This window comes from Phacochoerus africanus, chromosome 4 (assembly GCF_016906955.1).
Source record: "Phacochoerus africanus isolate WHEZ1 chromosome 4, ROS_Pafr_v1, whole genome shotgun sequence".
Lineage (NCBI taxonomy): Eukaryota > Metazoa > Chordata > Mammalia > Artiodactyla > Suidae > Phacochoerus > Phacochoerus africanus.
Genome location: NC_062547.1, coordinates 131675850 through 131820028, shown reverse-complemented (window position 1 = coordinate 131820028; position 144179 = coordinate 131675850). Strand labels below are relative to the sequence as shown.

The 144179-nt window shown below is 38.4% G+C and overlaps 1 protein-coding gene and 1 long non-coding RNA gene across 3 annotated transcripts; one reads left to right on the top strand and one right to left on the bottom strand.

The window, feature by feature from the left end:
• Window positions 1–37510: 37510 nt before the first annotated feature.
• On the bottom strand, window positions 37511–100747 carry SLC27A6 (solute carrier family 27 member 6). 2 transcript variants are annotated; one of them, XM_047778548.1, is made up of 10 exons: window positions 100213–100747; window positions 89533–89736; window positions 80845–81003; window positions 79442–79566; window positions 58167–58361; window positions 48704–48794; window positions 45211–45409; window positions 43903–44000; window positions 42352–42482; window positions 37511–38087 (listed from the first exon to the last, which is right to left on the bottom strand). In XM_047778548.1, exons 1-10 carry the CDS (start codon window positions 100745–100747, stop codon window positions 37911–37913), a joined length of 1914 nt encoding a protein of 637 aa, XP_047634504.1. In that variant the 3' UTR covers window positions 37511–37910. The 2 variants fall into 2 exon arrangements, with proteins under 2 accessions (XP_047634504.1, XP_047634505.1); XM_047778549.1 differs by lacking the exon at window positions 42352–42482 and having other exon boundaries at window positions 37897–38087.
• A 190-nt stretch (window positions 100748–100937) lies between these two features.
• Window positions 100938–129700, top strand: LOC125126295 (uncharacterized). Its single transcript, XR_007134586.1, has 3 exons — window positions 100938–101036; window positions 102019–102094; window positions 129575–129700. It is a non-coding gene; the product is annotated as an uncharacterized LOC125126295 (long non-coding RNA).
• Window positions 129701–144179: the final 14479 nt, after the last annotated feature.

Sequence of the window (144179 nt, the reverse complement as noted above, 5' to 3'; positions counted from 1 at the left end):
ACAGTCTGCTTTCAAGGAAACCAACCTGTGACATTTGGTGGCAGGAGTGACCCAAGAAAGTCAGTAGGGATGGCATTTGAAAGCTGTCAGGCTAGTAATGAATACCTCACCACTTTTGGGAAGTGGAACAAAGAGAGTCCCTGGCAATTGTTAAAACTTCGCCAGTGGTGAATGTGGATAATGCAGCAGTGGAAAGAAATGCCTTACCTTAGCAATCACTTGAAAAATGGGGCAAATAATAATTATAAAGGTAAAGGGGTTAGGTGACAATTGCAAATCTTTATGGACACTCTCGAAAAAGATAATAAAGAGCAAAGTATGAACGCCAGAACGCCTTTTTGGTAGCCTTAAAGAGGCTCTCAATTCCTGCAGTGAGAAGATAGAGAAGGCTGAGGACCAGGACTTGGACTTCATATTAAGAGTAGCAGAGCTCCAAAGAACATTAAACTCTTAAACAATGCATATTTTCTATGCCATGGTCAGGGCTCTGGTGGGGAAATGGAACCATGATGGGACTGATAACACCAAAAATCCTGAACCCTCAGATTCCTTAAAGACTAGCATTCTCCCATACTTTGAAGACAATGCAAGGCTTTTTCTCAGCAAGATATGAACTCTCCCAAGATTTTCTCCCCACCTTCTCTGCTGGTGCCTAGGTTCAGAAATAGGCCTATGTAATGGCAAAATCAGGACATAGATGTCCTGGGTCTACTAAGGAAGGAAAGGGACACTAATTCAAAGGAAGTGCAGAGTCTAACCAGCACATTCTATGAGGAGTTGAGACAATGCACGACCTTGGAATAGAGAGTGCATGATCAAAGAGGTGCAGCATAAGTTTATGAATTAAGAAACTACCAGCACACAGGATTTAACATCTTGGTAAAGCTTTTGGAAAACAGGTAAGACACAGAGCTTCTGGGCCAGCTCCTACATGGGCCATACAGTTACATTCCCAATGCAAAGCTGTGTCAGCCATCTTTCCCTCTGAAAATATATAGAGTGACTGGACATCCTGCAAGCCATGACCCTCATCCCTCTAAGGATAATATCACGCTAACTGGAGAGCATAAGGAAAAAGTAACTCTTCGTGGAAGGCTTTGGTCAGACAAGAGAGCTCCAGAGAAGAGAAAGAACCTCTAAGATGTTTCAAGGACCCACCACAGTAGTAAAATTTTAGGGTCCAGTGTCCTAGGGCATTTTAAGACACTCCCCTCAAAGTATAGGACAAATTATTGCTTCTGGCACATGCACTTCCCACCACAAAGAAAGAACCACAGCACCTAGGAGACATCGTTCAACCTTAGAGACAGCATGTACCATAACTGAGTATAATGCCAAGATTCATTCTGCATGACCTGAAATACTGCCAGCTTTGAATGGGGCCTGGAATAGTAGGAATGGCTTTGCAGGAGATCCTGGCATTGGTGCAAGCAGGCCTGACTCTCACACCATATAACCTCACAAATCCTATGGTATTGGAAATACCAGTGGTACAAAAAGATGACGTTAGATTTACGGCAAACCCTAATGCAAGAATCAACAATGCAGACACCATCAGTTTTGGATCAAAGCCATGCTACCCGCAGCACAGACTTATATTCTGATAGGACATAAAGTGACCATGCAACTAGAACAGCCTTAAGCTCATTTAAGCTTAAGTTAAACCTAAAGTTAAGAAGACCAAGAAGAAAGCCAGAGAAAGTTGGAAGTAGTACATATGGAATCAAGAATAAACATGACACTTGAACTACAGGAGCAGCTAGTCTAGACACCCCCATCATTCACTATTTTTTCACCAGGACCTGTCCTTCAGGTCACAAAGGTAATCTATTATCATAGCTGATGGGCGATAAAAAATTTGAGTGGGGTCAGTTCCCTGATGGCCGAGCAGCTTAAGCATCTGAGGTTGTCACTGGTAGGGCATGGGTTCCATCCCTGGCCTAAGAACTTCCATATACCATGGGTGTGACCCAAAAAAAAATTTTTTTGAGCTTGGTTTACAAATGGATTAGCTTAACATGTTGGTGCGAACCTTAGAAGACAGGAATGAGGGCAAATCTTCCCAGCTAGGCAAAGCTTTGGGCAGTGACCTCATTGTCTACTTTGCACACAAAAAGAAGTTGCCCAAGCTGAGCTTCAAAAACACAGAGAATCATGGGTAATGGCAAATGGCTTAGCAAGGGAGTCAGGAACCTGGGAGAAGAAAGATCAGAAAATCAGGGACAAAGAGATCTGGGGTAGACACAGGAGTATGTTCATATGGAAAGTGGTATCAAGTGTGACAATTTTCACTTGTGGCTAATGCTCAATAAGAGGATCCCCTAAAGGAGAGACACTAACTGACCAGGTAGACCACCGGAATATGCAAGGAACTCCTACCAATCAATAGTGAAAAGACAACCCAATTAAAATGGGAGAAAAGATTTGAACAGAGGCTTCATAAAATGTCCAAGGACATGACTAAGTAATGAACATCACTAGTGAGGAAAGTACAAATTATCAACAACCACAACAAAAAGTACTACTTCACCCAACTAAAATAGCTGTAATTAAAAAGACAATGACAGGGAGTTCCCATCGTGGCTCAGTGGTTAACGAGGATGTGGGTTTGATCCCTGGCCTTGCTCAGTGGGTTAAGGATCCAGCGTTGCCGTGAGCTGTGGTGTAGGTCGCAGACATGGCTTGGATCCCAAGTTGCTGTGGCTCTGGCGTAGGCCAGCAGCTATAGCTCTGATTCAACCCCTAGCCTGGGAACCTCCATATACCACCGGTGCTGCCCTAAAAAGAACCCCCCCCCTAAAAAAACCAAACACAATGACAACAATAGAGAACTTATACATTATAGTTGGTGTGTAAATAGCACAACCATTTTGGAAAGATTGATCAGGATGCTTTTTACGTAGTTAAACATGTACCCATCCTTTAACTACAAAATCTTAATTCAACTATGCAAGAGACAGGATAATATATATCCACAAAAGCACTTATACGTGAATACCCGCAGCACCTCCATTCACGATTTCCCCAAACTTAGAAATAACTTAAATATCAATGAGGTTTGATAAACAGATGGTGATATATTTACACAATGGAATACTACACAGGATTAAAAAAGAATGAATATCTGATACACCTAAGAACATGGCTGAATCTGAAAAAACAAAACATAAAGTCAGACACCAAAAAGTGTTTATTTTGTGATTCCATTCAAATGAATTTCAAAAAGAGATAAATTAATCTCTGGTGATTAATTGCCTATTGAAGGACTGAATGATTGGAAGGGGATCACAGAACTTTCTGGGGTAATGGAAATAGTATGTATTTTTTTGTGTGCACTTAGGATCCGTGCATTTTACTCTGCGTGAATTTTTACCTTAGGATAATTTAAAATAAAAAGTACAATTCAATATTATAATAGTTCTCGGATCCTAACTTCTGCCCCTGATTCTCCTCTCCAGCTCCATAGACTTCTTGCTGTTTCTCATCCTTTGTACTTGCAGTTCTTTCTGCCTGAAAATTATTCTTCTCTCACACAACCACACACTCTGAGCTTTATATGAATCTATATGAATTTTTGCCCCCTCGTGTAATTTAGATCTGTGTGCAAATAGGGACTTCAAATCAAAGAGGTCCACCCTTGCTATCTTATATAAAATAGACCATTTACCATGATCACAATCCATACAGTTTTCTGCTTCATTTTTCTCCTTTCATTTTTTTTTTCTTTTCTTGGCTGTGCCCATGACATGTGGAAATTCCCAGACCAGAGATCACACCCATGCCACCACAGTAGCCCAAGATGCTGCCATGACAATGCCGGATCCTTAACCCCAATGAACCACAAGAGAATTCCTTTTTCTTCTCTTTCTTAACACTTATCACCATTTATACAGATTGTGAGAGCAGAAACTTAATTCTGTTCTTCCTGGCACACTAGAACACTGCCTGGCACACTGCCCTGGAACACTGCCTGGCACATAGTAGGCTCTCTACAAAATCTGGTGAAGAGTTGTACATTGAATATATCTTCAGGCTTGCCATACTGAGAAATTCATGGTATATTCAGTCAAAGGGAATGTTTTTTAGATGAATGCTTTGTCTGCATTTGTAAATGAATCCCGAGAAAGTTATTATTAGATTACTAGATTTCTCAGCAGGCTCCAAACAAGATTATCTAACTCCCTTTCATGTTTCCTGGAAAGTTTGTGATAAAGAGAGCAAAGAAGGTCAAGTACCAAAACAGCTTTTATACTCCCCTCCCTAGGGAAATCTGATAATTTTCTGCACAGAAAAGGAAGAGTGTCAAAATGTCATTTTGTACATAGTTTATAGTACAATCAAATGATGTGAAGAGCTACCAGATAAATTTTAGAATCAGAAGCAACCTTAGAAATCATTTAGCAGAGACTTCCAACAGAAACTTATTGCTAGGATTTATTATTTATTTTATTATTTTATTTTATTTTTTTAGGGCCACACAGACAGCATATGGAGGTTTCCAGGCTGGGGGTTGAATCGGAGCTGCAGCTGCTGGCCTACACCACAGCCACAGCCACAGCAACTCTGGATCCGGGCTGCCTCTGCCACCTACGCTACAGCCAGCTCACAACAAATGCCGGATCCTTAACTCACTGAGCAAGGCCGGGGGTTAAACATGCATCTTCATGGATACTAGTCAGGTTCATTACTGCTGAGTCACAATGGGATCTCCAATAGGATTTATTATTATTATTTTTTTTATCACATCACCAAAGATCTTACGGTTACTTGCTGGCACATCCAGCTTTGCCTGTCACTCACATGTTATTCAAACTCACACTAATACAAAATTGAATTATTTGAATTTTTCATCAATTCATTCAATCAGTGAATAATTGTGAAGGGAATTCAGTCTTCTTGTCAGATCAGGGTCAGTTGTTCTATTGAGAATGAAAGGCAAAGAATTTGGATAAACATATAGCCGGGAATAACTTCGGAATAAAAAAATGAGGGAGTTGCCTAACCATGCTTTCTCTTGTTTTATATGTTATTTAACATATAACATTTATATGTTAAATATCTATTATCCTTAGTTCCTGGTATAATTTAGATATATGTTATCTTATATTAAAGGCAGTCATAATTTTGGCCTGGTCAGGTATTCCTCACTCTCTCTTTTCTTATATTCTTTTCAAAGTACGTATTTTCAGAGTCACATTTCTCTTTTAAAATATTCACGTCACCATCACCATCTTTTGAAGATAGAAAAGTCTTTACAATTTATTATATTTTGTATTTTGGAATATCCACAGATCTCATCAGGAAGTTTCTGCGCAGTGCTGAGTCTCGTTCATTTTTCAATAAAGGGATTCCTAGAGTGGAAAGGAAAAAGTAAAATTATAAACACTTTGCTAAACCTAGAATTCTTATTGTTTCTAAAATTTATCTTAAGATTTTGAAACCATCAACCTAAGACAGTTTAGCAACATCTCTCTACTCATGATTGATTTCATCACAATTTGTATGACTTTAATTTCTCTAAGTTCAGTGATGGCTGGGTTGGAGTCCTTGATCTCATTGTTGCTTGTCATCACTGCTCTGCTGTGTCACCCTTGGCAAATGCAATTCTGTGGTTTGGCATTCTTTGACAAAACTTAGTACAGTTGTCCCTTGGTATCCTGGGGGATTAATTCCAAGACATGCCCCCACCTTCCCACCCCAGATGCTCGAGGCCCTTATGAAAGTGACATAGTATGTAGATCTTTTCAGGTCAGCACAGCATTTATCATTCACATCTGCTCTCCTGATAAAGTGAAGAAGCTTTCTTGCTCCTACCAAGGGCTCCACGTGGGCTCTGCATCCTCCCTCACAGAGACTTCTGCAATTCTGCCCACTCCTGTTCTACAGGAAAAATTTCTCCCTCTCTACTAGAAATTCCCCTACAAATAGGAACCCATTTCTCTGCTCTCCATATAAAAACTTCTTGAAAAAAATAATTCCAATTCTCTTTCCTTTTTCTCCTTAATTCATCCCACTCTAGCTTCTGCCTTCCTCAATCTGCTAAAACTGCTCTTGTCAAGGTCACCAATGGTCTTATTGCCAAATGCAGTGACCACGCCTATGGCTAAGGACCATGTCTGTGCTCTAAACTTACTAGACTTTTCAAATATACTCACACATATCTGCTTTTTAAAATTTTTTAGGTCGTAGCTGTCATCACTTTAAATTCCCCTGATTTTCCTTCTCATTGCTTTCACCAGCCTTTTTGTTTTTTTTTTTTTTTTTTTACCATTATTCCTTCATTATCTGACATTTAAATGTCATCCTAACACCAGGCCTCAATCCTGAATCCTCTTTTCTTCTCTCTGCACACTTTCCCCAAATGGTATGATCTATTTCCATCATTTACATGCCATCTAGATGCTAGAACAACCCAATTTATACCTCGAGTGCCGACCCCTCTTTGACCTTCAGCTCATGGTCAACCTGCCTGTTTGACCTCTCTACCTGATGTCTCCATGACTTCTCAAACACACCATGGTCAAAGCAGAACTCTTAATTTTCATTCTACTAACAGGTTTTTTTTTTTTTTTCAGTCTTTCCCCATCTTAGAAAGTGGCACCATCTCAGAAAGTGAGATTGCCTCACAGTGATCAAGCTAGAAACCTGAGTCATTCTTGACTTACCCTCTCCACACCATGACATTGGTTTTATAAGCTAAGTCCATTGTTTTGATCAACCAAAAATGCTCATGCTGCAACCCTCCCAGTCCAAGCACATCAGCTCTTACATGGATTAGTGCCAAGTGGTTGCCCAAGCAGTTTCAGCTATTGCCTCCTAGTCCAGGCTTCATACAGCAGACAGAGTGAACTGCTGAAAATATACATGAGAACATCTCACTCCTTATTAGCTTTCAACTCTATGAAAGTGGGATGAAATCCATTTTCTTACCTGCTAAGCCTCACAAAGTCTGCTCTCACCTTGGTATCTGTCCCTAACTCACGAGGCTCCAGCCACAAAGAATTCTCTCCAAGAATTCTTTTTGTGTTTCAAAGCTTTTGCACTCACTCTGCTTGCATGGTTGTTTCCCAAGATTTTCCCAGGCTGGACTCTTTCTCATCCTTCAATTCTATCTAAAGAAGTTTCCCTCAATTGACCCCCTTCACTGATCATAATATTGTCTTTATTTTTTTCCTAGCATTTGTCATCCAGTAGTCATCTTTTCCATAAATATATTTATGAAGCATACACTACATGAAGGCAGAGTGTTTGTTCATCCCTTTCATCAAACTAACCAATAGCACAGTACCTGTCAAGTACAACTCAAAAAAATACTTGAACAAATCAATGAATAACAAAATTTTATTTGATTACTCTTTCTCTCCTTAACATTCTTTTCATTCTCTGGTTGAGTAATTTGATTTCATTTCCTATTCTCTCTCCAAAGATGTTGTAATATAGTTACATCATGGTGTGCTCTAAGGTCCCGCAACCTAAATTATTGACAATTTGAGTTTATTTATATGTATTGTATCCATTACAAATAGTTTTACTTGCAAGAAATAGAATTCCTGGCAAGTAGTTTACATTTTGCATGTAACTAGGAGTTTAGAGGGGTGGCGGTGGCTGCAGTGGGGTCAGCAGCTCAGGGATGTCTAGTTTAAGGTTGGTGTCTAATTCTCTCATCTTTCCTCTCCTGTTCCCATGATAGGTGTTGCAGTTCCAAGCATCACACAACTGTATTCAGTGGCTGGCAGCAAGGGCAGCACAAGGGAGAGACATTTTTGGCCACTTTACTTGACATTGTTGAAGGAAAAAAATATTTTCCAGAAAAGCCTGAGCAAACTTCTGCTGGTGTGTCATTGGCCGGAAATGGGTCACTCGCCCACCTCAAGGAATAAAAGTAGGTAATACTTTTGGTATTAAGGAAGAAGGAGGGAAGGGCTTCCAGGAGGACAATAGAGAGTAAGGGCTGTGAACTCTCACAAGTTTAGCCAAATTCAGCCTGTGCCCTTTGGCTTGCTTAGTGAAGGCGGCAGATGGCAATTGCCCCAGTTTCCACTCCATTACTCTACTCGCAATCTTGCAATATTTTGCAACACATGAGCATTGTGACTGAAGCAGACAGGGAGGTCTTGTGCTTTCTCCACTCAGGTAGTACTTGCCTGGGTTTTTCTTCATGGCCTCTGTGGCCACTTTAACTTGTCGATTCTGTCGTCTCCATTCAATTTAAAAATCAAGCTATGAAGAGTTAAAGGGATTCATCCTAACCTTCTTTCTGGAGCTCAAATTTGGCAAAAATAAAATTTCTATAATTAATATTGCTTTGAAGCCAGCATCTACTTTCATAGGCAGGAATTTCCCCCAATTTAAGTTTACTGGAAAATTGGACTATTTCCTACTACATTTCTTTTCAGGAACAACCTCTCCAATCCTAATATGATACCTGTGGATATTGTGCTATTGGATCTGTTAAGCTCTAGGAGTGAAGAAAACAATATCTGGAGTTAAACAAAGAAAAAATCGAATAGGACTTTTTTTGCACAAATCTTTTACTTTCCCTTAGCCTTACTTAACTCAGTTGTCTACTTAGTCCTTCGTGTTTCTGAATGAATTATTGCTTTCTGGCACTATACATTGAACATTTCCTGCTCACCAGGTCCAAGACTAAGCACTTTACGTGTATTATTTAATTTGATTCATATAATAATCCAGTGCAGCAATGTTGTCTTCCCCCACCTTAGTCCCACCCCTACGGAAAACTTTTGAAGAAAACTGAGGCCCAGAGAGAAGAAAAGGCTGCTTGGGGTCACGTAAATTGTAACTGCACATCAGGGATTCAGTCAGAGGTCAGTTTCTTTGATTCCAAAGGCTCTTATTCACTGTAAAACACTTTCTTCTTGCATGGGTTACTTACTGTTCTTTGGGAAGCACATTTTAGCTCCAGATGCTGTTCTAGGCCTTGTTCTCAAGGCGGTGAAACATCCTTGACATCCTTCTAGGCGATTTTGCTGTCTGGACTATAAGCAGGGTATCTCCCTAATTGAGCCGAAGGAGGTGGCTTTGGAGAATGGCTCTGGCCTCCCACTAAGGCTCCACAGGTCCTTCTTGTTTACATGGTCTGTTGGTGGAAGGAGGATGGCCACATGGCATGCTCTACCTACTTCCCTCATCAGAACACACTTCTATCTTGACCTCCTTGTGTACCCAAACAGACACAGATAAGCTCCTTGAAAATACACAGTTAATGGTCCTTGAGCTGTCCAGGTATGTATTTCCAGGTGTGAACTTAGGGCCATTTTCTCAGAATACTAATAGCAAATACTTTTATGATGCTTAGTATGTCACAAACATGGGTCTAACATTTGTGTCACTTTCCAACGGCTGCTATTGAGTGATCACAAGCAATGTGACTTAAAACAACAGGAGTTTCTTGTCTCACAGTCCTAGAGGCCAAAAGTCCAAACTCAGTATCATTGGGATGAAATCAAAATGTCAGCAAAGCCATGCTCCCTCCAGAGACTGTAGAGGATAATCTGTGTCTTGCCTCTTGCAGCTCCTGGTGCCTACAAGCATTCCTTGGCTTGTGGTCACATCATTCCAACCCCTGCCTCATCTTCATATCACCTTCTTCTATGTCTGTCTGTGGTCAAATCTCCCTCCCTCTTACACATACATATGATACATTCATATACATGTGATTGCTTTTAGGGTCCACCTGGATAATTTCCACATCTCAAGATCCTTAACTTAAATCTACAAAGTCCCTTTTTACCACGTAAGGTATTTACAGGCTCCAGGGATTAGGATCAGAGATCTTCAGGAGCCATGATTCAGACTAATACAGTATATTACAAAGAAAGTTCACAATCACACAACCACTGAGATAAATATAGTTATTATCTCCATTTACGATGAGGAAATTGAGAGATTATACAATTAATCCAAGATCAAGTAGTCACTAACTGGCATTATCTGGATTTGAACCAACCTAGGTTATTTCTGACTTTAAAAGCTAGGAGTTCCCCTTGCGGTGCAGTGGAAACAAATCTGAGTAGTATCCATGAGGATGTGTGTTCAATCCCTGTCCTCACTCAGTAGGTTAGGGATCCAGCGTTGCTGTGAGCTGTGGTGTAAGTTTCAGACGTGGCTCAGATCCCACATTGCTGCGGCTGTGGCATAGGACCCCTAGCCCGGGAACTTCCACATGCGGCAGGTGAGGCCCTATTAAAAACAAAACGAAACAAACAAAAAAACCTAGCAGTCACTGTAAGAAAATGAAAAAAATAATTCCTAGAGAAGGATGCCCCAGACTTGAGTGTGCCGAGATAGAAATCAAATGAAAAGAGGTGTCGCCTTTTAAGGCAGTGCTCCTAGGTTATGAAATTTCCTCACTCATCTTGGCTGGACTCCTTGTTCCTTTGTATAATTAACATCTTATACATAACCAGTTACTTTAAGTGCAGCCTTTTAGAGTGATGTGAGAAAAGGATGATGCAAAGAATGTATGAAGTTGAGGTATCTGCTGAACGAATGGACTTTTAATAATCCATCAAAGGAACGATATGTTTGAGTTGGCAATAAATGGGAAACAAGTAGTACTCCTTATCATTTCTAATTTTTAAGACAGACCCTCCTGGAAAAGTTTTATAGATTCCTGTACCCCTATTTCAGCCAGTTAAAACTTCTTCTGCAACCCATAGACCCCAGAAAGGGTTTTCTAGACTGAACATCCTATAGCATCAAATTTGTCACACTTCTTGCAGACAAATCCCATAACTTTCGGGCTATGGCAACCTAAGGTCTTTGCCCCTTAAAATCTCTGACCTACACATCTCTGCTTCTTTCTCAGGTCAGGCTGTTTAACCAATTTTTCCTTTTCTGTATGCATGTTCTGGGGTGTCTTCCAGCTCTGTCTTTATAGCATCCTTTTAACCTATTCATTTTCTATTTCTTTCCCCCATACACCCAGTTTCACCAAAACAAATTTCCCAGTTCTTAACATCATCACACGCTTAGGGCAAGGCCACATGACCCAAAGGCCCCGTCTTCCTTCCACAGAACTTCATTCTCCTTTGACCAAACTGACACAAGGGCTCACATACACTTCAGTTTGTAGCCTTAAGTTGTCCCATCAGTTCTGGGACACCACTGGTATTGCTCTTCTACAAAATACTGGAAAGACATATTCAAAGAATGATATGACATCACAAAATAAAAATACAGTGACTGGGACTGTAAACTAGCTACACACTCAGATACAAGGGGAACTGATCTCTTGTCAATTAACAGCCTCTGCCACACCCATCTTTTAAAAGAAAGCAACCTGAATACGATTATCAAAAATACAATGTGATGAGGACATAGACCAACCATTGAAATCTCCACAAGGGGCAAGGACAGAGAGATGGGTTCAGGTTTGAATGCTGGCTCTGAGCCCTCATAAGCTGGGGTTCTTAGCCAAATTACCAGTTGTCAGAGTTTTAGCTGAGATAATCACCACTCAAAGGGATTTGGTGAAGATTAACTGGAATATCATATTTAAAGCATGTACTAAAGTGGTCATTACACAGTAAGCATTTATAAATGGTTAGTATTTTTATTATTATTGCTATTTAAAGTTTTATATACCAACATATCTACCACAGTTATTCCTGTTGCACCAAAATAATCTACATGTATCAGGAAGTTGATCATGGAGCAGGCATTCAGTAGAAGTGATATATGGTTATTTAAAAGTGATGCAAAATCTATATAGTACAAAGTCTATATAAACATTTAAAGCAGGAGAAATTTGTAAAGAGTATAAATTTAATTAGTTTAAAATCCTCTTAGCTACAGGAAAACTTTAAATGCAGCAAAATTTTAATCAATATTATCTATGATTCTTCACTTTGTTTTGACTTTTATATTTTTTAATTTTTAGTGACTGTTTTACTGCTCTTGCCTTGGTTTTTTGTCTGCTTATCTTAAAAAAATCCTTTAAAGTAAAAAAATATTACAGATGTAGTTGAAATCCCCATATGATGCTTCCTGAGGTTACTTTTCTCATCCCAGAGAAAATCTTTTCTTGAGTTGGTGTGTCTTCTTCCTGATCAAGTATTTTACTCTGGGCGTGTAAATATGTATAAAAATATATGATTACTTAGAATTTTAAAAATTATTTGAATAGTATCCGCCTTTCACCTATTTTTAATGTAATACTATCTTTTCAATATATATCCACATTTATTCTATAGATCTAGTTCATTTATTGCAACATTTCCATAATGTTTCATTCAATGAATTTTAAAATAATAAATTCATTCATTGTGTATAGCTTCAATATTTGCTATTCCAAAGAAATATTTTAGTGAATATTCTCTTATATGCTCCTTGTGAACATATATGGCAGATTCCCCAGAATATATCATTAGAACTTATATTTATGGGTCACAGGTTATGATCATACTGAGGTTTATTAAATGTGTCCAAACTGGTTCCTTACTGAGTTTGCATTCTACTATGAATATATGAAGTTCCATTTTCCATACCATTTGGTCAATTCTTTTAGACTCTTTTTTTTTTCAGTTTTATGATATTTAATGATATCTCTGTGGTTTTAATTTTCCTTTCACTGATTAATTACGAAGTTAAACACATCTTATATTTTTGTTAGATTCCATCTTTGTTTATTTTAATAGTTTGCTATTTGTAGTTATCTTTTACTAATTGATTTGCAGATATATATATAAATAATATACATATATTTTATATATTCTCAAAACTAAACTCATTTTAAAATATAAGCATCCCAAATGTCATTGCTGATTTTGTGGTCTGATTTATTATTTGCTTAACAAATAAACTTAAAAATCAAACTATTATTTGCTAACCCTGGTGGGAAATTATAATTATTTTCAAGTTGTTTTTATTGTCATTAATACATGTAGTTCACTAAAGAAACTTCTTGGGACAAATGTAAATTCCACACAGATCAAAGAAAGACAGGTCACTGAACCTCTTGTAGTTCACCTTCCCTGCAGCTAAAGAAGAGAGAATGTAAACATTTAGCCAACTATCAAGGATTTTCATGCTGCTCATCCAGGCTTAACTATCTGCTAATTTAGATAATGGCTGCAGTCCATCAGTTAATAGTATTTACAACAAAAACATATGGCCAGTACTTGGATGGTCAGTCCTTAGCGAATATGAGTCATTTGCAAGTGATACAGAGATAATTTATATCGTTTGTCCCTATGAATTCCACTTGAACAGTGTGGCATGTACCAGGCTTGACCTTAACAGTAGACAACGGTTGGTCCTTATGTGCTAACTATTGAGAAATTCTGAAAAAACCTACCCAGTCATCACGAATCAGGAGGTACAGATTGAAAGAAGCACTAGAGCTTAAGAGAGGAAGGGGAGAGATGAGAGAAAAAGAAGAGGCAGAAAAGACTAGGAGAACAGAGACTGAGCAAATTTAGTCAGAATAGATGCTAGTTTATGCTGCAGTAACAGACAATCCCTAAAATAATTATTCAACCCAGTAAATATTTTTTCCTTATGTACATTACATATTCAGCATGGGTCAGAGAGGGCTTAGCCCAGTGTAATTAATCAGAAGATCAAAGCATCTGTGCTCACCAGAGCTTTCTCCCCAAATTGATATACTTCATTTCTGACCACACTTGGTGGTCCCCAGCAAATCTCATGGCCACCCATAACTTCAGCAGGAACTGAGAGACTTTCTATGATATGCCTGGAAAGAAATGAATGGGAAATATTTGGTAAACAGCTTAGTTACTACCTAAAACCACCATTCTGGTTATCAGATGTTGATTCCATTGGTTCACTCTCTCTCTCACACAGAAAACATGTACCCCTACTCCAAGAAAGACAATCCCCAAATCCCACTCAGTCATGGCTTTAAGCTCAATAGCTTAGATCTCTCCATTGCATTCATCAGTCTCTACCCCAAATTTGGATGTGGCTACTCTAAAAAATGGAGCCTCATTAAGTAAAAAGACAAGTTTGCAACTTCCAAAGCACACACCCACCCACCATACGTTAGGGTATGGCATAGAATAAGCTAGAAGCAATAGGAGGCCAGCTTAGGAAATTAAGAGCTGCTGAAAACTGCTAGTTTGATGCTATTTTTTTTGTGTGTGACTTCTACCATTGAGCAGGATTAGAAAGCTGTCTGGTGTTTTACTGATGCTAAACTAGGCCTCGGGGGATACCTGGAAAGGACAGACACAAGATTCTTCTAATACTCAGTGCTTTGCTAAATTAATGTGAGGAAGTAAAAACCCTACTTAGCATGTATAAAGACAGATAGGCACCAGGCTATGACACAGTTTACTTTTATCCCAGGCATGTCTGTCAGTTTCTAGATCTGCAAAATTAAAGTCCCTTGTGGGCTGACTAAATTTAAACTCTGAGACTCCTTTAGCAAATGCATTTCTCTTCTATTTCCACCTCATTTTCTTCCCACCTGTCCTGCCTGGCAGTCTACAGCCCCTGAGCTCATTTGGACTGAAGTCTAGTATCTGGGCTTCTGACATCTAATTTGTTTGGTCCCAGTTGAGTCCTTCTCTAAAGAAGATAGAGCTATAAAAAGAAAGGAATTTTCTTATAAGGATGGGCAACTTTTACATCATAATTGCTTTCATTAGCTGATGGCACAATTGGCTGAAAAATAAGTTATAAATGAGAAAGCACAGGAGTATCTTTTAATATGTTCCTTCAAGAGGAATAACACCAGGAGTTCCCGTTGTGGCGCAGTGGTTAACGAATCCGACTAGGAACCATGAGGTTGCGGGTTCGGTCCCTGCCCTTGCTCAGTGGGTTAACGATCCGGTGTTGCCGTGAGCTGTGGTGTAGGTTGCAGACGTGGCTCGGATCCCGCGTTGCTGTGGCTCTGGCGTAGGCCGGTGGCTACAGCTCCGATTCGACCCCTGGCCTGGGAACCTCCATATGCCTCGGGTGCTGCCCAAGAAATAGCAACAACAACAATGACAAAAAAAAAAAAAGGAATAACACCAGAAATAGTGAAATTGCAGAATAGAAGAATTGCAGAATGCCAAAGACCAAAGGGAATACGCAATTGAAAAGAAAAAAGCCTGAGAGCTTTTCAACAGAAGCCAGTGAAGGAGGCTTGCCCTTGTGGTCAAACCATGATCTTTGCACAAGCAGCATAAGGATCCTCTGGGAATTTGTTAGAAAGGCAGAATCGTGGGGCTTGAATCTCAGAATCAGCATCCACATTTTAATCACATCATCTGGAGATTCATATGGGTGTCAGTGTTAGCATAGCACTCATCTGGATTAAATTATGAAAAAAGTTATTAAAATGAAAAAATAATTATTTACACATTCCTGAAGTCAGAAAGCAGCACCTAACAGAGTGCCTGATGACTAGTTGGTTATCAGTGATTTATTATTAAGATCAAATTATCCTTTTGGACTAGAAGTCTTTCTTTTGCTGCGTAGAATATACTTGCTGAAGTAAATGTTATGTAGATGGTTGAGTAATAAACACAAAACCTGAAAAAAAAAACGACTTTAGATAGAACAATGTCTTACCATTAGAATATTTACATATTCCTATACATAGACACATACATAAATCATAAATATATAAAATATAATATAAATTTAAAAGCATAACTTTGTCACATAAATTTTTATGTAATAAAGGATACTTAGACACAGAGACATTAATTGTATATCCAAGGTCACAAATCTTATAAATGGCAAAATATGGAATGGAATCTAGTTCCTTTGCTCCTAATCTTACATTACATCTTATAACTTTGAGACTTAAATATTGTAATTAAGATTAATTATGAAAGTATTCCATAATGAATTTCAAACAAGAATCAAATTACAGCTTGAATGGTATGGGATTTATGGTCATGTTCTTTTGGAATTTTAACTATTACATGAAAAATTCATCTTAAGTTTAAAAATATTTTCATTATTTATAATTATGTCTTCAGTGTTTGTTATTTTATGATTTTGGACTTAATCTCCTACTTCCAAAATAAGATGGGATAAATCTAATTTGAACATTAGCATTTTATGTCAGGGAAATTTTAATTTTACTAAATGTTATCACAGTTTTAAACCCAGAAGCATTTCTTAAATGTGATTTGTTTTCATCTATTCAATTTTTATAATGGAAACCATAAAACATAAAGTGTTAAAACTAATTTACTAAGTATTTTCCATGTCTTATTCACTTTTGCCATACTTTTTTGCACCAGTAAAACTTACCTTTAAAATATATACATTAGCTCCAACTTTTTTATGCATAATATATTATTATTTATACCTATGAAGATTTGAACAATAGACAATGTAGAAAAGGCAAACACATTTGTTCTAAAGTAATCCAAAGCTGTATGTATTCCATGATTACAGTATAAGAATATTCATGCACACAAAGGGTAAAATGCAAAAATAAGTCTAATATAGGGTTATAGATTTTTGCTATTCTAGCCATTTACTTAATGTTATGTTATTTTCAATAAAAAATGAGTTCTTTCTGTATGTGTACATGTTTTTTCATACTCTGTGGCTTGAATTTTCATTTTCTTAATGATAAGTTTAGTGAAACATAAGGTCTCAATTTAAATTGAATTAGAGATATTGGCCTTTTTCATGGCCAGTGTTCTGGTTCTGTTTAAAAATGTTGATATACTGGGTTCATATTCTCTCATCTTCTAAAAACTTTATCATTTTTGTTTTTATGTCTAGATTTGCAATCAATTTGTATTGATTTTTGTTTGTAGCATGATGTTGAAACAAGTTTCATTATTTTCTCACATGGATAACCAATTTTCACACATAATACTTTGAAATCAATGTAATTTTTCCACCACTTTCTAGTGTTACTTTTTTCATAAGTTAAATGTTTTTATGCACATATATATGTTTATGGTTTCCCTGTTTTCTTTTTTTTTCCTGTTTTTGATACTATGACAATGTCTTAAGTATTTTAGCTGTATGATAAATCTTTAATTAAAGACTTCATTTACTATAGGAGAATATACAGATTTACCATTTCCTTTTATATCAGTTTAACTAAGTTGTATTTTCTGGAATGTTTAACATGCATTTAACTAACTAAAGTCCCAGGAAGAAAGAAAAAAAAAAGCGAGAGAAAGAATGAGACAGAGTATTTGAAGAGATAACCACTAAGCATTTCCTAAAACTGATGAGAGACTTCAGTCAATAGATTCAAGAAACTCAAACACTAATCAATCTAAAATTTAAGTTAGTGGCAGATAAATAAGAAGATGGTTAAAAACGTCCCAAAAGTAGAAAAAGAAACAACAAAGAAAGTATGGAGAAAGCAAGTTAGGAAGATTTTAAGTTATAACTCAAATACTCTTGATACTGTTTAAAATTTCAAATACAGTCACATTAAGTGTAAACTACTAAATTCTAGGATCGGGATTTTTCAGAACATCTCAGATGTTTTAATGCTATTCTGTAGTCTCTGCAAGAGCCGATTCATTCCCAGTTTCCCCTAATCCCCATAATTCAATTTTTTGAGCCTTGATCTAAAAGCCTGGGGGCTTATAAGGGTCCCTACCATTGGTAGGTTCTGGTGTAAAACTTTTGTCCCATATCCCCCCAGTTCTTACAGCAGTGTTGCCTAGCTTCCCTGCCACCACTTCAAGGTTGACCAAAGACCCCTGGGCCAAAACAGCCCTGAAGGGATGCTGTTTTTCTACACTTGTGTCAAGATTAAATTCTCGGAATTTCTGTCTTCTCATTCAGTAATTTTTTACTGTATTGTTGGGATCAGGATCACTTCACGTAAATGTTTTGCAACAAATTGTTTTCTAGTTGTTCTCAGTGGAAAGAGTGGTTTTAATTACCTCATTTGTCACTGGCAGTTAAGATAATTACCCTCTTATTTTCTACATACTGTAGGGGCTATTAGTTCATCTCTTTCTAATCTCATTAAAACATTTTTTTTTCATTTCTTAAACTTATTAAAAATAAGAATTTTAATACAATAGAAGATCTCATTAAAAGTCAAAATCTTTGAACTCCATCATTAATTTTATACTTAATATCTATAAGTCACCGGTTTAATAGATTCATTGTATGAAATGCCCCATATCAAATTCCACCATTATTAAAGTGGGCATAAGCTCTATGCAAGCAAGTTTAACATCAACCTCCCTCGGCTTAGCTAATTTTAAGGAAAAAACATAGTAATGATAGATGTAATATTAAGGATGTGGATAAAGTGGACTCCCGATATTCACAGCTTGGAAGACATGAGAGAGAAACAGGAGTAACATGAAGCTAAAAGGAAGGATAGGAATGAAAGCAGACTCTGCAGAAGATAATTTCATTTTCAATTTTCCCAGGATCTACTATGGCTCTTTGGAGCTGTTCTAGAACAGCTGGCAGTTCTCCTAGTATGCAAATAATGTTGAATTGGGGGCTCATACGGATATTTCTCCCATCTTGGTTTCACAGCTTTAGGCTTGGTTATTCTTGATAATGAAAACAAGGCCAGATGGTATGGCCAGTTAACAGACTATATGAGACAGCTACCAGAACTTAAATAAATAGAAGTTAGTTTTAAATAACTCAAAGACTTGCAGTTGCTTTTCTCAGTGTAAATGAGCAATGTGCAAAGAATTGGCAAGAGAGGCATTCAGCTACTTCATCTAACACTTCGAGTTTTGCTTCATGCACTTCTGTTCAGAAACTGCTTATGGTGCAGGGAAGATATCCTGGTAAAGACAATTTCTGATGACTGTTGAATAATGAGTTTGAATTAGCAAGGTAAGAAAAGCATGGGGGAAGGGTAATTGATGCCGGGAGACATTTAATATGTCTTTCCTATCTTATCATGTAAGAATCAAAGGAGTGATATCTGACTCTAAAAAGACAAAAGTTCCTGGAGTTCCCTGGTGGCCTAGCAATGAAGGGCTTGGCATTGTCACAGCTGTGGCTCAGGTTACTGCTATGGCTTCAGTTGGATCTCTGGCCTGGGGACTTATGCATGCCACAGATGTGACCTAAATAAATGAATGAATGAATAAATAAATAAATAAATAAATAAATAAATAAATAAATAAAGACAGATATTTCTGACTTGAGTAAGAAGTAGATGGATAATGGTACCATTTACCAGAAATGCAGTAAGTTGAAATCCTACAATGCATCAGTATTTAAGAACCGAGTTGAGAACGAGGGGCAAAGGACGTTGAGATGATATGGAAAACCCAGAGATAGCAGTATCTTAGAAGTCAAGAGAAGAAATAAGTACAGACATCAAGTAAAGTCTATATGTCTAAACAGAAAGTACTGACAAGCCATTGGATTTAACAATGTGTTGATCATTAAAGACTTTCAGAGAGAAATTTTGGCATAATTTTGGCATCAAACATAAGATACTAGTACAAAGGAAGTGAGAAACTGGAAAGAGCAAGGGCAGAGTAGACTTTCAAGCATCTTGGTTATTGAGAGATGGGATGGTAACCATGAAGGGATGTAAGATTTTGAGGGAGGGTTCCTTTTTTTTTTTTCTCCTCCAAAAGAAATAAACTTAGAGACTGATAAAGACCCTAGGAACTAATAGGATAAATATAGAAGAAAAAGTTGATAGAGAAAATATCAAGTGAGAAAGAGAAGTCTTGATGGAAAGTAATAGAAAGTAGTTGGCCATAAAGTAAAAGTCCTTTTTTGCTTTTTAGGGCCACAGGAGTGGCATGTGCAAGTTTCCAAGCTAGGGTCAAATTGGAGCTGCAGCTGCTGGCCTACACCACAGCCACAGTAATGTGGGATCTAAGCCATGTCTGTGACCTACACTACAGCTTAAGGCAACACCAGATCCTTAACCCACTGAGTGATGCCAGGGATTGAACCCATATCCTCATGGATACTAGCTGGGTTTGTTTCTGCTGTGCCACAACAGGAGCTCAGAAGGACATTTTTAACAACCGAGGAGAGGCGGGGTGCTTAATGGAGATATAGATGTGAATATGAGTGTAGACGACTAGCTGGGTAGAATGCATGCTCAGACACTAACCATGCAAGATACATTGATTAAGCTGAGCCCTGGAAACTCGAAGTTGATTTTAATATAAATGTTAAAATTATGAGGAATGGCAATTTGTAATAGTCATCCACATAATGAATACTCTAAATAAGACAAATTAGACTGTGAAAAAACCCTATAAGATTTTAATAAAATTCGTGCACACAAGACCGAACTCAAATGACAATTATGGAATAGAAGGGAGTTGCAGATTTTCCATGAGGGCTACATTCTCATTAGTAAAGCTACTCAGAGACTTCAAGGGCATTCAGTCCACCAACTAAAGAAAATGCCAGTGGTCAGGACAGGGTAAATATTTGAGATAGCAGAAGTCAAGATGAGGACATGCCTAAAAATATGATATAACATAAGAGCTCAGGAAAGGGGTTTTGAAGGTTTCACTACAACTCACTGCACCCAGTAATCTTCTATTTATATTAGTCTTTGGGATTTAGAGAGAGATGACACATCCTTGTTTGCTTGGTCTATAAGTGTTGTCCCAGCCTCTTTTTCTATTCAGCACTCGTCATATGGTGAGCCTAGATTTAGGCACACCTAGCTGAATGTTAGAATTAAGAAAGGCCACGCTGGAGTTGAGTGACTATGCAAGTTAGGACAGCTAAGAATTTTAAATAAGACGGCTGTGTCCATTGGAGTTTATCCTAAGTCACTCCCAGCCAATGCATTTTGCTTTAATCTAATTTGACCTTGGTATGCTTGGTATTATAAATTTAGCTGCTCAGACTATTGGAAATTAGCTAAGGATGAACTATTGACCTGATGATAAAAAAAAAATCTAATCTCAGGAAAAATGTCTAAGAGGCTCATAAACCTCAGAAAGCTTCCTCACAGTCTCCTGGTGGTTCCTAGGTTGAGATACAGTGCCCTAAAGAGAAGTATTTATTTGCAGCCACAAGTCTTCAGGAAAGGATTGCATTAGCTTTTTTTTTTTTTTTAAGGAGAGAAAAACGGGAGCTTGGGGGGGGGGGGAAATCAAATTAATTTCTCCCTTTCTATTAGTTTGCTTTGCCTTCCTTCTTTTCCTTTCCCACCTTCCTCCCCATCCTGGAAAACTAAGAGTTTGGATATTGCCTCTTGAATACAACAATCTGTGCGAAATGTTGAATACTCAGATAAGGGATTTTATGCTTTAGCTCAGTGATTTGCCAGCTTTCACATTAGAAACACCTAGAGGCTACAAACATTCCCAGAGTTTGACTCAGTAAGTTTGGAGTAGGGCCAGATAACTGCACTTCTAACAAGTTCCCAGAACCACACCTGAGAACCCCTCACTGCCTGGCTCCTGATAGCTGCACAAGATACCTTCTTCCTTGTATGGTACTCAAGAAACCACCATTCAGCCTTCCCCCCACCACCCTACATCTGAGAATCAATGAATATTCAGGAGACTCTTTTGGACACTGAGGGTGCTCTTGTGAGAATTAAATCAGAAGATATTAAGTTAAATGGCTACCAAGATACCTGAGCACAAATCCAAAAGTTCAGGGGTTTCTGACACAAGGCCTACTGGGGCCAAGCAAAGAGCATACATGGTAAATGACTGCATTCTCCATCTGTTAAGCATGCACAACTTGGACACCTCAGCAGGCCAGAAAGAATTCATGTGTAGTCACAGAAACATCACTCTACCTCATATCTTCATATAACTGCAGTTTTAATGGTCATCAACCATTTTATGAATTGCTTCATAAACTTAAACAGTAAAGCATGGTTCTAATTTAGGGGTTCTTACATCTTTTAAGTTCTGGACTTACATTGAAAAATTGAGGAAAGCGATGGACACTTTTCTCAGGTCAAGGCATATCATGTGTTGGGGGAAACAGAGATCTCCTGAAGCATCGACTGTCTCCAAATTCAGGATGTCTTGGTTTCCGTGCTTCAGGGTGACCCCTTCGGGAGGAAGGGGCAGCCTGACCATCCTAGGACAGGAAAGGCTACTGCTGAGAAGCTTTCAGAATCAGGAAGGGGTGGGCACCTACTGACCTGACAGAGTCTCATCTTCAACTCAATCGTCTTTTGTCCTACAACTCAGCATGTAGATTAGTTTCAGCTGTTGTGACAAAAGACCACCAATTCTGAGGCTTATGACACACACTTACCATACTGCCCTGCAAGACAGAGTCCTAAAATCGGAGCGTCAGCAGGGCTGCCTGTTTTCTGGGGGCTCCAGGAGAGCCTGCGTTCTTGCCTTTTCCAGATTCCACTGGCATTCTTTGGCCAATGGTGCTTGTCTCCATCCTCAGAGAAAACAGCCTTGCATCCTCAAATCTATCTGCTTTCACTGTCCTGTCTCTGGCTTTGATTCGGACTCATCTGCTTACCTAGTCTCTTTTAGGAGGCCTTCTGTGATGGCACTGGGCCCACCTGCATGGCTCAGACATTTTCCATGGTGAGATCTTTAACTTAATCATATCTGCAAAGTCCCTTCTGCATTTCTGGTGACATACTCACAGGCTCTGGAAATTAGGACATGGACATCTTAGAGCATGTGGGGAGGACACAGGATTCTGTCCCCCACAGACTTCTATTTTTTCCTTCTTTCTTTTTGCTCTTTTTTTTAGGGAAGCACCTGCGACATATGGAGATTCCCAGGCTAGGGGTTGAATCGGAGCTGTAGCTGCTGGCTTACACCACAGCCACAGCAATGTGGGATCCAAGGCACATCTGTGACCTACACCACAGCTCATCAGCAATGCTAGATCCTTAACCATTGTGCAAGGCCAGGGATCAAACTTGCATCTTCATGGATATTAGCTGGATTAATTTCCGCTGCTCCACAATGGGAACTCCCATCTTTCATTTTATTAATGTTTCTAACAGGCTCTAGCCATTAGTCAATTACCTTTCCTTTCAAAATCAGTTGAATAGAATGAAACACTATGAATGTCAGTTAATACCTTAAACTTATTTCTAACATTCGGGAGGAATTAGAAGTTCTAACAGTCCTTAGGAGACATCACTACTTCTACCAACAGCCTCTCCATGATTTGTGAAAAACTTCTAACGTTAGACACTGGTATCCATAGTTCATAACATTGCTTCCAATCCTCTAATGTAAAACCTGTACATCCTGGAAATATGGTTTAATGACGCTATATTTTGAGATCAATTGTGAAAATAGAGAAAAAGAACAAATTGGTAGGAAGCTTTATCTTAAAATTACATGATAAAATCAATCAAAGCTCTTGTACTTAATGTGTAAAAAAACACCCTCAACACGCAATGAGGAAGAAAGGATTTCACAGGAAAACTCATCAGGAATAAACTGTTATAGCTTTTTACCTGTCTCTGTGTTCAGCATGAGTTTGTAAGCTAATATAACTTTTTTTTTTTTGGCCATACCCATGGCATGTGGAAGTTCCCAGGCCAGGGACTGAATCTGCTCCACATCAGTGACCCATCTGGCTTGGGTCAATGACAATGTAAGATCATTAACCCACTGCGCCACAAGGGAACTCCAATATAGTGCAATTTTAGGCTTCATTAATAGTACTATAACATTTAAAAAAGGAGATAATTTTCATTCCTTCTTACAAGGTTGTTTTGGAGGCATCTATGTGCCCAGGTACTAGACTAAACAATGGAGATGCTCTCCGCATTGTACTGTTGCTGTGTCCTCACTTAAAAAAAGTTAGGTTCGGAGTTCCCGTCATGGCGCAGTGGTTAACCAATCCGACTAGGAACCATGAGGTTGCGGGTTCAACCCCTGGCCTTGCTCAGTGGGTTAAGGATCCGGCGTTGCCGTGAGCTGTGGTGTAGGTTGCAGATGCAGCTTGGATCTGGCATTGCTGTGGCTCTGGTGTAGGCCAGCGGCTATAGCTCTGATTTGGCCCCTAGCCTGGGAACCTCCATATGCCGCGGGAGTGGCCCAAGAAATGGCAAAAAAAAAGACCAAAAAAAAAAGTTAGGTTCATAAAACTTGGATTAAAAATGACATTTATAGCAAAGACCTCTACTTTAAACTCAATAAAATCTTTGTACAACATATTTTTCTGCATTATTGTATCTAATCATGCAGATTTACTAGCAAAAAATGCATTTTAAAATGTTTATTATCATCTATATAATGAAATATGATTTTAAACCATCTGATTTTCAAAATGTTCAACCATCACTATTAGCAAAATTAAAATAATTATTTAAAATTTTTCCTTATATTTCTCCTAAATATCTCTTACTGTGAACTATAATCATTTATATAATTTTTATTCTATTATTTTAACTAACCTTTTAATATATTACAATTTTAAGCTTCAATAATAGTAGTAAAGGAGGTGTTTTTAAATAAAAATAATTTTTAAGCAAATGACTACATAGGTGACACTCACAATTATCTCAACTTTTTCCAGTCTCGGATGCCTGTATCATTATTACATTTGAGATATGCACATCTCCCTAAAATCCCAACTGGTACTTAAGTAGGCAGATGCTATTTGCGTTAAAAGTTTTATGACAAAGAAGTAGTTAATCCTCTCCTTCTGTAAAGCAAACATGAAAGATGATGGGAAACCATGAGCAATGATTGGTGAATGTATCAGGTCAAACTCAGGTACAGAGGAAGGGACAGTAGTTCTTGTCAAGTTTGATCACTCCACTCCACTCCCCATCATTCCATTCCACTTCACTTCACTTTACCTGCTGAGTTACCCATTATCCTTTTAGCCTATCTGGTCTGCAGATCAGACAAGCGGCATATCAGTGATGGTGGAATCTTCCTCCTCCCCAACTTCAAAGCTTTTTGTTCCAAGTCTTTAATTAATACAATGCCCCTCTGAAAAGCTTGGGATGATACTTGGCTGTGCTTCCAAGCAATGCTGGCGCAAGAAGAAATTCTCTCCTGCTGTCTCAGACCATTTTTGCCTAAACATGTAACAGGCAATTCCTACCCACCCCACACCACACCAAGTTGGATAAAGGGGTCTTCCAGCCTTGCTGTCTCCTAGGGCTTTACTTGAACTAGGGTTCAGAACCCCCACTGTTCTAATTAGGGTTTCTATTGTCCTTCTCTTCCCTGGTCCTTGGCCTCAGACATCAGCCAAGGCACATAGCCTATTCTCTGGGAATCCCACCAATACCCAACCCTTGTGTATCTGCCCACCGGCTTTCCCAGTCTGGCAAACTTGAAGATTATCTCCAAAGACAAGAAACAGTGGTTCTGCCTGACTTTGCAGCTTGCAGCTAAGTCCTAACTTCTCTGTTCTGTCTTCTGCGTAAATGAATAGGCCCACCTGGAGATTACAGATGCCTCTTGCCATTGCTGTTTAAGAGGGTGGTGAGGAGAGAAGACAAGGGGTGAAAACGTGGTTCTTGAAAGATGTGGAGGTGGGAAGAAGTGCAGTCTTAGTCTCAAGCTTAAATAGACAAGGAAAAGGACAAATATGAGAATCAATATTTGGAGGAGAACCTCTTAAATTGTGTGGAATTACTGAAATTTGATGAGTTGTGACATGAAAATGACTCTACTTGAAAGAGAAAGAGAATAGAATTAGAGAGTTAAACCCAGGCTAAAATAGGACCTTATCTACTCAAGCGAGAGAGAGAAAAGTGTTAGTTAATTAACTAGTTTTTAAATGTGTGTATAATTTTACTAATTGTATTTTTTTTTTCTTGACATGAAGTAAATTTTAAGGTTTTTAAATGCTACGAGGAAAACGGCATGTGCTGGGACAGAAAATTCACTCATTTTTATAGTCTCTTCTCTTGCTGGTGACACAGTAGTTACAAAGTTTAACTCAGGAAAAAGTGAAAAACAAAACAACAACAGAGAACTTGTCCTCAACATCCTTTCCCTTCTCATTGAAGACTTTCAATCCTAAAGATCAGAAGCTACCAAATATTATGGGGTGGGGAGTTCTCTTTCCCTCTCTTTTTCTTAAATTTATGTTTTTGTACTGTTACTAGAGGAATACTTGTGTTCTGGCTAGCTGGTTGTATTTGTGAAAGCTCCGGATAAATTTTATTCTACAGAGTAGCAGGAAAAGAATCGAGGCACCTGTCCCTAAAAGCATTAAAGTATCCTGGAGTAAGTCCACAATCTGCTTAGTCCTGGGAAAATAAAATGCTGTGATTCCATAAAGAGAACAACCTAAAACTGGCACCCTGGGGATGGTTGCCTCAGCCGTACAGGCTGACTCCAGACGATACTGGGGTCAGGAGAAGGGTGCCAGCTACTGATCCCAGGGAGCAGCAAAGTAGCATACTGACGTCTTTACCCACGTAATCTATTTTGGCATTCGAAAGCTTATTCAACCTGTCTTTTAAAGTACCATTTACAGAAGGTAATATCTGGCAAGATATGTTATTATGAATGATTTGTATACAATAATGGCTCTTCTAATTTTATTCTCCTTTTTTTTTTCTTTTTCTTTCTGTCCTTTCCTTCCCCCCACCCCCGCTTCTGGTTATGGTTTAGTACTGCTGCTCCTCCTGTCAGGCTTTGTGCTCGACTTCCACATGAACCTGACTTAGCTGCTCTCATGACTTAGGTGCCATGTTTCCCAGCAGGTAATGAGCATCTGGGGGTACTTTCAATGACAGGTAACAGGAACCCTGCTCACACTAAAGGGACTTTTTTTGCCTTGCATAACTAAAAGTCCAGATGAAGAACAAATATGAGAGTGGTCCAGGTAGGGCTTTTGCTCCATTTTTCTGCAGCGGTCAACTCTGTGCTTCCATACACGTTGGTCTTTTTTCTTAGCTTGATGCCTCTCCTCATTGTAACCCGAGCTGCCGTCAAGAATTACGGCAGCCTGCGTCCTCCGTCACAGCTGGGGGTGGCTTTCCAGGGCTCTCCAGTGAAAGGAAGGGAAGACTTTCTCAGAAAATCCCCAGAAAACCTGCCCCGGTACCTCATGAATTAGAATGTGAAGTTCACTTCTGTTCTTAATAAGTCACTGGTAAAGGCAATGCCAAGACCAATCGCTTCCATACCACGAGGTCGATTACACAACTCTTACAAATCAGAAAGAGAAATTACACAAATTACACAGAATCTTACAAAATCAGAAGGAGAAAATCATTGCCATGATCATCTTCCCTATTGTCAGCATTTCAGATAGGTTTAGGAAATTAAACATATTGGATATTTATGGACTTTTTTTTTTATTAGGGACTCCTACTCCTGCATCTCACCAGTTATACTCCAGTGACCTGTTCACTCAGTATAAAGCTTCAAATAGGATTTGCCTAAACTTCCTAGGTATAATTCTTTCATTCTCATGCCCGTCCTGCCAGCCTTCCCAATCAAGCACATTCCCTCTCCTTGGGGTCTGCTAAATAAAAGTAGATAAATATTCTGTATAGTATTCATTAATTTAATTGCTAATTAAACTACTTGTTTTTACTGACCTTTCTAGTTTTGAGGAGTACAAGCCAGGCGTTTTGTAGAATGTTCTCAACTGAAATTTGTCTCCTTTTTTTTTTTTTTTCATGATAAGACTGGGGTACCTATAGGTTATCACCTATGTATTGTCTTTTTTAAGTCCAGTGTCACTAATTAAAGTCTAAGGAAAGAATATAAGAAATACATATTATTGCTTTGTTCTTCTCATGTGTATAACTTACCCACATGTCCTGTAAAAAATGGGGACATTTTACTACAAAACTCCATTTGATCTAAACTTCTTTTATGTTTTCATATAACAAATAATTAGATCAGAGTAGCTTCATATAATGTTTTCTTTTGGATTTAATTAGGTTATATGGTAATGATCATTGTACAAATATAAATGTAATAAAATTCATTAATTTAAAAATAGGTTATGAAGGTAATGAAATAGTAAAATCAGGTATTTTGATGGAGATCAAAGATAACTGACTATTCGTAGACTTCCTTTTCAAGTGTAATAATTTGGATTGCTTATTAATTACCAAAATATTTGACTAATGCAAGATTTACAGAAGTAGGTTTGATCATTAGCTTTGATATAAACCAGTTAGTTCATATTTCTCCCTCCCAGCTCTCTTGGGAACATCAAAAAAGAATTTTGTTCATTATGTTATTACCTTTTTGGCATAAGCTTTCATATATCATCTTCAAAATTTTCAGCTTGTTTGCTTGAGAATATAATATCTGGTCTTAACATTGCAGCTCTTAATATATGGATAACTGCTTTAATTTTCCATTATGTGACTTGCAATTTATAAAACATAAACCTGCACAAAATGGCATTTTTTTGGATCAGATATCCATTTACAGATTCAAGAAACAGCACAAGGAGTCACGATGAAAGATAGCAAATGCATTACCTATTTCCATTTCCAAATGCGGCATCTCAGTGTCAGCGCAAGTGTATCTTTGACCCGCGCACTATTTATAGGGGGTTCCTTGTTCTCAGTCATCACACACATAGTGTCTGTAGATATCTCTGGGCTGCTCTTCCTATTCCAGTCCTAATTCACAAACAACTAGAAAGAAGTTAAATAGCTGTCAATTCTAGGAGATCTCCCTCTCGAATCACCCTAGGAAACCCCAAGATGGACAGTCAATGAAAAATCCCGTGAGTAGAAAGGCTTTTTTGTAATTCTATGTCAAGAATTAAAAGTTGGGGAATTTAAAGTTTAGTTCAAACCAGAATCAACCTAATTTCCATTTTAAAAGGCAAGATTACAGCACTTAATTTCAGGCCATTTTGGCTTGTCGTCCATCTATCATTTCTCTCCACACTGGGTCTATGTTTTTGAGAGTGTGCTAAGGACACATGGAGAGGAGAGAAGTGTTGGAAGCTACTTAAATAAAACTACTATAAAAATGAGAATGCTTTTTGTATACTAATTTGAAAAGATCTCCCATATACATTATTAAATGGAAAACTTTGGGTATAGAATAGTATTTTATATGCTTGAAATGGGCACAGAAATAAGAAATGTATTCATACTCATTATATTTTCATAAAGAAACCCTGAATGTTTTTCACAAGAAAAATGAATAAACACAGGTGTCTACCAAGGGTAGGAGAGAAGTCAGGAGGGAACCAAGACATAAATGCATCTTTTCATCTTGTTTTATGTATTATTTATTTAAAATAAGATGGTCTATTAAAAATAAAATACAAATAAAATATTTAAATTTTCTTGACTCCACATACCCTCCAAGTTCTTTATTTCTCTGTCCCTATTTAATACAAAATTTCTTGAAAAAATGATCTCCTCCTTCTCATCTACAATTCACTCTTCAACCTATTTGAATCTGTCTTATTGTCTCCCCACCAGTCAAAAACTACTATTAGAACAGGAGAAAGTATTTACAAATGATGTGACTGGCAAGGGCTTAAATTCTAAGGAAAGAATTTACAACAGTTTATACAGTTTAATATCCAAAAATCAAACAACCCAATGAAAAAAGAGGCCGAAGACCTAAACAGACATTTCTCCAAAGAAGACATTCAGGTGGCCAACGGCACATGAAAAGATGTTCAACATTACTAATTATTAGAGAAATGCAAATCAAAACTAAAATCAAGTACCACCTCACACCACTCAGAATGGCCATCATAAAAAAGTCGATAAATAGTAGGCTGGAGAGGGTGTGGAGAAAAGGGAACCCTCCTACACTGTGTGTGGGAATGTAAATTAGCATAGCTACTATGAAAAACAGTATGGAGGTTCCTCAAAAAAACCAAAAATAGAGTTGCCATATGATGCAGAAATCTCACTCTTGGGCATATACCCAGACAAAACTATAATTTGAAAAGATACATGCACCCCTATGTTCACAGCAGCACTATTTACAAGAGCCAAGACATGGACGCAACCTATATGTCCACTGAAAGATGAATAGATAAAGAAAATGTCACGTGTGGGGAGGGGGGTGGGGGGTGGAATATTACTCAGCCATCAAAAAGAATGAAATGTCATCTGCAGCAACACAGATGGACCTAGAGATTATCATATTAAGCGAAGCATAAGTCTGAAAGGCAAAGACAAATACCATGTATCACTTACATGTGGAATCTAAAATGCAATATAAATCAACATATCTATGAAAAAAACAATAGACTCATAGACATGGAGAACAGACTTATGGTTGCCAAGGGGCAGGGTGGGTAGGGGAGGAAATGAATGGGAGTTTGGGGATTAGCAGAGGCAAACTATAGATATAGGATTGATAAATATTAAGGTCCTACTCCATGGCACAGGGAATTATATTCAAGATCCTGTGACAAGCCATAATGAAAAGAATATGAATAACACTGTATATGTATAACTGAACCACTTTGTGGTACAGCAGCAATTCATACAACATGGTAAATCAAATATATTTCAATAATTTTTTTTAATAAAACTACTCTTGCTGAGGTCATTAATGATATCTATTTTGCCAAACCCGTGTAACAGTTTTCTTTCTAGCCTTATCTTTCTAGATCAATCACTATCATTGCACACTCTCGACTATTCTCTTGGTAGGTCTGTGACACTACAGTGCTGCTTACCTCTTAGTTCTCTGATCACTCCTGTGTTTCCACGTCCACCAGAGCTCTTGATGGTTCTCCTTACGTTTTGGTCATGGGCTATCTGGGCATGGTCATGGGTAATCTTTCATTCTGCTACTAGAAGGTGTCTTTAAGCTCCTTAACTCTAAATGCCATATTTAAGTGGCAATTCCAAAATTTTATCACTAACTCAGACCACTCACTGAACTTTAGACTGGTGGAGGGAGGCACTCATGGATTGTTTCCAGTTTGGTGTTATTACAGACAATACCCAAATCAATGATCTTGGAAATATCTCTTCCTGTACATGTCCAGATACATCTGTTTGAATAAATTTTGAGAAATGAGCTCACTAGGCCAAAGATGTTAATGTTTTGTAATAGATATTGCTAAACTGATTTCTATGGGATTATATAATTTTACATTCATACCAGAAATGAGAGCCTGTTTCCCTATTCCTTTGCCAACTGTTGGGAAACTTTTGAATTTTGCCAATGTGATAAGCGAAAATAGAAGCACAGTGTACCTTCAATATGAGTTTCTCATTATGAATAAGACAACATTTTTTACACACTTGAGAATTAGAATTATTTTCTCTGAACTGTATGCATTCATACTTTTTTTTTTTTTTTTACTGTGTCACTTAGTGTCACTTATCTTTTCTAAGAGGTTTTGTTTTTTTTTTTTGGTCATGTCCACGGCAAGGCCAGGAATCAAACCTGAGCCAAAGCAGTGACGATGCCAAATCCTTAACCACTAGGCTACCAGAGCACTCCTCTGAGAGAGCTTTAAGAGGATATCCCTTATCGATGATGCAAGGTGCCTATATTCCCAATTTTTTTTGTCTTTTGATTTTGTGAAGTTTTCTCCCAAGCAGAAATTTCTTTTCTTTTTTCTTTCCTTTTCCTGTTCCTCCTCTCCCTTCTCTTTCCTATTTCCTCCTCCCTCTCCTTTCTGTCTCCTCTTTTTCCTTCCTCCCTCCCTCCCTCCCTTTCCTCTTATGAGTCAAATATTTTTATCTTTCCTTTATGGTTTTTGAATTTTGAATTATAGTTCAAAGGCCTTTGCCTCTCTGGTGTTTTAAAGAAATTGACCAATATTTTCTTTCAATATTTTGCATTTAAATATTTCATGTATTTAGAGGTTGTCCTCATATGTGGTATGAATTTAACTTTATCTTATCCAGGTGGTAACATTGTTCTTTCTAAACCATTTATTTAAAAGTTTATCTTTGTCTTATTGCATCACTCATATTGTATACTAAATTCTTGTTTTTGTTTCCACCTTTTGATTATTTTCCATAGGTCAACCCATGGTCTACTGATGAACCAGCAACACACTGCTTTAATTTCTGAGGGTTTATAGTGTGTTTTGGTATGAGCTATGACTCATTAGCCCTCACGGCTCTGCCTTTTTCAAAGTTTTGTTATATATTTTTGCCTGTTTATTTTTCCCCACATATTTCACACACTTTAAAATCACCTTATGAATAGTTTTAGAAAAGGGAAGTATTTTTAAATATGGAAAGTAACAGCATATTTTATGTTCTGAGGAAAATAATTGAGCATAGAGGAGAGGTTAAATTCACTAGCGAAAAGGAGGTAATCAGAAACAATTAAGTTGAGGTGAGAAGCCAAGTTCCAGAACATATATGATGAGAATGGCTTTTGATAGTAAAAGAGACATTCATTCCTGGGCAAGAAAAATGAAAGTAATTGACATATAGCCTTACAATGTTTGACTGCTACGAAAATGACAGTGTTCCCACCCGGTGACTTACGTATTCTCAATTAAATGTGAGAGACCGATTCCCCTGGTGGTTCAGCGGGTTAAGGATCAGTGTTGTCACTGCTTGGGTTGCTGCTGTGGCGTGGGTTCGATCCTTGGCCTAGGAACTTCTGCATGTTGTGGGTGTGGCCAAAAAAAAAAAAAAAAAAGCATGTGAAGAGCTATCAGCTGAATGGAACAGGGTGGATGAGAACTGGAAGAAGCATGAGATAAAGAAAACCTGAGAAGCCAGTGGGTTTAATGAAGATTGATATTGACTGATGACATGAATTGGAGAGAGAAAACAAAAGCTGTGAGCCCTTGGATGAAGTCTTCAGAGGATAAAGATAAGAGGATGTTGCAGCAAGATGACAGGGCCCTCACAGACCAGGAATCATAATAATCCAGGAAGGACCATGAGATACAAAGATCACGACCTCTGGGCCACAATATTTGAGCTGGATGAATATTTAGAGCCTCCACTCTTGTAGACTGAAAGGAAAGTGGTGCTCTCCAGGGAGAGCCACATTTTCAAAGAGGCAAATAGTTGGAAGGATGGGTTTGATAAGACCAAATATGAGGGAATTGTAGGGAATTTTCTGTGCACAAATCTGGGTTCCAAGAGGGCCCAGAGGAATGTCTGGGCAGCAGGGGGAGTTAGAGAATAAGAATACAGGAATGCAACACAAGACAGCCAGAGCTCAGAATCTTAAAAATGCAAGTTCCTAGGACCTTTTTCCAACTGGTTTCTGATTTAGTAGAGTTGGGTAGCATCTGAGGAGCTGCACCTTGAAAGCCGCACAAATGGCTTCATTCATTCACTGTCATTCATTCTGGACTTGAGAACCTGGTCTCTTATTGGAGGCGGGGGACTAAGGTAATGGGGGCTTCCTACAGTAAGCGGATGAAGAAAAGGAACCATCACTCTCCACAAGGTCAGGCTGTGTTGACTGAGAAACCCAACCACGCTTTCTCCCTTTCCCCTAACTGCTGAAACATGACAGAGCACACAGATGGTAATCGGACAGCTATGCGCCTGTCTCCAGAAGGATTTGAGTCAAAGAGTTTACATAGACTCCATGTCAGTTAGATTAAATCAAAACACCAAAATTCTGAATAAGGAAAAGACAATGAAAGCACTGCAAGAGGTTAATAAACTCCACAGACATTTTTAGTACTGTGTTTTAACTCTGCCTTTTAATTTGATGAAGACGTTGCCCAGAGCTTTTTTGTCTGAAAAACACAGTCTCAGTCATAAATCCTTTCACCAGTAAAAAGGCAGATAAAACAAACAATGAAAGATCATCAAGAATGTGGTTCAAACTGGGGTTTTGTTACACATTAAAAAACTTGGAGTTCCCGTTGTGGCGCAGTGGTTAACGAATGCGACTAGGAACCATGAGGTTGCGGGTTCGATCCCTGCCCTTGCTCAGTGGGTTAAGGATCCGGCGTTGCCATGAGCTGTGGTGTAGGTCACAGACGCGGCTTGGATCCCGTGTTGCTGTGGCTCAGGCGTAAGCCGGTGGCTACAGCTCCAATTCGATCCCTAGCCTGGGAACCTCCATATGCCGCAAAAGCAGCCCTAGAAAAGGCAAAAAAAAAAAAAACTTACGAATTTACTGAAATTGAGGAAGAATTAACAGCCAGGATGTTCTTCCTCAGGGAGATAACACTTATATGTGAGGTTTATAGAAAATATCAGATGTCTTCCACTCCTCTCTTGAACAGTCTTGATTCATCTTTATATGTCAAGAAATTGTAGAATCTACAGGGAAGTGAAATATATTGAGAGAGAAAAATCACAACCTAAAATTCAAGATTTCTCATCCTATAACGACACAACTCAATTCTCTGTCTCACGCTTTTCTTAAAGAAGCCAAGATATGTAACGTTGAAATTGTCTTTTAAAAGTGTACATAAGCCGTATACAAGAATTTTTCAGTTGAAATGACACAGAGGGTAAAAACCCACCCATTCCCATCCAATTCTACACTTCTTAATTATTTAAGTCATTGAGACGATTTGAAACCGTCCTGGCAAATATTTATATTTTTCAATATGTCCTTAACAAATGATACATATCCTTTGTAACCTCTTTACTCTTAGTCATACGCATGGAAATGATTCCATGTTAGAAGCATATGCTGACTTTTCACTTAGTCTTTGAAATCAGATATGAAATATGGATACGACGATATTTATTTAATTTTTTAAAATATTTTGGGGTTGTCTTCAATTCTTCAATTTAACAACGTTGCCCTGAACTGCATGTAATCTGACATAAATCCTGGCTCAATAACTTTTTATTCCTAGAAGGAGGTAGACTGGCTGGGGGCAAGTTATGTGCATTTTGTATCTGATTAGGTAATCTGTCCAGAAGGGTGCACCCATTTATAGGCCCACCAACAATGCCTATAAGAGTTCTATTTCTAACCTGTGCCAGTGCTAGACAGATCCAATCTTTTTAATTGTTCAAATCCAATTGGCGAAAAATAACACGTTCTTATTTTAAGGTGGCGTTTCATAAGCTGTAATGAGTTTTAAGATTTCTTGCCTGTGTTTCACAACTATGTGTAATTTTTCCATTGAATTTCACATTCTCTATGCCATGACTATTATTTGCATTACATCTGCATTAAGTATAAGCACCCAAAACAACGTCATGAATTTTACTTTAAACAACTACATGTATTTTAAAAAGAGAAATAATTTCGTATTTACTCACGTATTCACTGTATCCAATATGCTTCATTCCTTCTTGAAGACAGGAGTTCTTACGTCCTCTTATTTTTCTTTGGTCTGTAGAAGCTAACTTAGCTTTTCTTCTAATACAGGATTCCTGGCTGTGAATTTTTTTATCTAACTTTATTTCATTTTCACCTTCAAAGAATAATTTTGCTCTATGTAGAATTCCAACTTGTAGTTGTTTATTTATCATTTTGAAGATGTTTCATTTTCTTCTGGCTTTCCTAGTTTCGTAAGTCAGCCATCATTCAAACTGTTAGTTTATTATTATTTTTAAGGTAACATATGGTTTTATTCTCTAAATGCTGTCAAGAATTACTCTTTATCTGGAGTTTCCAGCAGTGTAATCATAATGTGTCTCAGTGTAGTTTTCTTGGTATCTGTCCAGTTTGAGGTTTGCTGGGCTTCTTGTATACCAAAAAATTTTTTATGTCTTTTATCAGTTTTCTTCCCAAAATAATATACCGGGTTGCACCCTGAATGTAACAGTGGGTAGTTAAAATTTCCCCACACCCTGGCCAGCCAACCTCTGCATAATTATTGTTTGATGGGCAAAATCTGATTCCACTGCTGTTTAATTTTCATTTTCTTTATCAGTAAGATTGAACACCTTTTTGTAGTATTTGTCACAGTTCCAATTCCACATGTTGGGTAGTTATTTAATGTCTTTCTTACCCAGTCTGTAGGCCTGATTTTGCTTACAGTATACAACGGTATATCCTAAGCACCTATCATTAGACATATCTCACATACAGTGGGTGTGCTTTAAATGAGTAACTTAGGTTTTTTAGGTTTTGTATGGTTAAATTGCCTGTTTTCATATTTTTTCCCATTACAATTACTTGGCCTGCATATTTTTTCATCTGCAAGTGGCTTTTATCCATAATACATGAAGACAACTATTTTCTCTAGTTTCTAGATATTTTATCCTAGTTTCCAGCTCTTTAAAAACTTTAATCCTTAGAGATTTTAAGAAGCTTTGAATTTTACATAGTCTTATTTTCTAATTATCTTTTTATGTCATGCATTATTTTGTCTCTGACAGAAGTCTTCTATAAGAAAGGAAAAGGCAAAGAAACCCACGACGTCAACTTTCTACTGATGATTACATAGAAGCCCCATCGTGGTTTTTATATGTTTTCAATGTGATTTGAAATTTCTTTTGCCTTAGAAGCAGTTTTCAACTGTAAGTAAGAGGCATTGTTCTTCCCCCTTCTACAGTTTCTTTGATAATCTGATCTCATCTGTTTACTACTATCCAGTAATTTCTCACAAAGTTTCATCTACTGAAAAATACATTTGCTTGTTTTTTCCCCTCCATCTTTGAGTGGATCATTCTCTTCATAATATTTTGTCTTTTTCTATAATGGATTTGACAGGAAGGGTGAGGGTAAGGGGGTTAGATAAGTATGCTTAGTTTGCCATCATGATCTAGTCTCCAGAGATTTTAAAGAACTACGTATTCGCGAAAAAAAGTTCATTTAGATTTATATAAATTTTATATAAATTAAAAATATAAACATAAAGGCAAAGCAGTTTTTTAATAGGTAAAGTACAGCTAGACCACCAATATAAAAATTAAATGACAATTTGTTCATTCACTTGATACTTTTTAAATAAAGATGATCCATTCTCATTTATGTAGTGGGAGCATGGATATGCTTGGATTTATTTTACTTTTTCTATTATTGTGCATTAAAAAATGTTGTTCCCTTAAAATGCAGGATTTTTGAAAAATTGATATTATTTTCTCATTTATTTTTTTCATTTGAGAGTTTGACCTTTTATTTCTATGCTGCTTATGGTTAACCCTTGCATTAAAAAAATGTTTTAACTTTATAATGTTTCTCTAACAATGACAAAAAGGAACTATCAGCAACTTTTCTTGCAACCCAAATAAACTTTTTAGTATGGACAGGCAACATGAGGCAAAGCCAATTATCCTTCTGGTTGTACAGGGAGCTAGATTTAGAGTCAAAGGAGCTTCCTGCTGGGCCCTACTCCACGTCTTATCTCAGCCCCCGCCCCCACCTCTCATGGACCACAGCTCACTTTGGTAAGAGAGTCTTTCATCTGCTTTTGGCTGGAGGCAAACACTGGAGCCTGATGCCCTGAGGCTTCCAGATTGAGATAAACTGCTATGCTTATTACACTATCCTTTCCCAATTAAGTACTCAAAAACCTGTTCACACTCAAAGCCCTTTCTGCCTCTGATCTTCCATGTGAATACATGGGTTCTAGTCTAGTCTATTCTTTCCTTGTATTATTAGTGGTTTCTACAGCTCTGTTGGATTTTATCATCAATTTGATCCAATTTATAATCTTCCCTAAATTCCTAAATGCTTTGGGCTTAGCAATTTTCCTTCATTGCTGTTTCATATTTTTATATTTCTTCCATCATCTTAATATGAGTTTGGGATAAGGGAGGTAGGAGTACATGCATTTAGTCAGTTAGCTTCCTTCAACTGAAAATTTGCATTGAAAACATCAGAACAAAACCTCAAAACTCATATTAATAAAGATGGTTTTATTGAGTTATAGGACAGGGAACATAAAAGTCAAATATGTGAGTAAAATTTAACCCTTTACTCAAAACTAGAAATTTTAAATATTGAAAAGTATATTTTTAGTAGGTATCTAAATTGTTAATCACTTATTTATTATTTAAAAGCCCTATGGCAGATATTTACTTATTCACTGAATCTCCAAATGGGTAAAAAGAATAATCAACTAAAGTTTGTTATTAATTAAAACAAATTACAGTTGTTAAAGAAAAATTGTCACATATTAAGGAAAGATAACACATGCTTAATTAATGTCAGTTCCTTCTCTCCCCATTTCACATTAGAGAATCACATACTCTCTTCTCACTTCTCATAGAAAGCATGTGAAAATCTCAGATATTAAAAAACTTACAGTCTAATCTCTCCTGATATTATTTGATCATAAATTTCTTTGGTCAATAAAATGTATGATTTTTTCAAGTTATCCATGAAGTACAATGGGTCAGAAATTTTCAATGGACTAAATCCTTCTTCCACCAACCGAAACTTCTGTAGTTTGAAGGTTCCTGTCATTTCCATCTTTTCCTATAAAGCAATTACTAGGATTAGTGGAGTGATTTAAAATTGTCTGTAATTGTACAAATAAAATATTCAATGATATAGACTTATTTGATTATAGTATATTTATATCCTGTGGCCATCTATATATTTACTGCTAAAAATTTAACATTAGAAATTTTTAAATGTCTTTTAGAACATTCAAATCTTTACACTGATTTTTCTGAGAACTTCATTCAACACATAGGAATTATGAATATGCTCATTGCAGCACGATTCACAATAGCCAAGGCATGGAAACTAACAAAATGTCCATGGACAGATGAATGGATTAAGAAGATGTGGTATATATACACAATGGAATATTCCTCAATCACGAAAAAGAACAAAATAATGCCATTTGCAGCAACATGGATGGAACTAGAGACTCATACTAATGAAGTCAGAAAGAGAAATACCATATTATATCACATATCCGAAATCTAATATATGGCAAAAAGGAAACTTTCCACAGAAAAGAAACTCATAGACATGGAGAACAGACTTGTGGTCGCCAAGAGGGAGGGAGTGGGATGGACTGGGAGTTTGGAGTTAATAGATGCAAACTATGGCCTTTGGAATGGATAAGCAATGAGATCCCCTAGATAGCCCAAGGAACTATAGCTAGTCTCTTATGAAAGAACATGATGGAGGACAATGTGAGCAAAATAATACATATATATGGTTGGGTCACTTTGCTGTACAGTAGAAAGTGATAGAAGAGTGTAAATCAACTATAATGGAAAAAATTAAAATCTAGAAAAAATTAAACAAAAAAAGTATTATGAATATTGTTAATAACTGATAGCAACTGATTACAAATCTGTCTAAAACATATAGGCTTATTTCTTCAACGTTAATATAATATCATGTACAAAGAATGCTACTAGACGCCAAGAAGATAAAAGCTACAAAAGACAGCAATCTATTCCGTAAGGCATAATACTCCAAGAATGAGAGGGAGTAAAGAATGATCTAAGACTTGGGTTCCCAAATTATGCACTGAGGTGCCTCATGGTACCTCAGTGAACTTCCAGGGTCCCAAGGGATATTTAAAATTTTCATGGTAAACCCGGAGACATGTGTTGTCACCACTAGCCAACTACTACCTTGGGGTAGGTCAGTTTCAATATTAGTGTGTGATACATTCTTTTCAATGATGTCCTATCTTTGGGAAACAGGGTTTTCAGTGGATGCTTTGATACCAAGCAAGTGTAACCAAAAATCAATGGGGAATATGATTTCAGTGAAGCCCTGTTCAGTACCATCTTAATTTCAAAATGTGAGGACTTGTACAATACCCAACTTCCATTTCCTTAATACTAGTGTTTATTTAAAAATGAAATAAGGAGTTCCCGTCGTGGCGCAGTGGTTAACGAATCTGACTAGGAACCATGAGGTTGCGGGTTAGATCCCTGCCCTTGCTCAGTGGGTTAACGATCCAGCGTTGCCATGAGCTGTGGTGTAGGTTGCAGACACGGCTAGGATCCTGCGTTGCTGTGGCTCAGGCGTAGGCTGGCAGCTACAGCTCTGATTAGACCCCTAGCCTGGGAACCTCTATATGCTGCTGGAGCAGCCCAAGAAATGGCAAAAAGACAAAATAAATAAATAAATAAATAAAATTCCCTCTACACACCATCTTTAAAATAAATAAATAAGTAAATAAATAAATAAATAAGAAATAAAAGCATTTACCTTTAATTTCTATGCATTGCTTTTTTCAAATGACAGCTAACTTACTAGACCTAAATACATAATAACTTATTTTGCCCTAACTACTGGATAAATGAAGGTGTAGGTATTTGTTTTGAGCCAAGAGTACTATGAAATAATTACTAAGACACTTAAGATGCTACAAATTGATAAAGTTGAAGAATCTTTGCTTTAAGGAATTTAAATGCAATAAAGATGTATTTCTGTGGTAGCTTCAGGCACAGAGAAGCAACCTGGTTTTAAGTCAGATAACATGTAGGAGGTGCATATGAGGTTCTAGGAGTAATTCAGCCATTTAGATGCATCCTTCTGAACCAATTCAACCAAATCAACTTCTCGCTGAACCTCCTTCCCTGATCTCAGCTCTTAGCCGAGCACTGTTAACACAGAATTCGATGTGAATGCAATTGCATTCTTTTCTCTCTGTTCGAAAATCAGCAACTTCATTCTCTCTGTACAATGTGATGTTTACCTTTACAAAAACAAAAGCAATATTATACCAGGTATATTTCTCCAGGTTAGGTAATTTTCTTCTAAGTGGTACTTTTTAATGGTTTCTTAAGATCTCATCTAATTATAATATTTTAATTAGCCTTACTCTTATTCTTAAACTTATAGAGAACATCAAAAAATTTTACTACAATAAGTAATACTTGGAAGAATGTCTTTATATATAACATTTATGCATCTTTAATTACTTCCTAAGGGTAAATTGCTAGAAATGAAATGAATAAATCAAAATACATGCAAATTCTACGAATGTGATTGCAAATTTACCAAATTGTTTTCCAGAGAGTTAACAATGTGTGTTTCCACAATCAAAATGTAAGGACCAGTTTAATTTCACCTTAGCCATACTGAGTAATTATCAATTTTTAAAATTTTGTAAATTTATTGGCAAAATAATTTTTTTAAATCTGTGCTAAACAGATTTTAAGTTGTCATTTCATTTTGTCAGAAATAACATACTTTTGCATTGCTTATATGAGACCATTTATTAAATATTTTTACTTCCAAGTAAGTGTCATGCATTGTGCTAACTACAGCAAATATTGCAATAAATGTAACACTTATTGCAAAGGGCCCAAATTCTTTTAGACTTTTAATAATGCTAAAATATTTTCTAAATTTGTACAAGACTGATTTAATCTTATAGAGGAGTCCTATGCCAAAATATTTCTTTTGCTTAATGAAAGTGAGTTTTAAGTTGTCCCTGCAGGGAAATTTTTAGAATATTATTTGATCCATCAATTTTACTCTCCATTAAAATATATTCTTTCTGGAGCAAGATGGGGAGGGGCAGGAGGGAGCTGGGTGTGGTTATAAAAGGGCAACGTGAGGGAGCCTTGTGGTGTTGGAATTGTTCCTGTCTTGACTACGGTCATTGATAAATGAAGTTACACAGGTAATAAAAGTATAAAGAACGTAATACACACATACACACAAATGAGCACAAGTAAAATAGAGGAAATTTTAATAAGCTAGGTGGATATATTTATGTCAATATGCTGGTTGTAATCATTCTGAAAAATGTAACCATTGGCTTAAAAGGCACACCGGATCCCTCCATTTTGTTTCGTACAAATTAATGTGAATCTGCAATGAGCGTGACAATTTTCAATGAAGAATGTGTTCCTTACCTTTAGTATTTCAGAGGATTGTTATGAAAATAATCTGAGACAATGTATGTAAAAGCTCTTAAAATATCACCTAAATGGCATTTGCATTTATGACAGGGTAGATGATGCGTCTCATTGGCCAACCGGTGACCTGGCCAGGAGGACCACTCAGTAAACGCTTTAGAAAAAGAATATGAAGTCAGCTATTGCTCTATCAGGGATCTAACAGTGACATGACAAGTATATCCAGAAAAATTCTATGTGATTAGATGATAAGAGATGATAAGTACGAGCTTTGGGGAATCGTACCTGCAGCACAATATTAAATGAACAAAAGGCTGAATAAATGAGCAGATAAAATCATCCAGTAGCTGAGTAAATCTGTTTTCTTTTGCCTGGACTTGACTTCCAGCAAGCTAAAAGAGAGCCCACCTCTCACAAACAAAGGAGTTTAGAATGCCCCTCAAATAGAAAGTCCCTGAGGGAGATCAGACAGAATGGGGATAAAAATTAAAAGCAAAATTGCTGCATGCCATTTGCCTTGAGGGTCTGTACACATCCTGTAGACCCTTTGATGTCAGCGAGGTGGAACCTCATTTGAGGGACATGGCACCAAATGTCTTCACAAAGCAGAAAGGCATGGGTGAGATGTGGTTTTGGCTTGCTACCATCACAGGGATCATCATTTGTTTAGACCGAAGGGGAGGAGAGCTATAAAGAGGACAAGGCCAAAGATTTGCTAGCATTTCATTGTGCTGAGGCTTCAAATCTAGCACAAATTAGCATCCTGATGCTTTTCATTGTTCTTGAAATTTTCTAATAAAAATAAAATGCACATATCATTTAAGGGTAACTATTATTTTGTAAAGAAACTATCTCCTAGATTCCTGGCTTTAAATTTTATGGGGAGGTAAAATTACCTGAATTCTTAAAAATCGTGGGCAGGCGTAAGCTGGTAAAAATGCTACAATTTGTTCATAAACTTTTTCCAAGTCTAAAGATTTATTTGGTTTTAAAGTAATAGAAGCCATTCCTGCTTTTCCTTCATAATCTGGGGGAAAAAAAAAGTTTATAGTAAAGTCAGTTTTGCAAGTAGTAGGTAGATTTTTTAAAAAATTCTTATTAATTACACACACACTAATTTTTACAAACATAGATATTACACTTATTGCAGCCATAACAATGCAACTACAGCATAAATGGGTTGGTTCTTCTCTGAGCATATGAATTACTCCATAGAAATAATTTAGGAAAAGGGAAGTGCAAAGTCACCTATCTTTAATTTTCTACATTACAATACTGAAATAGATAGAATGGAAAACACAAGCAATGACCCATAATTTGCATCCTACCACTACTTTTTTTTTTTTTGCTGTTTTTTTGCTTTCTTAGGGCCACACCCAAGGCATATGGAGGGTGCCAGGCTAGGGGTCGAATCGGAACTGTAGTTGCCAACTTACACCACAGCCACAACAACACAGAATATGAGCTGTGTCTGCGACCTACACCACAGCTCCTTGCAACACTGGATCCTTAATCCACTGAGTGAGGCCAGGGATCAAACCCTGTCCTCATGGATGCTAGTCAGATTCGTTAACCTCTGAGCCACGACAGGAACTCCCTTACCACTACTAATATAAAATATTAGGAGGAAACTTTTATTTAAAGGCAAATGTATATTCAGAGAAATGTCCACGTTAAGCTGCAACACAAAAAATAAAGGGCATTAGTTTTAGTTAAGAAACTACAGCCTGGGATTCCTTACCTCCACAGATTGCTTCCTGCTATTATGCTACCCTTTTCCAGGGAATCTGAATCTCTTGCAGCATTTCCCCAGCACCCAGTGACTGTCTATTAAACATCCTTTTCCTCTGCTCCCCTACCAAATACTCCCACCCCCAGTGGCCCCTACACCTACAAATATTAGTTGGAAAATACTGTGATTTGCTTAAAGGGGGGAGGGGCAGTGAAGGGGAAGAGCTGTGCTGTGATTTCAAGTTGGTCACTTTCCTTTGCCATTTTCACCTGGTATGGGACAAATCCTTACATGCACATTTAGAAAGATGTATGAGGCTTAAAACAGCTTTTAAAATAATTTCTGAAAAAGATTCAACTTGACTACAAGTCAGTGTTGTTAAATATTTAACTTAGAACATGTCCTTCTTTAGTGGTATGTATACACTCTAGTCATCAAGAGAAAAATAATACACCTTTGAAAAGCTGTAACTATTTCTAGCAGTGAGTCACTGACCAAGGTTTTTCCAGATCTGCATACATTAAAACACAGTTGGTACCTTTCCCCAGGGTGACTGTAAAGTTTGCTAGTTTGGTCTAGGATGTTACTTGCCAAGCCAAAACTAAGGTATTTATTGGAATATATACAATATGAAATGCTGAAGTAGTTACAAAACTAAAGAAAGGCAGCACATTCTCTTCTGGGAATCCTCCAAAAACCTGAAATATATTCATACCTGGCACAGCCACACCATAGACATTGGCTTCCTGTATGAAATCCAACATTCCAATAACAGCAGCAACCTCTGTGGTTGCAACATTTTCTCCCTTCCATCTGAACAAAACACAAGTTCCAGTTAGTACACCTGTATGTGAAGAAGGCGGTACCCAGGTTTAAGTGTTAAGAGTCTGGCATTTGGCTCTGCGCAAGCACCTAATAACCAATAACAATGGCAATTTTAAAAGATGAAAGACTTGTCTCAGGGAGAACTTAAGTCAACAAAAGCAGTGCCTGTTTATTTTTTTAGTTAAAATTACTTTTTCTGTGTCTCACTGGTATAAATTGTACACTGCAAAATGTTTTTAAATGTCATAAAAGTAAGAATAACTCTTGCTTTATTGTGTGTACAGTAATAGTTGAGTATAAAGCATTCTCTATCTTTAAGGACAGAGAGGAAAACCTGAAAGGAGAGCTATCATTGTCTCTCAGTGCCCTGACTCTCTTTAATTTCTAAGGATTAACCCCTCTGGCTCTTTTAATGCATATGAATGAATATTTTAATTAAAATGATTTTACATAAGGTGACCTCCTAACATCGGTGCAAAGAAGGGGAGGGAGTAGGAAGTATAATTCATTTATTCATTCAAACATTTTTGGACTGTCTCTTGTCTGACCTTCACTGTTCTACAGTCACTGATTAGCAAAGAAAAGTAAATTCATAAACCTAAAATAATCCTATTATTTAAAATAGGAATTAAAAAGAAAATACAAGAAAGGGCAATTTTATCATTTCATTATTTTTGCCATTAGGTCACAATTTAAGTCCATATCTGATGGAGTTCCTGTTGTGGCTCAGCGGTTAACAAACCCGACTAGTATCCATGAGGAAGCGAGTTCAATCCCTGGCCGTGGCTGTGGTGTAGGCTGGCAACTGCATCTCCGATTGGAGCCCTAGCCTGGGAACCTCCACATGCCGCAGGTGTGGCCCTAAAAAAGACAAAAAAAAAATTTGACTATATTGGTTTGCTGTTTTAACCCTACCGTTTAGATATCACATCAGTCTGCCTATTTCGTATTCTAAAAAAAGGAGCTCAGTGATTTGGACCAAACTGATTCTTAAGATAATTATAAAAATGACATCAAAATGGAACTTATGTTCCAATCTAGGAACAGATGGGCAGTGAATTTTTAAACAGGGAGCCAAGACTGAGCTAAAAGGGCTCAGAGCCCTAGACTAGACAGCAGATGGTGTACAATTCCACCGAGCCTTGCTTGACCCGCGTTCACGGTCGGAACAAGCAGAGCAACCAACACTATTTCATACCTGAATGTGTCTCCAATACGGTCCCAAAAATAAAGGAAATTCTCCTGGTCTTGGACCATTAGGTCTCCGGTGTTAAGGTAAACATCTCCCTTCTTAAACACATCACAAAGCAATTTCTTTTCTGTGTGCTTCTTATCGCCAGCATAGCCGAAGAAGGGATTCTTTGCATTCACTCGAGAAATGAGGAGTCCAGGTTCCCCTGTGAGAGAGGCATTTTCCGTGACATGATTAAAACTCTGTTACTGGGAGTTCCTGTCGTGGCGCAGTGGTTAACGAATCCAACCAGGAACCATGAGGTTAAGGGTTTGATCCCTGGCCTCGCTCAGTGGGTGAAGGATCCAGCATTGCCATGAACTGTGGTGTCAGTTGCAGATGTGGCTCGGATCCCGCGTTGCTGTGGCTGTGGGGTAGGCCGGCAGCTACAGCTGCGATTAGATCCCGAGCCTGGGAGCCTCCATATGCTGTGGGTGCGGCCCTAGAAAAGATAAAAAAAACAAAACAAAACTCTGTTACACACACCGTGTGTGAATCTGAATTACATCTGACCAACAGGACCCGTGTAGCTTAGTTTTCCTCCAAACACATTTTTGTATATTTGACAACAGCTCCTCCGGGTGCCTACATCCAGCTCATCCTTTCACAGACTGTCAAAACACAAATCACTTTGGAAAACCCTAACAAACAGGAAGCTGGATGTAAATAAAGATTTAGTAAAGTCATTTTACATCCTGGGTAGATAGGCTAATGGCTACTTTTTTTGGACTATGTAGATTCTAACATCGATAAAATGATCATTATTTAAATAACAATAATAATAATTTTTAAAAGATCATGATAGTAGCCATATTTATTTATTGGGCGCTTACTGTGGAGCAAGCCCCAGGAGAATGGCAACTATCATCTTATTTTTCACAGAAATCCTTAGAAATTGATCCTTACAATCCCTATTTCATAGGGAAGAGAGGAGGGCCCAGCAGAGTGAAGTAAGTGACCAAAGTCCAACAGATAGAAAGGAAGGGACCAAGAACTCAAATTCATCTATGACTTTTCTGTACAATATTACCTTTGGTTTAATTCACATGCTATTAGAAGTTCCAGGAAATGTTTTATTCCTCTGGAAAGTTACTCTGGAGATCCTCAAGGCACAGGAGATGAGATATGAAATTTACTCATTTTACTTATATTTAGACACATGTGAAATAATTTTTAAATAAGATTTATCCAAGGTAATCAAGATATTGCCCAGTAATCGTCAAAGTAAAAAAAAACTATTTCTAAGAGAAAAGTAGAAGACAAAGGGGAGCTGCCATCACGTCCCCAGAAGACGTCAAGATAATTATTGACTTGTTACGTTTGACCACTGTGAAGACAGCTGACATCTATGTCATGAGTTCGATGAGGCTGCACTGCAGCAAACTATAAAGCAATGCATGCCACTTTGACACTCTCTTTTTCAACTCTGATCGTTCCCACTCCTTCTGGACATTATGGGTCCCAAGGGCACACATGCCATTGGCCAAAACCTGTCTGCCCTGCCTCGGCGGAGACCCCCTCACTGTCATCCCTAACACCACCACCACCACCAGCCAGCATCATTATTGCCCTTGTTAGACTGATGGACCACTTTCTGGGCACCAGTCACTATTCTGAGCACTTTACATGTGTATCCCACATCATCCTCATCACCAACCAACAGACCAGGTCTTCATTTTATAGGTGAAGAAACTGAGGGAGAAGAAGTCATTCTATCCAACATTACACAGCCGCCAAAAGTTGATGTTGGAGTTTTTTTAACACCAGGTCCATCTGACTCCAAAGTCTTTCCTTCATTGCATATTCCATGAGTCTACATTCCCCACGTACATTTTGGAATTTTCCAAGCCTCTTATAGTTCCCTTAAAATTTATGCTCTTTATTTTCCTTCTTCAGGACACAGATGACAGTTTCTTCTCTGACAAATTAATTGTTACAAATGCTTAAAGAGGTCAGAGTGTATTCTTATCTTTCTCTTCTAGGCATAACTGATGCAAGATACAATGCTTTAATGGAAAGTAATGAGAAATCCGTAACAAGAATTGCAAAACTGTAAAGTGGAAATCTGGGGACAATCCGCTTTTGAAAAACCCTTAGGTTGCATAAGTGGTTCTAGGATTCAAGTGACAGATATTACTGTAATCATAATAAATAAAACACACTAGGAAAGTGTGCTTCAATAAAGTTCTTCATAGTCTCCTTAGAAATGGCTTTTCTCAGACACTGTCTATAGAGTTAAATTAGAGAAAGATATTTGATAAATGCTCTTTGGCTTGAAATTCAGAGGATTGGGAAATTTGTTTTCTAATAGATAGGGCTTACATAATTTTCTCCAATCTTTCAGCTACTAGAAAAAAAATAGGTTTGAGAATATTACCTCCATATTTGAAGTCATCTTTGAAATATAGTTTAAACATATTCTAAGGCGAGAAAAAGTAATGTTGGCCATTTTCTTTTTTCTTTTTCCTTTTTTTTTTAGCTTTTTCAGGGCTGTATCTGCAGCATACAGAAGTTCCCAGGCTAGGGGTCAAATCAGAGCTGCAGCTGAGACCTACACCAGAGCCACAGCAACTCAGGATCTGAGCCATGGCAGCAACCTACACCAGAGCTCACGACACTGCCAGATGCTTAACCCACTGATCAAGGCCAGGGATCAAACCTGTGTCCTCATGGATACTAGGCAGGTTCATTACCACTGAGCCACACTGGGAACTCCCAATTTTGGCCTGATTTTTTCAGACTAAATCTCAAAACAATTCTAAGGACACATCTCTATATTTAATTTTCTAGATTGATAAGATGCAGCTGTGTGTTAACTCGGGCACTTGCTTTCAATAACTTTCCAATTTCAAACTGTAAGAAAGTCTAGCTTGGTGGAGAGGAAGAGTGGGAGGGAGAAGAGAAGGGGAGGGAGGTAACAAGCACAGGGCTCTGCACATGTCCTTTCATTTAACTGTCAACAATAACCTCATCAAAGAAATACTGTCACCTCTACTCTACATATGAAGAAAACGAACCTGGCTAAAGTTGGACAGTATCTAAAAGTGAGAGCCCAGATTGAAATCCAAACCTGCCTCACTTTCTACTATATGTAGAATCATAAACTGTCACTCATTTTTTTAAAAATGTTATTGGATTGTAGTTGCTTACAATGCTGTGTTAGTTTCAGGTGGTTTTCATATGACATTTCAGTAACATAAGACATCAGACATATACCACAGTTACAAACTGGAAAGGGGGGATTAGGAAAACTCCAAACCCAATAGTAATCACTTTTAAGTTTTTGTAATTACCGTCTGAGTGACCCACTTGGAGCCCCTAACTTCTAATAAGGGGCTGCGTTAAAATTCCAAGCCACATACATACTAGAAAGAACTATTCTTTCTTTTCTAAATTCGGTAATTAAACAGAATTTCCAAAGTTTGGCCCAAGGACACATCTCCGAATATAAGAATCTTACCTTTTTTCACATGACTGCACCAGCCCTGTTCATTTCTAATGGGCTCATCTTTCTGAAAATCATATTTTATCAAGGCAAAAGTGAAAAAAAGCTGCAAAAAAAAAAAAATCGAACAAAACTAAGATTTAGTTATTTACTTGTGCAGTGACATCTACTGGTCATAGTTTAATGCTCTGTCAGCTGAAATAGAGAATAAGAATGTGCATTTATTTGGAGTTCCCGTCCTGGCGCAGTGGTTAACGAATCCAACTAGGAACCATGAGGTTGCGGGTTTGGTCCCTGCCCTTGCTCAGTGGGTTAAGGATCCAGCGTTGCCGTGAGCTGTGGTGTGGTTTGCAGACGTGGCTCGGATCCCGTGTTGCTGTGGCTCTGGCATAGGCCGGTGGCTACAGCTCCGATTGGACCCCTAGCCTGGGAACCTCCATATGCCGCGGGAGCGGCCCAAGAAATAGCTAAAAAAAAAAAAAAAAAGAATGTGCATTTATTAAAATAAGTAAGCTTTCCTGATGGAAAGCTAAATACCTGAAAATCAGAAGTGAAAGTGTCACTAAGCAGCACCCACGTACTGGCATTTACTTCCATTTCTTTTATGATGCACGTTACCTTAGCAAAGCCTGACTATTTTTAACCTTGAATGATTGGCAGAGAGCAACCCCTGCATTCAATCACAGACTCTACCAACCAGAGGTAAGAGGACCACTTTCTCACCTTCTCTGTTTTGCAGTCTTTCAAAATATCTCTTGAAATGGAAAGTTTTAAAGAACTAAAATGTAAGCTATGTGATTGCAAGGATTGTGGTTTCTATTTTAACCTACTGTCCCTTGGAAAGGGATTAGCTGCCCCCCAAATACTCACTGTCACCTACTTAGACCATTTCCCTAGGCCTTTCATCTTCATGTCCTGGAATTAAGCATCAGTAGCTCTGTACGCTCCTGTGCGGTGAGAAGGCAAAATTGTTGGAACATCCTCATCATATTGGGAAACTAACTAACTGGACAGTTCTTCTTGTTCCCAGTATCTCCAGCTCCCCTGCTCCTGTAACCTTCATACTATCAAGGACACGCAGACTCATAGATCCACTGAAACCGGACTCTGGGTGAAAACGGAGGATTGGTTCATTTCACACATAAAAAAATTGAGGTTTTACCAATCAAACAAGCCATCTTATTAAGCTGAACTAGAACACAGTCAACTAAAATGGAGGTAATTTGATGAAGTCAGAAAAAAATAATAAGGCATGACACATGGAAGAGGGCAAGAAAGAAAAGGAGGAGGACAAAGAGGAGGAGAGAAATGAACAAATATAGAACAGATACACGGGAAGAGATGAAGAAGATTGGTGAGAGAAATGTAATAGCATTATTTACTATCAAAGACTATAAACACAAACATCCCTGGTTTTTCATCTCAGAAAATCAGCATGTAACTACAATCGCAATTCATTATTTCAATTAAAATATAAACAAGAGCAACTGGTATTAATTGAACACTTACTGTGTCCCAGTCACTGTGCTGTGCTCTTAATCATCAAAACACTCTCTAAGGTAGAAATTAATACTATCCTATTTTAAGATGCAAGCCAATGAAAGAGACAGTGAAGCAAAATATGCTGTTATTCTAGATATAAAGATTCTTTGATAAAATGCAAGCTTGCATCTTGTTGGTCTTTGTCTGTAATTAGGATAACAAGATATTGGCCACTTGCCTAATGACTGGTAAAAAGAAAGATTCCATAAATTCGAGAACTGCATTTATCATTTTGGACAAATAAGAACAGAGCCCCATTCATTACCCATTCTTCTTCTCCTGTTTTAACATGCTTTATATTTTTAAAAACCTGCCCACTAACTGCTCGTGTCAGTTTTGATGTTATTTCTTTTAAATTAATTTGTCAACTACAGGCATGCATAAGATTTATTTCATACCATGGAGTTCCCAGCATGTCGCAGTGGAAATGAATCCGACTGGGAACCATGAGGTTGTGGGTTTGATCCCTGGCCTCGCTCAGTGGCTTAAGGATCCTGCATTGCTGTGAGCTGTGGTGTAGGCCAGCAGCTACAGCTCCAATTAGACCCCTAGCCTGGGAAATGCCATATGCTGCGAGTAAGGCCCTAAAAAGCAAAAAAACAAAAAACAAAAAAAACCCGATTTATTTCACACCAAATCACTGTTCAGTGTGAACTGTTATCAGATCCAGGGGACATGATGGTCAGAAATTGAGTAATTTTATAATTCAAATGAAATTTAAGTATATCACAGAATCTTTAAGAAGTAACCTGGATTAGAACATTAAGTCTCAGCTAGCAGGATTTCTGTCCCCCCCGCCCCAGCCCCACCTTCAAGAATTCCCACAAGGTTTTAGAGTACCACAGATTTTTTTTAAATGGGAGTTTTATGGTGGTCTAGTGGGTTAAGGACTTGGTATTGTCACTGCTGTGGCTTGGGTTCTCTGTGTGGCAAGGGTATGACGCCTGGCCCAGGAAGTTCTACAGTCCATGGGTGTGGCTAAAAAAATAAATTAATAAAATAAATAGACATCATACTTTAATATCTCTTAAATGCATATGTAGAAAATACATACAGGAATAGGTAGAGGAAGAGGACAGGTATACAAGGCCAGAGCACAGCTGCTGGGGTCCCATTCATTATAGTCTAGGCAAATGGGTCTGCAGCATCGTGCAGCACACACTGGCCCTTGAAGTTTCCACAGGTACCTGTGTGCTTTTGTATACTCAGTTCTGTAAATTTACAAGTTGGAAAGGGAACACAAAAACCATTTCCTCTATTAATTCACAAGGAGATTTGGGATCCCAAAGAAAGTGACTTGTCAAAGTCAAAAAGGTAAGTAGAGGCAGAGCTGAGACTAGAGCCCTAGGTACAGTGATTCCAGCTCAGGGTTTTTCCCCTCAACATTATATCACATTGCCTCAACTTATATAGTCCTGGCTCATTTATCTGGCACCAGAGGCAAAGGGCAGTTTCTCTGTTTTCTTAAACAGAAGTCCCTAAAATGATACAAACACACACACACACAAAAATCATAAATTTATCATCTATCCATTATATATATACATTATATAGTAACATATGTACTATTCTATAGAGTTGAGACATTATGAATATTGATTTTGAGGATGCATAGTTTTGGGACAGCATAGTTCTGAATGGTTCATAGAGTTGCATTGAAAAAAATCATTGTTAAAAAATCAACAAAACAGAAAAATAAGAATAAACATTTAAATCTCCCCGATCTCAACCCAAAGTAAATCATTCTTTACATGGTATATTTTTAACATAGTGAAAGTCATCCCTGGATATCTCAGCTAAAATTTCAATCACTCCTCCCAATACACACACACACACACACACACACACACATTCTCTCTCTCTTCTTTTCCTATTTAATTTCCCTCTTTTGCACTTATGAATATGTAATACACTAATACAGACTGTATTTTATTTATTGATCTTGTTTGTTTTCTGTCTTCCCCAGTGGAACAAAACCTGCACATGGGCAGGAATTATGTCCATTTTGTTTGCTGTGTCAGGCATATTGGAATCATAGTAAATATATATAAAGAAATACATTTGTTGCACAGCATTACAAATGCACTTAAATCAATGAAACCACACCATCTTAATCAATGCAATCAATTTAAATTTTCTTGAATTTAACAGAAGAAAATGGAACGAAGGTTAAACTAAACTGTTTCTTTAGCATTAAGAGATATCAGTCTCTGTGGGGTAAAAGAATTTAACTTTAACCCCAAATTTAACAAAGCCTGGGCCTCTAAGCCCTCCCAATGTCATGAGGGATGGGACTATTTTTGTTTGCCTACAGGCCTTGGGCAACCAGATAGTCACTAAACCATAGTGACTAAATGACATGGGTCTCTGAGCCACGTCAATCATGAGATGCAGGAGGGGGGACTGTGCATCACTCATCTTGACCTCTTGCGGGCCTGGACGTGGAGGTCAGCCATAGAAGCAGCCAACTAGACTTAAGTGATTGAGCCCCCAAAGACTCTGGACACCAAGGCTGGGTGAGCTTCCTGAGTTGGCAAAACCCCATGTATATTGTCACTTATCAATTCCAGAGAGTAAAGCAGTCCTGATTCCACAGGAGAGGACAGCTGCAAGCCTTGCACTGGTTACCCACCCGGATTCTACTCCATTGCTTCTTCCCTTGGCTGATGTGCATCTACACCCTTTAGATGTAATAAACTTAACTATAACAGCTTTCAGTAAGTTTTGTGCATTCTTCTAGGGAATTATCAAACCTACAGGGGGTCGCAGGGACTCCCAAACTGCAACCGATGTCAGGCATGAGGGTGGTCCTGTGTGGCCTGTTTCCTAACTTTACCGTGGGCTCAATTTCCTAGTCCCTAAAAGGGGTCTACCTTTAATACACCTAGAATGGATAAGCAATGAGGTCCTACTGTATAATACAGGGAACTACATCCAGCCTCTTGGGATATGAATATGATGGAAGATAATATGAGAAAAAAGAACATTATTGAATATTGAATATGATAAAAAAATGATTGGGCCACTTGGCTGTATAGCAGAAATTGGCACAACACTGTAAATCAACTTTAATTTAAAAAACTTAAAAAAAAAATCCCCAAAAGATTAACTTTAAGATAATAAAAAAGTTTATAAAAATGTGAAGAAAAGGAACTTTTTTTATTAAGTCTCATACTTTACTTTGTCTGTATGCATTTATCACCAGGAAAGCTGAGCTAGTTAGCCCTTATTCCTCCGTCTCTCCTCCCACCCAATGCCCATTTTTGTTAGTGATAAACATTTTTGTATTGTCAGGATTATACTTCGATCTATAAATATACTTCAGAGCTTTTCAAGCCTCCACATTTAAATGGATTCAATCAAACCTTTTAACTGACAGTGGTTCCCTTCATTTCTAAACTCTGCTTTATTTTCAGGTTGCCCAGAAATTTTCATTCAGGGAATATAAAGAACTAGTACCTTCCTGTAAATCCATAGGGATTATGTTCTTTTGATTTCTTAAAAGTTTGAGAGCACCTCTTTGTTGCCTTGATACTTGAAGGAGAACTTTGTCAGAGCTAAAATTTTCAGGTGAAAACTACTTTCCTGTTTTAGGTGGAGGGACTGAGTGTATTATTTCCGTTCTGAGAAATGCCTGCAACATTTCCCATCTTCCCTCTACACTTTGCACATTCTTTGCTTTTTCTGCCTTAGCACCTCTTTATGCTTTGTCAATTTATGATTTATGCTCAGTAAATAAATAATATGTATATATATTTATATATATTTTGGCCATGCCCACAGCATGCAGAAGTTCCTGGACTAGGGATCGAACCCAAGCCATAACAGTGACAATGCTGGATCCTTAACCAGCTGAGCCACCAGGGAACTCCATGAATATATTTTCTGACGATCATTCTGTATCATATTTTTTCCCCTAGAACATAATGTGCTCTTTTTTTGAAGTTTTATTTACAACGTATAAATCAACCATTTGATTTATATGAGAAATTGCTTTTCTAAATATTTTCTATAATCATTTCTGCTGCACAACAAAGTGATATGGTTATATACATACACACATCCATTATTTTTCAGATTCTTTTCCCATATAGATTATCGTAGAATATTGGCTAGAGTTCCCTGTGCTATATAGCAGTTAATGTGCTCTTTTGCTAAAGATTCAAAACTTTATTTTCAGGAAGTTCCCTTTTATTGGGTTTCAAACAATTTCTTTCACTTTGTTTTTTTTTCTGCAGGAGCATGAATTAAGCATGTCAGATCATTGTCTATGTTTTCAAAAGTTACCTTTTTATTTTATATTATTATTTGCTTATTATTTATATTTGTGTTACTCCTTAATCCCATCCATCTTGCTCGCTCACAATATTTAGTCTTGTTTATTTTTAAGTCCTTCCGTGTGGGATTCATCTCTGTAATATTTTCATTTCCCCTATTTCCCCCTTTTTTTCCCTGTGGGTTAAGCATGCCTACTTTCCAGATCTTTTTTTTTTTCCCTCACTTTTTAGGGCTGCACCTGTGGCATATGGAAGTCCCCAGGCTAGGGGTCAAATTAGAGATACAGCTGCCAGCCTATGCCACAGCCACAGCAACGCAGTATCTGAGCCATGTCTGTGACCTGCACCACAACCCACAGCAAAACCAGATCCTTAACCCACTGAGCGAGGTGAGGAATCGAACCTGCAATCTCATGGTTACCACTCAGATTCATTTTTGCTGAGCCACTAGGGGAACTCCCCAACTCCTTTTTTGATCTATAGTTTCCTCACATTTTCCTTTCCTTTGAGTTCTTATTGTTAAAGAGAATATTATTACGTTTTTGAACCTATGAGAAATTGCTTTTCTAAATATTTTCTGGCCATTTGGGGATACTTACTTTGATGTGCATCTATATTTTTTCAGCTGCTTTTTAATGTAGATTCATTTTCTCCCATTTTTTCATGTAGTGTTTCCTTTCTGGATCTCATGTTTGTTCCTTCCCAATTATTACTACGGAGTGTAGAAAAGGAGAAGGCAGGAGTTCCCATCATGGCGCAGTGGTTAACGAATCCAACTAGGAATCATGAGGTTGCTGGTTCCATCCCTGGCCTCGCTCAGTGGGTTAACGATCCGGCGTTGCCCTGAGCTGTGGTGTAGGTCACAGACGTGGTTTGGATCCCATGTTGCTGTGGCTGTGGTGTAGGCTGGAAGCTGCAGCTCAGATTGGAACCCTAGCCTGGGAGCCTCCATACGCCGTAGGTGCAGCCCTAAAAAACAAAACAAAACAAACAAACAAAAAAAGAAGGCAGACTACAACTTTTACTTGGATTTGTCTCTCAAATGCGCTGTCACCAAATTTTTTATATTGTTTGATTTGGGGGCATATATGGGGCACACAGCTCTTCAGTTTCATGCATTTAAATAAGAAGCCTAGCACATAAGAACACTTGGGTCATAGGAACTCTGTGTTGTTGCTTCATCGTTTTCTTTCACTTATAATATCCTATCTCTGTTCAGAGGCTGATTCCTCTCTGAGGCGGTAAATGTACGCCTCCAAAAGGTTTAAATTTTGAGATATACACCTATCAAATCCCCCCACTTAATTATGAAACACTTATTGGTCCAATTTTTTTCCAATTACCCACTACAGAATGAAAGAATATGCAAATGAAATGATAAAAGACTATAATTAATATGACATTAGGTACTGTGTTTTTCATTTCCAAACTGAAAAAGAAAAAAAATCTAACACGAGCTGAAAATCAGAAGTTTTCCAAATGAAAACCTTCCAAATGACTTCCTGCATTATGGACATTATCCCAGTCTGATAGAGAATTTTATTAAGATAACAGAAGATTATAAGGGATCACACCAGTAATGCAAAATACAAATCTTCATTGCACTCCTACTGCACGATGATGTAGGAATAACTCAGCTTCACCAAAAAGCTTTAACACGAATATCAAATTTTATATAGAACTAGTGCAATGCACTGAGAAAATTAACTGCAAAGAATGCAAAATTCAGTAACATCAGCACTTACTGTCCCTAAAATTTTTTGTTCACAATGCAGATGCATTACAGAGATGTCAATAAGACCCTTATAATCCCAAAGAATGCATTATAAAAATAATTTGTACCTTCTTTAAGTTTCAAACATTAGGGTAATTCATACCGGCTTTGTATCTATTTCTTTACTTTTTAAAAATTCTATTTTTATCTCTTTTGATACTCCTCACTAAATGTTTTTTTTTCTATTCCTTTAATATATGTATTCTTTCTTTCTTCTTATTTTATTTGAATATATCTTAGCTGGCTTTTAAAATTAACTTAAAGAAATGCGTATCTAGCTCACTACTTTTCAGCTATTACTGAGTGTACAAGATTGGAAATGTGACATTTTCGTTATGACTCAGCTCAAATTATTTTCTTGTTTCAACTCAGTTTTTTTCTTTGACACATAGAAATTTAGAGATATTTTATTTCCAAATATAGGAGGTGAACTAGCTGTTATTTTAAATAGTTCTATCTTAATTAAACTGCTATCAGAAAACATAATCCATATGTAGTTCGTTCTATGAAATTTGCTGCAATTTCCTAAGTGGTCCTATAGCCTCTGCGAATGTTTTATAAATGCCTGTAAATAATGGATATTTTGCAGTTTTTATTTTTTTATTTTTTTTGCTTTTTAGGGCCACACGTGTAGCATATGGAAGTTCCCAGGCTATGGGTCAAATCAGAGCTACAGCTGCCAGCCACAGCCACAGCCACACATGATCTGAGTCACATATGCGACCTACACCACAGCTCACAGCAACACCAGATCCTTAACCCACTGAGCGAGGCCAGGGATCGAACATGCAACATTATGGTTCCTAGTCAGATTCATTTCCGTTGTGCCACAATGAGAACTCCTATTTTGCAGTTTTTAAATGCAGTGTCCTAAATATGTTCATTACTTCAAGTAGTGTCTTTATTGTATTATTCTGATATGCTGTATCATTGAAAGAAATTTTTGCATATCCTATCAAATAGTGAAAGAGCTGTAATAAAATATCCTACTATGATTCTGGATTTATTTCCCCTAGAGGTTATATAAATTTTGACACTATTTTCTTTATTTTCACTTCTATTCTTTAAAAACAGTATTGTTGAATATAACTTCTGCTCTGATAATTATTTTTTCCAAGAAAGTGTCAGATCTCTATCCATGATCTTTTGTCTTCCATGGCTGCCATTGAGTAATCAGCTGTCTTTTACTTCTAAGAACATATTTTTTTGGCTACTTTTAATATTTTAGTGATATCTTGATAAAGTTTTTAAGGAAACCATCTATTAGAAGTCTACACATAATTTTTGAGTGATATAAAAACGAAACAAACACAATAGTGGATTGAAAGCACAGAAAATGGAAAACGTCAAATAAATACATATATCGAGACCTATGCTTGCTTTTATACGTTATATCGTTAAATTTGAAAACTGAGTGAAAGAACTAGCTATCATCATTTTCATACCACAGAGGGAAAATATGGGAGATCATTGAGGTTTTCATTACCTACAACACCACACTTCCCCTAGAGGTCACTGTGTTATTTATAGGAGGTCTCAAAAAAAATTTTTTTTTTTTTTGGTCTTTTTGCTATTTCTTGGGCCGCTCCCGCGGCATATGGAGATTCCCAGGCTAGGGGTCGAATCGGAGCTGTAGCCACAGGCCTACGCCAGAGCCACAGCAACGCGGGATCCGAGCCGCGTCTGCAACCTACACCACAGCTCACGGCAACGCCGGATCGTTAACCCACTGAGCAAGGGCAGGGACCGAACCCGCAACCTCATGGTCCCTAGTCGGATTCGTTAACCACTGCGCCACGACGGGAACTCCAAAATTTTTTTTTAATTGATACTATTTACCATAATTCACAAGCACAAAGTTTTGTAAGGAAAATATTGTACTTACTTTGTGAAAGAAATTTGCTCTCCCAACTGATCCAATTTTCCCAGTGTGATTCATGAAACAAATGTTTCCTTCAGTAGCTCCGTAAAGCTCACACATCTTAATATTTCCAAATCTGTCTAAAAATTCTCTCCATACATCACTCCGTAAGCCATTTCCAACGGCCAAACGTACCCGATGATCCTTTTCTCCTTCTCTCTGTTAGAAGAAAAGATTATGGGCCACAATTTATTAATTCCAGTTCCCAATTTTTTCTTTCATTGCTATTGTTTAAATGGTAACTATCCAGAAGTAAGTTGCATGTGTGTGATAATGGAAAGGAACAAAAAATATCAAGTAAGTCTGTGACAGGACGGTGTCCAACAGCTAATGAAACTAACACGCGCCCAGAGTGATACAGCTTTTACTTCTCCATATCTGGCAAAATCTCTCCCTAAAATTTGAAATCTTATTTTGGTAAAGATCAGGTAAGGAAGAAAGCATATTTCAGGGAAAAAAGCATTACTTTAGAAAATTATAAAACATGCATGAGTTTGGGCTAGCTCTATTATCTATTATCCATATAACTTTCTAGAAGAGGCTGAATACCATTCTGATTTTGTTTATTCATTTGCAAAGATTTGATAAAAATCAACCTCTCACTTGTACGCTACAGCATACACCTAAGCTCAGCAGATAGTGAACAATAAATTGATGTCATTTAATCACCATAATATTTGGCTGGCAAATATGACACCTACTTGTAACTATTATTTTGAATGTATAATATTCTTGTATTTTTACTTCTAGTTCATATTTTAGAATTGAAGGGAAAAAAGACATGTATTTTGCTCTGTATTCAATAAGCACTGTATTAATTAGCATGAATTATACATTGTTGAAGAGTTAGGAGCTCATACCAGTCAGCTATTACCAAGAAGATAATACAAGCTGATTAGAATGCAAAGAAAAGGGAACTCCTCTGCCCTCTTGATGGGAATGTAAATTGGTTCAGCCGCTATGGAAAATAGGATAGAGGTTCCTCGAAAAATTAAAAATAGGAAGTTCCTATGTGGCACAGTGGGTTAAAGATCAGGTGCTGCCACAGCTGTGGCACAGGTTGCAACTAGAGTGTGGGTTCGATTCCTGGCCAGGGAACTTCCACATGCTGCAGGTGTGGCTAAAAATACCCAAAGAAATAAAATCTTTAAAAGTGATAGTTTTAAAAAATTAAAAATAGAACAACCATATGATCCAACAATTCCACTCCTGGGAATTTATGTGAAAAAACAAAAACACTAATGCAAAAAGATAGGGCACCCTGTGTTCACTGCAGTGTTATCTACCACAGCCGAGACATGGAAGTAACCTAAATGCCCATCAATAGATGAATGAATAAAGAAAATGTAGTATATATGCACAATGGAATATTACTCAGTCATAAAAAGAATGAATTTTGCCATTTATAACAATGTGGATGGACCTCGAGGGCATTATTCAAGGTGAAAGAAGTCAAACAAATACTCCATGATCTCACTTATATGTGGCATCTTAAAAAAAGGCCAAACAACAGCAAAAGCAAAAATCTAAGCCTTGAGCAGAAAACAGATTAGTGGTTGTCAGGGACAGGATGAAGAGTGGGTAAAAACTGGTGAAGGGGGTCAAAAGATACAAATTTCTAGTTATAAGATAAATAAGTTCTGGGTGTGTACTACACAGCATCATGACTATAATTAACAATACTGAATTGCATATTTGGAAGTTGCTAAGAGAGTAGAGTTGAGCACTGAGAAACAAAGACCCTCCATGCAATAGAAAAATCCAAATATAACTTCTAGTCAGTCCTTAGTATCACTGATTCCATAGCTGTGGATTCAACCAACTGCAGATCATGCAGTACTATGATATTTACTACTGAAAAAAACCCTACTTATTAGTGGGCCTGCACAACTCAAACCTGTGATAGTCAAGGGTCAACTATAAATCTTAAAATTCTTGTCACAAGAAAATAAAATTTGCAACTATGCATGGTGTTGGATGTTAATTATACTTACATTGCTGATAAATTTGCAATATAGGCAATACATTGAATCATTACATTGTACATCTGCAACTAATATGTTTTATGTCAATAATCTTCAATAAAAAAAATTAGAGTAAGAATTTTGAAGTTCCCGTCGTGGCGCAGTGGTTAACGAATCTGACTAGGAACCATGAGGTTGCGGGTTCGATCCCTGCCCTTGCTCAGTGGGTTGGGGATCCGGCGTTGCAGTGAGCTGTGGTGTAGGTCGCAGACGTGGCTCGGATCCCGCGTTGCTGTGGCTCTGGCGTAGGCTGGAGGCTACAGCTCTAATTCGACCCCTAACCTAGGAACCTCCATATGCCGCAGGAGTGGCCCTAAAAAAGGCAAAAAGACAAAAAAAAAATTTAGTATCAGTTTAATCGTGGTAAAATCCATGATTCCCTCTGAAGTACTCCAACTTTATAAAACTAGTACAAAATAACAAGAAATAACAAGAAATGAACAATAATAATAAAATAGAGGAATCAATGTCCCTGACACAATCAAACATAATTCAACGAACGCATTCTTTTGTGGGAGGGCACACCTACAATGACACATGGAAGCTCCTGAGCCAGGAATCGAACCCATGCCACAGCAGTGACCCAAGCTGCAGCAGTGACAATGCCAGATCCTTAACCCACTGAGCCACCAAAGATCTCCTAAACTTATTCTTTATCTCAGTTCCTTCTCAGTCTTAAAGGAAAGATTTTAATCTATTAACTCTCAAGAAAAAAGAGAATGGGAATGAAAGGTAATTTTGCAACCTGAAAGGTGAACAGATAAGAGACATGTGAATAAGCAGAGGGGATAATTATAAAATCTGAGCCTGCAGTTGGAAAGCAACACATGCTCCTGAGAATGTCAAGGAAGCATCATCAAGGATGAGGAAGACAGAAGGCTAGGTGGGAAATTTAAGATGCAGCTGCACCCCTATTTATGCTAATCCAGACAATGTGTCTGGGAGTCTGCCCTCCCTGAACACTGGTCAAATACTGGAGCTTCTTCTCTGGAGAATTCCAACCAGACACAATTTTGGGTTGAGGAATCCACCGAAAATAGTAATTTGAATGAAAGTCTGAATAGTAAAAGGTGAGATCTCAGAACCTAAATCATTTGTAGAGATAGAAATCAGAATATTGGTCACATTTGCTGGACAATAATTGATGTTTGACAACATTCTGGGAGAATAGCTATAAGAAGAATATAGATACAATTGATTTAAAATACTTGAAGTGTTGTTAAATCATATTCAGACATTTCAGCTCTGATGGAGAGTTTGCACTGAATTAGTCATAGGCATTTAGAAAGTAAAATAAAAAAATCAATTATTATCAGGAGTAAAAAGTTAAAGTTGTTATATTTTAAGTACATTGTGTATTAGTTATAAATAAAATATATATGATTTTTATAACTGAAAAGACTGTTTATCAACATATTTTAAAATGATCATAATTAAGGTTGGTGCCACAGACGGAGGAGAGACGTGTGTGTGTGTGTGTGTGTGTGTGTGTGTGAATATGTGAATAGGAAGCCCAGTAGAAGACAGTTAAAACTGGAAAATCAAGAAATAGGGTGTTCTCTCCAACTGTAATTATAAATTTTTCTTTAGGATCACTCAGCTTCCGTCAGAATAACAAGCTAAGTCTCAAAGTTGTAACCTCCTGTTATTGGAAGGGAACCTCCCAAACTCAAGGGATGAATTTACATGGTTAATACCAGGCAATAGCCATTCAAGTTTAAAGCCTCCTCTATGTTGAGAACAATGAAATCATACTAAGCATGATCAGCCTGCCTTGTAACACTAGGCTGGGCACCTATGAACAATGCCTGCATATTATTACCTTTAAAGATAGCGGCTGATATGGAACAGACTGGGTCAGATGACTGGAGATTCACTAGATTGCACCTAAGAGAACTCAGTAAATCTGCGGTACTAATTCATGGATTTGGCTTCTACCAGGATGGATAGGAAGAATCCTCTAGGATTCCCTTGGACTCAAAGCCATATACCTAACAATCGAAAGATGACCCCAACCAATCTACTATTGGTATGAGCTCAATGTGTAAAGCTCAAGAGATTTGTATTTGGCTAGTTTGACAACTTGGCAGCATTTTTGTAACTTCAATATGATTGGAATGTATATTCAGCCATATCAAGCCTTAAAGAAATTTACTCAATAGATTTTAAATAATAGCAGCCAGACTATTAGCCTGCTAAATTCTGAGGTCTCTATGCCTCTTTAAGTGACCCACTTCCTAGTCTTGATAACATCTTCGAGAACTGGTTTGGTGTAAGAAGCTCTTGGCGTAACTATTTACTTATAACTCAAGTGATGTTATTAGCTCTACTGTTTGCATTTTGCCTGTTTCATAAGACTAATGTTTTTTATATTACCAAATGAGTAACTGAGCCTCCAACAAAATAATGATGACCAGGAGACTTGAAGCAGTTGATCAAATACATAATTCTTTACCAGATCAATGACTATAATAGCATCACTCTAGATATGGGAAGATACAACAAGAGGGAATGTTTTCTTAGACCACAACAGACTAGTAAGACACGTGGTCCAGAGACTTTTAGCTACTGTTAGTAAGGACTAGTCCAGTGTAAGCACATTGAGTAGCCTGCCAATGCAATCTTCACCAGACCTGGGAATGAGCATTCCTAACCCCATGGGATGAAATGCCTCCCCAAACTATGGTCAAATTTATGACCATGGGGGAGTCCTCTGAACTGGAGTGTGTCACTTGCCATCTGCCTCTACATGGATTTAAATCATGAGCCACTGTAGCTGCTGACCCACAGCACCCCCTGAGCAGATCTCAGGGTGGAGACCAGGAGTGAGGCACTCTGTGCTCTGGGAAAACTGGAAGGACAGGTCCCCAAACAGTTAGGTATTTTTAGGAGAAGACTTTATGAGCCCAATTCTTGCATCTCCTCATATCCAGACAAAGGTGATGTCTGCTCCGTATGACTGGCAGTAACCTTTGAGAGACCCGCAGTAAACTTTTGCAAAGTGGTAAAGGTGGTACTTCCCCTTTACTTCTTTGCGGGGGGGGGGGGGGGGGGGTATTTCAGAGCTGCTGAAATGCTGCCTCCTGGGCTATAGTTAAGTGGAGAAAACAAAGGTGTGGCGGTCTTCTGTGAATCTAGTCGATCCCTAGGGTGGGCCAGTGAGCCCAGAGGCAACGCAGGAAAGAAGCAAGGAAGAGTGGCCCACGGCTGAGGCACATATCAAAGGGGTGATTCCAGAGAGCCCAGACCTTTACATCCTCCCACAGGAACTGGTTTTCTTCTGTAAATCTGGTTATCTGTAAATCTTTTGTTTCCACTACCTTTCCTTTGCTGCAAAAACATGTATGCTAGCTTCCCCCCTCGCCTCCTTGCAGCTGTTTCTCAGGGGTACCTGAGAGGCTCTCTTCTGGGCTTAAGTTCTAATTTCGCCCCAAATAAAATCTAACTCTAAACTTTAAAAAATAGAAAAACAAGAAAGAGGGATCTCCTATTGTGGCTCAGTGGGTTAAGAACCCAACATAGCTTCCATGAGGATGCGGGCTCCATCCCTGGCCTCGCTCTGTAGGCTGAGGATCCAGCGTTGCTGCAAGCTGCAGCTCTGATTCAACCCCTAGCCAGGGAACTTCTGTATGCCACAGGTGTGGCTTAAAAAGAAAAAAAAATAGTAGCATGCATACATTATTGAGAAATATGGAAGTAAATAACAACCAGAAATATCTTAAAATAATTAAAGATGTCTACCTCTAGAGATCAAGTATTCATAGCTGGGGGTTACTGTTTCTCCTGAGAGTACTATCTGAGTGTTTAAAACTGTGAAAGTATTAATTGAATAAAATAAAAATGAAAAAAATGCAGTATGAGCCAAGACTGTGGATTTATTAGAATTAACACTCTGATTTGCTGATGTTCTTACGTCCTTAAACCATTGAGTTTAAGATAAATATTCTGAGGACAGAAAAAAAAGAAAAAAAAACCCCACCTCACTCACTCAGAGTGGCTACTTCCAAGACAGAGGATTTTTTTCCTACTACTAAATAAGACCATGAGTACATGAGTGTTCTTTTTTTTGCTTTTTTAGGGCCGCACCTGCAGCATGTGGAAGTTCCCAGGCTAGGGGTCGAATCAGAGCGACAGTTTCTGGCCTACATCACAGCCACAGCAGCACAGGATCTGAGCCACATCTGCACCCTATACCACAGCTCATGGCAACGCTGGATCCTTAACCCACTGAGCAAGGCCAGGGATGGAACCCACATCCTCGTGGATCCTAGCCGGGTTCATTAACTGCTGAGCTACGAAGGGAATTCCCAACCAACCATGACCATTCTAACCTCATTCCACCTGCTATGGGCATGTCCAATATTGCCCACCTGGCATGGAACCAGCTCTTGGATTTTCCACTGCCATTTTCCTATGTAAAAATCTTAGGATTTATTCTGTTTGAACAGGGATCAATCTTTTACATGGCATGGCTCTTGGATGCTTTTCAAGTCAGAGATAAGTTTTAGCAAATATTTATCATATGCGTTGGCACACTCTGGAAAACCAATCAGAAGGTGGTTTACAAAGCAAATTCCACAGACTTTTAACCTGTGTGTGCTATAGCTATACAAACTTACTAAATTAGAATCTTCATCCAAAGTGATTCAACTGATATAGAAAATAAAATAAAACCATGATAAGGCTTTTGTCAAGACATATCAAATTCGTTTATTTAACTCTCAAGATATTTACATATTTACTCTATTTTCCCTTCCTTTAAAAGAAAACCCAGAAGATCATGTTTTGAAGAATATGAGGAAGGGTCAATTGATTCATTATTTAGTGTTGTGGGGAAAAAGAGAATGAGTATTTCTTCTGTTGTTGATATGCATGCATTACTAAAAGAGTAAAATGCAAAAGACATAATTGACATAGGGATATAAACTTTACAGTTATCTGAAAGTTTATTAAGATATTATCTAAAGTTTCAATGATGTTATTTAGATTTTTATTTGCCAGACTGAAATCACGAGCATGGAAATACATCTGAAAAATATGATTCCTTTATTTATAATAATAATATAAAAGTATTTAAGCTCTTTAGCAAGACCAAAAAATATAGTTATTTTTGGCATACACATGCATGTAATCACATATATATGCAATCACATATATGTATATGCATATATATAATCACATATATATATATGCATATATATGCATTGAGAGAGAGAGAAAGGTTTTTAAAAAACTAGTTTGTGTAGCAATGGAAATTTTTCCTAAAAGATATATAATATACAGTAAGATATTTATCATGAAGTCTAAATTTAGGGTTAGCAAACTTGAGCTTCCAGAGGCCAAATCCAGCCTACTTCCTGTTTTTAAAAATAAAGTTTCATTAGGACACAGTCACTCATTTATATGGATTATCTATCCCTGCTTTTGCAATACAGAGGCATAATTAAGTAGTTGTGACAGGAATAGTATGATCCACAAAGCCTAAAATATTTACTAATCTAGTGCTTATAGAAAAAGCTCACTGACCTCTGCCCGAAATTATAAATATTAAAATCAAAAAAGCTAAAACTTAATATTAACATATCTTAAGCACCACCTGGTTAAATGGACAACACATTCATGCTACAAATATTGGTTTATTATGCTTCCCCATCCAGATTCCCAGTTAAAATCACTTTATGTTTCTTTCTTAAGAAGGGCTTTATCTCATTGGAAATAACTGGGAGTTGGTTTTATTTGTAAAGTGGGTGAAGCGCTTCTTAGGCACACTGAGCACATTGGTAGGTGGTAAAGTATCGGTCAGGTACACCTCCATATGCTTCAGGTGCGGCCCTAAAAAGCAAAAAAAAAAAAAAAAAGAAAGGGACAGAGTGAAACAAAGATTCAAAAAAATGGACACACAGAGTGACATATGCAGAGGCAAAGAGAGAGCCACATGTAAGAGAAACACAGAGACACGCAGAGATGAAAAGATACTCGTACACATGTAAATAGAAATGCAAAGTGAGACATACACATATAGCACAGAGACCCACAACATGCACAGTGAGAGACAGAGATAGAGGCACACACAGATATTCCTAGATATCCCCCCACCCCCAAACATACACAGTAAAAAAAAAAAAAAAAGATATAAACTAGACATAGATATGCTGGAAGAAAGAAAGAGGCATACACACAGACCCAAAGCTGCATACAGAGACATCAGTACTGCGACACACAGAAAGAGATTTAATACATAGAAAGAGATTCATGCAAATAACAAGACATACAAGCAGAAACTAAGGCAAAAAGAGTCCAAGAAAGAGGGTAACTAGAATCCAGAGAGTATGGGACAGGAACAGAAGACATGTTTGCAGCAGTATCAGGAAAGTGAATCTATCTGTGCTCTGATGACGAGGTTATTACAACATTTTAATCCCCATGACAATCCTAGAAAATAAGAAGCATTATCCCCATTTTGCACACTGGGATAACAAAGTTCAGGTCCAAGGTCATCAAATAAAAGAGAGAATTTGAACTCGTCCAAGTGGAAGGGCTCTGTGCACAGGGACTGTTCTGTGCTCTACTGTACCCCACTGCCTAGTGCATAAGAGAAGTGCACGGTGTATCTGTGGAAAGAAGAAAGGAAGAGAGGGAAGGCAGATCAAAAGAAGGGAAGAGACACCTTCTGCAAAACCATATAAGATGTTTATAAACACCTTCTGCAGCTCCATACCAAAAAAACAAACAACCCCATCAAAAAATGGGCAGAAGATCTAAACAGACAACTCTCCAAAGAAGACACAGGGATGGCCAAAAAACACATGAAAAGATGTTCAGCATCACTCATTACTAGAGGAATTCAAATCAAAACCACTATGAGGTACCACCTTACACCAGCCAGAATGGCCATCATCAAAAAGTCTACAAACAATAAGTGCTGAAGAGGATGTGGAGGAAAAGGAACCCTAGTACACTGGTGGTGGGATTGTAAATTGGTGCAACCACTGTGGAAAGCAGTATGGAGATTCCTCAGAAAACTAAACCTAGAACTACCATTTGATCCAGCAATCCCACTTCTGGGCATCTATCCAGAGAAAACCATGACTCGCAAAGACACATGCACTCCGATGTTCATTGCAGCACTATTTGCAATAGCCAGGACATGGAAACAACCTAAATGTCCATCAAAAGAGGAGTGGATCAAGAAGATTCCATTCATACAATGGAATATTACTCAGCCATTAAAAGGAAAGAAATAATGGCATTTTTAGCAACATGGATGGACCTAGAAACTATCATGCTAAGTGAAGTCAGCCATACAATGAGACACCAACATCAAATGCTTTCACTGACATGTGGAATCTGAAAAAAGGACAGACTGAACTTCTTTGCAAAACAGATGCTGACTCACAGACATTGAAAAACTTATGGTCTCTGGAGGAGACAGTCTGGGGGGTGGGGAATGTCCTTGGGCTGTGGGATGGAAATCCTATGAAATTGGATTGTTATGATCATTATACAACTACAGATGTAATAAATTCATTTGAGTAATAAAAAAAAAGAAAAAAAAGAAGGGAAGAGAAGACGGAGGGAGGGAGAGAGCCCCTGCTCTCTTTTTTCAAGCCTCTCTCCAGGGTTTCAGTAGTAGGAAGCAATTGAAATCTGAGTTTCTAACTCAGCAGTAAGCACTTAAATGTTTACACGCTGGCGCATACACAGCGTAAGCCATAAGCCATTTTACACTATCAGAGAGGTCTCATTTTATCTCCTGCCCTTTAAAATCCTGTTTGAAATTTAAAGGAGAATATGCTGAATGGATCAGAGCTTTTTTTTTTTGGCTGTGCCTGCAACATGTGGAAGTTCCTAGCCAGAGATCAAACCCGAGCCTTAGCAGCAACCAGAGCCAGATCAGTGACAACACCGGATCCCCTTAACTTTCTGCGCCACAGAGGGTCTCATGAATGGTCATAGCTTTTAAGGTAGAGATCTCAGAGTCATGGAGCTCAGTATCCTGTTTCCCCTGACTTTCAAGACCATGCCTCACAATAATGTGCTAGTACCAGCGAGGGAGCCACATTCATTTACACCAAGGCTCTTGTTTCTTCTGGAAAACTTTCTCTGGGAGCTGTTTTCCAAGAGTGTCTATTGAGCTGCTATTTTCAAGGCAGGGGTTGAACTGTAATTACCTCCTACCCCGTCACAGATTTATTCCTTTGCTGAAATGAACAGGTCTCTAACAATGCCTCTTAGAAACAAAGCCTCTTTCTTCCAGAACAGGTGCTTAATCCTACTCAGCAAATCTATAACATACCCAGGCTGAATAGCCTCTTTGTATGTCTATGAAACGTGAAACTCTCCAGGCTCTGTTTAAATACAGGTAATTTTGAATCAACCTTGATTTCTCAGGACAAAGACTGTTTGTTGATAGATGGAAAGACAGAAAAGAAACAGCAATTCAAAGTGAAAACAAAGGGACAAATCACTTCTGCCTTCAGGCCTGCAAAACTAGCAGCTTGATGCACAAAAGAAAAGTGGTCTAATGTCTAAGGATCATCTAAAATATTTAACAACACATGTTAGGGATTATGATTCTGCCATCTTATTCTGTTTAACAGAAGTCCTCCTTTTCCTCAAACCCACTGTAATTACACGTGCACTTGTATCACACTCGCAGGCCCCCTATAATAAGAATAACTTCATACTCCAAAAGTTTGCTTCCTTCACAGACAGTCCAACACTACACATTGGAAAAATATAAGCAGCTAACCCAGTGGGAATCACAGAACAGGGACAAAGAAATTTTAAATGCAAACAGGATATCAGAGAATCCTGTTATTAAAAAAAAGGGGGGGGGGCACAAAATAGCAGACCTCCTTATACTGAAGTAGGACAGGAATGGTGGTAGGAGAGGGCAGGGCACTCATTTGATAAAGGACGATTTAAAAGGAGAGGCCTACAAGCAACTCATACAACTCAACAGCAAAAACAAAACAAAACAACAATAACCCAACCGAAAAATGGGCAGAAGACCTAAATAGACATTGCTCCAAAGAAGACATATGGCTCACCAACAAGCACATGAGAAAATGCTCAACATCATTAATTATTAGAGAAACAAATTAAAACTACAATGAGGTACCACCTCACACTGGTCAGAATGGTCATCATTAACAAGTCAACAAATAACAAAGGCTGAAGAAGATGTGGAAAAAAGAGAACCCTCCTACACTGTGGGTGGGAATGTAAGTTGGTATAACCACTATGGAAAACAGTATGGAGGTTCCTCAGAAAACTAAATATAGAACTACCATATGATCCAGCAATCCCACTCCTGGGCAAAACTTTCATTGTAAGAGATACATGCACCCTGTGTTCATTGCATCACTATTCACAACAGCCAAGACATGGAAACAACCTAAATGTCCATCAGCAGATGAATGGATTAAGAAGATGCAGTACGTATACACAATGGAATACTCCCCAGCCGTAGAAAAGAACAAAATAATGCCATGCGCAGCAACATGTCTGCAACTAGAGCTTCTCATACGAAGTGAAGTAAGCCAGAAAGAGAAAGATAAACACTATATGATATCACCTATATGTGGAATCTAAAATATGGCACAGACGAACCTGTCTGCAGAACAGAAACAGACTCAGAGACATGAAGAGCAGATTGTGGTTGCCAAGGGGGCAGGGGAGGGGATAGGATGGACTGGGTGTTTGGGGTTAGTATATGCAAACTATTACATTTAGAATGGATAAGCCATGAGGTCCAACTATATAGCACAGGGAAGGATCTATAGCCAATCACTTGTGATAGGACATGATAGAAGGCACTTTGAGGAAAAGAATGTATATATAGGTATAACTGGGCCACTTTGCTGTATTAGCAGAAATTGATAGTACATTGTAAATCAACTATAATAAAAAAAAATTAGGGAGTTCCCATTGTGGCACAGCAGAAAGGAATCCGACTAGTATCCATAAAGATAGGGGTTTGATCCCTGTCCTCACTCGGTAGGTCAGGGATCTGGCGTTACTGTGAGCTGTGGTGTAGGTCGCAGACATGGCTTGGATCCTACGTTGCTGTGTCTGTGGCATAGACCCACAGCTGTAGCTCTGATTCTACCCCTAGCCTGGGAACTTCCATATGCTGTGGGTATGGTCCTAAAAGAGAAAAGGGCAAAAAAAAGGGGGGGAGAAGCCTGCAAGGCAGCTGGATTCAGCTACCCCTAAAAGTCTTGGTCAAGTTGCCTCTCCGGTCTAGGCATAGACAAGCAAATGATTTCAGAGATGACAGCCATTCGTCACCAACAGAAAAGACTTACATGATCTCAAATGTTATAGCAGAAAGCTGTAACACATAGTGACCTTACTGTCAACTCATTACCAATGCAGACTGGTTACTCTGCATCATTGCTTTCTATCCTGGCAGCAACCGGGAGAAGTGAAAGTGGAAGGCACAATGCTTTAGACCAGACGCGTTGCAAACTGGCCTTGTAGACGGAGACCAGTCTCAAGGGCCTGCAAGACTCAACTATAACGACTGTGTGAACTCACCTAAAAAAAAAAAAAAAAAAAAGCTATGCAGATGGAAAGGGAAGTTGTCCTTCCCTGGAAACCCAGAGAAAGGGTCCTCTGAGCTACAACGACCTTAAGTCACCAATGAAGATTCTGCAAAGTGCAGGGGACCAATCAGCAAGATCATTTCTGTCGTGAGCTGGGTGCAGCAATGGCCTCACATGCTGCACACAACGATGCCAACTTTCATTCATCCAGACCCTCTCATTAGACTCTGTCCTCCCAGGAACTCTGACTTCCTCATGACAAGTGACCTTCCTGTGCAGTTCTGGAACTAGAGATAGTTTTGTGCTGGTTGTGAACACAAAAGCATCCCGGCGACTGGTCTCAGCTGTATTTGCTATTTTTAAAAAATAATCCGACCAATTTTTATTGAGCACCACTATGTCAGGCACCATTCTGAGCACTGAGGATATAACTATAGACAAAAATGATAAACTCCCTGCTTTCCTTGAACTTATATAGTAGTTGGGATGGGGCGAAGAAAGAAATAGTATCTGGAATATGGGTAATAAGTTCTGTGAAGAAAATAAAGCAGTGAAAGAGGACTAGGAGACAAACACAGTAATAAAGTGGCTGACTCCATTCTTCACATTTGATGGCTGAGAGCGGTCTAGGTCCCCCAGACCTCCCCTTCCTCTTCCTCTTCTGCCTCCCATCTGAGTGCCCTTCCTTCGGCAGCAATGGGGCAGTCAAAGCACACTAGCAGCTCTGCATGCACGTGACCCCTCACCCCAGTGCCATACCCTTATCACAAGGAAAGATCAACAGGTCTCTTTCTCCATCTCTCAAGCCATTTTTTTGACCTACATGGGACACTGTCCTGCTCTCCCCAGAAAGCCCTATCGTGCCATGATAAACCTCTTCATATTCTCTTAGTGCATGTAAGGGATTACCAGCCTCAACATCTGAATCAGATTTGGGGTATGAGGTCCCTTGGAGTTGGGAAGAGGAGCAGACGTTAAGAGAGGTTGTGGCCAGAGAAGCCCTTCTGAGGAGGAATAACCTAAGAGGAAACAGTAGGCCGCAGACGCAGCATATGGAAGTTCCCAGGTGTGGGGTCGAATTGGAGCTGCAGCTGCCAGCCTACATCACAGCCACAGCAACACCAGATCAGATCTGAGCCGCATCTGCAAACTATGCCACAGCTCATGGCAATGCCAGATCCTTAACCCACTGAGCAAGGCCAGGGATTGAAACTGTATCCTCATGGATACTAGTCGGGCTCTTAATCTGCTGAGCCACAGCGTGAATTCCTGTTTTCAGGGGTTTTGATTTTACATTTTTATTTCTAATTTTTTGATGACAAGTATATCATAAAATTGTTAATATCTTAATGTTATGAAAGATTTCAAAATCATCATGACCTAAATTGACATCTGCATTCAATGATTTTTTTATTAGTCAAAGGCCAATTATTTTTGATACCAAAAAACTTACTCTAATTTCCATTCATGGAAAACATTAATTACTACACTTTGCTCAAAAGTAAAATCCTTACATTTGTATTCAGTGTCCCAGTTTACTTTTTTTAAACATGTATCTCATACGTGGATGGTGAGAATCAAGGGTCAAATCAGGAGAAACAGGAATTGTTACCTATTTTATAAAAGAAAGGGACCATGACTCAAAGGGAAGAGACCAGCAGAAAGTCATATAAGAGCTTGCAAGTGAGCCTGTGACTTTGATTCTACAGCCAATATACTATCTGATGGCTTTCCACACAATGCTAAATTTGTGGGGAAATTTAATAAATAAAGGATATGTGTATTCTTAATGGAAATGATAGCTGGAAAGGTATAAGCAGATAGAAAAACATATTCTGCAACATGAATCATTAAGTATTAAAATTAGCACTTGTTAAAAGTCTTCAATATATACACAGTTCTAAACTTTCCAAAACATTAATTCCCTTCTAATACTACTAACATTTAGGTTGCTAATAGCTATTTCATATTAAAACCTCATATTTCCATATTTGCAGTTTCTAAGCAGAAAAGAAAGTTCTGGTTCTTTATCATATTAAAACCTCGTATTTCCACATTTGCAGTTTCTAAGCAGAAAAGAAAGTTCTGGTTCTTTTCCAAATGCTTTCATACCCAGTATGAGCATAGTAAACACATCTTTGATTTATTTAAGAAAAACTGGGTTTTAAAAGAGCCGATTGTCTCAACTGTGTAATAATATGCCTCAAATATTTGGGGAAAAGCAAACGTTTTTAAAGGATAAATATCTTTAAACAACTAGGTCTTGGAAATAAAATCAGTTGTTCCGAGGGCTGCAGATAACAAATAAATTCACATTAATTTTTAAATGGCATTCTCTAGAAGTTACTAAGTGTGATGAGAAAAGTTTCCAAAGCTTAATGCTTTGGAAAATAGAAAATAGAAACATGATAATAGAAACATGATAAAACATGAAAATAGAAACATGATAAAAAGAACATCTTTTTTTTCTTTTTTGGCACGTGGAAGTTCCTGGGAAGATCAAACCCGAGCCAGAGCTGTGATCTGCAGCAGTGCTGGATCCTTAACCCACTGCACTGGGATGGTACCAGCGCCTGCAAAGAGACAAGCTGGATCATTTACCCACTGCGCCACAGCAGGAACTCCCAAATGTTTTTAATATAACCACTTTCAATTAGGAAAAAAACAATAAATGGCAATGCCCTGAACCAGGGCCAAGGTAATGCCAATGCACTTAGCCTGTAACAGTCTTCAGGCTCATTCAAGACCTAACTGGTAAAACAAACAAACAAGTTCAAGAGATTTAAGTTAAGTCAGCCTCCTTTAGTCTCCCTATTGGAATTTTATTCTCTGGTACTGTTACTTTGTCTTTAGCCTCTCATTTTATCTAAAGAGGACATGGAAAACTCTTCAAGCTGCAAAGAAAGGATGGGCTCTCTTTGGAGAAAATAAGGTAGGTGTCTTTTCAAATTCAAGTCTTAGAAAATCTCATATGTCATCAATTGATTCTTTTATTCAACATTTTCATTTTGCTACCCTCAAAAAAATCCCAGCAAACATTGCAGAATTATCTAAACATTATTAGTGAAAAATTTAATACACTCTGTATGGAATTTAACTATTTTTAATAAATATTTATCAACTATTCAGATGTTTTAAAATGTCTCATTTCATAACAGGAGCCGAGTGTAATCTGTTTTGTCAACGTTTAATACACCTTCACTGTAGTATCCAGAATCAAAAGTACACTTTCTGACTTCCAACAAGTTTTTTAGCTTTTAAGAAAACAATAAAGAAAAGAGATTTGGAGTTCCCATCGTGGTGCAGTGGTTAACGAATCCGACTAGGAACCATGAGGTTGCGTGTTCGATCCCTGGCCTTGCTCAGTGGGTTAAGGAGCCGGCGTTGCCGTGAGCTGTGGTGTAGGCACAGATGCAGCTCGGATCCTGTGTTGCTGTGGCTGTGGCGTAGGCCGGGGTCTACAGCTCCGATTTGACCCCTAGCCTGGGAACCTCCATATGCTGCTGGAGCGGCCCAAGATAATGGCAAAAAAGACAAAAAAAAAAAAGATTTAATTTATAGAAAACACATACACGGACACACATATAGGAAGAGTTCTCCTGTGGTGCAACAGGTTAAAGATCCAGCACTGTCACTGCAATGGCTGGGGTCACTGCTATGGTGTGGGTTCAATCCCTGGCCCAGGAACTTCCATGTGTCTCAGGATGTTCATGTAACAAAACACATATACTAAAAACTATAAGCTATGCCTTGAGATTGTCAGAATGGAGGAGTTGTATGTTGACAGATGGAGACAAACTGTAGAGTCTAAATGATAAACTGTAATATTACCTTGAAAAATAGGCACCATACATGTACGTTGTAACATGGGTCTTTGTTCATGAGACCCCAACCCCTGTACTCTGTGAGCTACAGATCCCTGCATCCAACTGCCCGTTTTTCTTCTTAACCTGGATATCTAACTAACCCATGGAATTTAACAGGTCCAAAAGAAATTTAATTTTCATTTCTCGAATCTCAATTTTCCTTATCTGGGCAAATGGTTTGCAATTTGAACCAAAAACCTGGGCTCATCCATGATTCTACCTATTTCTTTAGCATCCCCTCTCTATTCCTGAACAAACAAGCCTTGTCTTTCCTTCAAAACAGACCCCAAATGTGTACAGCTTTTTCCAGTTTGCCTTCATCTTTTTCCAAATGTTCTGATGGGAACAAAATCCAAATTTTTCCTCCTGCATCTCCTGAGCCCCACAAGATCTAGTCCATAGATGGCCCCACCACAGTGTCTTTCTCTGTAAACATTCTGACTGTGTCCTCTGTGGGCTGCTTCATTTTCACGTTATTCTGGGGAGACTGCAATCCCCCAACTTTTCCATTCCTCACAGGTCACTGTTTCAGCGATATCTTCCCTGACCACTCAATCTAACTATCAATGCCCATCCCACCCTTCACTGCTCTCCATCACCTCAACTGGTTTTGTTTCTTCATAGTATTTGTCGCCATCTGTAAAAACTTTGCTCCATGTGTTTGCTGGTTTATTTTGTCTCTCCTTGAACCAAGTTCCAGCAAAAAAGGGGTCTTCTTTGTCTTATGTGCCATAGTATACTCAATCTTACTTGCATGAATGAATGAGTGACACATATGATCTTATTCCGAACTAATCCCTAGGGATGACATGCATATACATACATTTATTTATTTATTTATTTATTTATTTATTTATTTATTTATTTATTTTCTTTTTTTGCCTCACTGTAGCATATGCAAGTTCTCAGGCTAGGGGTCAAATTGGAACTGCAGCTGCCAGCCTATGCCACAGCCACAGCCACAGCAACACCGTGTTCAAGACGCATCTTCAACCTACACCACACCTGGCAGTAATACCAGATCATTCAACCTACAGAGCAAGGCCAGGGATCAAACCTGCATCCTCACAGACACTATGTCTTAATCCTCTGGGCCACAATAGGAACTCTTGACAGAGTTGTTTAAAAAAGATAAACTCTGCAGCCAGTGTCCTGCAGAGGGTCACTGATGTCTAAACTTTCACCACATTCCTCTCCTATCGATGTTAAATCCAGCATTAATACGCCAAAAATAAGGAATTGGACCCAATCAGAAAATGTCTGATGGTCCTCAGTAATGTAGAAAATATGGAAGATTGGAAAGCAATGAAGGCACTGCTTTCCTAATCTCAGGGGAAGAGGAAAATTACCCCAACACTCCGTGACTAAGAGGAGCCGGTACCTTGGCTTTTATTTTAAGGACAGCGCTGCTGCCAGCAGTTTGAGGCACATCCAGTGTTGATGCCAGAGGAATGTTTGTGACTGGAGTTTTTTGAAAAAGAAAAAAGATGAGGTTGGGTGGGGGGTGAATAAGTGCTTCCAGCCAGGAAAAGCCAACCCCGGTCGCTTTTACGTGAGTACACAAACACTCGACTCAAGACTGGGACTTCTACCTGCAGCTAAAGGTACTTTGGGGTATATTACTCACCTTGAGATTGACAACAAGTCTGTATATACTTTAAATATATATAGTTTTGCTTTCTTTTAAAGACTTATACTAGATTAATATGTATGGAGCTTCAACGCAGGGCATATGAGATATGCAACTGTAATTACGGGAGGGTGCAGATCCTGTCGCTTGGTCTGTGGCCCTACTTGAACCTACTGCTGTGCTGGATGCACAGGAGGCACTGCCACTTCCTTGCAGGGAAAGTGCATTGAAAGGAATGAATATTGGGCAGCAAAAAAGCAAGGTCCTCTTGAAGGGATAAGATGTCAGAATAAAATGATTTTCTCCTTTTTCCAGTCTTTAATGCCAAGAACTACTTGTACTCTTTCTGTGAGAAATCAACAAAGGGAATCAGGTAATTCAATCCATCTCTGCTCCAAAAAAAAAATTAAGTTTTCCTTTGGGCAGATCTGTATTTATTTCCCTCTCTTTTCCTCGACCTGTGTTCAGGTAGGTGCTTAGAGATTATTTCACAAACGCTAGTCTTTCCTCAAAGAACTTTTAATTAAGAATTAACATGCTTAATGAACTAAAAGCAACCAGGAATTCTGCTTTCAATTCTCAGCTCTCTCAAATTCTCTGTAGCTACAGTATTTTCCCATTTCATTTTTTTCTTCCCATTTTTTTATTACTCAAATGAATTTATCACATCTGTAGTTGTATAATGATCATAACAATCTGATTTCACCCATTTCATTTTAAAAAGTCAAAGAAAAACACCTTGAGAAAGAGATTTGTAGCAAATAGAGCAAACTATTAATCCTTTAATTGCATGAAATGATAGCTCAAAGGAATAAGATAAAACATTGTGTCAAAGAGATAAATGAGTAAGAGACTCAGAAGAGGTATTTTAAAAATATATTTCTACAGCTAAAATGTGATTCCATCTTTCCCTTAATCTTAACAAGAAATCAAAAATATGTTTGTTTCCAGTCTCTAAAATTATAGATAAAAGTAAATAATCTTTTCCTCACTGGAAAAAAAAAAAAAAGACATTCTTTGTTCAAATAGAATATTACTAAGAAGCCGAAGCAAGCTGGGTTTTAGCCACCATATTTGAAAGGCTGAGCCATGGAGACTGGCCCATTCCCTCTGTTCTCCATCCTTCAGGGACCTCTGAGGAGGCTTAAAGGGGTGCCTAGTTTTCCATGAAGGACACTGGAAGACCACAAATTTCTTTCTTTCTTTTTTTTTTTTTGTCTTTTTACCTTTTCTAGGGCAGCACCCATGGCATATGGAGGTTCCCAGGCTAGGGGTCGAATTGGAGCTGTAGCCGCCGGCCTACGCCAGAGCCACAGCAACGCGGGATCCGAGCCGCGTCTGCAACCTACACCACAGCTCACGGCAACGCCGGATCCTTAACCCACTGAGCAAGGCCAGGGACCAAACCCGCAACCTCATGGGTTCTAGTCGGATTCATTAACCACTGTGCCACAACAGGAACTCTGAGCCACAATTTTTAACACCACTCATTATCAATGAGAGATTGTGCAACGGGCATATTCCCACATTGTCAATGAGATTCTAATTCACATCAACCACCGTGAACAGCAATCTAGAAATACGCCATAAAAATCACCAACTACCCATGTCCTTTGACTGCCTTCACTTTTCAGACCCTACACTGGCAATACTCTATGAAGATACTAATTAAGCACTATTGAAGATGGTGAAACTCAGAAAAAAATTAATGCATGTATCCAACCATTCAGTTAATACAGAACAAAGGCCCCTGCAAAAGCTCTTGTTGCTAATAAAGGATGAGAGGACAGAGAATGGCTGAGGGCACCATCTACAAAGGCCGTGAAGAAAGTCTTTAGGTAGCTCCTACCATGGCCTTTACTGAAGGAGGCTTTCATTTTACTGGAGGCTGTGAATGCCTTAACTAAACCCAATCCAGATATCACATTCTCAAAGAGCACAATGAAAACTGTGTGAGAAAAATATGGCAGCTACTGGCATCATAGTCATTCTACTGGGAATCTTCAGGTAAGGCTACAACCCTGATGTTGGTGGTAGCTCCCAGAGAAGAAGAAAGGTCAAAAAACCTAAAACACTTTTCAGGGACTCCCTGTCTTAGCTCTGGATGTGGAGAACCTGTAGCTATTTGAAGCTATTTGAAGCACCCCTGACACAAGCATTCTGTAAATAAGATTACCCAGGCTCACTTCTCTGTGTTATCGCTCCTGTGTAATTCCATATTTTTAATATTGTCTTATTTTAGCTGCCAGAGAAGACATCCCAGCCCATCACCTATGCCTTCAGCCGATGTAATGAGAACAAAGGTGAAGAGTGAGCAGTGCCTTAGCCTAAGGTATGTGTTCCTCTCAAAGGCCAAGGGCAGCCAGGCTCAGCTGCTTCCTCCCACGTGGGGAGGTATCTCTACCATCATCCTTCAAGGGGCTGCTGTTGATTTGATACAGAAAGAGTCCCTTCCCTGTAGCCTCCAGAAATGTTTAGAAAATCAGACAGTGAAACGATAAGCATCTTGAAATATGAATGAGACCAGAAAAAGGAAAAGAATCCCTGAGGGTGAAGAAAGCAAATGAACTAATAAAGACAAACTTCAGGTTGATGCCTTGGTCTCTGCCTGTCTGTCCTCAGAAGGGGACGAGGAATCAAAAGTTCGTGGACCTGATTGCTTCAGGTGAGGGAGACAAGTGCCCATCAAAGGAAAAGTTCTTTTTAAGTCTACAGCAAAGTCAAACAAAAAAGATATTCTCACGTAATCACTGATTCAAAAGAAAAAAATAAAAACAGGTATAATCAGTGGCATTCATTTTTGTGCTTTTTCAGAAGACCAGCATTTTTAAAAGATGATCTAATTCAACCTTGGAAGAACTGATTTTTGTAAACAGAAAGTAATTTCATAATCGGATGCCTTATTATAGTTACAGAAATTTTAATCCATCAGAATATAGAGTGGACTGGATTATGGCTTGTACATTAGTACATTCCTGAATAGCTCTCCTTTTCTTTTCTCTGACTTGTTTCTTACTCATTTTATCTTGGGGCTTTGCATACATCTTTATAAGTCAGCTAAGCTCTGTTTTGGAAGAGAACTGAGCATGAGCAAACAAAAACGATTTTCTTTCAATATGTTTTCTCTCTGAAATGCCTTCTTTTCTCTAATAAAAATTGCTCTTACCTTAGGTTGTTTGCAAAGGTAGCGACAAAGTTCTCCAATGTACTGAAACACAGTCACATTATACTTTTTGCAGTCATTCCAAAATTGGCTTGCTGAGAATTTCTTCTTTAACACACAGGTAGCGCCTTGGAGAAGAGGCATACAAAGGCACGAGGGAAAAACATTCAAGGAAAGAATTAACATCAAACACAAGAGATATTTCTCTGTCTAGAACACTGATGCTCACTTTCAAGGCTTTGATTATCCATCAATAGCCACGAATATCAAGCCCACTTGAAAACATTCATCTTACAGTGCAATAAATCTAAAAAATATTCATGATGCAATTTTGACTACAGATATACTTTTTTTTTGCAATATGTGGGATAAAATAAGCAGTCAAAATAAGTAGAAGAGTTACAAGTATTAGAGCATGAATATAGATAAGGGTCATCCTTCTTCACAGAGACCATGAATATTCTTTGGACCTTGAATATGTACATTGCATTTATTTTTAAAAATCTTAAAGTAGCCTCAATATATTTTGAGGTTGAAAGTTAGTAAGGTAGAGTTAGTAAGAAAGCACCAACAAAAAGATTCATTATATGACTGCAGAACCTAATGTTAACAATCTAATTTTAACAACAATGTCAGTCATTTGAATATGTTCCAAGGAAAGCACCATGATCTTAAAACTCATCTTTAATTATTGCGGGTATTGATCATATCCTAAATATAGTAGTCTATAAGATTACTTTAGAGTGTTTCAGACACATATAAATAATGGTCAGTGATAACTATACATTATTTCTGGGCTAGCCAGTAATGTACATGTAATCTCAACATGGTTATAAATGGATTCTGCTCGGTCACCAGCTCTACCAGCTGACATGGTGGGTATTTGGGGGTACACTGTTTGCAAAGAGAGCCTCAGCAAGTCTTCCTATGGATTTTTGCCAATCCTTCCTTCAGATAGTGGGGTCTACCTCCCCACCCCTCAAATCTTAAAACTGCACTGGTTTGTGACTTGGATTGATCAACAAAATAGAAGTGAAATGATCTTTGTGACCTCTGAGTCTAAGACTTAAGAGCTATGCAGCTTCCACATTCACCCTCTCAGAAGGCTTCCTGCTACCATTTAAGGAGGTGGGGTTGACCACAAAAGGGTGAGCAACCACCTGGAGAGGGAAGCTCTGTCAACACCCAGCTCCAACCACAGGGGCAAATTCCTAGGGCACTGCTCTTTCCACTTCAGGAGTACATTGAAGTATGTCATGAAATTGTACCCTTTTAATAAAGACTATTTTATAATTGTGTACCGTGCACAAAATCACTCTGAATCTTACTGAGTTTTGAACTTTATGAACACAAGTTCAAATTATTAAGCATTTTGAAAACTTAGCAAGCAGAGAATAAAAGCTTACCTAACTCAACACATCCACCAATACCCAGCAGAGATCCTGCACTGTGATACAGAGGAAGGGTTATATAAATGACGTCATTGGACGTACAACCAAAAGCCCACAGTCCAGCAGAACTCTTCAGGGCCTGTAGCTGAGTAATCACAGCTGGTTTGGGGAGACCTGGAGAAAAGAAAAGAAAAAAGTGTAACAGAAAGCAAGTCAATGCTAGTATCAAGTACAACAGCAGTGGAAACAAAAATACATCAGAATAGTCTATATGCTTAGTAAAAGAAGCCATGCAAATGTCAGCTATAACTGTAATACATTTCTAGAAATTTAGATCTACCCACAAGGATCAAAACTACAAAATCACATAGAGTTTGAGATGCTGGAAGCTTCAAAGAGCCATATCTGCTAGAGGAATGCCAAAAATATACTGTTCTTTCTCTGGTTCACCGTATTTACTACATAAAGCCAAAGCTATGGTGATGGCAGCACAGGGAGCTAGGAGCCCCACTCTTGGTGACTTCTAGACACTCTTACCAGAGTGAAGCTCAAGTCCACTTTATTGGTGCATCTGCCTTGATGTTTTCTGTCAGACTTTATGCTCCATTTCCATTAACTGGAAGAGACATGATCTCATGTGCCTGATCTTGCTTATCAACCTAACCAAAAGTTATTATATCTTTTCTAAAGAAGTCTCTGTGGCTCTTCATGATAGGTTGGCCTTTCACAACATGCACCCACATGCATAAAGTCCCTTGCCAAAACTTCTTGTCAAAGCCAGGTACAAAGCTTTTGAGTGAGACTAGTACCCTTGATTCTTGATAATGCAATGCCTTTCTCTTCTTCATCCAGAGAGTCAAATATTTATGCACTTTTTTGCTTCTAAGACGTTCCCACCTACTGTTCTTCAATCGCCATATTCCCCACTTTCCATATGGTTACTGATCACACGGCAACCCAGCTTTAAAAAATAACAACTTTTCAGTTGGAGGTGGGTCAGAAAAAGGATGCTTTATCTAGTTCTTTTCCACTGTGTGCTTCTGTCACTTTAGCAAATGAACTAGTTGTGTTTCCCTTCCTAATTTGGTTACTTTAAGTGAATAATGATCTCGTTAATTTATTATAAGCCATTTAAGATACTTAGGCTTTCCGATAAAAGGGACAACAGAGAGGAACCTATCTAACAAGTGAAAAGTGATCAAAGGTCCATGGAGTTTAAAGTTTTAAAGATGGAAAGATGAATCCATAGACCAAACGAAGCTTGTTAAAACTGCAATTTAGAATCCCTTCTTTGAAGAGTTAGAAAGCACATTAACACATTAAAGCCTCTGAGACACCCATCAGTTCAGAAATGTTACCATTCATGGTGTTTCTCAGACTTAAGGGGTCATAAAGTTCCTTTTCAATTTTTATTTCCTTTCTTTGAACACATGAAGAGAAATGCCGTGGAACAGGTTTTGAGAAATGCTATCCTAGATGGTCTCTGAAGTCCTGTGCTCTTCTAACCTCTGTCACTCCCTGGCATTAAACCTCTTCACATGTCTGCAGATGTGAGGAGACCACTGGGATGTGGTCCACGCACAGAGGGAGTGAAGCTACATCCAGTGAATTGGGGATTAGTAGGAAGAAGGAGAAAGAGATGCTATCAAGAGAAAACCAATGTAGGGCAGGGACAAAAAAAAAAAAATCTTGGGAATTTTGGGATAATTTTGGAAAAAGGAGAGACTCCATAAGACTACAGAGAAGGAAAGATAAAAGGAAAGAGAGACTTGGATGCTGATAGCAACTGGCCCCAGGCACAGTGTGGCAGGCAGTTACATTTTTTTTCCCTCCTCTCACCCTTTATGGGCGAGGTTGAATGCAAGGCTGCTCTGTCCAGACTTAAACAGTCTTAATTCTTAGAGATCTGGAGGGACTTAACCAGGTTCAGTGTAACAAGAGAACTGGAACTTGGCAGACTGAACACATACAAAGACCCTCAAGGCAAAATGGAACTGGAGATGACAGCAACACAATTGGAGAATGGCACGTGGATGACTGCGGTGACAGACACAACAGACCCGAGAAGAGGAAACGTAGGTGAAGTCTTGAGGAAAGCTGATTTGCACCCACAGAATCCCAGCTATGCCCAGAAACTCCATGCTCAAGCACCTCCCCGCGTGGAACTGCAATGTGGGGCTATAAACAGGGAGACACATGGCCGTTCTGTTTAAGAAGCATTTCCAAGTCCATGATTTTCTTTTCTGCAGAAAGGTTCATTTGTGCTGTATATTTACAGTGAGATCCTGCTGTGTAGCCCTGAGAACTATGTCTAGATACTTACAATGCAGCACGACAATGGGGAAAAAAAATGACGCATACATGTATGTGTAACTGGGTCCCCATGCTGTACAGTGGGGAAAAAAAGTGTGTTGGGGAAATAACAATAAAAAATAAATTTAAAAAAAAGAACCACGTCCATCAGGGTCTTAGTAAGGGAATCCATAAAACTCTCCTGTTTTTCATCAAGATACCATACAATCTTCCCTGTCAAAGACTTATGAGTGCTATAAAAAATGACCTCAATCCTTTTCTTTCTCAGAGACGCTCTAAGTTTGTTCCTGGCTCCAGAGATATAATATTTTGGTTATCCTTGGGCAAACAGGACTTAGTAGTAGTAAAAATGATTAGGAAAGGTTTGATATCATCCAAAGAGCTCCTTTAAAACCTGCCTGAAAAGGGCTAAACAACTTTCACCATTTAACTTTTCAAAGTCCCACTTCTTTAGCTCACTTCCTAACTTGCACCAACACTTTCTTCATTTTCAACATTCTGAGATTTGTGCGTGTGTGAGGATCAAGTGATATTTATGATAACAGGTGACATACTAATATAAATGATCACATTCGTGACACTTACAATCACTTAAGTTAGTTGTGGGTTTTGAGTTGCGAAACACTGCCCTATAGTAGACAGAGAAATGCTTTTTATTGAAAATGTCAATTAAACTTTTAATGACGTTCAGTGTGAGACAGGCTGGGACCTGGGACTCTTTACAGGACTGTTTGCATTTGGACAAATGACTCCTTGAATGACAGAATATGGAGAAACTATTAGTGACTAAAAATAACTGCACACAAGCATTACCAGTGCAGTTATGAACAATAGGTACAGAAAGGCCATAAACCAGCAGCTACTTCTGAGGTACTGGGAGCAAACTCAAGGTGTTGCCATGATCCCTGCACACAGCACCACCAAGGCAGTGGGCAGACCACCTAAGCCACCTCTCCAACCCCACCAACTGATCCATCCCCATGCTCACCTCATTTAAGGAACTAGCCCACCCTCCTCCACAAGCCAGGGAACAAGGAGCAAGGGTATTGGTTTCTTGCTATCGCTCCCTTGGGCCAGTCCCAGTAAAGCTTTTCCAGAGTTCTTCATCTGGCCTCTTATCAATGTCTAATGATTAGAAATTAATCAATGTCTAATGATTAGAAATTAATCAATTTCTATTGATTAAAGAGTCCAAGGACCCTAGTCTTAACATATGTGATTTTGTTACATTCTCTGATAGCTTTGTATTTATAAAGCACGACACCTACTGTATGCCCAATTCTGGATGTTATGCTCTGCTCTCTACAAAACCCCATGTTGCTCAGAACTTTAAGCTAAAAGGAGATGATATTTGTCTAACTTTCCCTGTATAAGATCATTCACGGTCCAAATTTGAAAGAATATCAATAAGTGCTTTTGATATTTCAAAATGCAAAAAATAAAGTTACAGCTCCTGACTGCTTCCTTCACACTGGTAGAAGATCTGATATTCTCTGGAAAAGAGGAACCTATGGAAACACCAGAAGGAAGAAAAGTTGAACAAATGCGGGTAACAGGAGAAAATGTATGCTCCTCCAGCTCCCTTTGAACACTTGACTAGTTTTCCCTCTAAGATTCTTGTCTGAGGAAATTAAAGAGCCCAGAAGTAAAAACTGAAAGACACTGATAGTCATGAATCCCCCAGAAAAATGTCCTGGACAATTAAACCAACCAGCCCACAATGCCACTCAGTCACACAAAGCTGCTAGTTAGGATTTCATTTGTGTTGTGTGTGTGTGTATGTGTGTTTTAGTGTTTGCACTTTAAATACAAACAGTCAAAGGTCACAACATATTTGAGGAAATCCTCGGGGGCGGGGGGGGCGGGTAAAGAGCAGAGATCAACATAAAACAAAAGATAATGGCCAAGACATGGCAACAACCTAAATGTCCACTGACAGATGAATGGATTAAGATGTGGTACATATGCACAATGGAATACCACTCAGCCATAAAAAAGAACAAAATAATGCTATTTGCAGCAACATGGATGCAACTAGAGATTCTCATACTTAGTTAAGTCAGAAGGAGAAAGACAAATACCAAATGGTGTCACTTATATTTGGAATCTAATATATGGAACAAATGAAACCATCTACAGAAAAGAAACAAACTCATGGACATGGAGAACAGACTTGTAGCTGCCAAGAGGGAGGGGGAGGGAGGGGGAGGTACTGGGAGTTTGGGGTTAGTAGAAGCGAACTATTGCATTTGGAGGGATAAGCAATGAGAGTCTTCTGAATAGCCCCAGGAACTCTATCTGATGACTTGTGACAGAACTTGATGGAGGATAATGTGAAAAAAAGAAAGTATATATAACTGGGTTACTTTGCTGTACAGCAGAAATTGACAGAACACTGTAAATCAAGTATAGTAAAAAAATTTTTTAAAAAGGATGTTAGAGAATATAGAGACAAGGTAGAGAGTAGAAATTTAAAAAAATATATGCTGAGAGATTTGAAACAATGAAGTATCAATAATGCAAAAATAGCATTCTACAATATGAGGAATAGTCAGAGAACACAAGAGCTAAAAGCTAAATCTCTCAAAAAGTACATCAAAAGGTAAGAGAAAGGAAAACAAGATAGAAAAAATTAGAAAATTAATAAGTCAGTGCACAAGCACCAATCTTTTTTTTTGGGGGGGGGGCATGTCTCCAGCTTGTGGAAGTTCCTGGGTCAGAGATCGAACTTGCGTCAAAGCAGTGACAATGCTGGATCTTTAACCCACTGGGCTACCAGGGAACTTCAAGAGGGCAAATCTTTTAAAAGTTCAAGTTCCAAAGATAAAAGAACAGACAAATATAATAGAAAAGGGGAATGGGCAGAAAGAAGAGAAATAAAGATGGGAAGAGAAGGGTATGCAGACATTAAAAAAAAAAAAAAAACTTTCAAGTACCTAGAATTGTAAGACATGACTTTCTAAACTGAAAAAGACTACAAATTTCCCAGCAAAATGGATAATTCTGGTTCCAATACAAGTCACCATGACATCATATATTGAAGGCTTATAAAAGATGCCAAAAATCCCCAAAAAGAGGAAAGCAAAATAACACCAGGTTGCATATAAAGGAAAAGACATCAGAAAGAAAAGGAAGCCTCAAGTATGTATACTGGAAGACAGAAGATAAAGATGCAATGCCTTCCATCCCCTGCATAAACATCATTTCTAATCTAGTATTCTGAAGACACAATTGGAAAGGTAGATATTTTCAGACATCTGGGGACTTAAAACTTACCTGCTAAATACTCTATCAAATAGTACTGAAAGCGGTGCAGTGAAAAATGAAAAGTAATCCAAGGAAATGAATTTAGACTCTGGGACCCAAGGGACCAGAAAAAAAGGAAAGAGCTGAAGGGAATTCTCAGAAGATGGTAAGGAATGAAGCCAGGACAGTAATAGAGCAATGTTTCAGGCTGAGATCAGAGGGAGGAAAGCTCTGGGACGGGGGTGGCCCAGAACATGAGCTTGAGAGAATACAGGCGAGCGTTCCAATAGCTAAGGCTGAGCTGCTTTTCTGATAAAGGGATGGGTACAAACCAGTTACAGATAAATAGAAAATTAAGCAAGTCAACAAACAAACAAATAAAAAACCCAACAAATGATTAACTCCAGATTGGGGAGAGTTTTACAAGAAAGGAAATATATATAATTTTTTTATACTTGAGTTCAGCTAGAAATAGTATTTACTAGGTTATGATGCTGATACCAATCAAGCCAAAATTTATGATGAAAAAAAAATATGAGCGTGATGCTAGGGGGGGGAATATCTGCACCAGAGAGAAAGAAATGAGTGGCGGGAGAGGGGTAATGAAAGAAGAGAAAATCTTCATCTTCCATTGTGGAAAATCAGCACATACTTTTTAGTAGGTGCCTATTAAGTATCCAGTAAAATACTGATTCTATGGGGGTGATTACAAAAAGAAAGATTTAAAAATACTGAATGTAATTGGTTTGAGGATGGAGGAATATAGGGGTAAACAGGATACTTTAAAATTTCTAAAACAATTAGGATTTTTCATCTTTGTGCTGTATAATTTTAATACAAATAAATATTAAACAAAAAATTAATAGTGCTTTTGCCTTCAGCCCATTGTGAAAATGTACCAAACACCATGGGTTTAATCTTTAAGAACCAAGGTGTTAATAGTCTACTCTGAACTATTCTCATCGGGGTGGCGAGGGTATTGGGGGGAGGGGAGGTAGTGAAGATTGTTTTAAGAACCAGAGTCACTTTCTAATTTTTACAAGAGCATAAAGACAAATTGGTCAAGGGAGTTCCCGTCGTGGTGCAGTGGTTAACGAATCCAACTAGGAACCATGAGGTTGCAGGTTCGATCCCTGCCCTTGCTCAGTGGGTTAAGGATCCGGCGTTGCCGTGAGCTGTGGTATAGGTTGCAGACGTGGCTCGGATCCCGCGTTGCTGTGGCTCTGGCGTAGGCCGGCAGCTACAGCTGCGATTCGACCCCTAGCCTGGGAACCTCCATATGCCGAGGGAAGCAGCCCTCGAAAAGACAAAAAAAAAAGACAAATTGGTCAAGTACTGTCTATTGCAAGTTTTCAAAGTACATAATTTCCAAAATGTTATTCTTTCAATGTCCAAAGTCAGACAGAATTATGCTGACCACTTGATTCGTGTTAGCATTTTCTAGTCCATTTATCAAAGCTGTTCTAAACAGAGTCAAAAAACCCCCATAATCTACTCTCTAGTCTAAAAGCGACCATGGTTATGCTCCAAATAGAAAAGAAAAAAAGAGAGAGAGAGAGAAAGGAAAAAGTAAGAAAACTTTACTTATGTAACCTTAGTTTTGCTTACAGTACTACCTGTACATAAGAAGTTAGTAGCAGGAGTTCCCATCGTGGCTCAGTAGAAATGAATCCAACTAGGAACCATGAGGTTGCAGGTTTGATCCCTAGCCTTGCTCAGTGGGTTAGGGATCTGGTGTTGCCGTGAGCTGTTGTATAGGCCAGCAGCTGTAGCTCCAATTAGACCTCTAGCCTGGGAACCACCATCTGCCTCAGGTGTGACCCTAAAAAGCACACCCCAAAAAAAGAAGTTCGTATCAATATTTTAATACATCTAATTCCAACTCCAAGTCATCTTCAAATTAATTACAAAAGCTTATTTAGCCTGCCATAAATACCATTCAGTTTTTCCTAAGCATAAACTAAGTTTAACATTTCTGTTGAATTCTCGGGGAGTTTCATTATTCTTTGTGTGTGTGTGTTGTTGTTTTTTACCTAGAAAAAGGAAAGTTTAGTTATTTGATTCTATTTTGTATTCTCCTCCAAACCTGCAATGCTTTCACGATTTCCTGTTTCTCACATGTTCCTGTCAACCCAGGGAAATTCAGGAGAGCCAACTACAGGTGCTTAAATTGCAGCCGTACTTGAATTATGCTTGGGTTTTAATATTTTATACAAGATACATCAAACTGTTTTAAAGTAGACTCATGGATTTTTTAATCCAGCCAGATAATTAGAAACTATTTAAACTAATCTTTTCATTTTATAGATGAGGCATTTAAGGGAAGCTAGCAAAGATCTTGCCAGAGAAGCTGGCCAAATTTTACACCCTGAGCACCTGGGCTGGGTCAAGTCTTAGACATTCCAGTGCCATTTGTATTACCAAACTTGAAGAAAATCTTTCCAAAGGAGACACGGGCCAGGGTGACTTGCCAAGTTAAAGTGATTAGTTTGAGACTTCAAAGATCTAAGAGCCCCAGGTCTTCATGGAAGCATGATTTCTCAGAAGTGGGCTGACCATGAAACCATCCCCCTAAAACCAAGTTCTCTCAATGAGTTTATGATTAATCTCTCTATCCCAAACTTTATTCCCTTTCTTGTCCCCCTCTGACCTCAATTCTAGGCTAATTGGACACTAATCAACCAGAGTCAGATGACTCAAATTGTTTTTGCTGATAACAGCATTAATGTGCCAAAATTGCTATTGCAGATATCATTTTTAAGGTGTGAATTCTAGTCGTTTCTCCAGGGCAAAATGAGCTCACAGACCTCTGAGCCATGGGCCATCTGGCCAAACACTAGTAAACCAGAGACTTCCTGACTCCCGAAACTATCACAGAAATGTCACGAGACAGTGATTAACCCCAGGTTCTTTGCTCTTCCCTTTAAGAAACCCTTAACTCAGAGACCAAGCTTCAGTGGAAGTGAAGCTTGGAGCCCTGCAATACATTTTTACTCTGCTGCAAACTCTTGCCATCAGAGTTGGGCTTTCTGCGTGGTGGCCACGTGAGCACTTTGCTCATTTACAACTAGACGTGGCAGAGATCTGCCCCCAGCTGCTGCTTTGCAAATACAGCATTAAGTCTGAAAAATGAACGTATCATACCTGTTGTTCCAGAAGTGAAAATATAAAGATAAGGAGCCTGGAGGTTTGAGGCAACATGGTAGCTGCGTGGCACCTGGCTGTCAGATACTGTGCTTAGCTTTTGTTTCAGTGAGATGATGCCTTGTGGGACAGAATCATTCATTCCCCAAATGCTGAGATCTTCTGGGAGGCTTGGGAGGATTTCTTCTATAATTCCAAGCAAATCTAAAAACCAAAGGATTAGGAAAAAGTAAATAAGACATACATCTCCAACCATTCACCTTGTGTGTTCTTTTGCGTGTTGGAACAGGGATAAAATGTAAATACAATGCGGATTTCCTTTTCATGTGGGATAAGTAACTTCCAACATTTTATGATTCTGTTTCAACATGACTGACTGAACGGGAAATTTAGTTATGACCTGATTCGATCAATGCATGTAGTCCCAATTCAAAAGAAAAATGTGGAGACTTCATTACCCAGATGATATGAGTTATCCAATTTAAAAATAAAACTCTACTTTTATACTTTGTTTTAAATCCAGATTCAGGACACAACACTAAACATCTTCCTTGCAATACAAGTCAGTAGCGCGTTATTCCAAAAAGCCATCTGTCTGTCACTGTTTGTTTCCAGATTCCGTTCTGGAATGACAAGATCATTATGGCTTAGAGACCATTTCAGAGTCAAAAGTTAAATGAAGAGATTTAGAGATGCCCTTTGCTCTAGAGTAATTAAAGGTAAAAGTTCTCTAAAAGCAAAAGGAGAAAAAGAATGCTTTCTAGAAGAGGTAGGACAATCCACAGTACACAGCAGGGTGTGACAATGGCAGGTTAAGAGTGGGTCAAAGCAGATAACAGCCTCACCAGTCCTGCAAGTCTTTTGTGAGTGCGGCACCATTTTTTTTTTTTTCCCCAGAGTAGAGAGACAAATAGTTCTTTCTACGCTTTCAATTATTTTCAAATGTAACACCCTCTTCCTTTAAGATAGGTCTTTAAAGCAATGTTCCATTTTCATGTTCTATACGGGTGCTCCAATTTTATTTTTGTCTTCTATAATACATCATACTTTTCTAAAATAAAAGTGATTTCTGAGTGCCATATTATGTATCTCAAAATCTGCATTAACGTCCACAGGAATATTAAGTGATGGCCTTTTGAAGTTAATGTAGGGAATGTCACCGGTTACCTGCAACCACCAGAAGCTAAGAAGAGTCAAGGAACAATTCTTTAACAAAAAGACCCTGCAGCAGGAGCATGGCCCTCCTGACACCTTGATTTTGTACTTTGAGCCCCCACATCTGTGAGGGGATGACCTTCTGTCGTTTTAAGCTACCTGGGCAGTGTTACTTTACTACAGTATCCCTAGGAAACCAATTCAACCAAGGTCACAATCTGGTGGACAAGAGAACTGGTAGACCAACCTAAGTGTAATTAACTCTAACATCTATGCGTTCCCTCATAAATCAATGATAAAAATTAGTATTAAATGTAACATATACCCTGGTCAGCATGGTAAAGTACATGTAAATATGGACCTTTCCATCCAAACATACATTTTTAAAGTAATTTTTAAACAAAGATTTAAAAATAATCACCAGATACCTTTTACTCTGAAGCTGAATTCAGGGTGCTGCATTAAACATTCTCCCAGAAATGGAAACCAGTGTCAGGTTATTTCACAAAGCCATCTGTCAACCCTGACTTAGTTCTACTATAATACAGAACATTTAAGAAACACTCATGATTTACTTCCTCAAAGTCTGCAATCCAGATTGATCACAAAGAAAGAGCAAGAGAAATATATCAAATGAGACCAGGAAATTCACACACACATACACAAAACCCGCAAGAAAACTAAGATACAGAAAATGATAAGGAGTTAATATGTCAGGGGTGGGGAGGCAAATTGAAACTTGAAGGTTTTTTTTGAGTTAATTTTTATTTCTTTAACAAATCCAAATAAAATAATTTGTAAGATTCCAGAGAAAAATTTAGTTCTACTGAGCATACACAGCATTCGGCTGTATAGAGACTGCTCTGGTAAGAAGTGAAAATTGTATGGAATGCTGGGGAAAGGACAGGAATAAATAAATGAAACGACAGGACAAGAAAATGATCTAGACTTTGTATGTTACTTTTTAGTTCTATATTTTATTTAAATGATTCTCTCTGGTATTTTGAATGTATATATACAAGTCTCTGAATTGACCCATTTCATTACCTTAATTTAAAATCTCTCCTTGGGCACTGTAAATTAACTGCACAAACTTTACATGTTCTTAATAATATGTGTCTACATTGGCACAGCAGGTGCAAGGAAAATTACAGTATGAGTAACTGTGGCCCCAAATCTTTGCTGGAATTGTAGAGTCTACAGAAAGACTATTTATGAAGGGTGATGACCCTTACAAGAAAAAGGAAATGAGGAGATTCCTAGGACTCAGAGGAGATACAACTTAATGATCTTCATGCATTGTGCTAGCTGGGGTTGCAATTGACTTAGAGGAAACACTGAGAACAATCAAAGAGAATTTGATCCAACCAATTTATTCCTTCAATAGTGGTAAAAAACATGGGGTGAGGAGGGTGAAAATTTAGATAAAAATTAGAAAAGTCTTGTAAGGGGTAAAGAATCATCATTTACTTATCATTGTCAATCTTTCTTAAGAACATGGAAAGTTTTGAGGAAATTCTAAATATTAAGTCCTGCCCCCCAAAAAAACATAGCATCAGTTTAAATACTTCAAGGAAACTTGGCTGTGTTTCATAAACATTTGCTCTTTGGTGAAGCGTCCTACCATTGAAACCCAGTGAACCATAAGCACCTCAGAACAATGATGTCTGTCCTGCTCCATCCTTTGGCTGATTGCCCAGCACACACTGCACAGGTGCTGGAGGCAGAATGGAGCTTTGCCCCCACAGGATGCTGTGGATGCAGGTCTGAACAGTAAATGACTATAAGAAAATGAGACATAGGAATATGCTGGGAGCTTTAACAGTCTCCATGACAGGAGAAGATGGAAAATTTCTTTGCAAAGCAATAGGGTCTTCCAAGAAATACAAACTGTTTCTCACATGCGCAAGGCATTGTGCTAGCTGGGGTTGCAAACATAAAACCAGATCAATTACGATCTCTGCTCATAATCCTTTAGCACTGTTTATACAAATGAATTTCTTGCTTCTACATCATTACTATATCTCTTATTTGTACTTCTGAGACTATAAAATCAATCAGTAAAAACTATAAAATATCCCTCTCATATGCCTTTAGTGTGAATTATGTTCTTCACACTGCATTACAAACTCTTGAAATTATCTTATTCTACATAAACAAGCTACTATTTTCAAAGGTACTGCTTGTAGCTCTTAAAACAGTAGCTAACATTTAAACTTTAAACTTTTATGCATTAAAAAAAACTAACATGAAATTCATCTGCACAGGGTTGAGCATTCCATACTGAGAAGCAATATTCACGCAGAAACCAAAGTGAAAATGCAGATCTCACCAGAGCCATATAACTACTATATAAAAGCAGCCCAACAGGTTTCTCATAAAACACGTGGGCAGATAATGGCGTCTAAGAAGAGTGATGCTTAAGTAAGCAATGTCCTAAAAGAATCTGCATCATGGTGTAGATAGTAATACTTCTTAATATTCTTATGAGGCCAGAAATCATTTCATCATGAAAAATGTGCCAGCTATTTTTACAAATATTAGTTTATTTCATAATAACCCTAAAAACTGCACAGGAGCTTGTCTTTCAACATGACAACATATTCTTTCCTGAGGCAATTTCATTAACTGTTCTGAGTATGTTTGTAATGGATTTATTTTGCTTCCACTTTCAGCTGTTCCCACCTCTTTTGGGGGAACAGACAGTGCATTTGTTATAGGCCAGACTGTGCAAGAAAATAAAAAGCGTCCCTCAGCAAGTAACAAACCTGACTAGTATCCATGAGGACGTGGGTTCGGTCCCTGGCCTCACTCAGTGGGTTAAGGATCCAGCGTTGCCATGAACTGTGGTGTAGGTCACAGATGCGGCTTGGATCCAGGGTTGCTGTGGCTGTGATGTAGGCTGGCAGCTGCAGCTCCAATTTGACCCCTCGCCTGGGAACCTCCATATGCCGCAGGTGCAGCCCTAAAAAGACAAAAGACAAAAAAAGAAAGAAAGAAAAGAAAAAGAATACATCATTTGATGTTATTTTCAACACATCTCCTATTGCCACAAATAATTATTACTCAGATGTGTGTTTCTCCCTTTCAGCCTTGCCACTTCTTGGAGGAGGCACAATTCCTCTTTAAGTTGTTTTTGCTCCTACAAATCAGTATTCAAACATCATTCCCCTACAGATGTTCAGCAGATACTGCATATGAGAAGCCCAGGATCAGTACCCTTATGATCAATGAAGAAAATAACCACGCTAAGAATGCTACCTTTTCCAACTAGTGAACCATGAAGTCACTTAAACTTCCTATCAAAATCAGTTTTTATTTGTTTGTTTTTTGGAATGGAGGTAATCCTTGACCTAGCTGGGTCTAAAATGGAAAAATAAAAAGCAAAATAGCCATCCTTTCTACGAACTACACACACACACACACACACACACACACACACACGCACGCACGCACGACAGAAAAGTGCCCTGGAGTTCCCGCTATGGCACAGTGGGTTAAGAACCCAACTCCTGGAGTTCCCATTATGGTGCTGTGGAAACCAATCTAACTAGTATCCATGAGGATGTGGGCTCAATCTCTGACCTCACTCAGTTGGTCGGGGATCTGGAGTTGCTATGAGCTGTGGTGTAGGTCACAGATGCAGCTCAGATTCCACATTGCTGTGCCTGCGGCTGCAGCATACATAGGCTGGCAGGTGCAGCTATGATTTGACTCTTAGTCTGGGAACTTATATGCCATGGATGTGGCCCTAAAAGGCAATAAATAAATAAATAAATAAATAAAGCCATAGAGAAAGATATTCATGATTGGGGAAAAAAAAAAAAAGGGAAACTGACTCCAGCAGCTTGGGTCACTGCAGAGGCCCAGGTTCAAGCGCCAGCCCAGGAGCAGTGGGTTAAAAGCTCCCGCAGCTGTGGCTTGGATTCCATCCCTAGCCTGTGAACTTCCATATGCTGTGTGTGTGCAACCATTTAAAAAAAAAAAAAAGCCCTGAAAATTAAAATTGATATATGAGTACCTCATAGTACATGGCTAAAATAATACAAGCTCATCGAAGTCATGTCTTATCTATTGGAATATGTATTACTTTCTGTCAAATTTAAAGGGTTCTTTATTTTTTTCCTCTAACTTTATTAGTGGGTCTTTAAAAGGCAGACAGATGCCTTTACGGTTGAAAGTCATTTGGAGAATTACAATGGCTTGATTGTTAACTGGAACATTTGTCCCGGACAATCTGAATTCAAGAGATTATGAAAACGAACAGGGCAATGCTGTATGCGGTATTGTAAGTTTACAGAGCTGACATAGGACTGTACGTTTTGTGAACAGAAACACAAAACCCTTCCAAACATGGTGAGACACAAAATACCAATGAATCTAAAGTAAAAAGGTTCAAGGTAATACTAACGTACATATTTTTAGCTCTACACTTAAAATTATTTAATATGTGATATATCCAGAAAGAAGAGAGTACAAAATATACATATATGTGAGTAAATCTGAAGTTTTGTGCATGTTTAGTCTAGATACTAAACACTACAAAGTCTAAAACACTTTGAACTTTTGGGGAGTCATGATTGTAACATTTAGCAACACTGATATAAAATAACACAAACAGGAAATTCCATTGATATATCTGCTGCCAAAGTTACCAAAGGGATGGCAGAAGGACAATTCATTGGCAAAAACTGGCAGGTAAATATGCCCATATGTACCTCATAGTTGTTCATTAGGTCATTAAGTCATTTATTCATTTATCTAGGCAATAAATATGTATTGAGCATCTCCTTTATGCTAAGTTCTGAGAATTTAGCAGCAAACAAAACAAACTTCCCCAAAGATCTTACATCTGAGTTCTTGGCTTACTCCTCAGGGCCACACAAATATCTATATGTGAATTGGCAAACAGAAATTTCCCATTCCACTGGGTCACTGTGAATCCATAGCTCACTCGAGGCAAGAGGATTTGGTGGACGAAGCACTAAAAGAAAGTAGATAAATAGATGGAAGATGATGGAGAGAGGTGGAAAAGGAGCAGGGCAGAGGAAGGGGTGCAAAGGGAAGGGGAGAGGAAGGAAAAAGATGGAGATGAGGGAATGGGCAGGAGCAGCAAGGAGGACAAAGGTATACCCAGTAGGCTTTTCTGATCTCACAGCAGAAAATCCAAACCCCAGTTCCCACAGTGCCTCTCTTAGATGTATCAGCCTGAAAAAATTCCTTGCCTACTTCCAACTAGGCTTCCCTCTTCTTGAAAACCAGGTTATGAAGTTCCCATTGTGGTGCAGTGGAAATGAATCCGACTAGTGACCATGAGGTTGTGGGTTCAATCCCCGGCCTCGGGATCAGTGGGTTCAGGGATCCAGCATTGCCATGAGCTGTGGTGTAGGATACAGACATGGCTTGGATCCTACTTTGCTGCGGTTGTGACATAGGCCAGCAGCTGTAGCTCCAATTCAGCCCCTGGCCTGGGAACCTCCATATGGTGCAGGTACAGCCCTAAAAAGCAAAAAATTAAAATAAAATAAAACCAGGTCGCAGCTCTAATGAGGATCACATAAGACAATGTGTATAAAAATACTTTGCAATGTACAGAGTACTTTAAAAATGGAAGAGTTGATCATCTATTATCAACATTAGTATAATTGCTAAATACGTCAAAGGATATAACCACATACACTTTCAAAAACCATATACAAACATCTCAGCATTTCTCTAGATGTTCCAAGAGAAAAGTGCACGTAGGGAGACGACAACCTTGGCAGCAATATCAGAGTTGAGACATTGGGGGGAAAGGACTAGGTTTAATCTAAGACTATTTCATTTTCAATAAACGCTGACAGTTTTCAGGGAAATTTGAGATGCCTCTTGACACATTGTCTAAACTCAACTGCACTAGATATAAAACTTTTTTGCCACAATTTTTGAATCTTCAGACTGAAAGGAATAATAATCTGATGAACATTTAAATGCTTTCTAGTTATCTGTGTACGGAAATCTGATATCTTAATGTGGGCAATTTTTTTTTTTTTTTTTTACTATTCTTATATAACTAGAATGCAAATTTTTTCATGGTTCTGTCCAAAGAGGATTAACAGCTCCAAAAACAACAGGGCTATGCAGTAAAGTAGAACAGGGTCTTATGTCAGAGGCCAGATTTCCAGTTTGCTCTGTATCTACTAAACCCTGTCACCCTAAACATCCTATGTGAATGTCTTTCCCTCTGAGTTTCCAAAAACATAGCTATGTACCTGACTCTCAGAATCTCTGGAAGCAGCTTTCATATAGTTTGTCATATGTAGCTTTCATATAGTTTTGTTAATGACAATTAGGACATGAGTAATATTTTCCTGGTGGCTTAGTTGATAGAGACAGACCTATCAGATACCTGCCATGATTAAACCATCACCTATCACCTTGGACCACCATCGCCAGTATCTGGCCTGCCTATAAAACCTGTCTGAAACTGTATCTCTATTATCCTATGAAAAATAAAATTTTGCTAACACATAGCAAAGCAGAGTGTTCAAGATCCTATATCAAAACAACTGCTTACTACTTTTTCTTATAGCTAACACCAAATTAGGTTGTAGCAGCAAAATTCAAATAAGACCCTTATTAAAAGCCTGGGATGACCCTATAATGATAAGAGCAATTGTTTCAACTCACCAGAGATTTACTCTGTGCATACCAGGCCCTCAGCTAGTCACTTTACAATGGCCATGTCATTTACAACTCAGAATTACACTGCGAGGGAGATGGTATTATCACTATTTTTACAACTAAGTAAAGTTAAGACAGAGCAGCTGATGACCTTATCTTGCATCACACAGCTTACAAGCAGCAAGTCATAAATGAAACGAGATGGTCTGGCTTATCTTGACCGAAAAACTTGACTGGCCTTACCACCTCAAAACACTCTCCCTGGGGATATAAAGATTTAATAGTATATCTCCATTAGAAACACCCAATGAGGATTTCCCATCTTGGCGGAGTGGAAACGGATATGACTATCATCCATGAGGATGTAGGTTCGATCCCTGGCCTTGCTCAGTGAGTTAAGGATCCAGCGTTGCCATGAGCTGTGGAATAGGTCGCAGACGAGGCTTGGATATAGAGTTGCTGTGGCTGTGGCTTATGCTAGTGACTACAGCTCAGATTCAACCCCTAGCCTGGGAACCTCCATATGCCTCGGGTGCAACCCTAAAAAGACAAAAAAAGGGGAAAAAACACCCAATGAGAATTAAAGTTCTCTGAAATGTAAAGTTCTAAAAACTATACGTATATATTGTTCATGGATTAGACTCAAGATACCAGGAATACAGTTTTCACAGTAAGAACTTCAAATACCGAAAACTGACTATGATCCAAGCCATGTCTTACAAAAAAAAAAAAAAATCTAGTAATTAATAGAAATAGAACTGACCCATCTTTGAAAAACATATGCAATTTATACATTTTGGAGGCATGCCAAAACGCAGGATTTATGGTCGATTTCTCCAGGAGCCTACTTAATGAGCAAACCAATTGAATATTTTTGGCTTAAAATTTCAGCATCCTAAAGCGGCTTTTATATTTAAAAAAAAAAATGCAATTAGTTAAGGGCAAGCCAAGCAAAAGCTGACACAAATAAAACTGTCAAATTAATTGGTCCTAATTAAGCAACAACTCAGTCAAAAGTAAAATTTGAAAACTCCATTTCGAGAGGTAACCAGCCTTATATACATTAGCTGCAGTACTTCAGAAGATGGGATATGGGATGTTTTTCAGTATGGCCACAGCATCATGGCCATAGGAATCTTTTCTGGGTATTGTCGCCCTCTGAGTTTGTTCTTCTAAAGGGAATTTACGGCTTTACCATTTCTTTTGTCCAATCTGTGGTTGAGACTTGCTCCAGAAACTGCAATCTAAATTAGATTGAGCACATAAAATGTCAGAATAAATCCAGAGATGAACTGTGATATTTCCCCTGCTGCATTCACATTATCACTGCCCCAGCACAAGAGGTAAACATTGTTTGACCATGTTATCAAAATTCTTTGTGACTCATTTATCGTTCTTACTGCTACAGTTCAGAGAAAGTTCATCATACAGCTAACTCCTTTCCAAGGTAAGGAGCTGAATTTCAATCTTGGAGGATTTGACTTTTGGATTGAAAAAAGAAAAATACATAAGAGAGACATTTTGGTTTCTCCACTGCCAGAACTTAAAATCAGTGCTTAAAACTAAACATTTTGCTACTTTATCAGGTCACAAACTGAGCTGGAAGGACAACTGGAACCAGCAAAAATGAAAGCCTTCAATAACTCACCCTTTAACTACAGCCTAACTCATTTTTGAGTGATGTCCAATTATTACATAATAAAGGTTACCTGGAAAGTTCTATACTTTAGAGATCACTGGTCTAAAGATTTAGATTCCTCCTCCCCCATACTTCTCTGTGAATCTAAAAATTCCATATGAGGTGTCAGTAGGTATCTATTAACCTAAAATACTTAAATATTTTTTTTTCATTTTAAAGGTAGTTTATAGCTATTCAGTTACATTCACAGTTGTGCAACCAGCATCACTTAAATATTTCACAAATGTCCTTGCCATGATCCTCCTCATCCTCCACCTTCCAACCTCCACGCAAGAAGCATATGCATAAACCATGTAGATTATATATCAAGTATCTTTTTTTTTTTTAACTTTAATTCCACTTCGTTATACAACCATCTTCTTAGGTTCCTCCTTAGTTAGGCATTCCACCAAAGACTATTCTGTGTAGTTCACTGTCAGTATATGTATCTGAAACCTAAATCCAAAGAGAGGGGGGAGAAGGCTAGCACTTATCATCCAAAGCAAGAAGAGGATGGACAGATGGGGGTGGGGGAAGGGAGGAAAAGAGCCCTAGAGTCTGCCAAGATCCTGCCACTGGCTGGAGGTGGGAGCCCAACCTTGTCAGGCAAATCCTAGCTTGCAGGCAGTGCAAAATAAGAGGAGACATGAAGAAAGGAATTCATGCACTTCTGATTAAACATGTTTGTTCTGCAAAATCAGTCAACTCTGACAGTATCACTGCTATTAGAGGCATTAGGTGTCCCACGATGAAATCAGGACCACGCTCTTCCTTATCAAAGGATTGTGTCAGATATGACAAAATTTAGACCTTACCAAACCCTGTCTCTCTGTGTTCTTATACTCACTGAAGGTATCAATGGCAGTAAAATGCCCCCACCCCCATCCCCTTCGGCTAAAATAACAGAAACAGAGATTTCAGAAAAGTCTTCAGAACTTTGTCTTGTTAATTAATAATCTACAACAGAGTAAAAGACTGAATCAGGACAGGCGGTATTTATTAAACCACCAGCCATAGAATTGTAAAACTATTTCATAGCCTTGACAACCACATGTCATCACACACAGGGTATTAGGTGTGAACTGGTTCTAATAAAAAAAAAAAAAAAAAGGCGGGGGGGGGGGGGGGGAAATAAGCCGGCCGAGTTGCCATTCTGCACAAGCAGACCACACCCCATACTCTACCTGCACCCACCACGAGGGCCCTGGGTTCACAACTGCGAATGCAATGCAGGAGAGAAGCGGAGCGGATGTTGGAATTGATGAAGGCCACCACGCAGCCCAGCTTGGCCAGGCCGAACCACGTGTGAATGAAGTCAGGCTCGTTGCTCATCAGCAGCGCCACGGTATCGCCCCTCTTCAGCGTGGAATGGTTGAGGAAGACATGCGCCACGCTATTACTCCTCCTGTCCACATCCTGATAGGTGTAGATGGCTCCCTCGTAGATGATGAAAGGTTTCTGGGGCTGCTTCTTGGCCTGGGTCAGGAATTTATCCAGGACAGTGACTAGCTCCCCTTTCAGTTTGTACATCTCCAACTGAAAGCCACAGCGCACCACCTTGAGCAGGTACCAGAGGTCATTCCAGAAGTAAGGGTAAAGCAGTTTCTGCATTAAGCTCAGGAAGACCATTCCTGCTCCTAGTCCTGTTAGCCAGGACAGGAGTTTGGGGGCCACTAGGCCGGAAGGCAGCTCTGATCCTAGCCCTGCCATCGTCCTCATCCAGATGCACCTCCTGCGGAGAGCGCTGGTTTAAGGTGCTCCAAGCGAGCACCTGCAATTCGTGCCAACCTTCCGGGAGGAAGAAGGAAATCTTGCGAAAACAGACTCAGACGTTTGCACAGAAGTCGCCCCGAGGAGTGCTGGTTGTAACGCGTAGGACATCTGGCGGAGGAGCAGACGGCGGGTGAAATTAGCATCGGCTGGCTCAGCGCCCTCGCGTCCGAACCCCGACGGCTTCCCGCTCACTGGGCGTTCTGAGGCACTTGCCAGTCCTCTCCAGGCACGCTGGGTGAGTCCCCGGTGTCTCTAAGCCCCTGATCAAACCCCACTACCCTCAGGGGCAGATGCTCTGCTCCTCGAGGTAGTCTTTCCAGTGCCTGCAACTTGGAGGCTGAATTTAAGCCTAGGGGGCAGCGGCTGAGAAATGCAGCGGCTTCCCGCCTTGATCTTTCAGAAACCGCTCGGGGGGCTTGGGGCCACGCCTCCGTCCAGGGTGTCCCCAGGTCTCACGGGATCCCGGCCCCGCAGCGCCGCCCCCGCTCCACCCCAGAGCTCCAGCCCTGCTCCCTGGAGCTCCTCTCGGACACATGGGTCCCCGCGCTGCTCCTAAGTAGCCGCCGTGCTCTCTGGAAGAGTTGCCTGTACACCGGCGGCAGCTCCTTGAGCTAATGTATCTCTCCTCCGAACCGCGACGGGGGTGTCGTCCGCCTCCAGCCAGCCTCCGGCCTCCCGACCAACTCGGACCACCTCTCTGACTCCTCTCTCCGCGCGGGTGCCGCCGCGGTGCAAGTCCGTAGCGACCGGGTCCCAGGAGCGAAAGTTGCGTGGCTTGGAATCCGGCTGCTGGGACCAGGTCGGGGAGTTCACATTCATGCAATCAGTAATAAAGTGAAGTAAATTAGCAGCTAGGGAGGCAGGAGGGAGAATTAAAAACACTGAAAACTATCCTGGGGTGGGGTAGAAGGGAGCAGGGAGACGGGCAACAAAATATTTATGCATTGGACAGATCAAGGAATATTTGAACTCTGTTCCTAACGTATAAAATCGGTCTGGTCTACCTACGAAAAGCATTTTTGAAGACATACGGATAGAGTCGTATTTACATGTATACTGGAATTCTATCCTGAGCGCCTTGACAGTTCTTTTAGTGGAATTTTCCAAAAATTCTGATTGATGTGGGAGCTTAGTCCATTTACACATCCATGTTTTTTAAATATAAAATGACTGACTATTCTCTTTCCTTAAAAATATTGGTTTTTTTTTTTTTTCAGTGAGATAATTTCAAGAATTATCAGGACTTCAAACTAAGGAGTGTAAAGCAGGGAGGGCAAAGTGAAGAAGAAACAGGTAAATTGCAAAAAATAGCAAATTTTATACAATGATGAAATCTCACTGGAGGTAAACTGAGGAGTGTTTAATTACATGTTTTTCCTTGTGGATACCATCATCCCGGCCCTCTGCTTTTAAGAAGTGTGTAGAAACAGTTAATTGCACATATGGAAATCATTAAGCATTGCCTCGCATTGTCAGCTTTTCCTCTTTCTTCTGTCTTATGTTCTGCAGCTGGGTTCTAGTTAACCTCAGATTTCCTAATAAAAGAAAAAACTGATAACACCAAGGCAGACCATGGTTTGTTCATCTGAAAATGATTACTTTGAAGTCGTAGTGAAGGGCCCAGAAGAAGACAGGCTCATAAGACCCTTTTCTGTAGCTCAAGAAAATGCTTTCTAAATTTATTCAGAAGTCTTTTCAATGCAGAAACATTTTCCATTTAAAAAAAAAAAAGTATTGCTATCAAGTAGTTTACAATTGAAAAGTCAGTTTACAACTTGCAAAGCATCTTCGACATTCTTTTTCTCTTCTAGCTCCAATCTGATGCAGTGACCTCCCAGAAAACATTTAATACGGAGAATAGAATATGGAGCAATTGGTCTCAGGCCTTTGGATTTCCAATACAAGTAAAATCTGTCCCCTTCTAGTAAAAAAAAAAAAAGAAAAAAAAAGAGTAAAGAAACAGAGGTTTGCCATTTTTTAATTTCTAAAATTAAAAACATTAAGCACACATTAAAACAATTACCATCTACTGTGACCATTGTTTCATAAAGAGGATTTATTTCAACATTAAAGAGAAGGAAATATCATTATAATAACAGACAACCTTTGAAAATAAATAAAATTAAGTTCATGAAAAATTCATGTGTTACACTGATTTTTTTTTTTTTTTTTTTTTGGTGGTGTTTTTATGGCTGTATCCACAGCATATGGAAGTTCCCAAGCTAAGGGTCAAATCAGAGCTGTTGCTGCCAGCCTACGCCACAGCCATGCCAGATCCAAGCTGTGTCTGTGACCTACGCTGCAGCTCACAACAACAACAGATCCTTAACCCACTGAGTGAGGCCAGGGATCAAACCCAAGTCCTCATGGATCCTAGTCAGGTTTGTTACCTCTGAATTATGATGGGAACTCCCTGATTTTTTTTTTAACATGGACCTCCTAAGGTCATCCCAGGGCATGGAACTAAATTTTTAACAACTACTGATATAAGTTGAAAAAATACTTGGCACGATAAACATGAGATATTTTATTAGGAGAACTAAAAACACATGTCACCAAAATTTATGCTGGCCAAGGTCAGTTCCATGCCTGAAATCTCAACACATAAAAAGGAATCAATGATCAACTTGAGACCGCTAGCAGTATTGTGTACCAGCCCATGGATCTGTTCCTATTTTTTCCAGAATTTTTTTTTGTTGTTGTTGTCTTTTGTCCTTTTAGGGCCGCACCCGCAGCACATGGAAGTTCCCAAGCTAGGGGTCTAATCAGAGCTGTTGCTGCCAGCCTATACCAGAGCCACAACAACGCCAGATCCAAGCCACATCTGCTACCTACACCACAGCTCAGGGCAATGCCAGATCCTTAACCCACTGAGCGAGGCCAGGAGGGATCGAACCCACAACCTCATGGTTCGTAATCGGATTTGTTTCCTCTGTGTCATGATGGGAACTCCTTTTTTCCAGAAATTTTGTATTCATTTTCAAATAGTTCTGAAGGCAGCTTAGTAAAAATAGATAGAAGTATTAATTACAAATGTTAATGACTGTAAAATGGGGGAAAGGCAGTAAGAACAGTTGCGAGTAAATACATCACTTAACTAAAATAAAGAGAATAAACACACACATACTCTAGACACTTCTGTTAATACTACTTTTGATCAGAGACAATGCAGTATTTCTTAGGTTCCCTTTCAGGAAATATAAAACAAAATTATGTTTTTAAAATACAGTTTGAAAATAATATTGTGACTACGTGCAAATAAACATAAACAAACAAAAAGTCTTGCTTTATTTTCAATCCAAGTATGCTCTCCTCTACCCCTTCCTCATTTCTGATTTGACTTTCCTCTCTAACCTACTCCCAACCTCCTCTATACCCTCAGTTACATTAAGGATGAATTGTTTAGTGAGCAAATCAAAGTAAGACCTGAACAAGGCATCATGTGATGGGCCATGACTCATCTTCTGCCCATAGGATTTTACCATTGTAAGTTAAAAAATTTGACTTTGTGTAGACCAATTTGTCATGCCCACATGTTTTCTGATGAACTTCTACAATAGTCACATTTTGGATTATGGCAGGTTTGGGAGAAAATGTAGAGATTTAGGAAGATCCCAGATGATGCTATGTTGGCACCAAAATACCACAAAAGGTGTCTCCACTGGGCCAAGCAGCACTGAGTTCCTACACTGCAGCTGGCACTAGGGGTAGGGGTTGGGGCAGAGTGGAATATAGAGGAAGATAGATTGTGGGGGAGGGTGAAGAAAGCTGAATGTAAGACTCATCCACTTTACAATTCGGTCCATGAACAGAGTTTTGATCAGGTTTTAATCACTTATATTCTCAGATCAGAGCTTGGTTTTTGATAGGACACTTACATCTTACAGTCTGTTTGTATGTGTTACTGAACAATCACTGCCCAGAATATGATTCCTCACAAGGACTCATGAAGCAAACGAAGCATTAACGATGAAGCTTGTGTTAGAAGCTTGAGAGGTATCAATATCATGACATGTCTTAGTTATATCAAGCACTTCCTAAATACAAAAAATATCAAGCACTTTCCTAAAATATAAAATTTTTACAGAACCAAATAAGTGATCCTATAATAATATTCTGGGGAACAATTCCCAAATTCAATTTTTGCCACAGAATATAAGCTATGCCTAGAAATATATGCGGGTCAGAATTTTGCCAAGAAGAGATTTTATACACATTTTATTCATGGTTTTTAGAAAGAGTTTGCATATTTCTAGATATTTCTGTTGATGATAACTTCCCCCTTCCTCGATGTTGGTAAATGTTCTCTTCGGAAAAGATTTTTGTAGAAAGTTTTACCACTGACTCTGAGTTCTCAGTGTAGCTTCATTTCTATTTTGTAAGTTACCCATGTGGAGGCAGATTATTTGATCATCAGATAAATCTGAGAAAGTCTGGCAACTTTTATTAGGAATTAATAATATTCTGAATATCACAGTGAGTTGTTCCACGGGCCCCCATTTTTTCATGTTGGATAAGGTCTAAGATTTAGTCTTGAAGGTGTGGTGGGGGAGAGGACTTCTGAGATTCTGAGTATATGTATCTCATTTCTTGACATATTCTGCAATTTACACCATTTAAAATTATTTCCCCAATGGCTCAATTGTAGTAATTGTTTCTCCCTGGGTAGACAGGTGGTCCGGAGCTGGTAGGACTCTGCACAGCTCATCCTGTGCCTTGTACTTAGAAAAGCAAGGCACCTGCTCCCTATCATCAAGAAGGGGAAGGGAGAGGGACCAGGGCAGTCACCTCAGTGGGTGTTTCTTTGTTTAGGTTTCATTTTTTTGGGTTTTTATTAAATGAAAAGTTTCAAACATATAAAAGGATAGAAATATAATACAAAAATTGTTACTGAACTGAACTAGAATCCACTCACCAAATACGCAAAAAAAAAAAAAAAGCCCATCTATTGACATCTGGTTATGGCATTTATTGCTGGGCACCAAGCAAGGAGAACGGGTAGCTCATGCTGAAAGCCCAAACTCCATGAAGACTTTCTACAACTACCTGTGTAACTATCCTGCTCCATCCCTATCAAAAATGACACCCCACCCCCACCCCCACCCCCCAGTATGCTCTTCACGTAGATTTCATGATTGTTAACACTCTGCCCAATTTGTTTCAGGGAAGGGTTTTTAAACTTTAGGGGTAACAGTTGTAGGGTTGTGATCAGCTCATGGACTTTCTTTTGATTGGCTGATGGTGAGGTTACAAGGGGATGTTTGGGGACTCTTAATCATCAGCCTCCTGGTTCTGTCCAGTCTGAGGTCTACTGCTGGTGGGCAGCATGCAGTCACCATCCTCTACCTGGAAGGGGAAGGGGGTTTTTGTTCCTGCAGAACAACTCAAAGATATGTATCAGATTGTTATGCATATCCCTCGAGGAGGAACTAGGACTCTGTTTTACAGCTGAACTGTTTTAAAAACTAGCATTACTTTTCTTGCTTAACTGCTTTTCCTTTGTTTCTGCATTCCCTCACTGTTCTTAGTAACTGTTTGAGCCTCTTCTTTGGAATTTGGGAAAGGCCTAGGAGACGGAAGCCTTTTTCTGCAAATAAGAAACAGAGGACATGGAGGGGCTTTTGTACCCAGGAAGGCCCTGCAGGATCCTACTTGGTTTCAATTCTCCCTTTTCTTTGCTACTTCTCTACCCTGAGAGGAACAGAGGTGGGGCAAGAAAGAGAATAAAGTTTTGATTAACAGGCTAATCGCAACCTCAGCAGGGGAACTTGGTTATAGAGGGACTGGGTTTCACAATGAAACTGAAACACCTCTGACTCCAACCCAGCCAAAACCCAGATTGGGACTTGAACTCACCTTTTTTTCTTCTTCTTTTTTTTTTTTTTCTTTTTAAATAAATCACTCGGCTGGTGTCTGGATTTACTGAGGCTCAGGTTCTTTGTGTCTCAGTGCAGAAGGAATTCAGCGAGAGAAAAAGTGATAGGCTAGAGAAAAAGAAATAGATTTATTAAGATCAGATGTTTGTGAGGGGTACAAACGGGCAGGCGAGGAGGCTCTACCCTGAGGTTTAGGTGGGCTACAGTTTTATAATTCCCAAGAAAAGTGGGGAGTGGGAAAAAAAAAAAAAAAAAACACCTTCTTCCTCTTTCTTTGACTAGGCAGGCTTATATCACTAGCTCCTCCTTCATATCAAGTAAGAGAGTGTTTGACCCATAAAGTCAAACTAGGACTGCCATGGCGCTCATTCAAATCAGCAGAAGGATGGTAACATATGCTAAAATATGTTGAATCATCTCAGGTCTCTGTATGATAAGGGTCTCCTACTTTGGAATGTCATCTTTCCCTTAAATTCCTGTCCTTGGTGCTAAGGATCATTATCTTGCTGAACTTGAATGCAGGCCTCATGATTTATCTTTCCCTTAATGAACTGAGGCACATCTTTTATTTATGGTGTTATAGTTAAGCAAGCCTGCTTCATTCCATGTATGTTCTGATGGACTTCTTAAGTGATCATTCACTTATGGTGGCCTCCCAGAGGTTCCTAGGTTTCCCTCTCAAGCTATGGTGCCCTACTGGGACTTCTACCACTACCTGTGTCACTATCCTACTCCATCCCTATCAATAATGACCCTCCGCTCCCCAGGTACGTTCATCACCTAGATTTCATGATTGTTAACACCCTGCCCAATTTGTTTCCAATGTCTCTTTCTGAAGAATTATTATTGTAGACAATATAGAGTATTTCCACCCTGAATACCTTTGGGTGCACCTCTGTTAAAAAAGAATGCTTTCCTACCTAATCACCTTACCATAATCACATAGGATAAAATTAACAATAATTCTTTAGCACCATCTAATCCTTATTTCAAACCATTAGTTGAGTTGGTTGGTGTAAACCAGAATCCAACTCGAATTCTAAGTTCTCTTTTAATCTGAACAGTCCTTATCACAACTTCTATATCTTTTCCAAAGACATTTCCTAGTGAAAGACAACAGGCCAGCAGTCTTGCAGGATGTCCCACCTTTTGCACTGGTCTGGTGCTTCTCCATGTCTCCTTTAAGATGTTCCTTTGTCCTCTATTTCAAGAAAACTGGGAAACAGACTCAAGGACTGGAGGATACTCGGGTCAAACATTTTTGGCAAGACCACTTTACAGGTGATGCTGTGTACTTCATGTCATAGTACATCAAGATAAACATAACATCTAGTGGTCCTGGAATAGCCCATCACTACTGCTGATGAAACGTAGCTTCCTGTATGCATTGATCTATACCTTGCTTTCTTCATCTAGTGTATTCCTGTGGTCACAACCTATCACTGAGCAGAAATCCTCCTCAGTATTTTTGTGGTTGTATATACTCCATTGTGCATTACTGTCATAACTTACTCCACCCTCTCTCAACTGATGGGCTGGTTTTCAACCTTTTGCCATCACAGATGTTGTCAAAGCCAACAAGCCTGTGCAGATAGTGTATGCTTATGCCAGTGTAACTTTGGGATAGCTTCCTAGAAATGAGGTTGCTGAGTGGAAGAGCAAACACATCTGTGATTTTGTTCAGATATTGTCAATTTACCCTCCATATCCGTTGTATCATTGGCACGTTCGCCAACAACATGAGAGTATTTGGGATGTACAAAAACAGTTTCTAATGATGTTCATTAAGTTGGAAAATATCAGGGACTGTATATAATGTTTCCACAAATATAAACAAGTTAATTCATGTTATATATTGTAATGGTTTGGGTTCTGTTTTCTAACGCTACTACTGAAGTGTTCCATGCCTATCAAATGTAATTTTTTTTATTTTACATGAAAATATTTATTTCAGAAGTCATATATGTTTTACGATTTTGGTGATACTACATTTCTAGCCTATATATAGTAAATTAGAAAAAACATTTTTAAAACAAAAGCTAAATGAAATGAACTGATCTTTTCAGAGTTAAGAAATACGGCAGCAACGTGGCCTTTAAATCTAGACCACACACTTCAAAGAGATACTGTTCTCCAAATTATTATAAGAATGTGTGTTCTGATTTGCCTCAAGAGGTATAGACAAATTTTGGCTCATTTAATAGTTGCTATCCATAAGCTGCATAATATAATAAATGAAAACCCAAAGGTTACAGGTGAATTTCTGATGCATGCCAGCAGGAAAGACTTGTGTACTCTTTAAAATCAGCTTTTGAACCCAGAGAAAGATTACAAAAGCCCTAATGTGGACCTTTCTCAATGTGGAAATTTCATGAATAGAATACAGATTTGACAATGTATTTTATTGCCAAGGAAAGACACCCAACAACAGATGTTGAAAACCTGCTACTCCATCACAGCTGTACGTTTTCAACAGTCAATGTCAGTTTCTGTAGCTGTGTTTCAATAAAATGAGAAACAGAATCAACACAGTGACTGACATGTTTGGTTAAAGATCAGAGTACAACTGAGGGGGGCGTGGTTTCCTGGTGGTGCAGTAGGTTAAGGATCCACCATTGTCACTGCAGTGGCTTGGGTTACTGTGGTGGTGAGGGTTCGATTCCTGGCCCAGGAATATGCTGCAGGCCTGGTCAAAAAAAAAAAAAAAAATCAGAGTACGAGCGGCTTCCTTTATAGCAATGAAATGCTCATAGAACCTCTGGCTAGAGGATTTACCTAGGGGAGGGTAGAAGCACAGTTAGCCCTGGCTGCTGTCATGCGGCCACATAGTTTGTCAAATCTGAGGCACAAGAGTGCCTCATGCAACTCAGGACCATCTTTGACAAGGCTCTAGAAGAAATGTTAATTAAGTCATTTCTCACCAGGGAAGCTTCTGTCTGGCACTCTCTCCACTCTCTGGCATAACACTGGTAGTTCACCAGCAACAAGATTTCTGATCTGGGTTTCAGCATCACCTGGTGCTACCCAGATGATGCTGTCATCCAAACCAGATGAACCAAATAGTTTTCTGTACCTGCTCTTCATCACCAAGCACACAGGGGTCTAGTCTCAGTGGTGCTGCTTACAGGTCTTTGCATTCATATTTAAAAAGGTTGCCCACTTCAACCCTCTGATATGAATAATCCTCAGATTTTCACACTCAGGTCTTTAGGTCCTCTGGCTTCCAAGGTCACATGATAAGACCATAGAATTCTAATTCATATTCTTCTCATAGTGGGGCCTTTCCAAAAATTCCATGTGCACATATAGTTCTGTTTAGTAGCTACACACATGCAGAGAAAACTAAGCTAAGGGCTCCTTCAGTGCTGTATCACCTAGTGTACAATTCACTTTTTTGGAACAAAGTTAACATATGCTAATTCTCTCCAGGCACTTATTTGGTATATATTCTTCATTACAGCATTTTTTATCCTTCTCACTGTCATCATGGCTCTTCTAATAGCAGGCCAAGATGTAGAGAAGATGTGTAACAAATAGAAGGGCTCAAAGTAGCTAAAGCAGAAATAGAAAACCATAACCAACAAGGCTTACATTCTCTAGGCCCATACATATCAGGGCGTCACGGGAGCCATAAGCAATAGCTCTCACCTCTCCATAATCATTCCACCTGGATCTTCCATTAAATAAAGGAGTTCCTTGGGTGATGCTTAGAGACAAAGCTAATGCCCAAGGAAAACACCTGCCTTCTTTTCCCCGCACCCTGGCCTTCACCATTCCCTCCCGCCACTAGCCCATAGGATTCGACTTGGTTGCACTTCTCTTCTCCAGCCTCAGTACCAAAACTAAAGGATTAGCATATATGATGTCATAATTCTTACACACATTACCACAATGGTCAGTTGTAGTATCAGGCAGAATAGAAGTGGTACAGGCCCAAGCATACTCAAGCATACAAGGAATTTAGTAATTCCTTAGTTCCGGTTAATCAACAGAACACGGGGGGCCCAGCCTGCCCTCCTGTAGCAGAGAGCACATAGTCAAAGACTGCTGAGAGATGTTGCCTGATATTTAAGGGACCCTCAGGGCACAGGTGAGAGAAATATCACTGCCAGGATCCACTCTTGGGCTTCTCCACTAGAAGTGCTCAGGCTTTACCATCAGCAGGTTAGCAGGTCCGTCTTTCAACTCCTGCAGCTGATGGTCCCCCACTGACTCTGACATTTGAGGGCTCCTTAAACTCTCAATGTGCCAAAGCTCAATTTGATGAGTGGCACATTCAAGATATGTAATTCACTGAAAGATAATTTGCTGACCTATTGAGAATGTTTTTAAATGTTTCAGGGTTTTGCTTTTGTTTAGTTTAGTTTTGTTTTTTGCCTTTCCCTCTGTTGCTACCAACATCTCAAGCTTGTCCATGTACCTTCCAGAGGCCATGAGACACATGCTAGAATGAATATTAAGGCAATTAATGCAGTGGTGTTGCCAACAGAGGCTGGGAAAGGGTAAACTCAATTGCAGGAACAGAATGACATTAAGCTGCAAACAGAGTTTAATGGTCAATATCCTTTTAATATCAAACAGGAGTGCCAGCATAGAGTCAAGTGTAGATGGAGGAGTAGGACAAGATGTATGAGTGCAGTGACCTCATTTAGCAAAATAGTCCAGCACTTTTCTCCTCATACTAGATTAGGAGAATTAATTTACAGATTATTAGAGATTCATTTTGTAGCTAGACTAAGGAAGGGATTAACAAATATGAATGAGGATTCTCTTTCTTAAAGTATATTAATTATTTAAAAATGCATTTGAGGGTTAAAAGATGGGTTCAACAGATTTTAGAAGAGAGACCAGAAGGACTAGAATATACAATTACTTTATGTTTTGTTGCTAGGAATTGTGATTCATTTAAAGCATCAGTCTAAGGCTAACAGACCCATTTACTATCCTACTTGCTTCAGCAGTTCCTCTTCAGCTTTAAGCAAAGCCAGTAGTAGATTGTTTTCTGATGTGCTCTCATGAACAGCTGACATATGTTCAGACTTGGGTTGCAGAAGGTTTTAAAAAAAATGCATGCTTATCCACCAGACTAACAATAGAGATTTATCGACATGCATATATAGAAGTATCTACTACTGAGGCATTCATAGTAATATATGGGTTCTTTTTGTTTGTTTTAACTTCACAGCAAAATAAATAATTCAGAATTAGCTTATGTATATTTATACATATATACCTATGTATGCATGTACATATAATCACTCACTGCCTAATAGCCAATAATAAATATTATTATTAGTCAAATTTAAATGTTCTTTAAGTGACTCAGTGGGTTTCTTGTGAATATATTTTTTAATTACTTATTTTTTATTGAGGCACTTAAATGTGTATTAAGAGAGAAGAGCAAAAAGGTGGAGAAAGCAGAGGCAAACTCCAGTGGAAGAGGAGGAGAGGGAGAGAGAGAGAAAACTGCATATATTGTTTTTAACAACTTTACTGAAGTATATGTAGTGATATAAAAAGGGTACAAATTCAAAGTGTATGATAGTCTTGACCTATGTATCTGGCTATGAAATTATCACCACACTCAAGATAATGAACATATCCATCAACTTCCAAAGTTTCCTGCTTTGAAATCTCTCCTTCTTGCCACTGCCTACCACACCTGCCCCACCTATTCCCAAGCAAATCCTGACAGTGCCTTCTATCATTACACACTATTTTCTAGAATTCCATGCAAATAAATCATGAAACCTGAACTTTTGGTTTGGTCTGGCTCCTTTCACTCAGCATAATTATTTTTAGATTAAGCTATGTTGCTGCAAGTAGAAATGGTTTTTTTTATGTTGATAAGTAGTATTACCCTGAATGGATATGCCACAACTAGTTTATCCATTCGCCTTTTCATGAACATGTGAGGTTTTTCTCAGTATTTGGTCATTGCTATGAACATTATTGTAAAATATTTGCCAGGACATATGCTTTCTATTTTCTTGAATACATAGCTAGGGGTAGAATGGCTGGCTCATTGGGTAAGGGTCCATCTAATGTTTAAAGAAATTTAGACGTTCTAATATTTATGTAGCAATATTTCATTGTGGTTTTAACTTTTACTTCCCTAATGAGTAAAGATGAGCTATGTTTCAAATGCTCTTGCCACCATACAGCTTCCTTGGTGAATTGTCTATCCAAATCATTTTGCCTATGATTATACTGGATTTTTTTTTATTTTCTTGTAGGGTTTTGAATGTTATTTTTATACACATTTTGTATAAAAGATCTTTATCAATACGTGATTTGCAAACATTTTTCTCCTAGTCTTCAGAGTGTTTTCTTTCCCCTCCCTGGTTTTCTTAATGTTTTTCAGAGAAGTTCTTTATTCTAATGAAATCTTATTTATCATTTTGTTCTTTTATGATTTATATGCTTTCTACCCTATTTAAAAGTCTTTTGCTCAAGGTTTCACAGAAGTTTCCTCCTTTATGTCCTACTTGATGAATAAGAAATTTAGGTTTTATATTTATGATCTATTTTGAGCAAATAATTTATGTAGCACAGGGTATGGATTTAATTTCATTTGGGGGGTATACTGATATCTGTTCCAGCACCATTCATTAAAAAGATTTCTTTCTACACCAAATTTCTTTTGTAACTTTGTGGAAAATTGGTCAAAAATCAGTCATCTATACATGAATAGTTCTATTTTTGTGTTCTCTATATTGTTCCATTGGTCTATCTGTGTACCTGTACAGCCTTTTTTTCAATATCCTCATTATTCTGTATAATCTTAAAATACGGCATCATTAGTTTTCAAACATTAATTTTTTTAAAGTTGTTTTGACTTTTCTATACTCTTTGCATTTCCATTTTAATTTCTACAAAGAAGGTCTGTGGGAGTTTTATTCAGAAGGCATTGGATTTATAGATCTATTTGGGGAGAGGTGACATCTTAACAATATTGATATTCCAATCTAGAACACAATATACCTCTCCATTTATTCAGTTTTTTTTAATGTCTGTCAACATTATGTTGCTAGTTTTTGTTGCAAGGTAAGCCCTAACTTTTGTGAGGTTTATATAAGCATTTTATAATTCTGCTATAACTATATACAGTATTTGTAAAATATTTCAATATCTGATTTTTTCATTGCCAGTATATAGAAGTATAATTGATTTCTCTACATTTATCTTGTGCCCTGGAACTGTTGTTAAGCTCATTTATTAGTTATATTAATTACTTTTGCCCATTCCGCTGGGATTTCCATATAAATAATCATGTCATCGGTGAATAAATAGATTTACTTCTTCTTTTCCAATTTGGATGCCTTTATTATTTCTTTGTTTTTACCTTATTATGATAGCCAGAATCTCTTGTACAATGTTCAACAGAAGTAGTAAGAAATCATCTTGGCCTTTTTCCTGATATTAGGAAGATAACATTGTTTTTCACCATTTAAGTGTGATGTTAACTGTAGACTTTTGATTGATGCCTTTCAGCAAGTTGAGGAAATTCCCATTTATAATCTAGTTCAGTGCAAGTTTTTATCAAGAAAGATGTTGGAAATTCTCATCTATAATCTAGTTCAGTGGAAGTTTTTATCAGGAAGGATGGTGGATTTTGTCAAGTGATTTTCTGCATGTATTGAGATGATGTATGGCATTTCTTTTTTAAGTCTCCTTTCAACACTGTCTTCCTAGGATAACCCTCAGTTAGCCATGATTTATTATCCTTTTTATGTATTGCTGGATTTGACTTGCTAATGTTTTAGAAGGAATTTTTTTCACCTTTGTCCATGAGCAATACTGATTTCTTTCTAAATTTCTTTCATTCCTTGTAGTGTCTGTTCAGTTTTGACACAAAGGTAATACCTTTTTCATGGAATGAGTTAGGAAGTATTTCATTTTCAATTTTCTGGAAGAGTTTTTGTAGAACTGGTATTTCTCTGTTCTTAAATGTTTCATAGAATTCTTCAGTAGACTGACTTTGTCCTGGAAGATTCTTTATGAGAAGCTTTATAACTACATATTCAAGGACTTTAGTAGATAAAGGTTTGCTTAGATGATCTATTTTTTTATTCATTATGCCTTAGTAGATGGTTTTTTAGGGCCGCACCCACAGCATATGGACGTTCCCAGGCTAAGGGTTAAATTGGACATATAGACGCCGGCCTACACCACAGCCATAGTAACATGGGATCTGAGCCTCATCTGCAACCTACACCACAGCTCACAGCAACGCTGGATCCCTGACCCACTGAGCGAGGATCAGGGATCCTCATGGATACTAGTCGGATTCGTTTCCATTGCGCCACAACAGGAACTCCCTAGATCTCCCTGTATCCATTTCATCTAAATTGTCTAACTGGTTGGTCTGAAGTTGTCCATAGTATTACCTACTGTGTAGGCAGAATTATGGCCCAGCAAGGATGTCCAATACCAAGAACCTATGACTATGCTACCTCATGTGATAAAGGCATTTTGAAGATGTGATTAAGTTGAGGATCTTGACAAGAAAGAGACTGCCCTGGATTATCCAAGTGAGCTCAGTGTAATCACACTGGTCCTCCTAAGTGACAGAGACTTGGATGAGCCAGAATCAGAGATGGAAGAGAGGACCATGACCAAAGGAATTCAGTGACCTCTAGAACCTGGAAAACATAACAGATTCTTCCCTAAAGTCTCCAGAAACAATCCACTCCTGCCAACATCTTACTCTGAGCATAGTAAAAGCTACTTAGATTTCAGACCTCCAGAAACATAACTTTGTGGCACAGTTGTATCTTGGTATCCACGGGGATCAGTTCCAGAAACCATAAGGATCCCAAATCTGCAGATGCTTAAGGACATTATATAAAATGGTGTACTCCAGTTGGCTCTCTGTATCCATGAGTTTCAGATTCACAGATACAGAGGTCTGACCCTAATTCGTTAAAGTGGCAATAGGAAAATAATGGAACTCTTATCCCTTTTAGTGTCTGTAAAATCTGTACTGATGTCATTTCTCCTGTTGCTGATATTAGTAATTCATGTTATCTTATCTCTTTTTCTTGATATATTTGTCTAGAGATTTACCAATTTTATTGACCCCCTAGAAGAAGCAATGTTTACTTTATTGATTGTTCCTTCCTGTTTATTATTTCACTGGATTCTTACCTGACGTTTATTATTTCCTTTATTCTACTTATTTGAAGTTGAATTTGGACTTCTTTAGTAGTTTCTTAAGCTGGAACTCAAGGACCTCGTTTTCTAAATCCTGCTTTAGTGCATCTCCCAAATTTGGAAATGTTGTGTTTTTAATTTCCTTCTATTCAAAATAGTTTATGATCCCTCTTTATTTTTTGACTCACGGTTTATTTAGAAAACTGTTTAGTTTTTAAATACTTTTAGATTTTCCAGATACTTCTTGCTTACTGATTTCAAATTTAATTCTGTTGTTGTTATAGTACACACTTTGTATGTGTTGAATCATTTTAAATTAAAACTTGATTTATGGCACAAAATACGATATGGAAATGTCCCAAGGGTACTGGAAAATAATATGTCTTCTGGAATTGGTAAATGGAATAGTCTATAAATAGCAGTTAGGTCAAGTTGATTGACAGGGTGTTTGCTTCTTCTAGAGCATTACTAACCTTCTGACTAATTGTTCTACAATTTATTGAAGAGGGGTGTTGAAATCTTTAACTATGTTTGTGCATTTATCTGTCTCCTTGTGATTCTATCAGTTTTTGCTTTATGTACTTTAAAACTCTGTTAGTAGATGAATAAAGTGAGCATTATGTCCTCATAATGTATTCATATTTTTATCACATTAAATGACTTTGAAAATATTCTTTCCTCCTAAATTACTTTGATATTAAAATAAGCATGAATAATATTTGTATATTCTATGCTTTTACTCAACATACTCAGTCTTTTAGCCTCCCTTCCTTCTCCTCTTCCTTCCTTTCAGCTGCTCCTGTGGCATGCTAAAATTCCCAGGCCAGGGATCGAACCTGTGACAGAGCAACAACACAAGCCATAGTAGTGACAATGCTGGACCCTTAACCCACTGAGTCAGCAGCGACCTCCTAGTTTCTTAAACATGTGCAATGCAATTATACTTATTGTTTAAATATTCCTTATTAACTTCATCACATATATAAGTTCTGTATCAATTTCAATGGATTGATCTATCTCCTCAAAATGGGTCACATTTTCCTTTTTCTTTGCATACTTGGTAATTTTTTATTTGAATGCTAGACATCATGTTTTGAATTAATCAGTGCTGAATATCTTTGTATTTCTTTAAGGATTGATCTCTTTTCTGGGATACAATTAGGATACATGGATAAATTTTGATCCTGTTGAAACTTGTTTTTAAGCTTTGTTAGGCAGAACTAGAGCAATAATTAGTGTACTGCTAAGTTTGCCCCACTAATGAGATAAAATACTTGCTGAGTACAATACCCTATGCGTTGCAGAAAATGAGATTTTTCCACTCTGGATGGATAGATAGGTAGTATTCCCTAATAGTGAGCTTTGGGCTCACTATTGCTCCCTCATATCCCTCTGGTTGGCTCATTCTCCAGCCTTGGTACTGTATTCACATTCATTCACTGGTCTGAACACAGATGAAATTTTAAAGATGTAAAGTTACTCTGGGCAGCTCTCTCCTTCCTGATGGAGCTCCCAGGGTTTTGAGCTCCATCTCCTCAACTTGCAGACACTGTCAGATTCCGTCATGCTGTCTCCCCTCATCCTGTGCCCTGGAACCCTTTCCAGTTAGTAAGCTGGTGCAACAGTTGGGCTCACCTCTTTTCTCCCTGTAACTCAGCAACCATTACTGTTCTGCATTGCTGGATGTCCAGTGTCTTGAAAAGCGTTTTAACATATATTCTGCCCAGTTTTTGTTTCAGATAGGAGATTGAATCCAATCCTATTAATCTTCATCAGAAGCAGAAATCTTCTTCACAGGACTTCCCTATCACTAAAATTAGATATACTCTTACTTTTCCCTCTCAAAACCATTTTTACTGCTTTTAAGAAGCTTTCTTAGAGTTCCCGTTGTGGCGCAGTGGTTAACGAATCCGACTAGGAACCATGAGGTTGCGGGCTCGGTCCCTGCCCTTGCTCAGTGGGTTAAGGATCCGGTGTTGCCGTGAGCTGTGGTGTAGGTTGCAGACGCGGCTCGGATCCCGCGTTGCTGTGGCTCTGGCCTAGGCCGGTGGCTACAGCTCCGATTGGACCCCTAGCCTGGGAACCTCCATATGCCGTGGGAACGGCCCAAGAAATAGCTAAAAAGACAAAAAAAAAAAAAAAAGAAGAAGCTTTCTTTGCATTATGAGATGTTTAGTCTTGTCAGGTATTAGGTGACACCATCTAGCTCAGGACTCACAGATGAGCAAAAGCAGACCCAGAAGCTTTTCAGCCATAGCCACATGGGTAATCTACTGAAATAATTTCCAGAGTTAATTTATGACTCTTAAAGAAATAAAATTTACTTCATTTTCATTATTCTGGACTCTAAACAGGTTTGGATTCTGAGCTTACCATTCCTATAAAAGGTAAAATAAGATTGTTCTATTATTTACTTATAATTTATTATTTTTTCAATTGGATCAATGACTAAAACTATTTGTTCTTACTTTAAAAAGTTTAAGTATTTTCTTTCTCATCTTCAATTATGTGACTGTGTGAAGATAAGTTTCTCTGTCAGTTTCTGGAAGCTACTTTTAGCATTTGGTTCATGAGCATGAATTATTCCTTCCAACCCATTAATATTTTATTGAATAAACTAGACGATGCTCCCAAAGAGTCTCTTTTCATATCTCAGAATGCAGCAAGTGTAGGCAGTACAGGCTTAATTACACTCAAGTCTGAAACAACCAGTGATACCTTTTGATCATTTATTCACACTGTTCAAAAACTCTATTGCACAAATATTCATATGAACAAAATCTATGCCTTATATCTCTATCTCCTTATCACAAGGCAGGTGAATATAAAAGTCTAAGATAAGAAACATTTCTAAGAAAATAAATATTTCTGTGGCTGTATTTTTTAAATGGGAATGTATGAGTGAAATGGCAGTAAATACCACCTTTCCAAAATTTTTCAATGTTAAAATTGTGTATATATATAACAGTATTTACATTAATTGTACCTATATGTCCACTGCCTAAAATAAATTAGTTAAAGTTTAAATGAAATTATTTGTTACATCATCTTTTTTTTTTTTTGGTTTTTCACATTTGTTTCATTAGATATTTCTCAAGCATTTATTTGCTACAAGAACATATTTGTGCCCACTAAGCTTCGAAACAGGCATAAGGAGTCATCACATTTACACAAGTGTATTAATCCAGTGCAGATTTGGTAGCCTGGTGACATTTGGGATGTGACTATCTGCACTAGATTCATACACAAAACATTTAGCCTGAAACCTCTTGCGCAACGAGGATCATTGAAATGTCAAAACAAAATGTTCTAAAGAAGAAAGCAACAATGGAATTTGATGAGTGTTTGCATCTTTGTACTTGGGTACTCCTTGTTTCAATCCCATCGGCTAGAAACTGTAGAGAAATTGAGATGCCATCCAGCTGAATCAACCAGGAGAATGTATACTGTCAATCTAGCTCTTGCTTGGAAAGAATTAAACTGGCTATCTGTTGACAAAATAATAATAATTTTAATTAATTATTTGCATGATTTAATAATAATAGCAATTGTTATTATTTCTACTCAGATGAATGTCCATGAGAAGTAGATGGACATTAGCTTTCTGTACAGGTCTTTACTCATAGTACCCAGGACTGGCCTCTTGCATGTGCAGGGTATCTCAGGCAGGGACTATAATGGCTTGCTTTTATTTCCCAATAAAGGAAACAATGAGGAAGTGAGTTGGATATGAAAACTGGAAAGCTCCAAGATGGGTTCTTTGTTAACTTAATGTCTCACCAGCAAGCCACATTCTCAATTTCCCAACTAAACTTTCACCTTTCAGAATTCTTCACTTCGGGAGTTCCCGTCGTGGCGCAGTGGTTAACGAATCCGACTAGGAACCATGAGGTTGTGGGTTCCGTCCCTGCCCTTGCTCAGTGGGTTAAGGATCCGGCGTTGCCCTGAGCTGTGGTGTAGGTTGCAGACGCGGCTCAGATCCCGCGTTGCTGTGGCTCTGGCGTAGGCCGGTGGCTACAGCTCCGATTCAACCCCCAGCCTGGGAACCTCCATATGCCGCGGGAGCGGCCCAAGAAATAGCAACAACAACAACAAAAAGACAAAAGACAAAAAAAAAAAGAATTCTTCACTTCCTTTTCATTGGACTTCTAATGCAGATTTTGCAAAGAATTGCCAAGATAATTTTTTTTTTTTTTGCATGAAGAACAGAGCTAAAATCCCTAATGTTTAATTTAACCTTAGTGAAAGGGATTGCAACTGACTGCAAACAAGAGAAACCAACATATACTATGCAGATTTAAACAGAAAGTGATTTGTCGAAACAGCTGGAGAACAGGCACAGGTAAGGCATGCATTGGAGAAGACCTGGCAAAATGACTATGGCCTAAATTGCCCCACCAAACACCATGCAGATGCAAACAGTGTTACCCTTCCAGACTGATAATGGATGCAGCATCTAGCATCCAGGTCCATCTGGCACTAAACAGTGTACCATGGTGTCTATGGCCAATTGCAATTCATGCTGCCAGATGAATTCCTGCTCCAGGCCAAGAGCCTGGAAGGTTGTACTTTTCCCTCACTTTTAGAGGCCATAGGAAGAGGGTATTTGGAGAGTGGAGTGAAGTATTTTGCAGTAGAAGGTCCCTGCCTCCTCAAGTATCATGAGGGGAGAATTTTCTTCAACATCTAAACAGCCAAAGTAAACTACATATCCAGTAGAGTGACGTTTTGGGATGACTTGAAATGTGTATTTTCCCCTTATTGGTTAGTTTAATTTTTTTTTTTTTCTTTTTAGGGCCTCACCTGCAGCATACAGAGGTTCCCAGGCTAGGGGTCCAATTGGAGCTGCAGCTGCTGGCCTACACCATAGCCACAGCAACAGCAACACCAGATCTGAGCCGCATCTGAGACCTACACCACAGCTCATGGCAGTGCCAGATCCTTAACCCACGGAGCAAGGCCAGGGATCAAACCTGTGTCCTTATGGACACTGTTAGGGTTTGGTATCGCTAAGACACAATGGGAACTCCAGTTTAAAAAATTTTAAATCTTATTATTAAAATGTTTGTTGAAACCTTAAAATGAGTTCTTCAACCAGTGGCATATAACCTGTAAATCATTCATGATCAATTTACCTGTGACTAACATTTTTTAATATGTCAGAGTGGAATAGAGATTATGATTAAGCATATCACATACTATTTTGAGTTCTGTTCCATTAAACATTGGTTCAGTTATGTATATATGTAGGTAGATATTTAATTATCATGTAAAATACTTATATTACTATGGGTCATAGTCAAAAAATTTTGAAAACCTCTGCTCCAAAGGACTGTACACTTTTCCACCAATTTGAAGACTAGACAATAACTTTAGTTTTTCATGCCCGTGGCCTAGAGACGAGACAAACTGTGAGCAGAAGGGCCAGGTCAAGGTGGTAGTAGTGAGAACATGTGCTCTCAGGGCCCTCTAAGAAATGCAATTAGAAGCTAATATAGAAGGGCCTCATAGGAGTTGGTGCTCTCTCTGCTGTCCTTCAATCCAAAACTTGGATGGCTGGAACTCTTCATCCAGGTCCCAATAAGCATTCTGCGATGGAGGAAAATGCTGAAGGGATGACAGCAGTGGGACATGGTTCCTGTTGTCCCAAGTTAGACTCCGTTTTGAATGTCCCCAGAGAGGGCTTAGAGTACAATGCCATAGTCCATAGTATTATCACTGCTATATCTGGGCACAGCAGGAGTGAGGTGGGCTACATGTAGAATATTATTATTATTTTACTTTATTTTTTAAAGCCACACCTGCAGCATATGGAAATTCCCAGGCTAGGGATCAAATAGGAGCTGCAGCTGAGGCCTACGCCACAGCCACAGCAACACCAGATCTGAATGGCATTTACAACCTAGTCTGCAGCTTGCAACAATGCTGGATCCTTCACCCACTGAGCAAGGCCAGGGATGGAACCTTTACCCTCAAGGAGACTCCTTTGGGTCCTCAACCCTCTGAGCTACAATAGGAACTTCTAATACTATTTTTATAGAAATTCTAAAGAAATGACTCAACTTTCTACTGATTTGGTAACTTCCTCTAAGAGTTCTAAGTGAAACCAGGGGCCAGTGAAAAATCATGTGGTCAGTAGAGGAAGTATCTCTTGGTTTAAAAATATAAACAGGCAATAGCAGCCATGTAGAAATTGCTCTGTAAAAATTCTTTTAAAACAGCTTATCAAGTATATAAGCTTATAATTTGGCATTTGCACAAATTATAGTAACACTAGACATGTATGATGTCATATTTTGCCATTACTCATTTTCAGCTCTCCCTAAAATCAAGTTACTAACTTGAAGATATTGAGAAGCAATTTTTTTTTTCCCTTTTTATGGGAGGGAAATCTCATGATACTGTCACGCTGATCTTCCAGTGTACCACGCCAGGGCATCTATTCTTGGCAGTGCAGGGTGCACTGAATCGCATAATCTGTCTTCTGATTAAGCATTGTTCTATAACTCACCTTGCTTGGCATGGTGTGGTCCACAGGGCATGGACCTAGAAGGTGAATTATCCTGGAGAAGGCAAACACATTCTTCTTTCACAGACCTCTAAACTGGAAATGCTAGGTGGTGAGAAATATAAGAGCTAAAGACAGTGCATTTTTTTTTCTTTTTAATTGAGATAGAATTGATGTACAACATTCTGTTAGTTTTAGATATACTACCTCATGATTTGGTATATGGGTAAATAGGAAAATGATCATCGCAAGAAATCTGGTTACCACCTGTCACCACACAGAGCCATTTTTTTTGATGAGAACTTTCAAGATCTACTGTCTCAGCAACTTTCACACCTACAATACAGTGTTATTACCTAGAGTCACCATGCTATACACTACATCCCCAGGACTTAAGTATTTTATAAATGAAACTTCGTACTTTTGGACTAGCTTCACCTATTTCATCCCACCCCAACCTCCGGCTTCTGTCAATCATGAAACCGTTCTTTGCATCTCTGAGTTTGTGGTCTTTTTTACTTTGATTCACATAAAAGTGAGATTTTACAGTAGTTCTCTTTCTCGGACTTATTTCCTAGAGTATAATGCCTTCAAGGTCCATCTATGGTGTAGTAAATGGCAAGATTTCATTCTTTTTATGGCTGAATAATAGTCTATTGTTCATATATATCACATTTTCTTTGTCCATTCATCCAGTGATGGACACTTAGGTTGTTTCCATGCCTTGGTTATTGTAAATAATACTGCATTTAACATGGAGCTGCAGATAGCTTTTCTTTTTTTTTCTTTTCTTTTTTTTTTTTTTTTTTAAGGCCACACCTGCAGCCCATGGAAGTTCCCAGGGTGGGGGCAAATCAGAGCTACAGCTGCCAGCCTCCACCACAGCCACAGCCACGCAAGATCCCCGCTGCATCTTCAACCTACACCACAGCTCATGACAACACCGGATCCCTATCCACTGAGCGAGGTCGGGGGTAGAACCAGCAGCCTCCTGGATACCGATCGGATTCATTTCCGCTGTGCCACAATGGGAACTCCAGGGCTGCTTTTTTGTTACCTTCAGATAAAAACTAAGTGAAATTGCTGGATCATATGGTAGCTCTATTTCGAGGGTTTTTTTTTAGGAACTTCCATTCTGTTTTCCAATAGCTGCACCAATTTACATTCCCACCAACAGTGCATGAAGTTTCCCTTCTCCACATCCTCACCAATATTTGTTATTTGTCCTTCTGATAATATCCATTCTAATAAATGTGAGGTATTATCTCACTCTGATTTTAGTTTGCATTTCCTAGATGATTAGTTACGTTGATCCCCTTTCCATGTACCTGTTGGCCATGTGTGTGTCTTCTTTGGAAAAAATTTCTAGTCAGACCCTCTGCCCACTTTTTCATTGGATTGTTTTATTTTATTTTCTGTTTTTTTGCTCCTGAGTTGTATGAGTTCTTTATAGATTTTGGATATTAACCCTTTATCATGATTTGAAAATATTTTCTCCTATTCCATAGGTTGCTTTTTCATTGCATTTTGTTGCTGGTTTTCTTTGCTGTGCAGAAGCGTTTTACCTTGATGTAGTCCCACTTGTTTAGTTTTGCTTTTGCTACTTTCACTTTTTATGTCCAATGCAAAAAAATCACTGCCATGACCATTGTCAAAAAACTTACCACTTGAGTTTTCGTCTAAGAATTTTACAGCTTCAGGTCTCACATTCAAGCCTTTAATCCATTTTCAGTTGATTTTTGTGTCTGGTGTCAGATAGTGGTCCAGTTTCATTCTTTTGCATGTGGCTGTCCAGTTCTCTTGACACAATTTATTGAAAAGACTGACCTTTCCCCACTACATATTCTTTGCTCCTTTGTCATAAATTAATTGACCACTTACGTGACAGTTTATTTTTGGGCTCTCTATTTTGTTCCATTGTCCTCTGTGTCTATTTTTATGCCAATACCATATTGCAGAGCAGGGGAGATGGAACTAAAGTAAAGGATGTATACAGAACTTGTCAAATACTTTAATGTAGAAGGAGAGGTGATACCCAGAAAAGTTCATCCTAGGCCTGGATGTCTAGGACTATCTATACATATGTGAAAAAAATTAATGTTTGACCACGTTAAGGTTCACAAAATGGTAAATGTATTTGACTATCCCTCTTCAAAACAGGCATAGCTTACCTTATTAGAAGAGAATAGAGGTCCTTAGTAGTATCTTTCATTTACTAGTGAAAAACAGACCAATCATAGACTGACTTATATAGGCCACATTATAAAAAAATGATTGATATAAAATGCCAAAATGCTGTAAGTTCTAAACTCACCAAGAACATTTGGTTCAGCTATTAGCCGTATCATAAATAAAAAAATTTTTATTTTTCTCTCTTGACTTGAACATGGAGGCAGTTATTCTTATTCTCTTAGCTTTCTTAACATGCTTACAATTTTGTCTCTTGTAATAGAGAGCCCTGTATTAACACTCCCTTACTTATATGTTTTTTCTCATCATTTAGCAATTCATTTCCAATAGCGATAGCAGCCAAATGGCAGTTTATTTATGTTAGGTACCTTTTAAGAAAATCTGTAAAGTTTCACTGCTTTATATTAAATGGCTATATATTTATTAATCTCAAAGAGAGGTAAAATCAAACTGCAATGGAATTATTGAATATAATCCTGTAGAGACATCTAAAGTATTTCTGTGAATCAAGAAAGATCTTTGGTTATCTAGAGTGCGGGGAGAGAAAGAAAAATAACCTATGAACGCCTGACCTAGTCACCTTTGCGAAAAAGAGGAAACCGATCATAATTTTTACCTCACTCTACATATGTCTTGGAATTGCTGGATCATCTGGTAACTCTATGTTTAACATTTTGAGGAAATGCTAGACTGTTCTTCAACATATTTTCCAAACCTCATATTCTCACCATCAGTGTATGAGGGTTCCAATGGCTCCACATTCTCTCTAATCTTTGGTGTTACTAGTCCCCTTTTCTATAGTCATCCTGATAGGTGTGATTTGCATTTCCATGGTGAGTAACTGTTGAGTAAGTGTTATTAGTGTTTGTATATCTTCTTTGAGGAGGTATCTATTTAGATCTTTTACCTATTTGCTTTTTGTATATACAAAACATGTATGGCAGCTTTCACTACTTATTTTTCCAGTTTAATTGGGGGTATAATTGACAAATGAAATTATATATATATATATATATATATATATATTTATATATATATATATATATATATATATATATATATATAATAGGAGTTCCTGTTGTGGTGCAGGAGACACAAATCGACTAGTATCCGTGAGGATGAGGGTTGGATCCCAGGCTTCACTCAATGGGTTAAGGATCTGGCATTGTTGTAAGCTGTGATGTAGGTTACAGATGTGGCTGGGATCTGGCGTTGCTGTGGCTGTGGTGTAGGCTGGCAGATATAGCTCTGTTTCAACCCCTAGCCTGGGCACTTCCATATGCTGTGGGTGCAGCCCTAAAAAAAGCAAAAAGAAAGAAAGAAAGAAGAAAAAGAAAAAGAAAGAAAGAAAGAAAGAAAGAAAGAAAGAAAGAAAGAAAGAAAGAAAGAAAGAAAGAAAGAAAGAAAGAAAGAAAGAAAGGAAGGGTCCCTATCAGATCAAAAGAGCCCCATTCCAAAAAATATATATATTTAAAGCATACAACATAATGATTTGATAAATGTATACATTATGAAAGGATTACCACCATCAAGTTAAATTACAGCTCTATTTTTAACACAAGGCTTTTGCTGACTTAACATTATGTTCCTAGGATCATATTTCATTTTTTTCTTTCTGCTTCTACTTTGAGCATTTGAGTAATCATCCTATATTAAATATAAGCTAGCTCAATTTAGTTGGCGTCAAAGTTGAGTATAAATAAATAATCAAGCCAACTAGTTTGATTATGACCTAGTTTACAAGTTGCGGGCAGAGAACAGAGACTATTTGGACCTTCCTCATGATCACATCACAAGTCCCCCCCTTCCCTTTTAAGTCACTTATTTTCAAGAAGACAAAGTAATTGTAAATGTAATCTGCTTCCATGTATGCATTTAACATACATTAAACCACTAAATGGCACATTTTGAAAACTGGTTTTCACTACAGTCCATTGAAACAGGCATAAGAGCTTTTACTGCTTAAAACTATAAGCTGTTTTATACTAATTTTTAAAAAGTTTTATTTCCCCCACACAAATATGATAAAAAGAATCATCTGTCTGTGGAAGAGAATATAAAAAAATAATCATTTGTCTGTGACATCATTTATAGAACAGATTTTTTTAATCCTTCCACACTGTGTACATTAAACAACATTTAAGAAAATAGTTATTAATAGTGAGAAATAAAATACTGCCTCCCATATCTGTAAACAAAGGATGTTACAGTCATCGGAGATTGCAGCCACCTGCAAGAGTGAGCCCAGGAGCCCTGAGGCAACACAGGAAGGAAACAAATACCTGCCACTCCCACAGGTGAGCCCTCAGGATATGAAAACAGGATACTGGCCCCAAAGAGCTGAGATACATATCAAAGGAATGAGCTCTGACTCTCGCTTCTTTCCATACCTAGAAAAGCACTAAATTCCTTAACTTGAAATGCCTAGTTTTCTTTTAGTAACGGTAAGCTCTTGTTCTGACTACTTGCCCTTTGTTGCAAAATTCCTATCCTATCCTATCCTATCCTAGCTTCCCCCTCACCTCCTGAGAACAGTTTTCTGAGGGTTACCTGAGATGCTGCATCCAGGTTGAGGCTTAAGTCCTCAGTTTTGTCCAATGGATAAAACATAACTCTCAACTTTTAGGTTGAACATATTTTTTTAGTTGACAATAGAAATGGCAGAATATTTTGTTACCTCAAGTATATATTTTACTTCATTTTGATTCCTTTCTTTCTCTTTTTTCTTTCTCTTTCTTTCTTTTTTTTCTTTCCTTCTTTCTTTCCTTTTTTCCTTCCTTCCTTCCTTTCGCTCGCTTGCTTGCTTGCTTGCTTGCTTGCTTTCTTTCTTTCTTTCTTTCTTTCCTTTCTCTTTCCTTCTTTCTTTCTTTCTTTTCTTGTCTTCTTTCTTTCTTTCGTTCTCTCTCTCTCCCCTCTCTCTCTCTCTCTCCCCCTCTCTCCCTCTCTCCTCTCTCTCTCTCTCTCCTCTCCCCTCTCCTCTCTCCTCTCCTCTCCTCTCTCATCTCTCTCTCCCTCTCCCTCTCCTCCTCTCCTCTCCTCTCTCTCGTCCTCTCTCCTCTCTCTCTCCCTCTCTCTCTCTCTCTCTCTCTCTCTCTCTTCTCTCTCTCTTTCTGGTTGCACTTGCAGCATATGGATGTTCCCAGCCCCAGGATTGAATAGGAGCTACAGCTGTGCCAAGGCCAGATCCTTAACCCAATGCACCAGGCCAGGGATCAAACCTGTACCTCAGAAGTGACCCAAGCTGCTGCAAAGACAATGCCGGATCCTTAACCTGCTGTGCCATAGTGGGAACTCTTCATTTCGACTATTGTTGAATTTTAGAAATTGAAATATCCTGTGACATTCTGTATTAAGCAGAGGTAATTGTTAAGTATTAATTATTTGCCCGGAGTGGCTTTTTTTTTTCAAATTCATGTGGCATTTACTTAGCACTAAGCAATTAAATACATATATCTTGTTTCATTTTTCTATTTCTGACATTGCATTCTAATTTAGGAACAACTTGTATAATTAAGAAACTTTCCTCCAGGAGTTCCTGTGGTGGCGCAGTGGTTAACGAATCCGACTAGGAACCATGAGGTTGCGGGTTTGGTCCCTGCCCTTGCTCAGTGGGTTAACGATCCGGCGTTGCCGTGAGCTGTGGTGTAGGTTGCAGACACAGCTCGGATCCCTCGTTGCTGTGGCTCTGGCGTAGGCGGGTGGCTACAGCTCCGATTCAACCCCTAGCCTGGGAACCTCCGTATGCCGCGGGAGCGGCCCAAGAAATAGCAACAACAACAAAAAAGACAAAAGACAAAAAAAAAAGAAACTTTCCTCCAGTAAGTCCTGGGATGATTACCAAAAATATAGTGAGCGTGTTCTTAGATCCTGGGTGACTTCCGACATTAACTGTGTTGCTAACTGAGATGAACTTAAAGGGACAGGGCCCCAGGGCTGGCCCAGGTTAAGGGCCAGTGGACCCGGCTCTGCATACAGATCAGTGGTTCTAACCTGGGAAATTCTGCCCTGCGGCATACTTGGCAATGTCTTCATAACATTCTTGATTGTTGCCATGAAGGCTCCAGGTGGCAGAGGGTGGGGGGAATTGCGAGAGAGATGTCCCATTAGCACCTAGATGTCAGGCTTGTTAAGAACTTGCTACAATGCACACAACAGTCCCTCCCCACAAAAAATCATCTGGCCCAAAATATCTGACAGTGTCTGAGTTGAGAATCTTTGACGCAGACGGAAAAGAAACTGCTCTGTCCAAATGTTCTGCTTTCATAACCAAGCAGGGCCCTGTGGGGCTCCCGGGCACCAAAGCCTTTCTGTGTCCCCCATCTCTTGTTTTTAGGAAATGGGCCACATGTAGCCTCCATGGCCTTCCCTGAGTTTCAAGGGGCAGCTTCAAACAGTTGCTGATCAGGGAAGGAAGGGGGATGCGAAGACAGGAGAGAAATAGTCAAAAAACAATGGTACAGCCTTGCGGCAGGGGCCTGGTTCCCCCTCAAGGATTACACATCACAATGTAGGCAGCTTATACACCTAAAAAAGAAGGTGTATAAGCTGCCTACATTACTCTTCTTTCAGAAATGAATACTGTCTTTCTTTCTTTCTTTTTTTTTTTTTCAGGGCTTCACTGGCAGTATATGGAGGTTCCTGGGCTAGGGGTCCAATCGGAATTGCAGCTGTCCGCCTACGCCACAGCCATGGCAACACGCCAGATCCGAGCCTTGTCTGTGACCTACACCACAGCTCGCGGCAACGCCAGATCCTTAACCCACCAAGCGAGGCCAGGGATAGAACCCACAACCTCATGGTTCCTAGTTGGGCTCGTTAACCACTGAGCCACGATGGGAACTCCAGAAATGAATACTTTAAAACTGAACAGCTTGGAGCCCTTCCTGTGCTTCTCCCTCCTTTGCACCCTAAGCTGTCACCTGTAAACTGAAGATTAGGCACCTTGAGCACAATTGCCTGTGGGTTAAAGATTATTAGCTTGTGATGTTTTTTAGGAACTTTCCTAGTTTGCTCTAATCTTTGATCGATATGCCGTTTTCCCAGGTGCTGTTATTCTACGTAATAACTCAGAAGACCACCACAAGGATCATGCCGAGATCTCCTGACCCAGCTTCAATGATTAAGATTCCCCCAAAGAAAGGAGAATGCATGTTGGCCCCAATCCTGATTCTTATCTAAAACCCTGTTTTTCTCCTTTTAGACTGTAAAACTCCCTGCAATTCTTCCCCAAAGGAGAGCTTAGTTTTTAAGTCATTAGCCTGCTGTGGCCTCCTTTAAAAGCTTTTTTTTTTTTTCCTCCTTCACCTAAAATGCTTGTCTCCGCACTTCTATTAGGCACTGGTGGACAGAGGCTGAGTTTCAGCAACACTTCTTCTAACTAGTAAATGTCATCATCTATTGAATTCTAGGCAGCATGCTAGGTTTTTGACATTGAATCATTTTCTCTTTTAATCCTGGATATAGCACCCAAGCTCACGCCTACATTATTCATGCAGTGTAGATGTTTTTCAGAATAATTAAATACCTTTCCTAAGTTTACAGAATGAGAAAGGAACTAAGCCTGGATGTGGACCCAAATCCAGCCTGACTCCCAAAGTTCCCACTACTTTTATCACCTTTCATTGCTTCTCTGCTGGCCTACGACCACAATGTACAACTAATTAATTCACAATATTTCTAGACAGCACAACTGAGAAAATCGGAATGAAATACAGGAATTCAGTTGTACTCTTGCTGGATGTGCAAAATGGTCCTTACTTTCCAAACCACTGACGTTTTAAATTTTTTTGTCATTTTTAAGGTATAAATTTAAGAGAACATATTAAGATATGAAAGACTAATACTTCTTTCCAACTTTCTCTGTTAAATGGACTTGAAAGACTCGTGCATTTCTCTGTTGTCAGAGTCATAAAACTGTGTTCAATTTGACATACGCTTTTAGAATTTTCAGACATTTAAAGAAATTATTGGTAGTATAAGATGATTAATCACCTAGGATAGATTTTCGTTTCACTCTTCCTACCAAGCTATAGATTCGGATGTGCTAATGTGGATGAGTCTCACCGAATTTTCCCTCATGAGTCCCAGTAGTTGCATACGGCTTTGCCGTATTTTAGATGTCGATAAAAATGGAAATATATCTGCTCTGTGGACTACAGAGTAGCAAGTGCTTTGTTGATATTGCTAATGAAGGAGACATATTTATTTGCTTTTAAGCATGACCTAGATTATCCGAGAAATGATTTTCTTTCACTTTTCTTAAAAGTTGGTAGAGACGGGAAATAAGATTCTCGAATTCTGTCTCTTGGATTGAGCAAGTTCACACTGGGGGAGATATGGAGCTGAAACACACTGTAACCAAGTTCATTTGGGGTTGTAGTTTGGGATAAAAATAGGGTGCTAGGAAGCAAGAATATTGTCGATGGCCAGAATATATTGCTAACAAGTGATTCAAATTTATTAAGAATCCAAACATGCATGATGTTTGAAACACTGCTCAAAGAAAATCAAGTAGTCTTGGTCTTTGTTTTAAGGAAACATCACCTACTTAAGGATAAATCATTATCTTAAGTTGTAAGGATGAAAAGAAAATATATTACTCTTTTAAATCTCCACTTGAACATTTTCAACTCGTCTGAATTTCAACGCATCAACATTTCATTTGGAGGAAGAGTGTCATTGAGGACTCGCAGTTGATTTATGCTGTTTTAGAAGACATCTTTCTTGTGATCATCTTATCCATTAATAGGCAAAACTAATAGGAACAACATAAAAATAATATTAAGAAATGTCTAGGGAATTTACCAATATGGAGTAAAATAATAATCATGAAAACAATTATAAATCTTCATTGTTAATTTTATTCTCAAGCTCTCCTTCCTCTATGCCAAGATCATATTTCAATTTATCCCCATCAAGTAGACTTGGTTTTGCTGTAAGGCAAATAGAAATTTAGCCCAACATTTAGGAAATGCCTTCTATCTATATTTAATTATTGGCTATGAATTTATAATTTTTAAATAAAATATGAATTTTTTCCTGTGAGCAAAGGTATTTCAAATTCACCTTAAAAATGACATTTAATGCATTTTATTTAGGTTGGACATGGATACTTCTGGTTGCCTATTTGCCCTTCTTTCTAACGAGTGCCTATTTCTATATATCCCAATTTCTAAGTACATACATTAGCAAATACACAAAATTTATTTGTTTTGTGTCATCCATTCAGTGCCATTTCCTACAATTATTTTTTGGAAGGTGAAACTTTTTAAATTGATATTTTTGTTTAAAGAACACATAAATATATTTATTTATATCATGAACCAAAGTCTAAGCAATTCTAGGAAAACAAATAGTCATCACAAGCAGAGGAAAAGGTAAAAGTAGGAGAAGGATGAGCAAAATATGAGACTATTTCTAGCGGTTTGTTAAAAGGAAAGCTCAAGTTAGAAAACCAACTTCGAGAAAGAAATATGAATGGAAATTTTCAGAGGCCCTGAAAAGGAAAGTCTTCTTCTAGCTCAAGCTACGCACATTTGAAACTACGAAACACTGCAGTTACATTGTTTTACAATCAGCATTTTGTTAAAAAGATGGGCCGTAAAATGAGGATTGTGCTATACTCCTATTTGTACCCACCAAGTATATGTTTGCACCATTGTTCTAAATAAAAGATTTTCCAAAATGGATATCGTCATTATCACCCATACAGCTTCACACATGTCCCTTGCTAAGTGGGAAGAGTAAGTATGTCCAGGAGCCACCAGGAGCCAAAGAGTATCGCAGAACAGCAATCCTGCCTCGAGACCATTTGACCACACTTCCAAGATCCTCCTTTCACCGTCTGAGAGTAACTCTAAGACACACAAAGTCGCAATGTTCCGAGACAATCCCCAAATTGCCTTTCACCATCACCAAGGGACAGAGTTCTTCAAAGACAATAATGAATAAGAAACAAGGTATTCTGTTTACCATAGCCACACATAGGCTAAAGTCAAAACTCATCCAAGAAAGAAAGACTCATATTTTCTGCAAGAGAGCATACTAGATGTAACCATAAGACCCTAGAACACAGTAGAGAAAGTCAGCACAAGTCTATCTCATTTATGTCCCAAAGATTTGAAATGAAGCATATTTCACAGTTTTTCTGAAATCCCTCAATACCAGCTGTACTTCTAGTATTTTGGCCTTAGTAGTGTTCCTTTCCGCTCTTTTTTAAAAAACATGGTTTGATTCCTTCCAATGTAAAAATATTATACATAACATTTTCAGAAAAAAAGAGAGATTACCAAGTTGGCCTGACACTGGGAAATGGAATAAGGCCTGAGACTTGAAAGGAATTCCTTGAATGGTTTCGTCCAATTTAAATGTTTGAGGTTTATAAACCCACAGAGGGAAACCTACTGTCTTCATCTACACAGATGGCCCTGGGGCTGTGGGAACCACAGCGTCTTCTCGGAGGGAAGTGTGACCAAGCTCTTGTGTAGACAAGCTTGATCCAGACTTCCGTTATTGTTTGCCAAAATAACCATGATTTTGCCAAACAGTGTTTTTACCTCATTTGGTTTGCCAGTCCTCTCACCCTCTTGAGAGGGATATCAAAAAGAAGGAACAATTTGGAGGAAATCATGGCCAATGGGTATAACTGTCTTTTCAGGACTTCATTGTTGATTGCCCGAGATGAGAGAAATAATACAATAGCATTACTGTGACAATGATGACATAAACACAAAGCTAAAAACAAAGTAAAAAGAGTAACACCAAACAAAACAAAACAAAAAAGGACAGTATCTTCCTTTCTGAAGTTAGTTGAACACTGGCCCCTCCAACTATATGTCTATGCCCAGTCCCTGAAACCAGTGAATGTCACCTTGTGTGGAAAAGGGTCCTTACAATGTAATTAAATCAAGGGTCTTGAGGAGAGGAGATCATCCTAGAGAATCTGGTAGACCCCAAATCCCGTGACAAGTGTCTTTATAAGAGACACGCAGAAGAAAAGAGAGATATGTAGAGGAGAAGACACTGGCAAAGATTGAAGTGATGTGACCATTAGCCAGAAGGAGATTGTGGATATGTATGTATATATGTGTGTGTGTGTGTGTATGTGAGTATACACACATATATGTACATACATGTCTGCATATGGTATGTTTGTGCATGCACACATATACACATGATACATGTGTGCACGTGCACATATGAGTATGTGTGATGTATGAAACATATGTGCTCACATGTGTACATTCATAATCAGTATATTAGTTATATAACTTCCATAACAACTTTTACAAACTTGAAGTGTTCTGCAATGTTTGACAAATCTCCCTGAGTGTCTGTTAGGAACTGAATGTTCATATCCCTCCAAACTCATGTATTGAAATTTTAACCCCCAATGTGATGGTATTAGGAGGTGAAGATTTTAGGAGGTAATTAGGTTGGGAGAGTGGAGCCCTCATGAATTAATGGCCCTATAAAAAAAAAAGACATGAGAGAGCATGGTCCCTCTCTCCCTGCCCTGAAATAATGGCCATATGCAACCTAGGAAAAGGGCCTTCAGGAAGAACCCAACAGTACCAGAACTCTGATCTCAGACTTCCAGCCTCCAGAATTATAAGAAATAAACGTTGTTTAAGCAGCCCAGTGTATGGCATTTTTGTTACAGCAGCCCAAACTAACCCAGTGCCCCTGGTTAATAGTTTTTCCTAGAGGATATTATCATGAATTAAAAATTGTATGGTAAGAAGATCTTGAGAATTCCATTACCCTCTCCCTTGGTTTCAGAATGCTTTCCACATCCATGCCAGATGTCCTGTCAAAGCTACAGTGCTTAGATATGACTCATTTTCTAAAGGAGATGCTTCCACTGTGATGAGCCTTTTCCCAGTGGATTGTATGAACTGCACTGAAGCTGTGTGAGCTAACTTGTTTTCTATAACAATCTTCTTAATTAATGTAGGATTAGTTATAATTCCACATTTTTGTGTAATTTAAACAAGGGATTTTTACTACCCATAAATGCTGACAAATCCTTTGAGAAAAATATGAGAAATGCATTTACAAATTATCCATATGTAGGTGTCCATGTCACCAAGGAATAAGCAAACAAATGTAATTTTTCTTTTCTCTTATCCTTTAAAAAAATTGCTTTCTTATACCCTTCTAGGCTGTGATAGAAATGAAAAGGCTACTAAAAGAAACTCCCACACAATGCATTTGTGCAAGCAGCCAGTGTTGTAATTTGGGGCCCCACTCTTGACGGCCCAAGAGGGTTTCTGTACTCAGAAATCCAGTGGGGATATATTCAGGTAATGCACTGTCTACAAAAGTACAGAGACCAGGAAAAAATGATGAGAAACTGACTTGTAGAAAAAAATGATGCCATACTCCTTCTGAAGATTATATTCAACATGTGCCAAAGCACAAGAGAGTTGAGAGATCAGAAATCTAAGATCCCGGTCACAAGGTTGCCTCTTGGTTATTTTTAGGTCCTTTTGTACTTGAGTATCTTTTCCTTCATAATAAATTCAATCAGGCATCATTGACACCATAACCATGCTATAATGCATCCTATTCTTACAGTACAAACTCTTAATAGTTTGAGTAAGTTGTGTTTAGAAAGGAACCACTGGGAACAGTCAATTCATTTATATGTTTTAAGATGTTTTTAAATTGGAATTCAATTATTTTAGGGACTAACAGGGTATTTTTTCAATGAAGGCTATCTTATTTGTTCTTTTCCCAGTAAGCATAATTTACTCCATTAACATAAGATTTAACCTCAACCTTTGTTTTTTTTCATTATCAATTTCCAGAAGACACTGGGTGTCTCTGCCTGACTCTGGCTGATATTTCCCTCACCTTCAAGTGAAATCTCAAAGATATAGATTACAACTTTAATGGGAATGAGGGGATTTTTTTTGGAGTTTTAAAAAGAGTTTAAATAAAAGCAATCTTATCTCTTGCTTTTATGTAATATTTTTCACAAGGAGAGAAACACGTGTATTTGAGTAACACTGGGCTAAATGAAAATATGACTGAAGTAATATTTATTTTTGCTTCCTGGAAATTAATAATTTAAAATTTTTATTGTATGGTATGTAAGTACAAATAAAATTAATTTTTTGAAGAAAAATCTTCCAATGTTTTGACGAAAAGGAACTTATTTTTTGTATACTATATATTTAACTAGTTGGAAAAGAGAATGCTTTCAACCATGGAAGTTTCTGAAGTCACTAGATTTTTTTCACAGAGGCCAGTGTACATGAAGTGAGACTAAAAGATAGGATGCAACTCTGCTCAGAATTTGGTTAACTTTTAAAATCTAAACATAAATAACATAAATTGGAGAAATGCAAGTTCAAAGACCTCTGCAGATGGAAAGTCGTAGTCCAAGGATTAGAATTCCTCTAAACAAGAAATTGGAACTGTTGTTTCTTTTATATTTACAGTTTCACAGGTTTTCAACATCAACATTCTATATTTGATACTCTGGTCATACATTTTTCAAATTGATGAGCATGTTTTTTTTGTAAAGCGTCAGTGCATTACCTCAAGGATAGTTATTGAGTCCTTGCTTAGCTAATTATATATGAAATTTAACACAACACCTTGACTAGAGTTGTCTTTAATACTGTTTTTTTTCTTAATTTTTAAATTTTCTTTTAGTTTACCTGGTTGTCAAAGAGATGAACTATGAAATTCCTAATGGCATGAAATTTAAAGAAGTATTCCAGGAGTTCCCGTCGTGGCGCAGTGGTTAATGAATCCGACTAGGAACAATGAGGTTGCGGGTTTGGTCCCTGCCCTTCCTCAGTGGGTTAAGGATCCGGCGTTGCCGTGAGCTGTGGTGTAGGTTGCAGACGCGGCTCGGATCCCGCGTTGCTGTGGCTCTGGCGTAGGCAGGCGGCCACAGCTCCGATTGGACCCCTAGCCTGGGAACCTCCATATGCCACAGGGGAGTGGCCCTAGAAATGGCAAAAAGACCAAAAAAAAAAAAAAAAGTATTCCACTCAGCTGATAATTTTAAAGTGAATTTTAAACCATGTTAAACATCAAGCAACAATGATAATTTACACCTTGGGATCCAAAGGGTAGGTAGAAATAGCGATAGGGGTTCTTGTCATCTCAAGAACAGGATGAGGTGGACTTAATGAGCATGCTGTGAGTTTCCTCACGGGTTGAGTCATGGTAAGGAAAAAGATACCACTTCCAAATAACTGTACTTGATTTTTGTTAAATGAGTCTTGACACCTTCCTCTGAATGCAGCCTAGAAAAACTACAGAAGCAAGAATCTTTCTGGGAAGACCGAAGACTATTACGAGTTGGTATGAGGTATGGGTGAAGCAGTGGTGTTATCGCAGAAGCAGTGGCTGGAGGCTGAAGTGGAAGAGTAGTTTGGGGGAAAGCTATAAATTCTGTTCTTACTTTTTACCACATTGCCTAGGCAAAATTATTGCCTTCCTCAAGGCTAAAGAAATTCTCAGCAATGGCCAGGCTCTTGGGGTTGGTGAGGTGTACAAGAACCATAGCCTCCTCCACCCCAAAGAGACACACACAAAGTTGCCCACTGCAGCCTCATGTGGGCACAGGGAGGGCTGGTGGTTACTGGGAATGTAAGAGAGGCACCCGTCGAGATAACAGGCAGAAGTTACTGTTTGTTTTTTCACCAAAATATAAAACCTCGTGTAGGGAAGGGTCTAATTTTAGAGCAGTAAGTGGTTAGAGAAGGAACTGAAAACATCTTCACTAATGCTGAAGTCACAAAATATAAGCAGTGGCATGTATGAACTACCACGTTAAGTCTGACTATGGCAAATGTTTCTCTTTACTTTGCAAACAGAGCTTCCTCAAACTGGTTCCATTATCCAAAGAAGTGAGGCAAATAAAAGTTGTTAACATCAATTATTAATACCTGTAATTTCAATCTTCTCCTCTTCCCCGTATTCTCATCTCCATCCATCCAGCTGTGCAAGTGCCATTTTCTTCAGGTGAAATAAGGTCCCTACAAAGTTACTTTACTTGCTGTGCAACCCAATGTGGTTGTCCTCAGATGTGTTCGATCCCACAGCTGAACTGGGTAAGTCAAGGGTTTTAAAAGGGAGACTATATTCAATAGCTTGTCATACATGAAAATAGAAAAGAATGTGAAAAAGAATATATGTGTATAACTGAGTCACTTTGCTGTACAGCAGAAATGAACACAACATTGTAAATCAACTGTATTTCAATAAACTAAATTTTTAAGGAAAAAAAAAGGCAGACGTGGAAACTCAGAGGCTTTAACATCATAATTAACCTCCTGTCCTCTAAAGAATGTCTAATAGTTCAGTCCCACTCTCTCCTGATGGCGGTTCTCCATTACTCTTGCATCTCATGTCAGTAGGTAGGCTTTCTACCTGTCTAGCCCATGTTAGATGAATGGAGACAATACATTTCTGCAGCATTTTGTTTGGTAAAGACTATAAAAGCGGGCTAAACAAAAAAAAAATCTTAACTAGGTTAGAAGAGCAGTATTAAAGGAGATTCTGCATAATTGGTAAATTCTATTAACAGGAATTTTTAGGAACTTGTAAAGACAATACCAAATTTCAAGTCTATGAAGGCAGACTTAGAATTTACCAGACTCTAACAACAAAAGGATTTAATCCAGATACCTCTGGACCACTGTATTACCTGGAAATCCAACTTTCCTTTAACAAAGAAAACCTATAACGTGATATTTTTCAAAGCACATGGGAATAATTTTGAGGATCTGAAAAATCACTAAGATTTTAATGATGGTCTGGCAGTTTTTCTAATCAGCATTGCTATGTCTCACATCTTTTTTTAAAATTCTTACTAAAATATATCATTTTTAATTGAATCATGAATCTCAAGTTGTAAAAATAAAGATCAGGTTTCATGAATACATTTTGTACAAAGAAGGTAATGGTAAGTCCAAGGATTTTAGAAAACATTCTTTTTTTTTTTTTGTCTTTTTGCCATTTCTTGGGCCGCTCCCTCTGCACATGGAGGTTCCCAGGCCAGGGGTCCAATCGGAGCCTCAGCCGCCAGCCTACACCAGAGACACAGCAACGCAGGATCCAAGCCGAGTCTACGACCTACACCACAGCTCACGGCAACGCCAGATCGTCAACCCACTGAGCAAGGGCAGGGATTGAACCCGCAACCTCATGGCTCCTAGTCAGATTCATTAACCACTGCGCCATGATGGGAACTCCCCTAGAAAACATTCTTATTAAAAATAAGTACGCTCATTTCATTGACTATATCTCGCTATGAGCTCTTTTTTAATACATTAATTTAATGAACAGATTTTTTTTTCTAAATTTACATTTTTAAAAGTCAAGCTTTAAGTGGTAGACAGAATTAGCTATGGTATAGACCCAAGAGTCAGAGAACAGTCAGAATCCACACTTAACCAAAAAACCTGTCTATGCTAGAGACACCTCATGTAAATATAGGAGACACCAACAGGTATGCTTTGACTAGGGATGACACAAAACCTAAACATACACAATCATAGTTGTAGAGGTTTGGTTGGTTGAGTTAGGCAAGAACATTTGGTAATTCCAGCAAGAGCTTCTTACTTGGAATTATTATTTTTAAAATAATTTTTCTCTGTTCCTATCCATTTCTCATCCAGCAACCTTATTAGTATATTTATTTTATATTATTTTTAAATTGAAGTATAGTTGATTTAAATTGAAGTATAGTTGTTCATTTCTGCTGTGCAGAAAAGGGAGTCAGTTATATATGTATAACTGAATCACTTTTGTATATACATTCTTTTTATATTAGTGTGTATGTGTGTGTGTATATATATATATATATATATATATATATTTTTTTTTTTTTTTGGCTGTGTCTGCGACATATGGCTATTCCTAGGCCGGGGATAGAACCCATTCCATAGCAGCAATCCAAGACACAGCAGTGACAATGCTGGGTCCCTTAACCCATTGTGCCACCAAGGAACTCATCATATTAGTATCTTTTTTTTTTTTTTTTTCCCACTGTACAGCAAGGGGGTCAGGTTATCCTTACATGTATACATTACAATTACATTTTTCCCCCAGCCTTTCTTCTGTTGCAACATGAGTATCTAGACAAAGTTCTCAATGCTATTCAGCAGGATCTCCTTGTTCATATTAGTATCTTTAAAACACCAATTCTTGGTCATTCTCTTCCTCAGAAATGCTCAGCTCTCATGTAAGATAGCACTCAAATCTCTCATCCTGCTTATATCATATTTTCTAACTATAACTTTCTGCTCAACTATTCAACTATATCCTCCATGAATTCCTAATACTACTCTTTGCCCCAAACTGTTCACTTCCAGTTTTGTCTTACCTTGTGTTTTTCATGCCATCTACCCCTGACTGTCAACTACGTAGCTCAAGCCCAATTTCTTTTCAAAATATCTCAATATCTTTAGCATTTGTGTATCTGAATTCCTGTAGCACTTATTTTCTCATCTGCTTATTTTAGCATCTAATTATATACTTCTGTATCTTGTTAATTATTATTTCAAGCTTTAATCAAGTTTCTATAATTAGGTATTTAAATAATAATTAATGCAGTATACGATACCATAATGTCTCCCAGGTAACAAGATGTTTTGCTCCAATCAGACCCTTTTTATCTGTTGAATGAATGAGTATCAAGATAGGAAGTTCAAGTACAGTGATCTAGCAAAGTAATGTGAGGTCTCTTGGTTAAGTAAGTCCAAAAATTATTCAATACATAATAGCCACTAGTTTCTCATCTATGACCACTCAGGAAAGATCTGCCAGCAGGAAATGACTTGGATATGTGGTCAAGTCACATCTTCAGACCTCAACAAAGACTTTAACAAGATTACTTTTCTATTCTGTATTGTTTTCAGTATGTCTTCCACTGATATTGCATAAGTATCTAATAGTGCCTGCTACCATCTCACTTTGACTCTTTGGACAAAATAAGATTGTTTCAAAAATGCATCTGAAATATTGTTCCCAACTTTTTTTAAGAAAGCAAAAGTAGATATTATACTTCCAAGTAACATTTGTTTGTCAGGTGGTTTAATTGAAAGACTAGGAAGTCATCATCATTGAAGTATCTTTTTAAATTTTATTTATTTATTTATTTGGTTTTTGGGCTGCACTGGTGGCATATGGAGGGTCCCAGGCTAGGAGTCTAATTGGAGCTACAGGTACCAGCCTACGCCATAGCCATAGCCACATCAATGCCAGATCTGAGCTGCACTGCATCCTACACCACAGCTCACAGCAACACCGGATCCTCAATGCACTGAGCAAGACCAGGGATCGAACCTGCAACCTCATGGTTCCTAATGGGATTCATTTCTGCTGCACCACAACAGGAACTCCCCTCTTTAAAATTTATAATCAGAGCCAGTTTACAAGTTACATGAGAGAAAAGAAATCTATTACCACTACCACTCATTTTGGACTCCAAATAATGACCACTTTACGCACCAAATTTAGCTGCCAATTGAGTTGTCCCTAAAATAAATCTACCTTCAAAGGATGATTTGACATTATTGATAATATCTTTAAAAAAACTGGTTCCGACTTGAAGGCAACTACAAAGGAAAAGTTTGCCCCCAAAAGGCAAAGCATGAGTACACTTCTGACTCCCAAATTGCAAGAGGGAAGAAACTTCGTATTTTATAACAAGTTAATCACTGAAGGGATGTTAGCCGGAAGCTTAAATTACACAAAATGGCCCATTTCCAGGAACACTGCCTCCCGGGTAATGAGCATTAAGCTAGTTTGTTTAGCTCACAGGAAACATCCTGACCAGGCCCACCTCTGAATGATGGCAGCAAGGAAGACATGAACGCATCCTCTCTGGAGGCTGACCAGGACCATGAAATGTTTGACTTTACTCCCTCCTCCTTTAGTATAAAAGAAGCCTGGATTCTAACTCAGCCAGGATGATTCTTTGGGACACTAGTCTACCATCTTCTTGGTCTGCTGGCTTTCCAAATAAAGTCACTCTTTCTTGCCCTGACAACTCCTCTCTTGATTTATTGACCTGATATGCTGCAAGCAGTCTGAGCATGGACTTGGTAACAAGAAGAGATTTTTTTGAAGATAAGAAAAAAATTCTATTAAATGCATAAGTTCTGGTGTGTTTGTTAATATCACTGTTTCATTCTAGCCATTCATTATGAATATATGTGTTTTTATGTGGTCCCTTTCAGTTAAAATACTTACTGAATGTAAATATATCCAGGTACCTTTCTAGGGATATAAATAGGAATGAAACAAAACAAACTACCTCAAGTGGCTCATATCTAACAAGGAAGACATATACATACATGATTAATTATAACAAAATATTATGTGTAACCGTACCTGGGGATTCAAATGTTTGTTTTGTGGTTACTCTTGGCAGATGAGGGAAGTAGAGGAATGTCAGCCTTTTCCTTTATCACAAGTGCTCTGTTAAAACAAAAGTGACAATTTCCTTTACGGAGCTTATCTTCTAGTAGAGAAAGGAAGACAATGAGAAAAACTAACAAGCAAAAAACACCATGTTAGATAACGGTAGCATGAATTATAGGAAAATGAAACAGGAAACAGGGATAGTGTTATTGGGTGATTAAAACTTAATAGGATGAGCGGAGATGGCCCCTATGAAAATGTAAAAAGGGAACTCATCAATTAATTTGGCAAAGGTGCATGCTACAAAATTAATACAGAAATCAATTGCATTTCCATATACTAACAATGAAAGATCAGAAAGAGAAATCAGAAAAAACCATCCCATTTATAATCACATTGAAAAAAAGTATCTAGGAATAAACCTACCTAAAGAGACAAAAATCTACACTCTGAAAACTACAAGACATTTATGAAATAAATCAAAGATAACACAAACAGGTGGAAAGATATACCATTCTCTTGGATTAGAAGAATCAACACTGTTAAAATGACTATACTACCCAAGGCAAACTACAAATTCAGCGAAATCCCTATCAAATTACCAAGAACATTCTTCACAGAATGAGAATAGAATATTTAAAAATTTGTATGGAAAACAAGAGACTCCAAATAGCCAAAGCAATATTGAAAAAGAAGAATAAAAATGGAGGAATCAAGCTTCCTGACATTAGATAATACTGCAAAGCTATAGTCATCAAAATAATATGGTATTGGTACAAAAACAGAAATATAGATCAATGGAACAGGATAGAAAGCCCAGAAATAAACCCAAGCATCTGTGGTCAACTAATTTATGACAAAGGAGGCAAGAACATACAGTGGAAGAAAGACAGTCTCTTCAACAAACAGTGCTGGGAAAACTGGAAAATTACTGGTAAAAGAATGAAAATAGAATACTACCTAACATTATACATAAAAATAAAGCCAAAAAGGATTAAAGACCTAAATATAAGGTCGGATACTATAAAATTCCTATAGGAAAACATAGGGAGAATGCTCTTTGACATAAATCACGGCAACAATCTCTGTGATCCACCTCCTAGAATAATAAATAAACCAATGGAACCTAATTAAACTCAAAAGCTTTTGTACAGCAAAGGAAACTGGTAAAAAAAAAAAAAAAGGAAATGACAATACACACAAGGGGAGAAAATCTTTGTACATGATAAACCAGGCAAGGGCCTAATCTCCAAAATATGCAACTATTTCATGCAACTCAACAATAAAAATCCAAACAACTCAATTGAAAAATGGGCAGAAGACCTAAAGAGACATTTCTCCAAAGAAGATATACAGATGGCCAACAAGCGCATGAAAAAAATGCTCAACATCGCTAATTACTAGGGAAATGCAAATGAGGTACCAATTCACACCAATCAGAATGACCATCATTAACAAAGTCAACAAATAACAAATGCTGGAGAGGATGTGAAGAAAAGGCTACCCTCCTTCACTATTGGTGGGAATGTAAATTGGTACAACCACTATGGAAAACAGTATGGATGTACCTCAGAAAACTAAACAAAGAACTACCATATGATCCAGCAATCCCGTTCCTAGGCATATATCCAAACAAAACTTTCATTGAAAAAGATACATGCACCCCTATGTTAACAGCAGAACTATTTACAATAGCCAAGACATGGAAACAACCTAAATGTCCATCTACAGATGAATGGATTAAGAAGACGTGGTACATATATACAATAGAATACTACTGAGCCATAAAAAAGACAAAATAATGCCACCTGCACCAATACGGATGGAACTAAAGATTCTCACACTGAGTGAGGTAATCCAGAAAGAAAAAGATAAATATCATATGATATCACCCATTTGCAGAATCTAAAATATGGAACAGATGATCCAATCTAAAAAAACAGAAACAGATCATGGTTAAGGAGAGTAGACTTGGGGTTCCCAGGGGGGAAGGGGGAGGGAATGGGATAGACAGGCATTCGGGGGGTTTTTTGGGATGAAAACTGTTATGCGGAATGGATGGGCAGTGGGGCTCTGCTGTAAAGCACAGGGAAACATGTGTGATTGGATTACAATCCTGTACAACAGAACTTGATGACGCATTATAAATCAATTAACTTTAATTTAAAAAATGGATGGAGTTCTTGTTGCGGTGCAGTGGAAACAAATCTGACTGAGGATGTGCCTTCGATCTTTGGCCTCACTCAGTGGGTTG

What these genes read in the sequence shown, in the direction of transcription:
- SLC27A6 (XM_047778548.1), bottom strand. Translation starts at nt 100,747, where the DNA reads ATGAGGACGATGGCAGGGCTAGGATCAGAGCTGCCTTCCGGCCTAGTG. An exon ending in ACCTTTGCAAACAACCTAAG is followed by an intron (nt 58,362 to 79,441) that starts GTAAGAGCAATT and finishes TTCTTCTAACAG; the next exon opens with AGAGAAGGAGAAAAGGATCA. An exon ending in GTGCAGTCATGTGAAAAAAG is followed by an intron (nt 45,410 to 48,703) that starts GTAAGATTCTTA and finishes CCTCTCTCACAG; the next exon opens with GGGAACCTGGACTCCTCATT.